General features: G+C 34.4%; 10 protein-coding genes, 1 non-coding gene and 2 pseudogenes across 16 annotated transcripts in view; 7 read left to right on the forward strand and 6 right to left on the reverse strand.

Annotated features, from left to right (window-relative positions):
- LOC120209487 (expansin-A6-like) overlaps positions 1-2,606 on the forward strand; it is a 24,415-nt gene extending 21,809 nt beyond the window's left edge. The window contains exon 5 of the mRNA XM_039208482.1: positions 2,594-2,606. The gene's annotated coding sequence lies outside the window, so the exon portion shown is untranslated. The remainder of the gene's footprint in view (positions 1-2,593) is intronic.
- A 19,305-nt stretch (positions 2,607-21,911) lies between these two features.
- Positions 21,912-24,909, forward strand: LOC120209489 (transcription factor AS1-like). The gene is made up of 2 exons (XM_039208484.1): positions 21,912-22,054; positions 22,981-24,909. Exon 2 carries the CDS (start codon positions 23,030-23,032, stop codon positions 24,092-24,094), a length of 1,065 nt encoding a protein of 354 aa, XP_039064415.1. The 5' UTR covers positions 21,912-22,054; positions 22,981-23,029; the 3' UTR covers positions 24,095-24,909.
- LOC120209490 (CASP-like protein 5B2) lies at positions 24,907-27,841 on the reverse strand. The gene is made up of 3 exons (XM_039208486.1): positions 27,336-27,841; positions 25,790-25,922; positions 24,907-25,177 (listed from the first exon to the last, which is right to left on the reverse strand). The coding sequence occupies exons 1-3, from the start codon at positions 27,464-27,466 to the stop codon at positions 24,977-24,979; spliced, it is 465 nt and encodes a 154-aa protein (XP_039064417.1). The 5' UTR covers positions 27,467-27,841; the 3' UTR covers positions 24,907-24,976.
- A 988-nt stretch (positions 27,842-28,829) lies between these two features.
- Positions 28,830-31,470, forward strand: LOC120209475 (annotated as a pseudogene).
- A 4,658-nt stretch (positions 31,471-36,128) lies between these two features.
- Positions 36,129-38,750, forward strand: LOC120209491 (annotated as a pseudogene).
- Positions 38,751-38,894: 144 nt separating this feature from the next.
- On the reverse strand, positions 38,895-47,989 carry LOC120209492 (delta-1-pyrroline-5-carboxylate synthase-like). Of its 2 annotated transcripts, XM_039208487.1 has the most exons (21): positions 47,871-47,989; positions 44,594-44,665; positions 44,349-44,452; positions 44,153-44,255; positions 43,892-44,053; positions 43,776-43,793; positions 43,191-43,468; positions 42,641-42,791; positions 42,370-42,534; positions 42,153-42,230; positions 41,976-42,065; positions 41,322-41,408; positions 41,152-41,238; positions 40,982-41,078; positions 40,784-40,887; positions 40,556-40,631; positions 39,744-39,894; positions 39,562-39,630; positions 39,384-39,450; positions 39,229-39,299; positions 38,895-39,127 (listed from the first exon to the last, which is right to left on the reverse strand). In XM_039208487.1, exons 1-21 carry the CDS (start codon positions 47,949-47,951, stop codon positions 39,052-39,054), a joined length of 2,187 nt encoding a protein of 728 aa, XP_039064418.1. In that variant the 5' UTR covers positions 47,952-47,989; the 3' UTR covers positions 38,895-39,051. The 2 variants fall into 2 exon arrangements, with proteins under 2 accessions (XP_039064418.1, XP_039064419.1); XM_039208488.1 differs by lacking the exon at positions 43,776-43,793.
- A 4,388-nt stretch (positions 47,990-52,377) lies between these two features.
- Positions 52,378-52,451, forward strand: TRNAV-CAC. The gene has a single exon. It is a non-coding gene; the product is annotated as a tRNA-Val (tRNA).
- Positions 52,452-52,550: 99 nt separating this feature from the next.
- LOC120209476 (PRA1 family protein A1-like) lies at positions 52,551-55,603 on the forward strand. Of its 3 annotated transcripts, XM_039208472.1 has the most exons (9): positions 52,551-52,877; positions 53,105-53,145; positions 53,234-53,312; positions 53,488-53,574; positions 53,649-53,737; positions 53,843-53,914; positions 54,018-54,140; positions 54,596-54,601; positions 55,366-55,603. In XM_039208472.1, exons 1-7 carry the CDS (start codon positions 52,720-52,722, stop codon positions 54,119-54,121), a joined length of 630 nt encoding a protein of 209 aa, XP_039064403.1. In that variant the 5' UTR covers positions 52,551-52,719; the 3' UTR covers positions 54,122-54,140; positions 54,596-54,601; positions 55,366-55,603. The 3 variants fall into 3 exon arrangements, with proteins under 3 accessions (XP_039064403.1, XP_039064401.1, XP_039064402.1); XM_039208470.1 differs by lacking the exon at positions 54,596-54,601 and having other exon boundaries at positions 54,018-54,145; positions 55,363-55,603; XM_039208471.1 differs by lacking the exon at positions 54,596-54,601.
- A 4,538-nt stretch (positions 55,604-60,141) lies between these two features.
- Positions 60,142-62,974, reverse strand: LOC120209493 (BEL1-like homeodomain protein 9). The gene is made up of 4 exons (XM_039208489.1): positions 62,176-62,974; positions 60,985-61,352; positions 60,845-60,905; positions 60,142-60,760 (listed from the first exon to the last, which is right to left on the reverse strand). Exons 1-4 carry the CDS (start codon positions 62,917-62,919, stop codon positions 60,254-60,256), a joined length of 1,680 nt encoding a protein of 559 aa, XP_039064420.1. The 5' UTR covers positions 62,920-62,974; the 3' UTR covers positions 60,142-60,253.
- Positions 62,975-73,019: 10,045 nt separating this feature from the next.
- LOC120209494 (rop guanine nucleotide exchange factor 7-like) lies at positions 73,020-89,785 on the reverse strand. 2 transcript variants are annotated; one of them, XM_039208490.1, is made up of 7 exons: positions 89,139-89,252; positions 88,860-89,014; positions 88,701-88,775; positions 88,324-88,614; positions 87,886-88,242; positions 87,260-87,795; positions 73,020-73,030 (listed from the first exon to the last, which is right to left on the reverse strand). In XM_039208490.1, the coding sequence occupies exons 1-6, from the start codon at positions 89,242-89,244 to the stop codon at positions 87,301-87,303; spliced, it is 1,479 nt and encodes a 492-aa protein (XP_039064421.1). In that variant the 5' UTR covers positions 89,245-89,252; the 3' UTR covers positions 73,020-73,030; positions 87,260-87,300. The 2 variants fall into 2 exon arrangements, with proteins under 2 accessions (XP_039064421.1, XP_039064422.1); XM_039208491.1 differs by lacking the exon at positions 73,020-73,030 and adding an exon at positions 89,347-89,785 and having other exon boundaries at positions 87,186-87,795; positions 89,139-89,255.
- Positions 83,121-83,933, reverse strand: LOC120209481 (protein SLOW GREEN 1, chloroplastic-like). The gene has a single exon (XM_039208477.1). It carries the CDS (start codon positions 83,931-83,933, stop codon positions 83,121-83,123), a length of 813 nt encoding a protein of 270 aa, XP_039064408.1.
- Positions 84,952-86,751, forward strand: LOC120209495. 2 transcript variants are annotated; one of them, XM_039208493.1, is made up of 6 exons: positions 84,956-85,216; positions 85,545-85,623; positions 85,873-85,997; positions 86,136-86,193; positions 86,279-86,326; positions 86,494-86,751. In XM_039208493.1, exons 1-5 carry the CDS (start codon positions 85,106-85,108, stop codon positions 86,293-86,295), a joined length of 390 nt encoding a protein of 129 aa, XP_039064424.1. In that variant the 5' UTR covers positions 84,956-85,105; the 3' UTR covers positions 86,296-86,326; positions 86,494-86,751. The 2 variants fall into 2 exon arrangements, with proteins under 2 accessions (XP_039064423.1, XP_039064424.1); XM_039208492.1 differs by having other exon boundaries at positions 84,952-85,216; positions 86,136-86,326.
- A 23,573-nt stretch (positions 89,786-113,358) lies between the features above and the next one.
- On the reverse strand, positions 113,359-114,404 carry LOC120209477 (universal stress protein PHOS32-like). The gene is made up of 4 exons (XM_039208473.1): positions 114,099-114,404; positions 113,911-114,018; positions 113,710-113,833; positions 113,359-113,617 (listed from the first exon to the last, which is right to left on the reverse strand). Exons 1-4 carry the CDS (start codon positions 114,397-114,399, stop codon positions 113,524-113,526), a joined length of 627 nt encoding a protein of 208 aa, XP_039064404.1. The 5' UTR covers positions 114,400-114,404; the 3' UTR covers positions 113,359-113,523.
- Positions 114,405-144,179: the final 29,775 nt, after the last annotated feature.

Raw genomic sequence — 144,179 nt, forward strand, 5'->3', positions numbered from 1 at the left:
ATAAATTCAATCGAAAATATTACTTAACCTAAAATATTATGTTTTTTATCATATTTTCGGCTATGTTCATTCATGTCATAATTTAATGTCTAATTAAGTTGTCACACATCATAATCACCTGATATTTTGGTGTTTTTTAAGGTACACAAGTCTTAAAATTCCATTAAAAGCCATTAGTATTGTTAATTGGTTTAATGATCATGTAACACTTCACTTATATTTTTATTATAATTTGATTCTTAAACTTTCAATTTTTTTATCGATAAAGTCTTAATCTAATCTTCCTTAATTAAACTGAATTTATCAAATATAATACATTTTTCAACCGTTTAAATAAACATTTCAATTTGATCATCATAGTAAACAAATAGTTCAAAAAATCCTGATTTCTTTAAAATCATATGGAGGAACTTCTAAAATTTATCGTACTCCATCTCAATTATAAAATTTTTATCCTATTATTTATAGGGTATTGTACTAATTAAATAACTCTATAGTACATACCTAAATACAGAGTTAATAAAGAAAATAAAACTAAACAATAAAAAGAAGGGTAAACTATACATTTAATACCGAAATTATTCAGTTTTGATCTATTTTTAATACTTAAACTTTTAATTTTTTTAAAATCATACCTAATATTTAATTTTTATTTCATTTTAATATCCTACCTTTAAAAACTTAATACGTTTAGTACCTAAACTATCAGTTTTTATCTATTTTAGTACTTAAACTTTTAAATATTTAAAATTTAATGTTAAATTTTAAATTTATTATTAAAATAAAATAAAATTAAAGTTTTTAATAGAAATATATTAAAATGAAATAAAAATAAACTTTAAATATAATTTAAAAAATATAAATATTAAAATAAATTAAAATTAATAATTTAAATATTAAATATGTAATTAATTAGAAAGAAAGAAGAAAAATGAGGGGTGGGAGACGTAACATATCACTGACACCTGCGGGGGTACTGAGCGGAGCAGAAGGTCAAGTCTCCATCAGACTCGTCTCCTTGTGCCGCGAAACGCGGACTATAGTCCTCTTCCCCTGGGCCTCACCTTCCTGCGTGGCTATCCCTCCTATCATATCCCCCAAACATCCTTTCCCTTCTCTTCTCTGCCCTGCACCTCTATTTGTTTTTCTTTTTTTCAATTATCATTAATCAACGGTCCTGATGCTTTCTTATTTTATTTGATAATTGGTAGAAAAAGGGCGCGTTTTAAGCACTGAAATCGAGCGTACGTACGCCACCTGTATTCTCTCGGTAGTTTTACTGGAAAACTTGTTTTTGTTCTGTCTAGTGGGAACGCAACATTGAAGGAAGTAACCACTAGACTAGGGTTTTGCAGGATATGCCGGCGTCACCCCATTCCCCTGTACACCTCCCCTCCTCTAGACGTGAGTGTTTGATTGGTCGAATCATATACAAATGTTTTAAATTATTTAAGTTTCATCATTTTTATTTTATAACTCGAAATTGGTTATAAAAATTGAGTTGATTTAATCAAGTTAAAATTTTGAGTTAGTGTTTAAATTTAGTTGTAAATGCTTATAATATTATTGATTTTAATTTAAATGATTTTTTATAACTATATACAATATATATATATATATATTTATATTTTTCTAATATATATATATATATAGTCGAGAAACTCAACTCAAATTTAAAAATCAATTCATTACTAAAGTTTTGATTTATTCTAATTGCAATTCGAGTTATTGGAGCTGTATTTTACAACTCAATTTGAACTTGAGACTTTTTCTGTTTGAATCGTATTTATGAACTTACATGTCGAAGTCAATTCGAGTTAAGTTTTTTCTAGTTAAATTGAGTAAAAAAAATCAATTTTTAATTCAATTCAAAGTTTTAACTTGATTTTTTGGGAATTTTATTTCCTCATCTAGCTTAGATATTTAACAATTCTCTAGTGGAATCCGGACGTTTAAAAGGAAGAAATTTTCAGCAGCTAGAATTTTCGTCATCTGATGATGCGTCGGGTGACCTTATAAGACTGTGGGATCCGAACGTTATTTCAGTAGAGCGGAAAGTTGTCCAGAGAAGGGTGACTGTGCTTAAAGGTCGCCTACACCAGATTAACATGCAGGTGGGGCTGATTAATGTTTACGGCCCGAATGATCAAAGTGAAAGGAGAGAATTTTTTTCCTCGTTGATGAATCTTATTGATGCTCTTGGTCCACCAGTCATTATAGGAGCAGATTGTAACACCGTGAGATCAATTAAGGAGAAAAATGTGAGGAGCACCGGATTTGGCTGCCATGAGAATTTTCGTTGACTTTATACAGTTATGCGATTTGATCGATCTGTCGTTAGTAGGAAGTGTGTTTACATGGATCGAAGGAGGTACAATGACCTCAACTAGTAGGCTCGACAGGTTCCTATTATCTCCAGAGGTTCTGGATCAGCTTTCAAGTTTAATGCAGACTGTTAGGCTCAATTGATCAAACTGAAAAAACATTTAGAGATGGTGAATTGATTTTGATAAAGTTTGGGAATCTTAAACGAAAAATAAATTATATTTTTTGCACAAATAGATTTATAGTGGTTCGATTTTCTCAACCAAAGTATACATACATTACCATAGCTTTCCACCACTAAAGATTTCAACAAATTCACTAATTTGTTCTTACCTTTAAGGATAAGGTGTAATCTTATAACTTTATCTTTTCAATGACTAAGATAAAAAACTGTAATTTTCCTGAGGTTAAACTAGAACCACTCTCCTTTTTCTAAGGTTTAATTGTGTATAAACAAGAAGACCTCTCATGATGGGTGTTTACAAAGATTAAGTTCACAAAAAAAAAAACTATGCAATTAAGCCCTATACACTTATGTAGAAGAGAAAATGAATAAAATATGAATGAAAACTCTTTTCTCTTGATTTCTAAGCTTGGATTGGTGTAGTAACATTCTTCAAGTGTCATTAGGTTGTTTATCTAAGTTGGAATGAGTTACTAGTCATTTCTAGTCGTTGGAGATGAATTTTGGCTGTTAGAAGCTAAAAAATCTGTAATGTTGCATAGGGGTTTTGAAACCACTAAAGAGGATTTCGAATCTGCCTTTAAAAATTCGACCGTTGGAACATGAGGGGTTTTGAAACCTTTAGGCCAATTTGGCTACTACCGTAGGTGTTTCAAAACTAATAAGGGGGTTTCGAAACCATGCCCAAAACTACCTAACTTCACCTTTTAAAATCTTGAATTATTTTTGCAATGTTTGAACAAATTCAATTAAATCCAAAAATATTTGCCCTTATTTGTTATATCAAAATATTGATTCTACAATCTTCCCTTTTTGATATAACAAAATCTTTGAAAAATGATTTTTTGACAAAACTCCCATTAATAAAACAATTCATGAAAAAAAGAAATATTTTGGAAAATACTATAACTCCCTTTTTATATTTTTTAAATTAAATTTTCCAAACCTAAACTTTTTTTGCCTTTTTGTTATATCACAAATAATTCAAAAACTTTAAGGTTCACAATAACGATGAAGAGTAAGTTAAAACAAAATAGAATCTAAGAACAAAATTTGTTTGAAAAATAAAAGCTCTCCCTTAATAAAATCATTCCATATAACATTTTTGTTTAAAAACTGACACTTTAAAGAATATTAAATTTCAATAAGATAAGAGAAAAAATATATTAGTAGCACATGAAATTCAATAAATCCAAGTCAATTCTACTTGATGCAATAAAAAGAACGAGACACTATAATCCAAATGCATAAAGTCTTAAAAAATGTTATGCATTAGAAAATTGATATAAATTGTTAGATATATATCATTTGTAATTTAAAACACATGCATAAACATTCAAATTTAAGGTCAAAAATAAGAAAGATTTGTTTAAAACAAATTTGACCAAACATCATTATGATGAACAAAAATTTATAAGAAATCATTAAAACTTTTAAAAACATGTTCACCATAACACATTGTAACATATAAGTGATAGAAAAACAACACATAATTATTTATGCTGAAAAACTCATGCATGCTTAAAATCAAATAGACAACCAATTATTCAAAACAAAAATATTAAGATTATAGGTTACCCATTCCCTTTCATGTGTGGCTAGAGCATTTGAAATTTCTTCACTTTTGTCACCATTGCTTCCACACACCTACAAGAGACATTCATTTGGATTTTGGTATCCAAATTGTTTTGGATCTTTGATTGTTAGTTCTAATGTCCCTTGTCCCCTTAGGAACCCATACTTGTCTACTTTTAAAATGTTTTCTAAGTTTTAAAGGACAAGTATGTTTCATGTGACCATGAAAATAACAATGTGGGCATTTTGTCATTTTTAGACATGATGAATTATTTTTGAGAAATTATTTATTTTTCTTTTGTTAAGCATTCAAGCTTAACTTTCAAATCAAGATTTTCTTTTTCTAAATAATCAATTTTGACTTTTGAAAGCTCAAAATCATTTTTCAAAAATTCATTTTGTTTTTGAAAATTTAATTTTGCTTTCAAAATCAAATCATTTTCAACTTTAAATTTAGAAATCAATTTCTTGTATTTGGAGTTCATGGTCTTAAACTCTAAAAATAATTCATCATATGCATCTTGTAACTCAATAAAAGAATATGAATCAAAATCACTAGAGTTAGAAGATATCATGGGCTCTTTAAGAGCCATTAAGCACACCACCTTTGGATTTGAGGGGAGGTTTTAGCTTGATGGTTCTTCTTTCTTCTCACCATGAAGTTCTTCAAGTTTATCCCAAAGATTATTGGCATTTGAACATGAAGAAATACTTTCATATACATCGGGACCAAATGAACAAAATAAAATGTGCATAGCCATGGCATTTTGTTGGCATTTCTTCCGTTCTTGGCCACTTCACTCCTTCATCTTCTTTGTTGGAGAATAATAATCATTCATTATCATCTCTCATGCTCCAAGATCAATGGATTGAATGAATAACTTCATCAAGTTCTTCCAATGACCATAGTTAGCTCCATATAAGTATGGAAGTTTTTTGATTGGTTGAGAGACATCTATGTAGAATGAGCTGGAAGTGGAAGTCATCTTCTCAATTGAATAGGAAATTGATAGAGCGTTTTAGGATCTTTAAAAGGTTGCTAAACTGTCGATTGTGACCCACTCTGATAACAATTGTTAGGCTCGATTGATCAACTGAAAATTGCCAAGAGCGGGTGAATTGGCTTTTATAGAGTTTGGTGGAATCTTGAACAAAAATAAAACTTTTTTTGGGCATAAATCGATTTATAGTGGCTCGAATTTCTCAATCAAAGTCTATATCCATTACCTTAGCTTTCCATCACTAAGGATTCCAAGAAATTCACTAATTTGTTCTTACCTTTAAGGATAAGGTTTAACCTTACAACTCTATCTTTTCAATGGCTAAGATATAACCACTCTAGTTTTTCTAAGGCTAAACTAGAACCACTTCCCTTTTTACAAGGTTTTATTTATGTAAACAAAAAGACCTCTCAAGGTGGGTGTTTACAAAGATTAAGCTCACAAGAAAAAAAAACAAAGGATATGCAATTAAGCTCTATAAACTTATGTACAAGAGAAAATGAATGAAATAAGAATGGAAACTCTTTTCTCTTGATATTTAAGCTTGGATTGGTGTAGTAACTTTCTTCAAGTGTCCTTGGGTTGTTTTTTATAAGTTGAAATGAATTACTAGCCATTTCTAGCCGTTAGGGATGAATTTTGGCCGTTGGAAGCTGAAAAATCTATAATTCTGCGCAGGGGTTTTGAAACCCAAATTCGACAGTTGGAACATGTGGGGGTTTCAAAACCTATGAGGGCGTTTCGAAACCTTTAGGCCAATTTTGGCTACTGTCTTAGGGGTTTCGAAACCACCTAAGGGGGTTTTGAAACTAAATCCAAAATTGCCTAATTTCACCTTTTAAAATCTTAAAATCTTGAATTATTTTTGCAATGTTTGAACAAATTCAATAAGTCTAAAAACATTTTACCCTTATTTGTTATATAAAAATATTGGTTCTACAAAGTCTATCGAACCATAACCCAATTTTGATCAGGGGAGCAAATGCAGAGTGGGGCCTCTAGCCATTCAAGTGGTTTTCACACTGGACAGATGATAAGAATTTTGTCGAATTGGTGAAAAGTATCAGCAGAAGGTGTCAATCCAAAGGTATCGGTTGTGTATTAAGGGAGGTGAAAAGTGCATCGAAACAATGGATAAAAGAAATGAATTCCAAGGATGTTGATTCAACGCCAGATTTGAAAGCCAGGATCAGTGCTTTGGAATAACTGATGATGTCCGATGGGGATGATATTGAGTCAGGGACAGAAATCTATGAGCTTAATGGCAAACTCGGGCACTATATCGTAGAGAAGAAAGGGAATGACTTCAAAAGTCTCGGTTAAAGTGGTTTTCTGAAGGCGACGAGCACATTAAATTTTGCCACATAACAATGACTTTAAGAGTTGTATATCATGTATTCGCACGGGTAATGGGATTGTTACATATATGAGTTCGATATCAAGGGTGTTGGTGGACCATTTCAAGAGTTGCTATAATAAGTCTTTGACCCTCCCTGTTAGACGATTTGATATTCCTATGTCGAAGCTAAGTCGAGAGTCCACAGCATCCATTGTTGCTATAAGACTTCGACCCCCCTATTAGAAGATTTGATATTACTATGTCGAAGCTAAGCCGAGAGTCCGCGACCTCTATTGAAGCCCCATTCTCGGAGGAAAAAGTGTGGGAGGCCATTTGATCAACCGATAGATAAGAGCGCCTGGACATAATTAACAGTTCTAGTTAGTTTAGACAAAATTACTCCTAAAATATATAAACTATTTTAAAATTGTCATTTTGTTTATTCTTTTAAACTTTGTGATAAATCTTTTTCTTTATTTCCATTATACCACATAATTAGTTAATCGAGTATGAAATATGTGATTTATTCATAACTTTTATTCTTTAAATGTTAGTTTTTGATTTTGAATGTATCATAATTATGACTCAATAAACTACATTATAATGATGTAAATTTTAATATTTTAAATAAATAATGTAAAATTTAATATTAATTAAGATTAAAAAAATATACGATATATTTGCGTTTTAATCTACCTATTTGTGTTTTAAAATTTATAAAAAGAATATATAGATTCTATGAAGTTAGACTTTATAAATGAAAATATACAAAGTAGAAATAATATATTTTCTATAATTTTTATATAAATATTTTAATTTTAATATTAAGAATTCAACCTACTAAAAAAGATAATATATCACAAGGATACTTTAGTAAAATATATATTTCAACAGTCTTATATTCTTCAACCAAACATTATAATATTACATTCATGTCAAACAAATTAAACAAAATAATACGATATTCCCTGTAATATATCAAGTAACGTAACATTCCAATAATCTTAATACCAAAGTTAAACTTAAATTTCATGAACCAAATGACCCCTTAGGGTAAATTATATTATATACCACTAAATATTAGGTGTTGTGTTAACTCTTCGGAGTTAATTAGGATGGATTTTTTAATGAGGCCCATCTTTCTTTCAAAAAATTAACTTCTAATTTTATCAATTATTGTAACGCCACGAATCCCATGTTAGGAGTTTTGTGTTAACCCGAGTGGGCCTTAGAATAAATCCATAAACATTTTAGGAAGTCATAGACCAAGTGGGCATTGGTTTGGGCTTTTTTGGGCCCAATAATTAAAAAAAGGGTGTTTTTAACCTACAACCAAAGCTAGAGTGACCAATGAAGTAATTATACCATTTAGAAATTCAGAAGCTGAAAATCCTTAATGGTTGATGATATAGCGTTGATCATTTTCTCTTTTTCCTCACTCTCCCTCGTCTTTTTCCTTCTCCTTCATCTCCTCATTCTTCATCTCCAAGAACCAACAAAATGTTAGAACTTGTTAGCCAACAATTCTAATCCATCCCATTTAAGGTAAGAATCATAACTAGCACCTTTAGAGCTTCCATTGGAGACCACAAGATCAAGTTTGGTCATGGTGTCCAAAAATGGGTTTTGTGGGGGGTTTATGGAACTTTAGTATTTCAATCCATTTTTCAGAAAGTTTAAGCCTTAAGAAGTGTTCTTAAACCATTCTCAACCTTTAAAATCAAACTAGTAACTCAAGTGTTTAATTTCTTGCTTAGTGAGGGGAGTTGAAGAAAGCTCCAAGAACAAAGGAAATGAGAAGTTGACTTTTGGGTGAGTTTTGGTGCTCCAACAGCTTAGGAAAATCAAGGTAACTTACATCCAAATCAACTCTATGACATGTATTTCATTAGATGTGTTTTAATAGGTTGTATGAGTTATGAAGCATATTCATGGTAGAATTCAGTGTTCAACATTTTCCAGCATGTTTATGAACCTTTTATGACCCTTATATTTAATACATAACTCTTTAATAATGTTTGGGGACCTTAATAGGATGTTTGGGAGTGTTGGGGAGGCATTTTCGTGCCTAAAACAGAGTAATTTTGGGCACGAGTATCGGTGCTAGAAAAATACTACTGAGATTGTTCTTCAGGTGTTCAAATAAAGGGTTTTGGACTAAAGTATCAATACTCATGCAATGGGTATGAATATTTTAGGCGTGGTTTCGATACTCATAGGGTGGTATCGATACCGAGTTCATTTAGTAGATTTCAATAGCCAAATTTATATATATACTCATGGGAGTATTGATACCAAGGGTAGAGTACCGGTACTCCTCAATAAGGGTGTCGATACTTAGGAATTTTTTTAAATATCGAAGCCAAATTTGGTATCGGTACTCAAGAAAGTATTGGTACCACAAGCCAGATGTATCGATACTCAAGAAGGAGTATTGATACCAGCCCTTTGTTATCAGCCTTCAATAAGTCCGTAGTATTGATAACTAGAGGTTATTATCGATACCTAGAGGCCAGTATTGATATTAAGTAGCATAGTATAGATACCCCTGAACATATTGGGTAAGAAACCCAGGGGTTTTAAGGGTTACAATTGAGGGACCCAATAATACCATAATGTCACGAAATAAAACTACAAGTGATAACATTAATAAACTCAAAAAAGTTAGAACAATAATAAGTAGGATGAAATAAAAGTTGCATTGTTTGATACTCGGGACACAATCAGGACACCCGAGTTACTCTAGCAGATGTGATCGTACAATTTGGGTATCTAGTTAATGCCAAAGAACTTTAGTCGCTAGTTGGTCGGGTGTACATTTTCGATGCAATTCAAAGTCTTACCCAATATACCTAAGGGTATTTAGAAAGGCTAGAGGGGTGTGTGATCTCTGAAATACAGAACCCTCAGTCACAACATGATGTCTATCTCAGCATGTTAGATAAATATTCTCATTTCTTCATGCATATGTCTCTAGCATTCACATATAGCGAATGTTTGTAGTATAATATAGTTATTAGTGAGGCACTAAGCTTGTATGCTCAATGTTCAAAATGTGTTTTCGTGTGCAGATTTTAGAAGGTCGTTCGTAAAGAGTTACCGTCATCAGATATTCTAATGTAGTAGAGATCTTCAGAGTACATCTTGATTGTATTAGAAACATGTACTATTGTAGATCTTTTCATTATTCAGTCGTAACTATGTTTTATATTAAACATAATATTTTGTTAATTTAAATATTTGAGAGCACCCCCGTGTTTTGTAAACTTGAATTATTACATTTTATTTCATCTATCTTGGATGTATTTATTTTACATGATGTTTTAAAGTTAATTTAAAAGGAAAATTTTGGGTTAGCCATTTCGGTGGTCCCGTGTGACATCAAAATTCATGGATCTTTGGGTCGAACTGGATTAAAGTGTTACATTTAATGGTATCAGAGCCTTAGGTTTAGTTGTTCATAGGACCTACGGGATAGAGTCAACCAACATCTATATATATGCATGCCTCTAGTGAGTCAAGAGTACTATAAAAGACTGGAATAACGATAATAACCTACATTTCTTTATAATTACAGAGAAAACTCATGACAGACGACCTAATATATGGTCAGGATGACAGAGACTAGAGTTATGCCTCATTAGTAGTTGATATAGTGACGAGTTCATCCCGGATACATATCAACATGATATTTCAGTAGATACAGGGGTTGTGGAGACGACATTCTTTAGAGATCTAACTTTAAAACTTAGACAGATCGTCAGAGCTATACCTAGTGCCTCATCCGTACCATACCCTCCACTAGTACCTCCAGTCCAGCCAGTTCTGGTGCCCTAGAAATCTTTAGTAGATAGGATCCATAGATATAAGACCACCAAGTTGTTCAGTGCAAGGGATGACGATCCCAAAGTAGCAGACTAGTAGCTTAGAGAGACCCTCCACACTCTCTGACAGTTGTACCTTATGTTAGAAGGTAAGATTGAGTACACCACTGCTCTACTAAAAGGTGACACCATAGATTGGTGGAAGACGATCGAGATGAAACTAGTGGCTTAGGGAGACCCTCCACACTCTTTGATAGTTGCACCTTACTCTAGAGGGTAAGCTTGAGTATGTCACCGTCTTACTCAAATATAACACCATAGATTGGTGGGAGACGATCGAGATGGTAATAGAGCCAGAGAAACCATCTTGGGAGTAGTTCATATCAGAATTCTGTTAGAAATACATCGGTGAAGCTCACACCAATGACTTGAGGGAGTAGCTCCTACACTTGACTTAAGGGATCATATCCTGAGGGAGTTCCTCAGAATGAGTAGGTACGCGCCAAATTTAGTCTTGATAGAGGAGCACCGCTATCATAGGTTTAGAGAAGGACTATAGCTTGACATCCTGTCAAATCTTACAGTCGACCCTCACAGGGTCTTTGTTGAGTTCTCCCGTCAGACGAATGTGGTCGAGATGGTCTTAAGTAGGATGACCAAACAGTCCAGTGAGACTATGAGATAGACTAGAAGAGCTGTTAAGTTGGCAAGATCATCGCAAACCCTGACCAAAAGGGTTAAAATAGTCAAGGTTCATAGAGACCCTAAAACATAATCGAGGAGAGTTTGATAGAGTTTAGATTGAGGACCCCTGACCTTAGTCTCCGAAGCTAGTTTCAACGATTCAGTGAGGATCTTCACTCATACCATTTATTCTCAATGCGGGAGGAGGCATATAGGAACGTACCAATAGGGATCGATGGGTTGCTTCAGTTATGACTCCTTAGATCACTTCATCCGAAATTGCCTAGTAACTCAGGGAGTGACTCTATTAGTGACCCAAATATCAGCACCGTCTGTGTAAAGAGATCAAGGGTCAGTGAGGGGTGGTAGCACTATACCTGGGTACTAAAAAAGAGGAACAACTAGATCAGTGACCAGTGCGGAGCAGAGTGTATCCTCCAGACAGTATATGGTAAGAGCCCAAAAGAGTGTGATGCAACAGACGTGATATCAGGTACATGCATAGTATTTTTTATTCTAGTTATTGCATTAATAAATCTTGGTTTCACCCACTCATATATATACTCCGATCTAGTTCAAAAGATAGAGATATCAACCGAATACTTAGAGATAGGAATTTGAGTATCGAGCCTTCTAGGTTTAGATGTCTTAGTGGGCAAGATTCACTATAGATACCTAGTAGAAATTTAGGGTCAGACGTTCCTAGCGGACTTGGTAGAGTTATCATTCCAAGAGTTCGACATGATTTTGGGCGTGGATTGGTTAACCAATGACGCTAGTTTGAAGTGTAAAGCCAGACAACTTAAACTCTTAACAGACAATAGAACCAAGTTAGTTATTACTAGTGATACGTCAGGCCAATCGAGGATTGTGACAGCTATAAAAACTCAATGGATGATCGATTGTGGTTGTGAGATATTCTTGACTCATGTGGTCGATGCCCGAATTTCAGTTCCAATACTCAAGGATATTCGAGAAGTGGGAGATTTCCTTGACGTGTTCCCAAAAGAATTGCCAGGTTTGCCACCCAACCAAAAATTAGAGTTTGGCATCGAGGTGATGCCAAGTTCGGCTCCAGTGTCAATTACCCTTTATCGTATAAAACCGACAGAGCTGAAGAAGTTTAAGGCCCAAATTCAAGAGTTGTTAGAGAAGGGCTTCATCCAACCGAGTATTTCTCCTTGGGGAGCGTCGATCTTGTTTTTAAGAAGAAGGATGAGTCGATGAGGCTGTATATTGACTACAGATAGTTGAACAAGTTAACCATCAATAACCGTTACCCACTTCCTTGAATAGATGATCTATTTGACCAGCTTAAGGGGAGCGTGTGTGTTCTCAAAGATCAACTTACGATCATGTTATTATCAATTGAAAGTCAAGGATATCGATGTAGCGAAGATAACTTTCGGGACGAGATATGATCATTACTAGTTCCTAATAATGCCGTTTGGACTCATCAATGCCCCGATGACATTCATGGACTTGATGAACTGAGTCTTTCACCCCTACCTAAACTAGTTCATAGTGGTGTTTATGGATGAAATCTTTATGTACTCCCGATCAAAGGATGAGCATGATCAACACATTCGTATTGTCTTGTAGACGCTTCAAGACCATCAATTGTATGCCAAGTCTGGGAAGTATGAGTTTTGGTTACCAGAGGTTTCTTTTCCGTGTCATTTTGTGTCAGTAGATAACATCAAAGTTGAGCCTCAGAAGATTAATGCCATAGTAAAGCTGGGGCCACCTAATATGTGTTAGACGTGCGTAATTTCCTAGTATTTGTTAGGTACTACCATCAATTTATTTAGAGCTTCTCTATGATAGCGCTCAACTAACCAAGAAACTTTAAAAAGGAGTTCCTTTTGTGTAGGATGAGAAGTAACTAGAGAGATTCGTACTGTAACACCCCTGACCTGTACCCGACCCAGATACGAATCCGAGGTGTCACATTTGACTTTTCAAAAGATACGAAATTGACAAGAATGAACAAATTAAAATTTATTATTCTAATCAAAATAAAAAAATATAAACCATTTTAATAAGATAATCATTTCACATAAAATCTTAATAATTTACATAAATATCAAAATGTAAGAGTTTACAAAATCGATCAGAGCATTTCAAATTAAAATTATAATACATGCCAACAATTTACAAAATTAACACAAAACCTACATTTAATTTGTCTTGATCTGATCTTCCGGTGATATATTATCCTCCACAACTCAGTCTTCTGTTTTCTTCAACCTACGCGTGAGAAAATAACACGCTAAGTCGATGACTTAGTGAGGCAATACTAACAGTGCTAACTTAGTAAACAAAATCTTATTTGTTTTATTCAAAATGATTTACAAATGACTCTCCTTATTTCTCATATCAAAAAGTATAATTATAAGTATTTTCACTTTATATGTCTTTGTTCTAATTGCCCAAGGTATACTACTGAGAACACTATGTATTTGAGTACATTGAGGTTGTGCACTAATGATGTCACCACACCTTGTAATTTGCAACGAAGTGCCACATAATTGTCCCGAATGACCACATAGGTTTGCACCGAAGTGCCATATAGTTTTGCACCGAAGTGCCACATAGTTTTGCACCAAAGTGCCACATATTTGTCCCGAAAGACCACATAATTGTCCTGAATAACCACATAAAATCCTTGACTCTTGGCATGCTAACTATACCTCTAATCCTCATACATATACTTTGTGTTATTAATCACATCATTATTATCAATCATTATTCGAAGTATTTCTTATTCACATAGTTTCTCTCTCATAGGGTCTTTTCACATTCAATTGTACAAATGTCACATTTCCCAATTAATATAACCATAAAGCATTGTTTGTATAATATAAATCGAATAAAACATTGCAATATAAAATAAAGAAATTATAAAGTTTTTTATCGAAAACACTAAGGTTGGCTTATCGCAAGCCTTCCTCAATTCTTTTACAAAATCGAGAAGTTGCACTCACTTTGCCTCACAGAAGTTTTAATCCAAATCTTTAACACCTTTCGATTTGATACTTAATATGTCGAGCTGACCAGAATTTTATTACATTCAATCACTCCACAAAATAATCGAAAGTCAATATCGTTCTTCAACTCAATTATATCAAATTACAATAACTTGGGATGTAAGAAACTCTACATTTCCATTTCATGTTTAGAAGTATCGGTACTACCCTAACAATATCGATACTTCCCTTCAAGGGTATCGATACCTCCTCATTGTACCGATATCGATATAACATTCGATGTTTTAAGGGTATCGATACATCCTCCAAGTACCAATACCAATATGGCATTCGATGTTTTAAGGGTATCGATACCGTCCTTCAGGTATTGATACTACCCTTACAGTATAGATACCTTTTCAACAGGTATCGATACTACCCTTAATAATTTCACATATTTTACCCTTGAAGTATCGGTATTGTTCTAACGGTACCGATACTCGAAGCCCATAATTGCCATTTTAACCTCGAAAATCACCCAAAAATCCTCCAAAATCTCTCATATACACATACCTTAAGCCTTTGAACTTACCTTGATACTTCCAAACCAACTTGTACCCATTTACTACTCCCAAACATCCCAAATTTCATTAAAACACTTATCTCTAAAAACCATACTATGTTTTCAACCAAGCTCTTATACAATTCTAATAATCCTAAACCTTTAATTTGCCTATTGACTCATTAAAACTTAAAAACTACTCCATATCAAAATTTTATTTCTAAACCCATTTTACAAATTCATGCCTAAATCATTCCTCTTGATGTTTTAATCCAATATAAGCTTTCCTTAATCTTATACTACCTTCCCACTTCCAAAATCAAACCGAAAATTAAAGGAAACCCATAGATTTTAGAATCTTACCTTTAGGAAGGAAGCTCACGTAAAAGAAGAAGAAAGAGCAAGGAAGGTATTTCTAGATACTCCCAAAACCCACGTGCCAACACTTAATAAAAGAGATACTTATCCTTTAATATGTAAAAACCATATTTCCCTCTCCAATATAACAAAATTTCCATCAAGCCCTATATAGAAAATATACCATAAATCCTTGAATTATCAAATTATTCTAATTCAACAACTGAGTTTAGAATTCATACAATATGACCACTGACCCAATGATTGGGATGTTACACGAACAGTTAAAGACCATCTTAACTCAGGCCCTAATGTTGACCCAATTGGATTTGAGCAAGGACATCACAATTTTCAGTGATGCTTCGTTGAATGTTCTTGGGTATGTCTTGATATAGAAAGGCAAGGTTGTAGCTTACGCATCCTATCAGCTTAAACCTCACTAGCATAATTACCCCACCCATGTTCTCGAGCTAGTAGCAGTAGTGTTTTCCTTGAAGATTTGGTCACTTTACCTCTTCAGTGAAAAATGTCACATCTTTACCGATCACAAGAGTCTCAAGTATCTACTCACGCAGAAAGAGTTAAACTTGAGGTAGAATAGATGAGTCGAGTTGTTTAAGAACTACAGTTGTGTAATAGACTACTATTCAGGAAAAGCTAATGTAGTGGCAGACGCCTTGAGCATGAAGTTAATGTCAAAGTTACGAGCTCTCCTAGCAAAGTTAAGCTTGACTAGTAAATATGGGTTTTCAGCTGAGTTACAAGTCAAGCTAGAGTTAGTAGGTGAGACCAAGACTATAGATGTTCAGATATCGACTAAAGGCTCGGGTTGAGAAGGTTCACTGAGGCGAGGCATTAGGCTTTGAGTTACGTGATGGGGAAGTGTTGTGCTTCAAGGGTCAATTATGCGTAACTGTAGATGTTCAGTTGTATAGTAAAATCCTATATGAAGCATATATCATCTAACTCTTAGTTCATATAGATAGTTAAAAGATGTATCAGGAGCTTCGGTAGTTATACTGGTGGTCGAACATGAAAAGGGAAGTGTCAGAGTTTGTCGTTAGATGTTTAGTGTGTCAGTAGGTTAAAGTGGAACATCAGATTCATTTAGGTTTACTTCAGACCATTTAAAAATCCTCAGTGGAAATATGACAAATTAACCATGGACTTCATGACCGGGTTACCCATGACCAGATAAAGACATGACGTAATTTGGGTCATAGTTGACCGTTTAACCAAATCAGCTACTTTCCCCCCAATCAGGATATATTATACCTTAGAGAGGTTAGCTCAATTATACATTCACAAGATATTGAGGTTGCTTGGTGTACCGATTTCCATCATATCCGATTGAGATATTCGATTTACTTCCTGCTTCTAGAAAACCCTTCATGAATCCCTAGGCACCAAACTAAACTTCAATACCACTTTTCACCCTCAGACAGATGACCAGTCAGAACGTGTCATCCAGATCTTAGAGGATATGCTTAGGTGCACTATCATGATCTTGAGTTTAGTTGGGAGGACCACTTGTCATTAGTGGAGTTTGCTTACAACAACAGTTTTTAGTCGAGCATCTAGATGGCTATGTATGCAGCCTTGTATGGGTGCAAGTATAGAACTCCATTATGTTGGATATAGCTCAGTGAGGGTAAGATTGTGAGTCTAGACTTGATTAGAGAAATCGAAGAAAATTCAGTTAATTTAGAGTCGGTTGAAAGAAGTATCATGTAGAGTTCTTAGCGGGGGACAAGGTGTTCCTCAAGGTTTTCTCATGAAAGAAATTTTTTTTTTAGTCGCAAGAAAAAGCTGACCCCGCGCTTCATAGGTCCCAACGAGGTACTAGAGAGAGTTGAACCAGTAGATTACTAGTTATTTACTATCAGAGCTGAATTACATCCAGAATGTGTTCAATGTATCCATACTTAGGAGATATCGTTCTGATCTATCTCATGTCATACCTCTAAAGCAGATTGAGGTGACCCCAAAGTTGACCTAGAAGGAAAATCGACCAGAATCTTAGCAATAGATGTTAAAGAGCTAAGGAACAAAAGGATCCCATTAGTAAAAGTGTTGCGGAGTAATCATGATGTTAAGGAGACAACATTGGAAACCAATGAGGATATGTAATATCAGTACCCTCACCTCTTTTATCTAGGTAAATTTGGAGGATAAAATTTCTTTCTACAATGAGATAGTTGTAACGCTCAGAATCGTAGGTTAGGAGTTTTGGGTTAACCCGAGTAGGCCTTAGAATAAATCCATAAACATTTTAGAAAATCTTGGACCTAATGGATATTGGTTTAGGCTTGTTTGGGCCTAATATTTGAGAAATGGGTTATTTTTAAACTACAACCAAAGCTAAAAATCCTTAATGGTTGATGATATCATGTTGTTTCTCTTTTTTCTCTCTTCCTTATCTTATTCCTTCTCCTTCATCTCCTCATTCTTCATCTTTATGAACCAAGCAGAGGTTAGAACTTGTTAGCCATCAATTATAATCCATCCCATCGAAAGTAAGAATCATAACTAGTACCTTTAGAGCTTCCATTGGGGACCACAAGATTAAGTTTTATAGTGTCCAAAAATGAGTTTTGTGGGGTATTATAGAACTTGAGTATTTTAATTTGTTTTCAGTGTGTTTAAGCCTTAAGAAATGTTCTTAAACCCTTCTCGACCTTTAAAATCAAACTAGTAAGTCAAGTGTTTGATTTTTTTACTTAGTGAAAGAAGTTGGAGAAATCTCCAAGAATAAAGGAAAAGAAAAGTTGACTATTGGGTGAGTTTTGGTGCTCCATCAGCTTAGGAAAATGAAGGTAACTCACTTCTAACTCAACTCTACCACATGTAGGCTATTAGATGTGTTTTGATAAGTTGCATGAGTTATGAAGCATGTTCATGGTAGAATTCAGTGTTCAGTGCTTTCCAACGTGTTTATGGATATTTAATGACCCTTATATTCATACATAACTCTTTAATAATGTTTGGGGACATCATTAAGATGTTTGGGAGTATTGGGGAGGCATTTTCATACCTAAAACAAAATAATTCTAGGCATGAGTATCAGTACTGGAAGAATAATACCGATAATGTTATTCAGGTGTTAAAAACAAAGCGATTTTGGGCTAGAAGTATCGATACTGTAGGTAAGGTATCGATACTCATAGGGTGATATCGATACTGAGTTCAATTAGCATATTCTAGTAGTCAAATTCATACCTATACTCATGGGAGTATTAATACCAAGGGTAGAGTACCGATACACCCCAATAGGGGTATCGATACTTAGGTTTTTTTGAAAACATCAAAGTCAAATTTGGTATCAACACTCAAGAAAGTATCGGTATCACATACCAGAATTATCGATACTCAATAAGGAGAATCGATACCAGCCCTTTGTTATCAGCCTTTAATAAATCAGTAGTATCGATACCTAGAGGTCAATATCGATATTGAGGAGCTTAGTATCAATACCCACAAATAGTTTTGGGTAAGAAACCTAAGGGTTTTAAGGGTTAGAATTGAGTGGCCCAATAACACTAGAATGCCATGAAATACAACTACAAGTGAGAACAGTAATAAACTCAAAATAGTTAGAATAATAACAACTAGGATGACATAAAACTAGCCAGTTGGGCCCTGATGCCCCAAGAATCAACGGAGTAAGTTGGCGGGGTGTACATTTTTATGTTGTTCTGAATCGTCCATACCATGATGCCTACTTAAACATGTTATATTAGTATTCCCATGTCTTCCTACCTATGCCTCTAGTATGCACATATAATGAATGCATATAGTATAATATTGTTATTAGTAAGGCACTGACTGAGCTTGTATGCTCAACATTCGAAATGTTTTTGTGTGTGTAGGTTCTTAGAAGACCATTTGTAGGGAGTTATCATCATCAAATATTCCAGTGCAACAGAGATCTTCATAGTACGTCTTGATTGTATTAGAGGGAATGTACTATTGTAGAACATTTTATTATTCAGTTGTAATTATGTTTTGTATTAAACTCAATATTTTTTATTTTAAATATTTGGGAGCTCCTTGTGTTTGGTAAACTTGAATTATTATGTTTTATTTCATATATATTGGATGGATTTATTTTACATGGTGTTTTAAAGTTGATTTAAAAGGAAATTTTGGGTTAGCCATTTCGGTGGTCCCGTGTGATATCATAATTCATGGATCTTCAGCGGATTGTATTAGGGTGTTATAATTATAGTACTAAACTTTTATTTTTCTTCAATTATGGCACAATGATGACAATACATCTTTTTTTCATTGTGATAATATGAAAAAATATTGTCATTTTGGCGACGACTATTAATGCCAAACGACGTCATTTTAGATACTAAACTTTAGGGGTGTATCAATTTTGTCACAATTTTTTTAACAATTTACTTTTTTATCATTGTACTTTCTGATCATCCCAGGCAACCAATCATCGTTCGTCCAACCATCTTTTGCGACAAGATTAGTATCAAAACATTCACATTCCACTCATGTTTCTTCTCATCAGATTGGTTTTTCACGAAATTCACTCAATATTGACAAAATCAAAAAAAAATCATTTAAAAGTTTGACATGTTGATACTTTGATTTCTTTCGAAGATCGTCTGATGAGACTAGTATTGAGATATGTTATTCGTCTTCTCTAGATAATGTTTCTCACCGTTCGTATTTTTGAACAAACACTTTAAATCTCGAAATAAAAATCTCTAAAAATGATATTTTTTTGTTTAATTTCATTGATTTTGAGTGAGTTTCGTGAAAAATAAATATTAGAAGAATAAATAGGAATGAAAATAAATCTTAGGAGAATAAATATCTCGAAATAAATCGTTTTAGTCATCAATAATTGTACCAAAATGCAGTTAAATTTTACCATGTCATCACATATTTTAACAGCTCAATGGCATAATTGAAGCGAAAATCAAAGTTCAAAGTTATAATTGCAAAATTAAAAGTTCAATGATATAAAGGATACAACATCTAAAGTTAAGTGGTATTTGATGTAGTTTATCGTTATAGTTATTTTAATATATACATAGGGGTATAAATGAATCTAATTTAAATGAATAAGATTATGCTCATATTTAGGGGCGTTAAACAGTTAATTCGGTCATCGACTGAATCGAATTACCATTAGCCGAATTAACTGAACTTTTTTCTTTAACCATTAACCAACCGAAGTTCTTTTGAAAATATTTATCGACCAAATTAACCGAATTTTTTATATTTTTTAAATTAGATTAATTTAATTATAAAAGAGATATTTTTTGTTTGGGTTAAAATTAATTATGTATTGATAATCTAATGAATTTAGTGTGGTTAAAAAAAGAGGGTTTTAATTCTTAATGGGTTTGAGATTAAAATATATATTTAGTATATATAATATATTTAATATTTAATAATTTCGGTTAATTCGTTTAATTGACCAATTTCGAATCGAATTAACCGTTAATCAAATTCTAAAAAAATATTAATTGTTCCCCGACTAAACTAATTTGGTGGCCGACCGAATTAACCGAACTAATTCGATTTGGTCGGTTAATTCAGTTAAAATCGAATAGTGAACACCCTTACTCATGTTTATTTGTATATTTATGAAAATATTTATGTTTGATTCACATTCGTTTAAATTTTTAATATCATGTTCATATTCAATTCGTTTAGCATTTATGAATATGTTCGTTTAACGTGTGTGAATGTATTCATTTATGTGTTAACCAACATTTATATCTTCACCATCATGTCTATTTAACGTTTGCCAACGTAGTGGCTTATAAGTTGATAAATGTTAACTAAAATAAGAAACAAAAATGATAAAATTATGCCACGAGTCCTTCAACTCCTTCAAATTTATAGTTTGAAATTCAAAGTTCACATTATATTCAATTTAGTCTTTACCCGCACCAATATATAAAATGTAAAAAAAATAGAATCGAGTAAATGAACTAATAAAGGAGTCAATAGACGAGCTTTCAAATGAGTTTATTTGTGAACATAAAAGAACCAAACATGAATATTTTTATGTTTGTTCGTTTATTAAATCTAAAAAAATTAAATAAACTACATCAAATACCATTAAATATTGTCAATTGATTTGTTTATACCATTAAATTTCAAAATTTATCAATTATATTAATAAGCTTGAAGATGAGTACGCAAAAAACACATCGGAAGCCTCAATTTTAGGAAGATATTAATTAAGATAAGATTCAGTCGATATGGGTGTATGGTATAATCTAATAAGTTGTTTTTTTTATCTACTTTAATTATCAAGTAAGTAGTAAGGGTGTAAACGAGCCGAGTCGAGTTCGAGTATTGCTGAGCTCGACTCAACTCGAAAACTTTGAAATGAAGCTCGACTCGACTCGAAAACTCGCGAGCTTAAAATTTTCAAGCTCCACTCGAAATCGAAATCCTAAACTGAAGCTCGTGAGTAATTCGAAAAAGCTCGAAATAAAAAAAATTATTAAACTTAACTCGATTGAAGCCTTAAACTCAAACTCAAACATAAACTTTAAATACAAGAAATCTTACTTTTTATAAAAAAATCAATACATAAATATTAATATTATTAATAATTTATTTCTAAAAAAATAAAATCTTAATATATTATATTTTCGAACTGCTCACGAGCTTTTCGAGTCGAATATCGAGTAACTTGTTTCGGCTCATTAAGAACTCGATTCGAGTCCATTTAATCCCAATATTATCGAGATTTGATATAATCAATCTAGAATAACTCGCGATCTGTCTTGTCTCATTTACTACCCTAGTAAGTAGTAACAATATCCTGGTGATGTCCGAAAATTCTAGTTCCGTTTCCTTCCGTTCGCAGTGCCACTCGCGTCGCGTTCACGCCCCTACTGTCAGACACTTTTTTTCGACTTTAATTTGAGTTTTCATTTACCTTTTACTATCGCTGTCCCTTTGTTGCCTTTTTTTATCCTAATCCCACCATTCTAGTGATTGTTTCTGGGAATGATTCCATCCCATATTCACTTTTCCTCTACGTAATCATCATTCTTAAGGAATATTATTTGGATAAAAAAGCCCCCTTTCTATCCTCTATCCGCATTCTCATTTTCTCTCTAGCCGCTCTTTCTTCTCTTTGGGCTGTCGGTTTTGGTTTATCATTTTGTTCTTGTCGGAGATTATAAGCTTGAATATGCAACGAACACAGAGTTTGAATTCGGGCACTTGAACCAAACACAATATGGTGAGTTTGTTCTGTTAAGTTTTTACTCCCTTTGTTGTTGTTAGTAAATTATAAGAGAAGAAAGCCTTGCTCTGGGATTATGTTCTCGCTTCAAATCATCTGTTTTTTATGAATTTTGTTGGCTTTTCCCTTTTAATTTCAAATACAGTCCTGGGTAGTTTTTTTTTTGTCAATTATTGTACCATATATCATCTTTTTTGGCGCATTGTTTTGCTGTCTCCAATAATGATTGTCATCACTGCTGTATGCTAATAGCTTTTGTTTATGGCAGAACTGTGTTTATGTATTCAGTCATTGCTTAAAAGCATTCCTCTACTGATATTTGATCCTATTTTAATATTATAATACTTGGTGTTTTGTTCTCTTTCCCCCCTTCAACTTGTCTCTCTGTGCAGTGTTTGGTAGCATTGTGCTGATCGAATTTTGTACTATATAACCAATCCCTTTTATTGGTCTATCAGCATTTAGATTGTAACTGTTGGTATCCGAGTCGAGCAAATTTGGGAGGCTTTTGGAGTTACTGTTTCCTACTTTTAAATTTGTCTGGAAATTTATTCTTGAGTTGCTCCTGGTTTCGGTGGGTCGAATCGGAGAAGATTATGACGTATATTGTGTCGAATTATGTTGCAGGTGGTTGTTATAATTCTGCATGAAGATTGCTGTTTAAATAGGATTGCCTGCTTGTGTTGTGCACTTGGGTGTTCTCTTAACATCCATGTGTTCGTACCCTTGGTTTTATGATACTTGTATAAGGTCTAGAAAGTGCAATTGAGATATTACTCTATGTACTATGATGTTATAAGTTTACCTTTAATTTACTAGTGTCATCTTGTTCCGTGTTATTAGTAAGTTTCTTACTGTTTTATCGGTCTATTACCGGTTTGGTATTAGCAAAGTGATGGTTGAACTTACTGATTTTGTTGCAGATAATTATGAGGATCGTAGAGCGATGGGAAGTGGTGTTTAACTCTGGACATGGAGAGACAGCGTTGGAGAGCTGAAGAAGACGCTTTGTTGTGTGCATACGTGAAACAATATGGACCGAGGGAGTGGAACCTTGTGTCACACCGCATGAACACACCCCTAAACCGGGATGCAAAATCTTGCTTAGAAAGGTGGAATAACTACCTCAAACCTGGTATTAAGAAGGGATCTCTTACGGAAGAGGAGCAACGTCTTGTAATCCGTCTTCAAGCCAAACACGGAAACAAATGGAAGAAAATTGCTGCTGAAGTCCCAGGCAGAACTGCTAAAAGAATAGGCAAGTGGTGGGAGGTATTTAAAGAGAAGCAACAAAGGGAACACAAGGAGAAGAATAAGACGGTTGAACCAGTTGAGGAAGGCAAGTACGATAAGATATTAGAAACTTTTGCTGAGAAACTAGTGAAACAAGGGCATAGCTCAGCCTTTCCCATGGCTACTTCCAACGGAGGTTTTCGTCCTACCAATCAACCTTCACCTGCACCAACTTTACTTCCACCTTGGCTTTCTAGTTCAGGCAATACCTCCGTTGTCAGACCACTTTCCCCTTCCGTGACGTTAAGCTTATCTCCCTCGACAGTGCCTGCTGCTCCTCAAATCCCATGGCTGCAGCCTGAGAGAATTTCGGAAACTGCCCCCATTTTGGGAAATATGGTGGCCCATGGATCATTTCCTTCTAGTAGTGAGAACATGTTGATATCTGAACTGGTGGATTGCTGCAGGGAGCTGGAAGAAGGGCACCATGCTTGGGCTGCACATAAAAAGGAAGCAGCCTGGAGGTTAAGGAGGGTCGAGTTACAACTTGAATCCGAGAAGGCCTGCCGCAGAAGGGAGAAAATGGAAGAAATAGAGTCGAAGATCAAGGCTCTAAGGGAAGAGCAGAAGACTGCCCTTGATAGGATTGAAGCTGAATACAGGGAACAACTAGAAGGGCTAAGAAGAGATGCCGAAGCAAAGGAGCAAAAATTAGCCGAGCAATGGGCCTCTAAGCATTTGCATCTCACTAAGTTTCTCGAACAAATGGAGTGCAGAGTGCAGACCAAGGGTTGGCTAGCCTAATGGTCGGTGAGCAAGCTCTTTCATATGCGTCTGCTTACAACAGGCTTTGCATCGGAAGGGAGCACATTGTTTTCGATTACGTGCGTCCATTCTCTTCTGATATTCGACTATAGATGTCTATTTATAAATGCTATCTAGTAATCTGGTGGGACAGTATGAATGGGAAGATAGCACCATGTCGTGACGACTTTTTTCTCGAATGGCGTGTGAATATGGAATAAATTTAGAAAATCAAAATTTTAAAAAAGATTTGAAACATTCGTGATTTGGCCCGCGATTCAGAGATTATGGTTTCGGAAGTCAATTACGTTTGGTGGTGTTCTATAATGTGTGGAGTTCGTATCAAGAAGCATGCTTGTGTCTCAAATAGCATTATCAGCTGGCATTCGACTGTAGGAAGGTGGGCTCGGTTGGAAAACATGACGATCTTGGGAGAAGATGTTCATTTCGGAGATGAAGTTTACAGCTACGGAGGTGTCGTCCTGCCTCACAAGGAGATAAAGTCCAGTATTTTGAAGCCAGAAATTGTCATGTGAGCACAAAGTCAAACTCGTAATCGACATTTCATGGACATCGAAACTTGGTTGTCTATGTTACCCTTTTTTCTGCCTTCCTTTCTTGTTATTGTTATACTTTTACCACCGAGGTCATTTGATATGTTAAATGGTTAGTTAATTGTTGGAAATTAGAGTGAGAACAAGTAGCATTTTAATGAAATTGAATACTAAACCAAATTTCCTTAATGTGCAAAGGAAAATGCAAAATTTCTCCAATTCTCCAACATTGTCAAAAATTAAGATTGCAAGGGGACGAAAGCAAAAAGGATTTACATGTGAAATAGGGGAAACAGTTATGTGCTTGAAGGGGAATCCCTCAAGTCCTCTAGAAAGAGGCTAAGATCCAGAACATTACATGAGATGACATTGCGATTAGAAGCCACGTGATGAATGCCAAAACTATCGATATTTCGTATTGCCTGCATGGGATAGGACTTTGAGGCTTGCAGAAACCCAAGTCTCTTGCATACAGGACTATAACACCAGCTGATGAACATGCAGCTGCCAGTGACAACATAGCCGTGACCTGTACGTTCGAGAAGAGGATTAGCCAGGACTATAAGAACAACTAACTGAACAAAGAAGATTGAGTCGTGCAGATCAAAATAAAGAAAAAAAAGATTATGCAAAATGCATAGGGAGTTCGTATAGGCTCTACTTGGTATGAAGGATTGAAAAAAACGAGGATGAAAAAATTGTTAATCAAATGGTTAACATTCATAACCACTTTCCTAATTTGAAACTTAATCATTAGATTAACAAAATTCCCATCCTCGAGCTTTTCCATCCATCATACGGGGCAGAGCCATAGTGATCAGATACTGACACTGCATGCGTCAATTTAAAGATTGTATGCTATGGATATTTAGAAATAGGAAATGGTGGTCATAGAGACTTGCAATATAATATAAGGAAAGGCTGTTTTTTTATATAAGTATATGACTTAACAGCCATCTAAACAAATTTTGGGATTATAGATGACCTTAACATGAAGAATATGGAGAAAATATGTGATAATTACTGTGGAATATGACAAATACCGCATCTAGCAGGTCGAAAACCCGATTTACATCCTTGTCGATGCATACATCTAGTGACTAAGGAGAATAGAGAGGATTCTTAGATAAAAGCATCATACCCAGTCACCTACAACGAATAGGCTCACTAGAACTGGATTCTGAAGATCTCTCTTTCTCTTCAAAGCGTAAATATCAAGACATGCAAGTCCAAAACTCCATAGCAGTTGAAGCCCCATAGATGCAATCAAATAGCTGAAACAGAAAGCACAATAAACATAAAAACTGAAGATAACAATTATAGTGCATTTCTATTCTAATTTAACCTCTTGCCTACCCATCCAACCAAACCGATTCACCCCTTTCCCAGGGATATAGTAAGGTGAAAAGTACAACAGCAACTATATGAAATAGAAGTATGGGAGATGAGTATAAATGCTATATCTTATATCTAGTGAAAAATGTTTTGCAGTCTGCATTTTCACAAAAGAAAACCAGAATCAGCAAGACTTCCGAAAAGAACTAAGAAGCAAATCCCATCAAAGTAAAAGAACGAACTAAATGGAACCTTCAAAGATCAGATATGCATAAAGAAGACTTAGGGTTATGCGGTTTCAGATGAACTCTGTACACAAGTTTATTCGAACCTATATTACACGTATGCCTCTTGAATGTCATTCAGACAAATGAATTGCTCCATTACACGGTCACTATTATTAAGCACAGATCTTAAAACAAATGCTCGGGAAACGCTGTTACTGCACTCCACGCAAAAAAAACTTTCATAGATTCTGTTCATTTCCTGCCCTTATGCCTAATAGAAGCACTCAGTCCCAGTTCTAAACAAGGTTCAGTATTACAAGAACAATAATACACTTCAAACGACCAAGCTCCAAATATTGCAAATCATACATGTCTATGATTTCTTCGGCTAAACCAAGTAATTACCAGATGCTAATTTACAGAACTTTGTACTCAGCTTAATATCCACTTTGGGAAGAATTGATGGGCTAAACATTTATGCTATAACCTGTACATTTACCTGAAAGTATAATTTGAGGCCTCTAGTTTCTCATCCACCAGCCACTACAAACCAAAGGTAGAAAATTCTCATACCATTTACATTAAACCTTCTTAATTTCTCAACCAGCATACGACAAGTCATAAAAACCTTGAGACAGATCGAGCTGAACTTAGACCGAAACTCACTCCTCACACACGTAAATATCCTCCAATAAACCCAAACCAGAATACTAGAGTATCAAAACAAGCAGCACTTGCTAAATAGTAGAGTCAAAACAAAGTTGAAATAGCACACATAACACCTTCTAAGATGCAAGGCAGCAGTCCACGAGTCTTTAGTCAGGCCAATTTCACCTTCCAAGTCTCCTATTATTTATACCCAGATAGAATATAACCTTTCACCACAGTTTTTGCCAACAATTCATGCTAATGTTTGCCTAGATTAATCCGATTCAAACAAATAACTTTGATCAAAATTTTGCAAATGATCGAACCTGAAAATACTGAAAAACTGGCAGCAATACAAGACGATAAATTTGGTCAATCGTAAGACCCATACCCCACCCACACACAAAAAAGGAAACCCACTAAATTTAACAGTGTAAAACTTGAGGCAAACTCAAAAGAAGGAAAAAATTGAAGTACCAGAAAGCAGTGTAGGTAGAGAAACCAGATGCAGAGACCATGACTGCAATAGAAGAAGCAGCAAATGCACTTTGGGTTATCCTTAGTGTTAACCCACTCACAGTTCCTGGACTCCCGATCAACACCTTCATCTTTTTCCTTCAAGCTAAAGCTCCCAACCCTCACCCCCTAAAACCGAAGGTCCCTCCTTTCAGAAAAGGGAAAGAAACCCAAGAATCTTAAAGTGCTTCCATTAATGGATACTCAATTCCAGAGTCCAAAACAGTTTCGTTTTTGGTTAAACCTTTTAAGGAAGGGGGGGATTTTGGAGTTGGACCAAATTGAAAAATCAAGATCGTGTGATTTAAGAAATACCCTGAAACTATATGATTGAGCAGATCATAATTTATATAAGTTTGGTGATATTGATGGTCTTGATTCGATGAATAGATATAGAAAGAGAGTGCTTTAGGTTAGTGGGTTCTAGTCTAGGGCAAGTGACTGACACAGAGTAATAACTAAATCAACATTTTCCTAGTTTCCTTTTCTTAATATGGATTAATTCAATCGTATGCCCTAAAATTTAGAGCTCAATTCTCTATTCATCTGTAGTTTAAGGGTAATCTACATAAATAATTGCCCAACTAGTAGTATTAGTATTTTACTCCTTTAAATTTACGACTATTAAAAATTATAAAATATATAGTCCATTTTTATAGGTGTGATTGTTTCTTAAATTTTTAAAATAAGTTAACCTTTAAATTTTATATATTATATCAAATTTATTTTTAATGATTATATATATTAAATTTTTAAAACCATAACAAAATTGACGTGATATATAAATGCTATGAGTTTAATTTTTTAAAATCAAACCTAAATCAATATAAGTTTTAAATTCTATGGACTAAACATATTATTTTACTAATTTTAAGACCAACCATATTATCTGATTAATGAAGAAATAGACGAAAATAAACAATCAATTAGTTTAGTGAGGTGATGCATTAAATGTTTTAAACAAGATTAAATGTTCGAATCTTGGCATTTGTAAATAGAATAAATTGAGTTGGGAAGATCACTCTCTCCTCAGCAGTATCTAATCTGAATTTATCGATTAATAAATCATATATTAATAGTTATGGTAGAACTAACCTTTTTCCACATGAAGGGACCATTATTCTGAAATGAAGCGTAGTAAGAAGGGGGGAAGCATATTACTAACTGTTCATTGTCCTTTCGACCATTATTCTGTACAAATGCAAGGAGCATATACCCAAAATTATTTCCATGAATAAATACATAAAAAAGCAAACAAATAAATGAAAAATCGAAGGTGGCTGTCAAATTGCATTAATAGTCTGGGATGATAGTGTATTCAAGATTTATAAAAATAATAATATTTTCTTCTGAAATCACTTGAGATTACAAGTGTATGAAAGGAACTATTTTTGTGCATGACCAATTCCATTACGTCTCTTGACATGAAAACAATGTCTTATCTATATGATAAAAATGGCTCAGGCAATCCAATACTTCGACCTTAACACCGGAGCTAAGATCCCCTCTGCTGGACTTGGAACCTGGAAGGGTTCTCCCGGAGTAGTTGGCGCTGCTGCTGCTGCTGCCACTGCCACTGTTATCAAGGTTTCCTTTTTCAAAACATATTATTTTCTTTCTGGATAATGTTTCCTTTTTCCTTTAGTTGTTGGTATTTAATTTAAACCTGCCTTCGAAATACCCTATTAGCTAGCAAACTCCACTTGTTAAAACCCGTAAGTGATCCTGTTATCATACTCTGTATGCAGCTCGGGTATCGGCATATCGATTGTGCTCAGGTCTATAGGAACCAAAAAGAGGTGATCACTTTTGCTGTTGAATTTTAGTTCGTAAAGCCCTTTATGCCTTTGATTTTTAAGAATGATGATACCAAGAAACAAAACTCACTGATATCCCCTTAATTTTGGTCGATCTAGATTGGTCATGTTCTGAAGAACCTGTTTGAAGATGATGTTGTGCGGCGTGAAGATCTTTAGATACCCTCCAAATTATGGTTTGCCTCGATTTCGAAACTCATTTTCATCTCTTTTTTTTACATTAATCTGAATTATACTTTCTGCAGGTGCACTAATCATGCACCAGAAGATGTACCAGTGGCGTTAAATAGCACCGTGCAAGACTTGGAGCTGGACTATCTTGATCTCTATCTGGTATTTGGCGTTACTAACGTAAGAATTTTTTTTTGATTGTATGTTAATGAATTGATGATAATTTGATCGTTTTATGTTTGAAGATTCATTTGCCTGTTAGCATGGAAAAGGGAGCAGTTGGATTTGAGCCTGAGAACCTTACTCAACCCAACATTCCCAGTACTTGGAAAGCAGTGGAGGCTCTATATGACTCCAGCAAGGCTCGATCTATCGGAGTAAGCAATTTCTCTTCGAAGAAGTTCAGAGATCTGCTGCAGGTAGCCCGTGTTCCTCCCTCCGTGCTGCAAGTGGAATGCCATCCTGTGTGGCAGCAGCCTAAGCTACATGCATTCTGTGAATTCAAGGGAATCCATAACTGTGGGTACACATTATGTGTATTACAAAAGCAACCAAATGCATGTACCAGTTGAGTAAATTTGCTCGTCATTGTTCCAGGGGTATTCACCGTTGGGTTCGCCAGGCAATGGTAATATTAAGAAAGAAGTCCTCAAGCATCCGGTTCTGAATACGGTTGCAGAGAAACTGGGGAAGTCCCCTGCTCAAGTTTCTCTCCGTTGGGGGCTGCAAATGGGTCACAGCGTGTGCCTAGGAGCACAAATGAAGAGAGGATCAAACAGAACGTTGACGTTTTCGATTGGTCCATACCAGAAGACTTGTTTGACAAGTTATCCGAAATCGAGCAGGTAAGTCACTTATCCCTTGTCCGTGAAGCGGATTACTTTCGTGCATTATTCAGGTGTAGTTTCAGTTGATCTATCACTTGCTTTATGAATTCCAGGAGAGGCTGATCAGAGGCAACGCATTTGTACACGAAGCATTCGGAGCATACAGGACCTTTGAAGAGCTATGGGATGGTGAGATCTGCACATGCACCAAAACTATGAGGTCTAAACAATTATTTGCCTTTATATATCTAGTTTTGTCCCCACAATGCTTGGGAAGAAATTACATGTATGCATGTCAACAATATTTAATTTTGTAATGAGATATGATTTTTTTTAATATTTAATTGTTTTAATTAAAATATTTGTTAAATTAAATATTTTAAAATAAATCAAAATTATTAGAAATAGTTATATTATAAAATATCGAGTTTTCACAATTTGGTGAATTATTTATTTTTAATGAAACATTCGAATTGAATTTTTTTTATACAAATTTTAAATTTGATCCTAATTTTATATAGAAATGAGAGAAAATAAGAGTTCTAGGGGAATGGATGACAATACTCCTAATGAATTTAAAACCCATGACCTAATTAAATTAAAATAAACAAAAATAAACTTAACCGATCGATAAAATATAAATATTAAATACAATAGAATAGTTTAAATTATGATCCAAACTATTTTTATATCGATAATAATATTTATATTATAATATATAAATATTAATATATTGTTTATAATATATATTTAATTTTTTTAATAATTCACGACGTATGTATTCTTTATAAACATACACAACTGCTTCAATACCTACTTAACCAATAGTATTTTCTTGAGGAAATTACGTATTTAATATTTAACTATCAGTTTTAGTATTTAAATTTTCAATTATTTCATAATCATACTTAAAGTTTAATTTTTGTTTTATTTTAGTACTTTCATTCAAAATCTAATGCTAAATTTTGAATTTTTTTAAGTTTAGGTACTAAAACAGACCAAAACTTATAGTTTAGATACTAAACGTTTTAAGTTTTTAATGGCATGGTACTAAAATTAAATAAAAACTAAACGTTAAGTATTGTTTTGAAAAAATTTAAAAATTTAAATACTAAAACATATAAAAATTAATAATTTAAGTATTAAATTCGTAGTGTATCCTATTTTCTTTTACTATTTTTTTTGTACACATGAGAAAACAAAAGTCTAAAATCGCAACTCACTCGCTTCGTTCTTGTCGGCTCCTAACAACTCATGCATTTCAGTTGGAGGCGACCATAAAATGGAAAATTCTTCTTCTTGAGTAAGTGTAATATTCGCCAGCTTATCAGCGCATTTATTCCCCTCTCTCCAGATGTGTCGAACTTCAGTAACCCAACCTTACTTTATCATTTCTAAACAGTCATTGAGCATATCAGAATCTGAAAAATCATCCATCCTATCTCCGTTGAAGACGTCCACAATCCATTTAGCATCAATCTCTAGGATCAGATTCCGTAAACCAAGACTTTTAGCCAAAATGAGACCCTGTCGAGCCCCTCAAATTTTCGCAATCGAACTAATAACCCTCCCTAGTCTCAACATGAAACCCGCTTTCCAGTCACCATTACTGTCTCGGATTAAACCACTTGTCGCAGCCAGGCCTGAATTTAATTTATACACGCCATCAGTATTAAGAATCCAACAAGGATCATTAACCACTCTGCTATACGGGTTTGACCGGACCTTCTCTAAATCCCTTGCAAACTGTTTTGCAGAATTTATAATTTTAAATTGATCAACGCTCATAACTTTAAAAATCCTTTCATTCCTGCTTTTCCACAGGCCCCAAATAATAGCCATGAACAAAGGACCCCATTCTAATCCATCCAACCCGACCTTCTTTGAAAGGCAATTCCTTTTCAACCAACTCTTGAATTCCATCGAACTAAACTGACAGTCTTGCTCATACGCTTTAAGTTCTTCCCAAACGAAATTAGCTACTCGACACGTCTGGAATATATGATCAATTGACTCTGTATCATCTCGACAAACTTTGCAGTTCGCATCCTGAGTCATGTTCTTCCTGCCTCTAACTTCATTTATATTAAGCTTGTCAATGTAGGACAACCAAATAAAGAATCTAATTCTTTCACTAGTTCTAGTTTTCCATACCCACGTAAGATTTTCTCCATAATGACTACCCATTGTCATTTTAGACATGGTTAGGTAGGCTGAAGAAACCGTGAACTGCCCATCCTTGGAGAAGCCCCACGTGTTTATATCTTGTTCATGTGGATCATTTAACTGCGGTAACATAACTCTTTGGATTTCCATTCTTGTATCTTCAGAGATAATGTGCTGAACTCCTCGAAAATTCCAAGATTTGTCATCATCTATGTAACTAGCCACCTCTTCGTTCCTGCTCGGGTTATCCATTAGAGGATACAAATTTTTCAGTGGTTCATTGCCCACCCACCAGTCCTGCCAGAACTTAGCTTGAACACCTGATTTAATATGCCATTTACGCCCTTGTTTTATTAACTTGCGAGTTCCCAACAAGCCTCTCCAAGTGGACGAACAATTCCCTCTTTTATATGCTTCCAAAAATCCTTTATGTTTTAAATACTTACCCTCCATCACTTTGCACCATATATTTTCTTGTCTGGTGAGAAGTTTCCAGCTGTTCTTCGCCATAAGAGCGATGTCCATTAACCTTGCCTTACGAATGCCTAAACCTCCCGTCTTTTTGGCTTGACAAACTTTATCCCAGTTAACGAGATGATTATGGGCATACTGGATGTCACCTCCCCACAAAAAATTCCGATTCAATCTATCCAGTTTATTACACACCGAAGCAGGAAGCACGGAAGTTTGCATCACGTGAATTGGAATAGCATTAGAGACGCTTTGAATGAGAGTTTTTCTTCCCGCCATGGATAAGACACACCCTTTCCAGCCCGTCAATCTTGTCATAACTTTCTCAATTAGGGGATCATAGATTCCTGAAGTAACCCTTGTATGAATTATAGGGACTCTCAAATAGGTTCCCAAGTTATCCGTAAGGGGGATACCACACAATTCACTTAAGTGATGGGCTGTAGTAGAACTAATATTTGGTGAGATAAAAAATTTTAATTTCAGGAGATTTACCTCAACCCCAGCTGTTCGGCTAAATTCATCGAGGTAATTTTTCATGTGCTGCATTTGAATGGGATCAACTTCTGCAAACAATAGGAGATCATCCGTAAAAAATAAGTGGCTTAACTCAATTCCACCCCTCAAGCTCTTAAACGGTTTCCAAATTCTCCTTTCAACTTTCTCCATAATGATGTGAGAAAGTCTTTCCATAACTAAAATGAACAAGTAAGGCGACAGCGGATCACCTTGGCGTAGTCCTTGCTCAGGTTTTAAACTCTCAGTGATTTCCCATTCCATAACGGTTCAATTATGCACGAAGAAATACAAAACATTATCGTCTCTATCAGTCTTCCAGGAAAATTGAAGTCTTGGAGGGTTTTCTTGAGAAATTTCCAACTAACGTTGTCATAGGCTTTCTGAAGATCAATTTTAGCAATCACCGCACCCTTCCTTCCTTTAAGTTTCATCATGGAATGAACTGCCTCCTGAACGATCAAGATATTATCCGATGTGCTTCTACCTTTAAGGAAATTGTTCTGGTAGGGACCAATCAGCCTTTGCAACATAGGAAACAATAGACGAACAACAATTTTGGAGAAGATCTTGTAAGACGTATTCAAGAGGCTAATTGGCCGAAATTGAGTGATGTTGTCTGCTGCTCCAGTTTTCGGAATAATAACCAAGAAAGCTCTTAAAATTTTTGTCTCCATCTTTCCCAACTCCAAGGTTTTGTTCACAAAACCACATAAGGTATTTTTAACCGTGTCCCAATTCTGTTTATAGAATATGGGTTGAATACCGTCTGGACCCGGAGCTACTTTAACTTCCTCCAAAGTGGCTTGCTTCATTAGCTTTTATTCTGTCTTCTCCATTTAATCTAGGCATGAAACTATCATAATCCCTTGACAACTTAACATACTCTTTCCCAGCGAACAAACCCTTATAAAAATTACAGACATGTTGACAAATAGTCTATTTTTCTGTGATCCAATCGCTCCCAATATATAAACCAACAATTTTATTAAATTTGCGCCTGGCCATGGTCGTTAGATGAAAAAACTCCGTGTTCCTTTCACCATTCAAAATCCAGTCCAGTCTTGATTTTTGAAGCCAAAAAATTTCCTCCTGCTCCAACACTCGTTGATAGTCGGCGTCCAGGGTCTTTTCTAATTCCTGCAGGTTAACCGAATTGAAATAATGTGCAGATCGTTGAATCCCTTGTATTCGTTTCAACAGATTTCTCTTGCGTTTGAAGATATTTCCGAAAGAACTCTCCTTCCATTCTATGATCGCTTTCTTATTCTCTTCCACCGCATCCACAAGAGATTCTTTATTTTTATCCCAAGCTACACTAAAGATTCTGTTAAAATCTTCATGCGTAAGCCAAGCTGCTTCAAATCTAAAAGGTCTTCTCTCTTTATCGACAGGAATTTCCAAATTCGTGTTTATCAGAATCGGGTTATGATCAGAGTACACTCTTGTTAATGTAACCACCCTAAGGTTCAGGAAGAAATCGACCATCTCCATGTTATGAAGTAACCTATCGAGTCTTTCCTGAAGAATGACTCTACCATGTAGGTATCTAGTCCAAGTAAACTTACTGCCAACATATCCAGCATCCATCAGATTACATCTATTCCAGTGATCACGAAACTTGATGATACGGTCCATGCAATCGGAGTTACTGCCTAATCGTTCTTCCAAGGTAGCAAAATCATTGAAGTCACCCACTATCATCCAAGGCTGATCAATAGTTGTGGAATAAGCGTAGATATTCTCCCAGGCTTCTTCCTTTTTAAGCGAATGAGGTTGTATATAGACCGTGGAAAGCAACCATCTTCTATCATCTTCTTTAATTTCACAGTGAATAACCTGATCCGTGTGCTGCCGAATGATAACCTCATGCGAACTCGAGTTCCAAAGAAGAATCATACCTCCCCGGAGGCCTTGAGTGGGGACCTCAAAGTGCATATCAAACTTCAATTTTTTCTGAAGCAACGACCCAGTACAAGTCTTAGCTTTCGTTTCAAGTAGACAAATCATGGTAGGATTCTCCTCCCGAATCAACTCTCTACAGTTCCTGATAAAATTATTATTACCTACTCCACGACAATTCCAAGAAATCAACTTCATTAAGAAAGGTTATTATTTGTGCAAGCCTCAACGACCATCATCCCATTTGTACAAACACCTTGTTCTGATCCACTCTGATCGGCAACAAAACCCCGAGTAATCTGAAAATCAGATTCACTATTAACATTGTCAACTTCCATAGCTATATCTCCCTGAAATTCCATCTTCTTGCTCACCTCCATTTCCGGTTCCATGACAACTCTTTGGCTTTTTCCCCAACTATTTTTACTACCTGACATTCCGCCCTGTTCCCCTCTCCTAGCAAAGAGTTTGGGAGATTTAAATATCTCAACTGACTTCCTACGAACCTCTCCTTCCGAGCTCTTTGCCAGATTACTTGCATTAGCTCTGCTGCTTCCTTCTACACTTCGGATCAGTCTCCTGTCTGTAGATGCCAATTTCATCTGATTAGTATTTTCTTTTACTATTAGCGTTACTTAATAAATTTATAAAATTATTATCTAAATATAATTTAAGATATGTACCATACATATTAATAAATATTAAAGATTCGAGTATAGAAGAACAGTCTTTCAAGACAAATTAAAATACTTAAATTTATTGGAAACGGACAATTGTATTATGCAAAGAATTGTTTAACTGCACCAAAACATTATTTTAAGTCTGACCGATGAATGTCTGTCCCTATAAACAAGACCCTATTCGTCAGTTCTCTATGAAAAAAAATGGCAGAGGCAGTTCGATACTTTGAACTCAACAACGGAGCTAAGATCCCCTCTGTTGGGTTGGGAACCTGACAGGGCAGGCAGGCTGCTCCTGGATTAGTTGGCGACGCTGTTGCCGCTGCTATTAAGGTCATTAAACATGCATACAAATATATTTATATATTGGGTTGATCTTCTTATTTATTTTCTTTCTGGATAGATTTAACTGAAGCTCTGGTGTTTTCTTTTTCCTTTATATGCAGCGTGGGTATCGGCATATTGATTGTGCTCAAGCGTACGGGAACGAAAAAGAGGTAATAACTTTTGCTGTCTTTTTCCTGGAAGAATATTTTTCCCACTTTTGCTGTTGAATTTTTCTGATATTCTGATAAGTTTGGTTAATGTAGATTGGTTTTGCTCTGAAGAAATTGTTTGAAGATGGTGTTGTGCGACTTGAAGATCTTTGGATAACCTCCAAACTCTGGTTTGCCTCGATCTTGAAACCCTTTTCAAGTGTTTTGAGTATCTTATACATGAAGCCATTTCAAAATCGAAATCATAAGTTCAGAATCAGTTTAGATGCCATGAGTTTCATCGAGGTTTTTGAGGCTTCAATAAATTAAAACTTTCTGCAGGTGCACTAATAATGCACAGGAAGATGTACCAGTGGCGTTAAATAGCACCTTGCAGGACTTACAGCTGACGTTAATTGCTTTGGTGATTCGCTTTTTGCTATGCAATTTTTCTTTTATAAATCTTGAGTGAATATAAGGTAGTATATATTAAAAATTCTCAATCAATTAACATGTTCATATTTATGTCGTTGTTCAAACTCGGGATCTCTAGGGAGAATAACAAGTCCCTTAACCACTGAGGTTGACTGGTTCGTGCTTACCCCTTATAGTTATTGTTGTTAAATGGGATATAAATGAAGAGGATATTTGATGAATTGTTGGTAAAGAATTTGTATAGTTCTTTTTTTTTATTTTGCTAAATATATAAAAATTATATTCATTTAAAAATCGAACGAACACGAATAGATGTGTGTTTAGTTTATTTATTCACAAGCTCTAGCCGATTCTCATATGCCTTTCATTTTTTATATTTTAAATATTGGTGGATGTAGGGACTAAATTGAATGCAAGGTGAACTTTAAAGTTCAAGTGTGAAGCCGGAAGAGCTTATGGATTAGTGCCATAATTTCACCATTTTATTGGCTTGCAAAATAGAAGGGTAAAAATAAACCAACGAACAATGAACATGTTCGCGAAGGCTAAACAAATTGAATATGAACACTTTTAAAAATAAATAAATGAACATGATATTAAAAACTTAAATAAGCACAAATCAAACATCAAGACTTTCAAAAATAAACAAACAAACCGAAACAAAACCTTATTCATTCAAACCTGATTCATTTACCTCCCTACTGTTAAATAGGAAGACGTTCTATCAAAAGTATAGATTATTCTGATATACCATTGTTTTGCAGGCTGGTTATAGGCACATTGACTGTGCCCATGTTTATGATAATCAAAACTATGGTATCTATTTCTTCTATTCACGTTAATAATCTGGTTGATTCATGACTCGAGTTCTTTTGTTTTTGTTTTTGAAACATAAACAGGTGCTGTGATCACGCAACCGAAAATGTCCCGAAGGCATTTACCCGAACTCTGGAAGACCTCCGACTCGATTATATCGATCTATATCTTGTAGGCCTTTGTGCTCTAAATTCTAATAGGAAGATCTCAGTTACCTCTGAAAGTAGGAGTTCATATTGCCATTATGAGTAAGCATTTGCATTGCAATCCTAATGCAAATTTGACCTATATATACATTGAACGTTTCGTACAAAGCCTGGTATGAGGGACGAGACCCTGAAATCATGGCTCCCTTGTGTCTTCCGGAGACATGGACAGCAATGGAGGACTTGTATGCATCTGGTAAGGCTCGGGCCATCGGTGTCGACAACTTCTCAACCAAGAAACTGCAGGATCTTCTCAAGTATGCAAAAGTTCAACCAGCAGCCTGGGCTACACGATTTGTACAAGTCCACCGGCGTTCATCTATCAGTATGATTACCTAAGCTGTTCAGTGTTTTTAAATCATATGATGCGAACACTTTTCCAGGCATATTCCCCTCTAGGATCTCCAAGGTATTGGATTAAAGGAGAAGTCTTGAAGGAACCAATTTTAGCTGAAATTGTAGAGAAACTAAACAAGACTCCAGCACAAGTTTCTTTGTGATGGGGTCTTCAGAGCAGTCACAGCGTACTTCCGAAAAGTGTGAATGAGTCTCGGATCAAGGAAAATTTAAGCTTGTTCGATCAGTGCATACCACCAGAGTTGTTCTTGAAATTATCAGGCATCCACCAGGTAAATATTCTTTTTCTCAATGGCTCCTCACAGGACACACATGCATGCATACTAATAAAGAGTTTCAATTTCCTGCTACTGAATGAACCATCTATGATTTCTATGCAGCAACGGCTCCTCCGAGGCGACTTTGCTATACATGAAACATGCAGTCCTTACAAGAGGGCATTGAAGAACTGTGGGATGGTGAAATATGAGATGATGTCAGATTCTATTATGTTTACTCCTACTTCCTCTTTTACTAGCAGGTAATTCTTGGTGTTTCAGGTACTTGGCAATTCGAAAACAATTTAAACTTTCAATGATCAGAATTTCAATCTTGCATATGAATCTTTTTCGCCTTCATAGCAAGCCAACAATCCTAGAAGTTGAATTCTAAAACTCTTATCCATTAATTCTCATAAAATATGATAATAAGTGTGAAAGCAACTTAAAGTAAATGTAGAGTAATGCCATAGCAGTTACCTAAGCAGATGACTATATTACAAGATCGAAACTAATAGTAAGCATGAAAAAGAAGAAAGAAACACCTCCTTGCATCTCTTGGAACAGACTGTAGTCGAGTTTACAGAGCAAGATTCCGATGGCTGTAAACAACCCCTTTGTCACCATCCACCACCTGGCCACTGCCCCTCAATAGCCTGCAATTTTAACCAGACAGGTAGTTAGATAGAAAGCAAATATACAGTCCATATTATGTAAGCAAATTGTGGTAATAGTAGTTATCGAGAGACTTGCATACCATCGAGTAGTTAACAATTCTTCAACTCCGACTGGTCCTCGGGCATGGATCCTGCTAGTACTTATTCCAACCTGTTAAAATCCACTCATTAAATGAAAACAGTTCAGAAAATCGGCTGTGGTGTTCAACACCAGGAAATTTGGATTTAGGCATACCTCAGCACCAAGTCCAAATCGAGCTCCATCACAAAATCGAGTGCTTGCATTATGAAAAACTGAAGCACTGTTACAAAAAAACATAGTCAAATAGCAATGTCGTCAACATCATCCCAGCAAAGAGGAAGAAAACAGTTACCCACAGTAAAGCATGCAATGCATGAATAACTAAGCCTACCTGTCAACTCCATTTAAGAAAATTTCAGCAACTTCATGATTTTCCGTGACGATACAGTCAGTGTGAGAACTGCAGAGAAAACAAGGTACTTAGAATCTATAGGAAGGCAGCTCAACTGTTCCCAGGAATAAACAAAGAAATGAAAAGCAAATGAACTAAGAGTTTCAAGGGAAGCGACATGCCTTCCATGTTGATGTATATGGTCAATAGCAGCCTGCACATCGTCCACAATTTCGACTGTGCAAGCCATTGAATTGTACTCATGATGAAATGAATGTGCCTCTGGAATATTCAACAAGGAACTCGCTCTTGATCCACCATAAAGGATCACCCCTGCAGCAGAGAATCCCGTCAGTAGTTGATATATCTCTAAAGTCCATATAATCCTTTGGGAACTACTGTAACCTTAGCTACATGCAACAAAACTCAACAAAATGAAGAAAACAAAGATAGAGTGGCATTCAGACCACTGAACTTAGCAGCCTCAAAAGAGTATCTTATGCGCACCGCATACACAAATATGTCTAAACCTCAATGTTTCAATAGAAATTTCTTTACTTCCATTCCAGGCACGCATAATCTCACCAAGCCAAGTGGCCATGCATTAAATTGGTTAAAAAGTTTAGACCACTTGGTGTTTATGACAAATCCATATCCTCATGATACATGCTGTCAAAAAGCACTGATTAAAATTGATCTGTCCATATATGTGCTATTTTGCAAAGGCACCACCAGTCTAAAATTAATTATTGTTGCTTGGTATTAGACAAGATCCTCTATTTGAAATTTTATTGCTAGGAAAAGTTACCTAAGAAGATAGAGATATTTAGAAAACCTTACAACTAGGTTTCCCATAAAGGTTCACAGCATGATCATGTAAGAACGGAGCTATGAAAACCGCCAAATTGATTGAATCCAACATATTTTAAAACTGTAAGTGATCTATAATTTTATAAGTACTAGGTAGGTAAAAAAATCACTCGTATAAGCATACCTTCATGTTGGAGTCCCATAATAATCTCATTGAGCAAACCAGTACTAGACAGATCCTTGTGTACAAGAAGTGTTTCCTGTAGACAACATGATTAAGAACTTCGAAAAAAACAGTAAACAGTAAGAAATTTGTAAAGGATAAATTAGATCATGGAACAGACTGCATTTATAAAAAAAATTAGTTCAATTTTACTTAATGGAAACAAGAAATTGATTAAAATGAAATTACCATAGCGTTGCATGCTGCAGGATAATCTGTCTTAGCATCCAGAACAATGCGCTTCGCCATATCTGCCTTAGCTGATTTGTCAACAAAAACATGACAAATTCCATCTGTAAAGAAATTAAAAGAAATGTAAGTTCAATCGATGCTCTACTTGACAAATTTCATCTGTACAGCATCAAAGAGCCACAATATTTTTCTTACCAGCATGACCAAGAACAGGAATTTTTGTTGATTCCTTAATTTGAGAAACCAGCTTATTGCTGCCTCTGGGGATCACAAGATCTATCACATCATCAAGCTGTGCCAAGAGTAGAATAACTTAAAACCATCACATAACAAAACTACCATTAACTCGGAATCCTGCGACTCACCTTTAGTAAATCAGGAATATCCTCTCTTGAAGCCACAAGTCCAATGAGTTTGTCTCCAATGTTTTTTGGAATGGCTGAAGTAATGACCTGACATACAAGCGAAAGATTAGTGAAGAGAAAGAAAAGCAACAAGGCCTACGCTCCAGTACAAGGAACCTGGGGGATCGAACCTTGTGCAAGATTGCATTTGATCGCTTAGCTTCTTTGCCACCTTTCAGCAGTAGGCCATTCCCACTTCGAATGGCTAGTGAAGCAATCTATCAAATCATAAAGGGAATAAAAAAAAGGTGGTAAAATAATCAAGAAACTATCATAAAATCCAAAGATAGAGCTTAAGATGAAAATGGAAGAAAATAAATGAAGCATAAAAATTAATATTTCAAACCTTGAGAACACAACAATCAAAGGAGTCTTCATGAAGTAATCAAATAACCAGTGCTTAACTTCAATATCTCATTTTCCGTTTAAAACAGAAAAACAATCTATTACATTATATAGTATGAATAAGAAGGAATCTAACTCCACAGAATGCAGATATTGACAAAAAGTAAAAATGGTAGATCATTGTCTCCGAATAGTGCAAAAATAATGAAAGTCAACTGCGTTGAACAAGACATTTGCTTCATGGACCTAGGATCATTTGAATTCATATCAACACAATCAACCACCAAAATCCTTCAGCAAATTATCCCTTAAGGCAAGTAGAAACTGATTCCCCAACCCAAGTTCACAAGCAAACATGATTTCACATGAAAGTGTACCCTTAAAACAGACCTATAAGCTAAACGACTAGGTTTATCTTACCAAAAGTTGTTTTCTGTTACCTGAACAAGAGCATCAGGTCGAGACTCAAATTCAATCAGCAGGACACCTAGAGGGCTAGATGTTTTCTCCAAGATGAGTCCATCTGCAAGCTGGGGCAAGGGAAGTCAAAGTAAGGACCAAAATAAGTGATGAAGAAAGTAAATTGACATACACAATTTTTTTTAGGATTGCCTAACCTCGGTTTTCTTTAAAACTTGACCAATAGGGTCTTCCATCTCAGCAAGCACACGAATAGATTTTGCAAGACTAGCTATCTGTAAAAAACTAATCTACATGAAACCTGGGGAATGTGCTGATGCGAAAGATCTAATGGAACAGGCTTGGGTATCAAACAAGAGATATCAGATTAGATTTGTTTTCTATCCCATAAATACAGGAATAAAAAATGCTTGCCTTCCCAGGCTTCAGGGCCAAACGAGCTACTAATGACTTCTCATATCCAGCATCCTGTGCAGCAGCAACATCTGCTTCATTTTCTACCTTAATCAATCTTTCATTGGCCTCAAGGGAATCAGCTACGTCCAGTAAAATGTTCCTCCTATCATCAGAGTGCATTGCCTGCAATTAAGATCGTTTTGAAAAACATTCAAACTTCTTCAGCTAAAGAACTTGTAGCTTAAAAGAGAGACATTTTGGCACTACAAGATGAAATGATGCTTCTCACCTGAAGCCTTCTAGAACATTCCCGTGCTGCGACTGCCATCTCACGTGCACCAACTTCTTTAACTGAAGTCCATAAGTGTGCATCTTGATGAAATAGGGTACCAATTCGTTTTCCTTGAAGTACCTTTATAATGCTGTCAGTGGCATAGCCACTTCAACACAAGAAGTAAAATAAAAAAAGTGAGATTACAAAATTAATTCATGCTAAACAAGGGAACACATACTTCTTACAAATGTTAAAAATAACAAAGTATAAAATTAAAAATGATTAAGACACCCAGCCACTGATAACAATAAATCACCAATGTTACAGAAAAAGGAAGGGGAAAATTAGAAATCTAATGAATTGACTAGGATGCAGAGGAGTGGCTAATGATTCTTTGAAAACAGGGTTTTGCTAACCCAGCATGAGGACTTTGGACTTCTTTATTAACCTAAAACACAGTAGCAAGAATAAATTTTGTCAAGAATAAAAGAAGCTGATTGAACCATCTGGATTACCAATGGCATGGTTATCTGTAACTAATTCTCGAGTTGGATCCAGGCCATACCTAGTAATAACAACAGGGATACCAGCATAGGCTGCACAGACAGCAGCATTAACCTTTGCAGTCATCCCCCCTCTACCAAGCCTGGACTTGTCTCGAAATGTTATTTCTCCTTGATGTTTTTCTTTTATATAAGTATGGATCAGCTTCGAGTTCGGATCACTTGGTGGTCCACTGTAAAGACCCTCCACATCACTCAACAAAACAAGGAGGTCAGCTTGTAGTTCCAGAGCCAAGAGACCTGCAAGGCTGTCATTATCCCAGAATATACCAGAAGAATCCTGAAATAACAATTCCAGTAAATCTGTCAGAAATAAAATAAGCATCTTGAAATAAGGAATTGTACAAACAGAAAAAGCATCTCTTTTCTCTTCAGGCATAATCAAAGGAAGAAACTTGAAATGTTAGGCATTACTACAAAGGACCTCAGGAAAAGACTTTGCATTGCCCTGTTAAGAACTTAATCCCATTGAGACTCATGGAAATGCTTTGAACGCTCTCTAATTCTAGATCATTCTGGCTACTTAGTTTCAAAGCACTGTTTATATTACAAGGTGGACAGTGAATTGATAGATAAGGGAAACCTACCGAACAGCTACATCTCCTCTGGAACCCAAGGCCGAAGGACTATTAGCACACGGACATAGCAACAAGACAATGAGTAATAAGAGAGAAATCAATTTTAGAGGAAAGAAATTATATACCTCATAAGGTGCTCTTCGAGTGCTGACAGCATCATTCTCATTGAAAATAGGAATAACTTTCAAAGCTAATAAGGATTTCACTGTTTCAGAGAGTTGCTTTCTGAAACTTACATTCCTAAAATCATTATCAGTCACAAGATGTTGTGAAGAAGAAACATCAAGCTGCACGAAGACAGGAGTACCATATTAAAGCAAGTACAAAAAATAATAAGCAACCTAACGCTTAATATAAGCAAGGTTAGAAATATTATTGTTTTGCACCTGGCTAAATAAGGTGTCATAAAGAGCCATTAAACTACTCTGCCCAACAGCGGCACAAGCCTTCCCATCAAGTTCATATTGTGGGTTTTGAAGATCAGCCAAACTACAGAATAAAAATGAAATCATTTCATTCAAATTTTCTCAATGCACTAACTGTTTATGGAACCCAAAAAAATATAGAGTAATATTTAACTACCTGCTATTAACCAATTTTCTATATCTAAGCCTTTGACGACCAAGACCAACAGCACCTGAAGTGACCAAAACAATCTCGTACCCTTGAGAGTTTAGTTCCTTAAGCTGCAAGCAACCAATTCGGTGAAAAAAAAAATGTTAACCATTTTGATGATAAAAAATCCCCTTTAGTAGAGATATGCTGCAACAATGGGTCATGAAAATCCCATGTTTCCTATCGAGCCCTTCTCTTCTTTCAATATTTACCTGCTCACATAAAGCACCAAGCCTCCCCACCGCTAATCTTCCATCAGCTTGGGTCACCACTGCTGTTCCCACCTGTTTTAATCAAACCCCATAAATCAAAAATCAATCCTTTATTAACTAAAAACATTAAATCAAACCCACATTATCCAAAACAAAGAAAAGAAAGAAGAATCAATAAAGAATCGAAGGGTTTGGTTAATTGATGAAAGAGGGGTGAAACCTTGACAATGAGACGCTTGACATTTGTCATAAAAGAACGGGTAGGATCCATGGACTTAAATCGATTTACTTAAAGCTTTCAACTTTTGATCCCCAAATCTTTGGTAGAGTTTCAGAAGTTGTGAAGAAGATGAAATGAAGTGGTAGCGGTTTGCCACGTCCAGGCAGTTTCAATGAATACTAAAAGGTATTCCCAGGTCCAAACAAATAGGATACCAAAATATTTTCTTGAAAACATAAAATTCGCTTTTTTTATAGAATACACTTTTAGTGTCTCAATTATCTTTTATATTTCGTTTGTCACTCAAAATTTTTTAAAATTATATCAATGTTTAATATTGATTTCATTTTGGTCGTCTACCGTTAAAATATTAACGATGATACTGATATATTATCATAATATAATATTAAATTATCATTGAAAAATAAAAGAATATTATATCAATAATTTTATTAACATTTTAATAGAAAATAATAAAAATAAAACTAAAACATAACCATAAGTATAAGTATAATTTTTAAAAAATAATTAAATGATCAAAATATAAAAAATAATAATAGTTTGAATACTAAAGGTGTAGTTTGCTCCTGTAGTTGTCATAGTCTGGTAAGGTTGGTAGAGAATCGCGGCAGAAGTTGCCACATGGGATGGCCCTCACCCTAATACTTCGGCAGAAACAAAGGATTTACCCTGGTTTATCATTTTGGTGTGAGTGAAAAACTTTTTATATTCTTTTAAATTTTATATATTATTTTGAAAAAATAACCGCAGTGACCAAAAATCCCAGATAATATACGATTTTGACTAATTTTTTTTGGATTTGCGAAAATGACCAACAAAATCGCAATGCGATCTTTAATTCGCAATGCGATCTTTAATTCGAAATGCGATCTTTAATTCGCATTGCGATCTCCACTATCGCAAATTCGCATTGCATTTCGCATTGCGATAGTTGAAAATCGCATTGCGATTTTCTATTTCGCGTTGCGATTTTCCATTTCGCGTTGCGATAGTCTACAGTTGTCGTTTGTTGTTGCGATAATTCGTTGTGATAGTTAAAAAAAAAAGATGTTGTTTCTTAAGAATTTTCTCTAAAAAGATAGTATCCGCGCGGACGTGTCGAAGACACGTATTACCACGACCACGACCACGACCACGACCACGACCACGACCCGACCACGACCACGACCACGACCACGACCCGAGACGAGACGAGACGAGACGAGACGAGACGGACGGCGGCGGCGGCGCGCGAGAGTCCCCCTTGTTCTCTATCACTCAACAAGGAAGTGGGAAAGCCAAGCCTTAAATACCATTCCCAATAGTATTTCCAATACTATATGAGATTTGAGCATTACCAACACTTGTTCCTAATACTATGTGGGATTGAGCCTTAAATAGTGATATTATTTTTGAATGTTTTGCTTAAAATTGCAATAATCGCGATTGATTGTAGATTGATTTTTAATTATGACATTTAATCGTATAATACTAATGCAATTGGTTGCTGATTCAGTTGTTTTAAGGTGCATGATTGTTAATTGTTTCCTGAATAATCACATTGTATTGGAAACAAGTGTTGGTAATGCTCAATCCCACATAGTATTGGAAACACTATTGGGAATGGTATTTAAGGCTTGGCTTTCCTACTTCCTTGTTGAGTGATAGAGAACAAGGAGGACTCTCGCGCGCCGCCGCCGCCGCCGTCTCGTCTCGTCTCGTCTCGGGTAATGGTAATGGTAATGGTAATGGTAATGGTAATGGTAATGGTAATACGTGTCTTCGACACGTCCGCGCGGATACTATCTTTTTTAGAGAAAATTCTTAAGAAACAAAATATTTTTTTTAACTATCGCAACGCGATTTTCAACTATCGCAACACGAAATGGAAAATCGCAACGCGAAATGCAACGCGAATTTGCGATAGTGGAGATCGTAATACGAATTTGCAAAATCGCAACGACAACTGTAGACTATCCCAACAACAACTGTAGACTATCGCAACGAATTTGGAAAATCGCAACGACAACTGTAGGCTATCGCAACGCGAAATGAAAAATCGCAACGTGAAATGGAAAATCGCAACGCGATTTTTAACTATCGCAACGCGAAATGCAACGCGAATTTGCGATTGTGGAGATCGCAATGCGAATTAGAGATCGCATTGCGATTTTATTGGTCATTTTCGCAAATCCAAAAAAAGTTGGTCAAAATCGTATATTATCTAGGATTTTTGGTCACTGAGGTTATTTTTTCTATTATTTTTATATTATTAGGTGGGTGAATGAAATATAAAAATTAATTTAATAAATGATATCGTCGAATGAAAAGTAAAAAATATTTATATATAAATTTTGTGTTTAATTCTCATAGGACTATTCTTTTAGTTATTTTATTCAAATATTTTATAAAAATATGAAAAATAATATATATATATATATATATATATATTTTAAATATGTTAATAATTATCATCTCAATCAAATATATTTTAATTTATTTTTAATTAAAATTTTATTCTTAATGAATATTGAATCAATAGCTTAAGAGTAAGAGAGGATGTAAATATGTTTCTTATAAAAATTATTTAATAAATAATTATAAATAAAACTCTTAAACAACAATTTTCACTTATTGTATTTAAAAACCATATACGTAAACAAACATTGGCCTGAAGTTGTTGCAGACAACAATGATTCGTGTGCTGTCACATAAGTCATTACTCAACAAAAAAATCTATCAAAATGTGAATTCATGTGTAAACTTCACACGTTCAGAACTTTTGATTTGAGGTCCGACTCAGTGAGTCAGATCTTTTTAAAAGATAAATTAAAATATTATTTCAAACAAAGATTAAAATACTATCAAGAAATGAAAATCCAATCGATAACGCGAACAAGTACACAATTTGAATGCATTGATCAATTAATCATGATATTCAAATAAAATCAGATATCCCTCCATCCATCAATCTGTATTTTCAATTTCCGATCAGAGAAAAACAAAACTGGAAAATCGGATGAGAAACTTTTGCAGTTGTTTTATGATTTATCTAACCTTAACGATCACACGCTTCACGTTTTTCATGAAAGCTCGCTCGAACTCCATGCCGTTCTCGGTGAAAGGACTCGTCCACATTTTCTCGAGAAAAATCAATTCACCGGTTTTCAAATGCGGATCTCTTTTTCTTTTGTGAGTTTGATTTTGAGGAGACTCGAAGACGATGGTGTGTTTGTTTTCAAAAATCAGGTCGATTAGATCTGGATATTTATACTCTCCAATCATTAGGGGAAGGAAACATCGTGGTCGAGTGAACGCTCGCCACGCACCCTAATCATAAAAGCCTCCAATCGTATACGACAAAACATTATTGCCAGCAAATTCAACGATCCACTTTTAAAATACAGCCTGAAAGACGTGAGAAATTGGAATCTCACGGCTCTCTTGGTTTGGAGGCTTTGTTCTTCTACTTTGCAGTGTGCAAATACACGCCACCATTATTCACAATACGACCCTTCCAAAGCAGAAACCATGCAATCGCAAACAAGTTCCGCCTGGGAACAAATCCCAGGTTTCTGCAGCAGAAAACATTCTCACCCTTCCCTGCCTAAAAGGGTAAACTATACCTATGACCACTTACCTATGGTCCTATTTCATTTTGCCCATTGATCTTTTAGTTTTGTTAATTAGATCACTTAATTTAACTATCTAAGTGTTTTCAATTAAACCACCAACCATTAACATTTATATATTCGTATAATTACATATTTAATCTTCAATATTTATATATTCTATCAATTTAATCTTAATTTTGATTCAAATTAATCTCTAATTGGAGATTAAATTTATATAATTCAAATAAAATTATGACTATATTGAGGACTAAGTGTTGAAATATACCAATTTTTTAACATTCACCTCATTATATGCTTACGAAAGCGTTTATTTTTTAAAAAAAAAGTCACGGAGGGGATGACTCGACATGAACTTTCATTATAAAATTGCATTGAATAATGAAAAGGGACAATCTTGGCATTTGTGTTTGTCGAATGGCAACTCTTTGGGTCTTTCGAGCTAATCATTGACCTCCCTTGTGTAACCTTTTGTATTTAATATTTGATTGAAGGTGTTTGATTCCGGTACGGTGTTGATTCCCGGCTGCTCGAAGAGTATTGGATTTGGATTGTATATTAAATTTAATCTTTGGGACTAAGTGAATTTGTAGGGGTTGGGGTTGGTTGATCGGTTAGGTTGCTATTTAGGTCAAGGGTATTGGATTTGGATTGTATATTAAATTTGAGTTCAATATTGGATTTAAGTTTTAACTACATATATTTTTTGTTTTATTTTGATTCGGGCTTGATGAATAAATTTTTAATTCCAAATAAAAATAAAGTTTATAATAAACATTTTTAGTTATCTCTTGTGCATAAATAAATTCAGGGCAAACATAAAAACTTTTAAGGTATGCACAAATTAATTTTAAGGTGGACACATATATAAAATTAAATGCTTAATCAACTAATTTTAAATTTCAAGATAGATAGATGTCCACCCTGAAAAGCATACAGCTCCGCCACTGCCTCCACCATCACTATTACAAGTTACAACCTCCTCCACCATCTCTTCTATCACCACTACCTCCTCCACCACCACCACAACATTGACTAAGGCAAGCTAAAATAAGCATTATACAAAAGAATACAGAGAAAAGGATAAGCGGAAGTCCCCAAGGTTCCATATCCTTTTCTTAATTAGATTAATTTTAAAACATAATGTGTTGCTGATGAACAAGTTGAATATCCATAATCTCCTTTTATAGTTGTAGGGTCAAAGTCAAACTCTGTCCTAAATGTAAGTTCGAAGTCTATACCGGTCCGAGTTTGTGAGGGAAAATGGAGGATTCAGAGTGAGAGACGGTGCTTCGACTAGAAGGAACACTGATAAATGCTCAATAACCTTGGCAAGTTCCTCAGCATGCTCAACTTCCTGGAGAAATTCCCTCTCTGTCTCCGAGGATATATCCTCTGGGATGACAATATCCTTGTATTCTTCCCTATCAGATGTTCCATGTTGCTTGCTGTCACTCAATCTGCTTGTCTCTTGGCTTGGACTTCCTTCGGTAGCTGATGCAGCCGGGGTGTGGGAAATATGCAGTGCTTGCTTCCAAATTGCAAGAATCACAAGCTGGATTGAGAATGCTTCAAGTTGCCTTCCGGCCTTAATCTATCAACAAACCACGAGAATGTATTTTACAAAATAACCTCTCTAAACCCTTTAATGACGACCGGCGGTGATGGTCGGTGGTGACGGTAGTGGGGCTGAGAATTAAGGTTCTAAGGAGTTTGATTTATTTTTGATATTTCTACAAAAATGGGTTTTTTATGATATTTTTAAATTCTTTTTTTTGAAGAATACTTTTTAAAAAATATATATAAACGTGTCGAACTTTTTAATGAAACTTACGGAGGCAATTTAAATGATAACGTTCGTAACGTTAAGTAACTATATTAATAAAAAAAAATGAAGAACTGATCTAATTTTTTTTTTATATTAAGTCTAAAATATATATATATATATATATATATATATATAATATGTAGTTTCTATATATATATATATATATATATAATAGTCGTTTTACTTTAGTAGTCTTTTAGGCCACCTGCTAAGATAATAACTTACTATAGTTGAAGTTTTGGTTGCTATAATAAGGATAGTAAGAAACTGAGTTACTTGTAAGATGGTTGAGAACAGAAAGGAAAAGACATGTGGTTAATAAAATAAATATGTAATGATAATATTGAATACATTTTTTTTAAATAAATAGGTTGATTCTATTAACTATAAGGGTATGTTTGGTTAGGGGAATGTAAGATTCCCATGGGAATGAAATCCACATTCTCCCGTTTGGTTGGTCGGGAATGTCATTCCCGGTAATCTTATATTACTAATAGTGGATTTTTTTGGGTATATTACCGGGAATGTCATTATTTCCCTTTCCTTAGGTATTGTTGGATTATCGGCGTTTTGGATTAAAATGTACTTAAAAAAATTCTTTAAAAAATATCCTTATTCTGTCATTGAATAATAAAAATTTTACGAAGGTTAAATTATAAATTTATCCTTAAACTATTTTAGATTTACAAAAAAAAAGTCTATAATTAAAATTTTATATGAAGTTCAGGGGTTAAAATAAAATTTTACTCTTTCATTAAACATTTTTATATTTTCAATTTTGTAAAAAATATAAATTTTATGAATTAATTTTTTTAAAGAAAATATATAAATATTTTCAACTTGTTGAAAAAACAAATATATAATAAGGATAATTTAGTCAAATATACATTTCAATAATATTTTATTCCTTTAACACGGTAATCTTACACTCCTGATAACCCAACCAAACACAAAATACAACATTCCCAGTAATCATATTCTCTGATAATCTTTTATTCTCACTTATAAACTTACGTTCTGTCCGTGAACCAAACGCACCATAAAATACTTTACATTATGAGTTAGCTCTCTCAAATAAGGAGACATCATAAGTCTCTAAAAAGAGTAACAGCAAGTACGAGTGGATCTTCCGAGAAGATACGACTTGAGTCTAGGGTTGGTAATTTAGCCTGAAACATACAGTTTGGATCCAACCCGATATAATACGGTTGGATTTTGTTTCTTCTAAATTTTGGGTCTGGATCGGATTGGAACATATTTTTTAAGGGATGAGATTGTGTCAGGTCAGATTCAGGTAGAGGGTAAAAAAAACTCTAATTCAACTCGACTCGAGATAATAATATAATTTCTTTAAAAAATTATTACTTTTTAATTAAGTTCTTATTTTATACCGAGTCGGGTTGAGTCGGATTTATATTCTAAAATTTTGTATCGGGCCGAAGTTAGGTGAAATATATATATTTTTCAGGTATGGAATATATATAATTTTCGGATTGAATTTGGTTCGGGTGGATGATACATAATTTTGAGTCAGGTTGGGTTGATTAAAAAATCGATTCTAACTCGATCCGTTGCCATCGGAGTTGGCTAGAAGTTTGGTAAGAGAATCGGCGGTCAAATTCTCCTCTTGTTTGATAAGAACAAGTTTACAATATAAATTTCGAGTAAATCCGAGCAGTGGCGGAACAAACGAAAAGGAATACGAGTGTGTTGAAGGAGACCTAATCAGTCTGTAAGCTTCTACGCTATCAAATTGGCATTGAAGACGCTTAAAACCATAGGATTAGGCGAGGTTGAGACCTTCGGAATATTCATCAGATTTCAGCCTTGAGGATGGTAGATATTTATTAAAATCAAACATTCAGTCTCCCTTATGGCTCTGAACAAGACCACTTGTCAATCCTATAAAGAAAATGCGATTAATAGATTCATCGGTATTGAGAGTGACCCAATATGATGTAGTTAGTTTCCATTGAATAAACTCAGTGGCTTTTGTTTGCACGTAAAATCAAGTTTAACCAGACTACACCCTTAACAGAAGAGCAGCAATAAGAGACTTTTGTAATTGTTTTTATATTTTTATTAAAGGCTGATCAGCAAAGTTGTCTGGGTGGTGTAGTTGGTTATCACGCTAGTCTCACACACTAGAGGTCTCCGGTTCGAACCCGGGCTCAGACAATGTATTTTTTCCCTGTTCTTTTTGCATTTGTCGCTGAAACGAAATACAACACTTCTTTAATTCCTTAGCACTTGAGCATTTTTAATTTTTAATTTTTAATGTGCCTTGTTCTGTTCATAGCAAAAAAACTCTCCAAAGAAACGCTTCCAATTCCCAAACAATCTGTTAGCTTCCTCAGCTCTTCTTCCTCGAAAAAACTTCCTTTCTCCCCTAATTTCTAGGGTTTCGTATAGTGAAAGAGAAGAGTATCGAACATAATCGAATCGAATGGATTGGGGAAACGTGACCGCAGAGGATCTGATTGACGCGCTTCGTGAAGTTGACTGGTCATCGCCGCCACGTCCTCTTCCCGAATTCTTCTCTCGGTTCACCGTCCCTCGATCATACTCCAAATGGAATAGCCGCCTTAAATGCAATCTCTACTAGTAATTCTTTTATATTTTATTGTCTTCTTTTGTTCCAATCAGTTTGAATCTTGATCGGTGCTTTGTTTGTCGAGAAGAGAAAATTAAATAAATTTATTGCGATAAATAAATAAACAAAGACAATTCTTGAAGTCATGATCTTGAATCTGCTTTTGCGAATACTAGATCAAATGCTTCATTTCGTTCAGTTTCTTACTTTAATTTTATGTTTTTCTTTCTTTTTGCAGCTACCGAACCAATTATTTCATTTTGATTGTTTTTATTCTTGGTAAGCAGACAAAATCAACGGTGGCGCTCGAGTTTATTTTCAGTACATGGATTTTTATTTATAGATTTTTCTTTTTTTACTTTTGCAGGTTTGGGATTCCTGAGGAGACCGGTTGCTATTTTAGCTGCGATGTTAACAACGCTTAGCATTGCCTTTCTTAATGATAGGTAGGCAATGTTAGACCTCTTTGTTTAGTGTTCTGGGTTTCAAGTCAGTTATGTTATTTTGAATGTTACCTTTGAAATGGATGAATGAGAACATGTATTGAAGGTTTAGGTATGGTTAGATTTAGTGTCTGACTCATGTCTATTGTCTATAACAATTCGTGTATTATTTTTACAGCTTTGCTGGAACTTTTAGTGAGAAGGTGACTAGAACTGTGAGGCAATTCTCCCCACATTTAGCAGCTAAGATGAGGCCCCCTCTTAGGTAAGTTTTCATTACTTTTGTGTTTGCGGACTATATATCCTTGATTTGGTTATTAACTTTTGCGTTGTTGTCAGACCTGTTATCCGTGGTCATCCGTCAGCTAAAAGAACAATTCACATTTGTGGTCGGCCTCGTTGGGTCTTTGTCTTCATATTCTCATCTGGTATCAATATGTTTCAGAAATGCATCTCTCTTAAGAAATCAGAACCTTTCTGTTCGCAATCCGTCGCAGTATTTAAAGCAACTAATTTTACAATTCTTGTTGCAGTGAGTTTCATCCTTTGGTACGTATCATGTGGTCTCTTGACTGTGCTATGGGCACTTGTCATTGCACTTCTTGGTTAGTGATCTTATCTCTCTCTTTTCCTCATTCCCCCTCCTTAAGATGTCATTTTTTTCCTTCTAACTCTTTCGCTTGCTCTCTCTTTCTCTCTCTCTCTCAGCCACTATCCTTCATGCAAGTTTTAGAACACCTAACCTGAAGGCTCGTCTTAATACATTTCGTGAGGAATTTCGTGCAGTTTGGCGCAATTACAGTGAGCTGTAGATCATGTAGTCTATAGCATGTAAGTTTATCTACATCCAATGTTATCTTTGTTTTACTAATCTAGTTTTTATCAGTTAAATATTTAACGGAATTCACTGTTGATTAAATTCACCTTCTTGTTTTTGGAATATTCTGTATATTTTTTTTATAGGAATAGGAGGTCTCATTAAAAACCTCCCTCATAGTTGACTCTTGATAAGTGGCAACTAATTGAGGGAGGAAAAGAGTACCTCAATTTATTAATAGACTAGAATTAAATAATATACACAATACATTCTAACCCTGAATAACATAAGATAAACATAACACTCTAACCCTCAATAATAAAACATAACATTAATAGAAATAGCGATGGGAAACAAAGACCCCTCAGCCTAACCCATCCTCAGCCTAACAAATATTCTGTATATTCACATGCTATTCTTATGTATTTCATGATTGTGATTTTCTAGTTCACTATAACGGTGTGTGCAGTAGCATGTTGGTATCTTTGATTTGTTTGTTTTCTCTGGTCCACACTCCTGTACTCCACACTTGCACCATGTTTCAAAACCTTCTCCATATGGTGATACTAGTTACTGTGTATCTATAACTGTCCTTTAGTGCTTTATTTCCATCTGATTATGATAAATCTGCAATTGAAATCACATATTTTACTCGGTTTAAATGGTAGTTGATAAAACAACTTGCTTCTCAAACGTGCACGGAATAGGGATATACTCGGATGAGTTATTTTTAGCTTCTACTGATGTTTTTTTAGTCACTTTGGATCAATGCCATTGGGGTTGGACAGGATGATACTTGGCCTAGTAGGTAAAATGAATATGTTTGCATTTGTTACAGTTGGAACACGTTCAATATGTTTTAAAATTTGTAATCAGATTTTTCCATGGATCAAATTTGAAATTTACCACTGGTTTTGCCTGGTCTAGTAAACAATCTTGGGTTTGTGTCGAAAGGTTAATTGACCAAGCAGACGCCTGCTAGTTTAACAACTCTCTTGAACATTTACTTGTAGTAAATCATGGTAGTACTGCTTCAAAATTTTGTTGTCATGGTGCTGGTGTTATATGGGCCCTTGATTTTATTGTATCTGAATTCTGCTACTTTCTCTTGCAACGTATAACATCAACCTTTATCCTTCATCATTGCACATCCCTTTTAGATTTGCCATGTAGTTGCCTCTTGTTATATGAGAAGGTCGTGTTTTATTCATGATTCTCATTATTGTCTGGTTTTTTCAGGCAATGAAGGCTCTGATGATGGGGAACTCGTAGATCTTGTTATTATAAGGTTGCACGGCTGCTGTCAACGTAAAATGTGGTTTCTTCCGCTGGATTGACACGATGGTTGCAATTCTTTGCAATAGCAGACAAGTTGTAAATTGTCAGTACCTCTTTGTTTCTGTAAATCAGACGATTTCTATTGGAAAGACGTTGGAGAATATTTTAACTCAATACTCCCCTTTGAGAAGAAAATGAATTTGTTATCTGAGCTGGTAATGTGTCTCATAGCTGCAGTTGATTCTTAGTTACCTGTTGCTGTTCCTTACGTGTGAATTTGTTGCTAAGATAGTGTAAAACCTCGCGCCTTCAGATTGTGAATGATTTATGGATCCGCCACTGATCAACGTCTCATATAAACTAAAAAAGAAATCGTAAAGAACACCTGAAATAAGAGGGTGAGACTAATTACCAAAGCATTTAATCCTTCACACATTACAATATAAAGGATTAGTCAAAATAGAAGATAGGAAATGAGTTGGGTTGAAAATAAATGAATTACTTGTCATAGAATATTATTCTCGTCAAACTTAAACCTAACTAAAATAACAAAACAAGACTTATGTCCTCTTTTCACCTGAGTTAAGGTTAAGTGAAGACAGTGTGATGGGTTTGATTCGGGGATTTTTCTCTAATTCATGTATGATAGTCATATAACTGCAATGTCAAGAAAATAAAATGTTAAAAATGTAATAGTAGAATCGATGTATTTTTAAAATTAATGTCTAAAATAACATTTTATGTATCAAAACAATTGCACCAAAACAATGTTGTTTTAGTGTGATATGTCACATCAATAATATTAGTTGTTATCGTTTTGTTACTGATTTAACGACATAATGGCATAATTAAATATAAAATTAAGTTCAGTGTTATAATTGATAAAATTTAAAATTTAGTAGTATAAATGAGTCAACATCAAAAATTTAGGGTGCATTTATTTCAAAGAAAACAAATTTCGGAAAATGATTTCTGTAAAATGAATTACATTCCCTAAAAAATAAATTCTGAAAATCATTTTATAGTATTTAGATGATATTATGTAAATCATTTTTCACTAATTGAGTCTTGCCCGTCTAGCTCAGTTGGTAGAGCACAAGGCTCTTAACCTTGTGGTCGTGGGATCGAGTCCCACTGTGATAATTTTTTAAAAGATCATTTATTATAAATATCGAATACAATAAATAATATTGTTAATTTGAAAATAATTAAAATTACTATTATTAAATAATCAAATATTTTTTAATATTCTTTATGTAAATATTATTATTAAAATATTATTTTTATAATTTTATAGAATAAAAATATTAAGACCATTATATTTTATTACAATGAATATTTTTTATAAATTATATTAATTATTTATTATAATAAAAATGTTTTATTGTTAATTATATTAATTACCTGTTAAAATAAAATTATTATTATAATATTAAAACCATACTATTAAATAATATTTTGAAAACTGTTAATAAATATATTGTAAATATTTAATATTTTAATAATATTATTTTGTAAAATTAATAAATAAAATAAATTTTATCACTAATTTATTATCTATTATTAAAATTATAATATAGTATATTATTATAATATAATTTAATATATTATTATAATATTAAAATATATTATATTATTAAAATTATTAATAAATATGTTTTAATAATTAATATTTTTATTAAAATATAATAAAATAGTATATTAATACTAAATATATAAAATTAAATTATTTTAACTATTTTTATTTTGAATGAAAAGTTTGCAAAATAATCTATAGAAAATAAAACTGTAAAATGAGTAAATGGATTACATTGAATTTCTGTTTTTCACCGATCAAACACTAGAAAATAAAAAAATATTTTTTGAAAAAACAAACTACATTAAAACAAACAGACCCTTAATGATATATGATACAATTTACCTTAATATTTTATATAATCTATAAATTATATAAATTTTTATATTAAAAGATAGGTAAAAGAGTACATGAGGATCTTGTACTTGTCCAAAAAATCAAGCCCTTGAGCCAATGGTTTCCGTCATTAACCGTTACGATGCTAATGTGGTACTTCACGATACTAATGTGGCGATACATGATACTGACGTGGTAGTCTACAATGATTGGTGACATGGTTGATGACGTGACAGATGGACCTAATTGTTTTTTAAGTTCAAAGGCCAAATTGATTTTTTAAAAAGTTTAATGACTTTTTTAACTATTCAAAAACTTAAATATAATTATACCAAAAATAAAAATTAAATTATTCAAAAATTTAAAATATATATTATTACTTTTTTTACCTCGAATTTAACTTAACTTTTATTTATATAAATCTAAATTTGTTATTCATGCACAAATTTTATTTTATATATTTATATCTAATTATATTAAATTCTAAGTGTATTTTTAAATTCTATTTCACTAAATTTTTATAAAAATGAATTAAATAAATATTATAAATTCTTATAAATAATAAAATTTAAAAATTATGGAATTAATTTTTTTTTTTATAAATTATCATAAACCTATATAATTAAAAAAATAAAACATAGTTATCTAATTAAGAGGAACAATTTTAGTGAATTTAACATGATGCAAAGTAAACTTCACCTAAACACGATCTTATGAAGAAGTGAGAATATCGATTTATTCCACCAATTTTTATTAGATACAACTATATAAAGTTAAGGTAGATATGAACTTCATGTGTTCGAGGTTTTTTTTGTCACTCAATATTTACTTTTTAAAAAAAACTCAAGAAATAGCAAATACATCTCAACAAAATAAAAATAAAATAAAATTCACATTAAAACTTAGAGGCGAATTCTAATGAGTTCTATTTTTTAAAAAACAAATTAATATATATTTTTTAATTTTTTTAGTAATTTAATTTTTATTTTTGATATTATTATATTTAAGTTTTTGAATATTTTTATATTTTGAATTTAAAATATTTTTTGTTTTTAAAAAATCAAATAAGCCCTTAATTTAAAAAAAAATCAATTTGGCCGTCAAACTTAAAAAAACAATTTAGCTCATCTTCCACGTCACTAGTCACTGTGGATTGTCATGTCAGCATTGTGGATTGTCACATCAGCACTGTGGAGTGTCACGTTAATATTGTAATAGTCAACGACGAAAACCGTTGGTCAAAGAGTCATGTTGAGTTCTTTTTATAAATTAGAATGTGACATTTAGTGCAAAAAATGTCGAGGATCACATTGGTTTTTTTGGACAAGTACAGGGGCCTCATGTATATTTTGCCTAAAAGTTATTACACTATTAGATGATTTTTTACTTGTGAATAAGGATGGCAAATAGGCGGGACAGGTGTTGATACCCCTTCCATAATATCCATACCACCTAATATTTACATTTCCATCACTTACCTACCACCTACGACAAGAAATTTTTTTAAATTCACATTCGTCGACGCAGATACAATCTCAAATCCACCCTCACACCCAATACTCAATTGGATATCCACCACCCATCCCATACCCGCCTCTATCTGCCCATATCCGCCTGACAGCAATCTCAAAATTTATATAAGCAACAAAACATATAACAAACACGTCCATTAAGTGTCCGTTTAATATAACTTTTAAAAAGTGACTTTTAAAAGTACTTTAGAAATGAATTTTTAAAAGTGTTATACAACAGTACAATTTAAAATTTAATTGTTTATATTGTTATTAAAAAGTAAATTTGAAAAGATAAAATGTCCATTATAAACATTATATTGTAAAATTTAATTGTTTAAATTGTTGTTAAAAAGTAAATTTGAAAAGATAAATGTTCATTATAAACATTATATTGTCATTTGCTATTCACAGTGGGTATACCCATAACTTATCTGCTATTCACGGTGGGTATGTTTTTTTTACATCTACATCTGTATACTACTCACTTATACCCATCACCGACCGAATCGAAATAGATACAATACGAAATTATAGTCAAGCTAAAACTTTACAATAGATTAGATGGTTTTGGATTGGCATTTCCTGGTTACACATGGAAAAGGAAAAGAATTGAACGTGAGACTTTAACTCAAATGATGGAAACAATTAAAAGCAAAAAAGATGACCCATTGATGCTGCTGCCTTGAACCCTACCAGCATTCCAGATCCACTCTTGGTACGTCGGTCCAATTCACTTTCTTTCCTCCCTTTAACCATTATTTGTCACAATAAAACATGATTAGATGCCTAACCTAACTCCTGGATTTGCTAATCTGTTTCCCTAATATCATCTTCCACCTCAAAAAGAAAGAACAAGAAGAAGCTGCTTTTGAAGCACAAGCATCAACCCAACAACAATTAGGTACGGATCATGATTTCAGGTTAAGAAACGAATTTAATTTTTTTAAATAATTTATAAAATTTTAAAAGAATAAAAATATATTTTTAATTAAAAATATTAAAATATAAATAATAAAAAAACGACCGTTCCACCCGCTCCACCGTCGGCCATTACTGCCAACATCAATGTTTTTGCAAAAGAAAATTGCATTGCTTCACAGCTTTCATCAATCTGGACAGTGCATCACACTTTACCCTTTTTCTGTACATTTAAGTAGTACATAATTTTTTTAAATAATTATTCGATATCTGATTTATTTCGATTAATCTGAATTTGCCTATCATGTAAATTATAAATTTTACACAAGAATTTGATAGACTATGCCGGTGGACAGTTGAAGAAAACATGGAACTTCTCAATTTGATGTAAAAGATGGCAACCAGCTTGCATTCTGGTAATAAATATTGGCTTTCATCTACTTACTATAATGTACTATCCGATTAAATAATGACCATAAACCTTTCTTCTCCGAATCATTTTTTTTCAACCGACGAAATCATGCAAAAGCTGCCCTCCGATGACATCCCTTCCGAAATGCCGATTCTGTGCTTCATAACCGCCGATGACATACCCCTCACTGCTTAGGCCAAGGCCGAAACACTGGGCTGCATTCATGGGAAACTGCTCGGATAAGCCGATTCCGTTGTTTTGATGAAGACCAAGTGTTAAGGACACCCCATTGCTCCCACCTGCCATGCCAACATGTGGTTGGGTTGACATGCTGTGGTACGATGATAAGTTGAGTGGTTCGCTTCCGAGTGGTATATCGGCGAGTGGTTCATTTCGGGTGCGTTTCAATGGCGTACCCTGAGCCCTTTGAATGGAGGTTGATGAATTTTGGGGTGTGAGAGAGTTTGTCGAAGATATATGATCGTTCAACTTATTCGAATTTCGGTCCTCAGAACCCTTTTGAGCTTGTTCCAGCGTGTGTATTTCTTCCACCATTGGCTTCCAAAGCCTTACTCTAGCATTTATAAACCAATTTGATACCTGGTTTACAACCGCACACTTCCGAAATTAACGTCTGCAAAATGATACTATAAAGGAATGTTAGACTGATGATCAATGGCACACCTGGTTACGCGATAGACCAGTTTGTTTGGCCAACGTGAGCTTGTCGGTGTCGGTCGGATAACTGCAACATCAAAAACAAAAGTTTAAAACAGCAAATAAGTTCCGATGACCGGTTTTATCAATGCAATTCATGTACTTACGGGTGTAGAAAGTGTTCAAATAGCCATGCTCTAAGTACAGTCACAGCGCGCTCGGGTAGGCCTCGTTGAGGCCGCCAAACAGGTTGGCGCTCATGGAACCCGGAGTTATGAACAGTTCGGTTATAAAGGCTTCTTTCGCCGCTTCCAAACATCGGACCTTCGTCTTTCCCGGGGCTCGTCTGACAGTGAGGCTTATTAATGAACTGAAGCTGGTCTGTGATTGCTTTCTTCAAGCACTTGAAATGTTTAGACATGGCTTTCAAAGCCAAGTTTGCAAAAGGAGCAGCATTTCCCAGTCCAGCAACATACTCGAACGATGCAACTACAGCTTGTATTTGTTGATAATACTGCTTGTAGCCCCTGTAAACCTGAAAATGAAACTCCATTAAATTAAATAACACAAAATTCATCACATTAGAGAAAGATAAGCACTCTAATTTGTAGGCTTGGAATAACCAATGATGCTTCCCACGAACTTTATTTTGGAGTATAAATCTTTTCAAATGGATTCCTTCGATCACTTTTTTTATAAGTCTAAAGTCATTACACGATAGTATTATGTTCAGAATTCTCTCAACTAGTTAACAATGAACACACGCCCTACACACACCGCCTTTTATTCTTTCAATCACTTAAAAAGCACATTAATTAGCCCCAAATATAGGCGACATTATCACTTATTAGAGCACTGTATAACACTAATCTCCATGCATATATTCCCACCTATCAACTGTACATAAAAAGAGTACTTTTTTTCTGTGATCATTGAGGCCAAGAATCTAATTCACGTAGTATTCAATCGAGGAAAGGCTTTTGAGTTTTAAACAACTCAGAGAACTTTCATTTGATTAAAAAATGGCAGAAGATGGTATGATTTTACTGACAAATAATTAGTATTTAGTATGCATGCAAACAACACCCAAGATTGCATGTTGGTTCAAGCACTGACTGAACTTAAAGCCATTAAAAAAGTATCTGACATTGTTTTATTTTAATAATGCTTGAAACCATCTTTAAGGAAGATTTAAAGACACGGATCCAAATAAACCCTTCAACATACTACCGTTTTAAGCCCAACTTCGCAGTAAAAAATAATAAGAGAATCGGAGCAACAAAAACCAAGAAAAAAAAACACAAGAACAACAGACAAAAGTACAACGAAACATGAAATTGCATGTTGCGGAAGCTAACCTCGTCAAGCATTGAAATTAGCCTTGACTTTTTTCTTCTACTCTCAACATCGTCGATAATATCAGTAGCACTCAAATTATGCAATGGAGGCGGCTCCATTAACGAAGAATCGGGAGATATTTTTACAGTATAAAATCCCCTTCCCACATCGGAAAATTCTTCTAATAACTGTTGTACAGGCCTCAGAAACCTCGATCCCTTCAGAATCGAAGCAAAACCGGTGGCACTAGCACTAGCACTGGCAGCACCAATAACGCTTGGAACCACAAATCCTAGCTCCAAAGGATAATTGTTTTGGTGGGTATTATGAGATGATAGAGAAAGAGACAAGGCTTGACCAGTGACACTGTTGTAAGAATGGTCGAAATCTCTTATGTTCTGAAGGTTTTGTCGGGTATAAAGAAAAGGGTTGTTGTTCATATCTTGAATCGATCTAGGGTTCAATGGTAAAGACGATTGTGCATCCAAATAAGGGTGGTGAAGAGAAACTGATGAAGAAATCCCACCAACTAAACCCATGGAATTCACACCTCCTTTACCAGCACAAATGAGACTACCGTTGGCAGTGCAAGGCAGCAAATCGGAGGAAAGAAGAGAAGCGTCGTACAAAGGGAGTAAACCGGAGCATGGTGAAAGAGAAACCGCCGTGGATTCAACGCCGGCTGAGTGGTTTTGAGCCACAATTCTTAGCTTATCTCTTCTGCTTTGTTGTGGGACATGGTTGGACTCAAAACCCTCCGCCATAGCCACACAAAAACAAGAAAAACAAAATGAAAACCCAAAGAGATAAAGTAAATAAGCTGAACTAGAAGATCATTTATATGATTGAAACTGTAAAGTTATGATCTTCATGGCAGAGAAGAGAGAGCTTCAAGCAAACATCTTTCTTCTTCTTCTTTCTTGCACAAAAAGAAATGAACTCAATGTCATGTATGTCACTCTCACTCACTCACTCTCAAAACTCAAAATCTTTGTTACAGATTTTCTTTTTCCTTCTGCTTCTTCATTTAATTTCTCTGCTGTGCTTCTCTCTGGCTATGACCATTTGGAAAGGCTGGTGATCATAGGGTTTCGAGAAACCGGAGGATGACCGGCTATTTGCGGTAATAAAACTGTGTTGCAGATATTTCTGACAAAGGTTTTGGGAGATGTTTGTCGTTTTATCTAATCTTTTGGTCTTTTTTGCTATGGGGTTATTCTAACCAGCAGATCAAAAAGATGTAAAAAAAGAAAGTAGCTTTTTTATTATTATATTCTACACTCATCTTTATACAAAAATATCCCATTTTTTAGAAATAAAAGTAGTCTAAATATACTATTATTTTAGGCTTTCTTTTACATAAATATATATTTTTATAATTAATATAAAAATATCACTCCCTAGTTATTTATTAAAAAATAAAAATTTAACTAAAATTCAAGAAAAATATGAATGATTGATTGCGTTTTTACATATTTATCCTCTCAGCATTTAATGCATTTCGACACGTGATATATGATTGATGAAATGTGTCTTTCTAAACTTTTGAATACATGATCAAACTAATGAAAAATGAAACATTTTCTTTTTAAAAAAATTAGATTATTACACGAACCAATTTAATTCAGTAGTTAAGAGAATCATTGTTATTCCTAAAGGTTATGAGTTCGAGCACGAGCAATTGTAGTAGGATGATTAAGCATTCATTGTCAAATAATTAAGAGTATTTATAATAGATACTACTTTATAATCACTTTAGCTTAATAAAAAAATATTATATTATTTATATCAAAGACATGCATTAATACAAATACAAATAGGTAATGTTGTGATTTGTTGTACTCATAATATATGCAGTCATGAAGTCTTTAAATTTAACTTGAAGACATCATGTAATACATGAATCTTCTAAAGATGCATAAAATACCTAACGTCTTTACATTATTACTTACATTATTACTGTTGAATTTACTTTAGATAGGAAAATAATACTCGAGTTGACTTATATTGGAAATTCTTTTTCCCAGTCACATTCACTCAGCCATTTTGCCATATAGATATTACTCCTAATACGAAGTAAAATATGATTATAGTTTATTAATTATTTAGTTTTCTATATAAAAAAATTGTTGTCTAAATTACGATCATTGCCTGTGAGGTGGTGACGCACGTGAGGAGATTGATGAGTAAAAGAAAGGCCGAGTTTGCCGATCTTAACACTCAATCCCATCCATTCCTCCAATGCTTTTTAATTTTTTTCGCTTTACGAGGTTTCTTTCTCTTCATTTAATTAATTCGTACGTTATTCTTCTTTTCTTTTAATTCAAGAAAACAATTCTTGTTTCTGTAGGGTACAGCCTAATTTAATATTAAATAACGAATATACAATATGTCGACGTGACATATCACGAGTTATTTAAGATTGATTTGATCAAAGTTTGATAAATACTTGGATCGAATGGATTAGACTCAAACTCGAGCTCGACTCGAGTTCTTAACGAGCCGAAATGAGCTACTTAATATTCGACTCGAAAAAATCGTGAATAGCTCGAAAATATAAAATATTAATATTTTAATTTTAAAAAAAATAAATTATTAATAATATTAACATTTATGTATTGATTTTTTTTAAATACAATAAGATTTTCATATATTTAAGGTTCAGGTTCGAGTTTGAGGCTTCAATCGAGTTAAGTTTAAGATTTTTTTTTCATTTCGAGCCTCTTCGAGCTGCTCACGAGCTTCAGTTCAAGATTTCGAGTTCGAGTCGAGCTTGAAAATTTTAAGCTCACGAGTTTTCGAGTCGAGTCGAATTTCATTTCAGAGTTTTCGAGTAGCAATACTCGAACTCGACTCGACTCGTTTACACCTCTATATACAACCGTAGATGTCATGAAAAGATTTGTAACAAAAAAATATTAACATTTTCGATTACATCTAATTAAAAATGTTATATTTTCTATAACGTTTTCAATCAAGTCTTCCCTTAATCGAAAATTAAGTTACTATCACTTGCACTTTTTGTGGTTTGCTATAGTATCTTGTTACTAAACTTTAAGAATATATGATTTTAAGTATTAGCTCTTCATCCTATAAATTTTGTCCCATGTTAATTAAACAAATTATTTTATGAAATAAATTTGATCACATATAAAATAAGAGAAATGATATAAATTGTTGTATTTATAATCATGTTGATGCTTCCTGTTAGGGACTTTTAGATTGATTTTGAATACGTGATTTGGGTTTATGGGTAGTTTCTTCCGACGTTCGGCTCTGATTTGAGGTTCTCTACAGTCTTTCAATAATTTATCAACTTTTATGGTTCATTTGTTTATGCAATTATATTTATTCGTATCTATTTTTTCGTTCAAGTCATTTGGTAGAGTTTTTAACCTTTACCATATATATGGTCCTTATATGATCTAAAATATCTAGTTTCGATATAATAGTAAAATGACCAATTTATATATTTAATTTACGAGGATAGATATAAACTTTTATTATAATTTTGAATATTTTCATTTTTTAATAAAACTAGTCGCTTTTATTAAAAAAAACATTTTGTTTTGGTAAATGTAATAGAATGAGACATATAAAGATAAAAAAGGAAATATAAGTGTTATTATCTACTGACTTTTCTAATAACACATTTTCAGTGAGACAATTTTAAAATCCAAAAGGAAAACATTTAGTGGAACAAAAAGATTAAAATTTTCTAATCGTTACATACCATTAATTGTAACTTGTTATTAATAGTATTCAAGATGGATAATTAAAAATATATCGATATTAAAATGTTCATATTTCACTCTTATTTTCTCATTGAATTGGGTTTTTTTTCACGAAAATCCACCCATAATTAATGAAATATCTAAATGTTCGACATGTTAATATTCAAGTATCCTCTGATGTTCATCTAATAAAATTAGTTTTGAGGTATGTTATTTATCTTCTCAAAATAATACTTCTCACTATTTATATTTTTGAACAAACACCTAAAATCTTTTGAATTGGCTTTGAGTCCTTATGATTCATTTTCTAAGTTTGATAAATCAAAGTTGTTGAAGTTAAGTGACATGTACCCAGATGATTTTAGTGATTCGGAAAGGACATATCTTCTTGGTCAACTTGATATCTAATATCACTGTTTGCTACGTGATGACAAATTTGCTAACTTGAATGAAATTACCGACCTTTCTCGCTTGATGGTGGAAACAGGGAAACATCATTCTTTTCCTTTGGTCTATAGGTTATTAAAGTTAGTTTTGGTTCTGCCGGTTGCAACTGCAACGGTTGAAAGATGTTTTTCTGCAATGAAGCTTTTAAAGACGGACTTGCGCAACAAAATGAGTGACGATTTTATGAATCATGCCCTGATTTGCGCAATAGAAAAAGAAGCACTTTTAGATGTTAAGATTGAAAGTGTAATCAATCACTTTCAAAAAAATGAAAACACGAAAAGGTCAACTTTAGAATGTAATTTCTAGACATTTTATTATATTTATAGATTTCGTAGTTTCTAAAAAAAATTATAAGAATTTTTTTGTGCAACCTCTGAATTTTTGCCCTGAGTCCGTCTCTGGCCACAATCGTAATTGTGGGTTAATTGAAGAATAATATAATATTTTTTATTTATATTTAGAATAATCGATCTACAATAAAAAATTAAAAATACATATAATATAAAATTAATTAATCTCTTTTTGTTCATTAAAACTTAAAAAAATCTAACCTTTTTATTTTCTTTCAACATTTATAATTTTTTTTGTCAAATTTCTCTTATACTCTTATGCTCTATCTCTAAACTTGTTTTTACAAGAATTTTGTATAGTGTTCCAAACATCTTAATTGTATAATAATTTTTAAAGATCGAGTAAATATAATAATAAAATAATATTCGTCTCTAAATTTAATTATTGCAACAAATTATTTAAATACTTTTATATTTTAGCGCCTTAAGTAAAAATGAAATAAATTCAGATGGAATCTTAAATATAACTTGAGAAGATAATTAAGCATAACGGAAAATAAAAACAATTTGAACAGAATATAAATAAACCAGCATGTTAAAATAAGAAATCAAATGCATAATTATTTTGCGTAAATTACAATAATATTCACCCAACTATAAGTTATTGCTATTTTGGTAATCAGATTATAAAAACTTTTAATTTAATAACTGACATTACAAAAATTAATTATTTTTGCTCCTCTACGTCAAATCATTAACTAGAATGATGAAATGATGTTTTTAATATCATAATATATTTAACTCTAGATGTTTATGTAATCTATTAACTTGCTATTGATTTTAAAAACTTTAATAAATATCTCTGAGTATATATATTCTTTGATTCTAAATTAAAAAATATAAATTTCCAAAAATCTAAAAAAATGGCTAAATGGCCAAGATAATGCATTGGGAAAAATTAAGTCCCCAATAATGCACTCTCGTTTTTATTTTTCAGGATATGCCATTTGCTACAATGGCCCGTGAAGACGCGTAGCAATCGGTGCGCCTTTGTTGAGGACGCCTAGTAATCCTCGCGTCTTGAAGGTGAGGACACCGAAATTATCTTGCATTTTCAAGGTTGGCCTCCGGTCCGCGCTGCAGTGCTCCACTTACCCTTAAAAATCTGGAAAACATTATCTCACAACTTTGGTCCTTAAAAATGACAGATATCTTGGACCAAGATAGTAAGAAAAAGATTAAGGGGTTGTTTGTTTATTTCAGAATGATTAAGCGCTGAATGATTCAGAGGTTCTATATGAATTAGCTCTGAATGTGAAATGTTATTTGATAATGACTCCGAATTAATGATACGTAAATTCATACATGTATCTTGAATGATTGATGTCTCCATCCCAATAATTGTGATTTTCTTTCCTAATATTGTAATTAGAGGCTATTAAAGTGGGCAAATATGTAGGGTTTGAATTCCACATTCTTTAAGTTCTTATTGAATTTGATTTGGTATAATTTTACAACTAGTCCCTATACTCATTGGGAGTTTTAAATTCATTCTTACATTTTTTATTAAGTAGAGAGACTTCAAGGTAAGTATTGAGATTTGAACTCACAAGATACTGTCAAATAACATGAGTACCCTTAACCACTTGATCAATTAATAGATCTCAAATTCAATGTTACTTTTAATTCAATAAATTTAATAACAACTATATTATTTAAATAGTCATGTGTTCTGATTAAATAAAAGTTCAAGAACAGTGTTTTTTTGTTGGATTTTAATTTCAAATCATATAAATAGAAGAGCTAATTTCTTAAAATCAAAATTTGAGAGATTAAACTTTTAATCTACGGCGACTGTATAGAATAAATGGATCAAGAAGGTGTCGCGGTACGATGGACATTTAAAATTTCAAATTCTCATATAATTTAAAATTTTATATTTTTATTGATTATCTAATTTCACATTCCTAATTTTTAAATTCCGTACCCTAGCGTAAAAACATGAGTTTGAGCTTGTATCGAAAGTGTACAAAAATTTCAATTATTAGAAGTCACCAAAGAGAAATGGACACATTTGGGCAATACATCACAATTAACACCCTTACTATTTTCCCCATATGCTTTTCTTTTTACAATTATGAAGAACAAACTATGGCCCTCAGGGCCTTCTGCTTCGGCTTTTTGCCAACCCTAGAAGGAAAAGTATGAAAGGGACCTCCACCCGAGATAAAGTAAAATTATAATTTTTTTCGGATCTAATATTTTTCACCCTAAACTTGAACTCGAACCGACCTAAATATCATATTTAAAAAACCCGACCCAAACTTAAACCCGATTTTTTTAAATAACCCGACCCGAACGAGTCAAGTCGGGTCAGAATCTGTCGGGTTCTTTCCCATGCCCATCCTAGTAATTACTAATCAAATTACGTTCCCCTTTGTGATTTACAGCCCAGCGGGCTGCCCGCCCCGCCCCCCACAAAAAATGAAACCCAAAGTCCAAACCCGTAATTTTGGGTCGAAAGTACATTAAAAAATTTGTGAATTCGGAGAGAGAGTTTTGCAGCTATAAATTGGACTCGAGGCGTATCCGTGTCTATCTGCAAATCAATTACAAGCGTCCATAACAACAAACAAAGAACAATCTTTTGCGTATACGTTACTGACATCTACATCCAACCCTTTTGATACCTATCTTTCTAATCCTCCCCTCCCCAAACCCGAGACCGACTTTCATTTACGGTGAATCTTGAATGGCGGATCAAGAGGTCGTCGCCGCTGCTGCACCCGGTCCTCTCCGCTCCGATCATAAGCGGAAGCTTGAAGATTTCGAGCCCCAAGTCCCACCTGTCGATATGCCTCTCGGTTCTGATGCGGAGGAAAAATGATGTAGCGGCATCTGGTTCGTCCGAGACGAAGCGGACTGAGCTTTTCGATGATGAAACCGACGGCTTCGGTAATGAAACTTTTCTTCTACCTTTACTTTTGGTTTTATTTTAGATTTTTTTTTATGTTCAACATGTGGATAGGTTTTATGCGTTGGACATTAATTCTATTTCCTAAATTGAACAGTCGTGGGCTTGAATGTTCGGGATTTTGCTGTAATTCGAGCCTTCCCTCTAATAGCTAGCTTTTAGGACCTGGTTCAAGTGTGAGTTATAATATTAACTCAGTAGAGGTTGGAATGTGGGGGAATACTAGAAAGACTTTTGCATGCCAAAAGTGTAGGCGCAAGGAATGTAACAGAAGAGATTGATAACAAGGCATTCATAATGATATCCCGGAGACAACAAGGTTTAGCAGCTCCGACGATACTACAACACATATGGGAATTAATGGGGGGAATTGGTCAGCAACATTGTCGCACGTTCGACGGAAAGTGAACAGGGTAGCTGACAAAATGGCGAAGCTAGTGCAAAAGGATGAGTTCACTGAAAGAATCTTTCAAATGCCCCTAAGGCAGTACGCTCTGTTGGTTATATATATAATGCAAAAATCTGATTTTCTTGAAATTTAAATTTTAAATTAATTAATTTTTTTAAAATTAAATTAATTAAAATTCAAATGAGAAAAATTGAGATTTTTGCAAATGTTTAGATGATTTTTCTCTTGATAAATTTACCTAAATGCCCTATTTTTTTTGTTATAAAAAGAGGTTTTCTCCTTCATTTTCTAATCAACCTTCTCTTCATTCTCGTATCATCTTTTATATTTTCTCTCTTTAGCGGGAGTCCAGACTCGAGGCCCGAAATCTAACCCAGTCCAAGCCCAGCACCCAAACCCGCTAGGGTTTCATTCTCTTCAACTTCCAGCCGCCCAAATCCCAGTCATTGGATCTGGACCCAAATCAACAGTCTAGATCAAGAGCTATTTAGGGTTTCTAAAACCCTAACCCTTAAGCCCCCACGCATGTGCTACCAACGATCAGTCCCACCGCTGTCGCTGTCAGACATCCATACCTACAGTGACCGCAAGTATGTCAAAGTAGTCTATCAGCAGTCAGAAAAATAAAAATAAATGGAGAAGTAAATACCATCAAATCCAAGAAATTATCAGAAGATTCCAAAGCCTTAGCCTAAGGAAATCATCCCCTACGCAGAGATTATCATATCTACCCGAAAAACAACATAAAATGGGAGGAAAATCATTCAGGGGGAAATATCAGAGAGAGAAACACACAATAAGAGTGAAAAAAATAATTAGATTCGAACCAAAGAAAAAAAAGGGAGATTACCTTCGGGTCTTCGACGACGGCGGCCCCGACAATCAAACGACGTATCCGAACGGTAAAAAGGTGTGTGGTAGTGAGGAAACCAACATATCTCGGTGGTGGTCCCATCAGACGGTAGGTTTAGCGGCGGCGTAAGGTGGACCTTTCAGATTCTTTTTTTAGATCTAGGGGTTTAGGTTCGGTTTTAGGCTAAGGGGGACTTAGATTCGAGTTGGGGAGGACGAGAGGGGCTTTTTGGGTGTTTAACTCTCTTCGACCGCCGTGAATCGCCGTGAACTCCGCCGGTGGCGCCCATCTCTTTCTTCCTTGACGAGGGGAAGTTGAGAGAATTTCAGCTTCTCTCTCTATTCCCTTTTATGAAACTGAGCAAAAATGGGGATGAGAAGAAATAAGGCTCGTTTTTTTGGCTTATATTTCCCGAATGAAACGACGACGTTTCAATGTTAGGGGTGTCAGTGTGTTTTTGAGAAAAGGGTAAATAGCAACTTAGGTCCCTATCTTTTGTAATCTCGCCCGTATTTATCATTTTTAAGGGTAAATCACAGTTTAGGTCCTCTTTTGTTTGTAATAGTTTATTTTGGTAATTAATGAAATCATGTGATATTTTACTTTGGGCACTTTATTTTCTATATTTGTGTTTTGGTCACTGATTTCAGGTGTTGTGTATTTTTTCTTTGATATTCGAATCTGGCCATGAAATTTTAAATATTTTATTTTAGTCATTATTTGGCATTTAGGATTAATTATTATTTTCCCCTTTATGTTTCTATTTATTTCATTTCAGTCCTTTATATTATTTTTGGGTTATTTTCATTTCTAGTACTTGTATTGTTTAATATTTTTGATTTTGCTTCTGGATTTTTTTTAATTATTGTTTAGCCCTTCAAGTTTGGTTAAATATCATTTTGGTCCCTGAAATCATCCTATGTGCTTATTTTGTTTGTATTTTGTGTTGTAATGTTCACTTATTTTTATTTTAGTCATTTATGTATGAATATTTTACATATTATGTAGTTATTTGTAAATATATATATATTATTGGCTTTATTTATTGTATATGTTTTATTTCACATATTTCCATTCGTGTTTGTTTCCATGGTATTTTTTTATCTGTTAATATTATTCGAATAGTTTCGAGAACGATATTTGTAGAATGGGCGTGAAAAGTATCACTTGATCGAAGTGGTACAATCCGATATGACATTCGAACAAAATGTGAACTTGAAATAAACCGATTTCATTTTGCTAATTATTAATTCATTTTATTTTAAGTCGAACAAATAAAATGAATGTTTATAATTAGTCATTTTATTTTATTTTATGTTGATATTCAAGTTATATTCGATTTGTGTATTTTAAAAATTAATATGGGGAGAATATTCTTTATGAATGAGAAATAGTTGAAATAGCTTTCTCGACGGAGGATAGCAAATTTCAAGATTTCTTATCGAGTTAAAGGATTTTCTTTAAGTCATTAATTCGAAACAAATTAATCAAATTTTAATAAATGAATCATAATTTAACTTTATATTTGATTCACACTTTCCACTATTTATGACGATGTGTAAGCATTGAGTACCAATTTTGGGCGTTGTGGGGTACATATCATTCCCCACGCGTAACCGACTTCCGAACCCGTAAAATCATATTTTTGGTAAACGCAAACCACTTTTTTGTCTTTAAAACGATTTTTCTTAAAATTGTTTTAAAAGACGTTTTTAGGTATTCAACCTACCTAACCCAAATGTCGATTACTATTCCCTTTCAATTTAATTCAAATCAATAATAAATTTCCAATTTTCCAAATTAAAATTATAACTGATTTTTAAAATAATATTTAATTGTTTTTTATTTCAAAAAATGGTTATGACACCCATTAAATTAAACCCCCATCATTACTTCTTCATTATTAATTATATTGCAAAAAGATAGGGGGAAATGGAGAAACTCCATGGTTTTATGTAGGATGGCAATGGGTCGGGTCGGGTCGGGTTTTTGGGCCACCCGACCCGACCCGAGAAGAAAGGGTTCTCCACCCGTGACTCGATCCAACCCGACAAAATTAATGTTTCACCCGACCCGACCCGACCCGAATATATGACTTAAAAACCCGACCCGACCCGACCCGATCCGAAATAATAAAAAAAAATTTAATTCAATGAAAACAATGACTTAATTGAAAAAAATTATATATGGAGGGATATTATTGTAATTATCCCTAAATATATAAGATAAAATTATATATATTTTTCGGGTCAGGTCGGGTCGGATTTTTTTTACCCTAAACCTGACCCGAACAGTGCATTTAAAAAAAATCCGACCCGACCCGACCCGAACCTGAATTTTTTTTTAAAAAATCTGACCCGATCAGATTAGATCAGATCGGAACCCGTCGGATTCGGGTTGAGTTACCATCCCTAGTTTTATGCTTCTGTTATTGCTTATAATCTCTGTTTCTAAATCACCTGTGCCACTGGCTACGGCGGCGAGACAATCTCCAGGCTACCTGATCGAAAAAAGTAAGAATCTGGTAACCTGCTTGTCAATCCCATCAACTTAAAGAATAATGACTAATGGGTTTGTTTTTTGATGTAATTTGCAGGAAATTCCCACATCTTTGCCGCTCCTGGTGTTGTCTGTAAATGTTGCCATTAGTAATTAAGGGTAAATTTATAATTTACTTCGAAACGTAAACTTGAAATTGAAAGAGCTAGAAATCCTAATTTTTAGCTTTTGCAGTTGGTTTAAAATCACCGTTTTTACCGTATTTTTTTTCTCCATTTTTTACTTATTTAACATTGATTTTACGATCAAAACGGACTTTTTCCTAAAAGCGCTTTTAGAAAACCATGCCAAACAGAAGAAAGTTGAGTCTAACATTGTGATTGGAGTAGGATAGCAACGTCGGATTCAAAAAAAAATCTTTTAAAAATATATACATATGTTAATAATATAAAAAGTTTGTATGAATAGACATAAATAAAATTTTAAGATAAATACAATCAATAACATATATTATTAATTAAAAAAATTAAATTTTAAGAAATGTTTGAATCTGAAGGAGAGAAAGTTAAACCACAAAAATAGGCTTGTTTTGAGTTGAACTCTTTCTTTAACTATATAAATATGAATTAAACATATTTTGTATTTTATCAATCGTTTATCTCTTAATAAGAATACATATAAAACTTAGATTAGTCAACGTTGTCAATAATAAATACCTGATTTCGAATATAGTATTAATGTTTCTTTCATTTTAAAACTTTTTCTTCATTTTCTTACATTTGTGTCCAAACATAACAAAATAGAAACCATAGCGAGTCAGCAGCACATGCGAGAGTCAGATTTAAGCATAGACATGTGTTAGGCAAAATGGTTAATCCGAGACATAAAATATTTATAATAAACAAATATTTATTATATAATAAAAAGAATTAAAATAGAGGGATGAGATTGATTACTCATATGTAGACATGAAATCGAGGATGAGCAGAGTCAAATAAATAGAAGAGAAAGTTTTGTTGAGGTTTGTACGAACAGTTTTCTTAAGACAAATATGTCATCTCCTCTGTGCTTTGAGTAACGTTGGACGTCGGTCTCCCAAGATACAACAACAAACGATCATAACAATAAGCATTACCGTAGTGATAAGTCAATTTTGCCTTTCTCTATAACCGAAAAGAACGAATTTGGACAGAATTTCTAAGTGTTTTTCTATTCCAACATTTCAACCTTGTATGATGTAACTTGTGTCTCTAAGACTTGTGCCTTAACTAGTCTATTTATAGAGGAGAGGAAATTAATCAAATGGTTATGACCTTTTGAAGAGAAGTTAAGACTATTGAATGAAGAGATTAGTTGAAATGCTAATAGATACAATTGAATGGATGCAACTTTAAACCAAGTGACATAACTTATTATTAATAATTATTTTCATCAAGTGACACCATTTATCATAAAGAGCATCAATTTTATTCAATTAATTCATAATTTTCCAACAATCCCCACATGAATGAAATTGATGATTTCAAACTGACTCGATGTGGTGATAGATTCAACGTTTGATATTTGCATAAGATAGATATGTGTCCCCTTTTGAACATTCCCTTGTGAAAGAATGTTTACCTTACTGGTTGTCCAATAGACATGATGTCCTTGAACTATCTTGTCGTTTATGTAAACGATGACATACCTCACACAAACATCTCCCTGACAAGAATTTGATTCTCATGGTTTTGTCCATATAGTCGTGGACATCTCCTAGTTCTACAAGAACTTAGAAACTATGCCTAATAGTCTCCTTGAAGCGGCTCCACTTTACTCTCTCATAGGTGACTTGTGTTGTTCTGCTCACCGAAACACATAGTGGTCATTAAAATCATTGTTTAACTTTTCCACATTTTAGTCATTGTTTTCATCATAGGAATGGACTTGGGATAATAACCCCCACAGTGACCACACAAGGTCTATGCAAGTAGGTTGTCCCATTGAACTTAGATCTTGAGATTTCCAGTCAACTAAGTTGGATTTTCCTTCACATAGTGTCTTAAATATTCATAGGCTTTAGTCTCATTCCTTTCGATGTTTTATCAACTTGTTCTCAATTTAATCCTTTGGTTAGCGGATCCACAATGTTATCTTTTGATCTTACAAAATCAATTAATATAACTCTTAATTTGAGATCAGTTGTTTAATGGTATTGTGACAATGACACATAACTATTATACATTACATTATATGTTCTACCAATTGTTTCTTGGTTATCACAATATATGTTTATTTTGGCATAGCCTTTAGTCATTCAGGAATATACTTCAAAATTATTTGTAGCAATTACCTTTGTAAGACACCCCACATTTTCAAGTAGTTGAAGGAAGGTTTTATGGAGTCTTGTCCCTTTTCCTGTAAGACACCTTATTTAAAAGGTATTTAACTAATAGAATAACTCCCCACATGTCATGTGACAACCTATAACATCTTAGCACGACGTTAATTATTCCATTTAAGAAAAATCTCTTAATTAATGGCATAATACTATCCATAATTCTTTAGTCGTTTAATGGATATTATACACTTTATATAATGTATCTGATAATTCATTCAAGATGTGATTCCATCATAGAATGATTCCAAGTTTTAACAACATTAACTACAATAATAATTGTCATAATCTTTTTTTTTAATAAAATAAATTAAATTTAAAAATAATCATAACAATGGTAGCAGTTGCTTCTTGGCGACGGCGGTAGGAGTAGGCTAGGGTTAGGGTTAGATCAAGGTTTAATTGGTTTGGGCCCGGTTTGGGCTTGTTGTAACATGGGCCTACAATGAAAATTTATCATAATATAGTAATAAATGATATTAATATTATTAATAATAATAAAATTAAAACTTGGATAAAAAATAGTGTCTACAATAACATTTACCACATCCTCTCTAATAATAGGAAGATAATCATGCACATATATGATTATATTTAACATGATCAAATGTAACATCCTTCGTTGCCATGTTTTGAAATTCTATCCATAGAATTTAACATGCTTCTCATGATGTATCACAATCATCGATATCGTTGAATTTTATTTGAAGTCTAGAAAAATCATTTCATATCACAATTTAAGTGAATTGATAATATTATCTAATGTTTCATTTAAACCACAAAACTATAATTTGTAATAATTCCAGCAATAAATTGAACATTAATTCAATTTATTTTACCATACATTTTTGTTAAATAACAATGTTGTTACTTTCAAACAATTTTAGTTATAAAAAAAATAAATCGAATAAATTCTTTTGGATGGTATAATTTAAATCCTGAAACAAATCTTCTATTCATAACATATCACAATTTTGTTTCGGTATCATATTAATCGCAATGAGTAATTTCTGTTAAATGAAGAGAATTCAGTAAAAATAAAACTCGAAACAAAAGTTCACAATCAACACCATTTTGTTGAAACTATTAAACACCATGTTTTAATAAAATTAAAACCCGAAACAAAATACAAAGGCCTAACACAATTACGTGTATAGCATTAATTTTGATGCCTTGTTCTATAGTACCAAAGTTTCACATTTTCATTTTCTAATTTTGCATATTGAAATTTTTTTCTTTGTTGATTTCAAAGGTAGGTAATTCGTAGTGCATTGTTTCGATGACAATGAGATCAAATGTCTCGTATGGGATAGACACAAATTAAGTGATCTATAATTTATTATACCATGGAAATTAAAATTTTCCAAATAAGTAATAAATAATATTCGCGGGTACCTGGCACCAATTTCATCCTTTCATGACATGCACCAATGCACCACATGAAGATTTCACCAAGAAAAACATAAAATTAAACAGTCCTTGCCAATTTTGAATTGCATATTGAAAAAAATTCATCATGGACTACACTTCCCCTGTTTCGTTCATTATCCATGATATGTTTGACTTACATTAAAACGTAAGTATGTTTTGAATTTCATATTAATGTAAGTATGTTTCGAATTAAAAGAATAAATAATTTGTCTTAAGATTGTCATACAAAATGGTTAATCCGAGATATAAAATAATAATAATAAACAAATATTTATTATATAATCAAACGAAGCAAAATAAATTCAATAATCGAACAACTTCCAGTGGGTCATCCATCCTTGGATTACTCTGGTTCAAGCACGCTTAACTACAGAGTTTTGAAGCGAATTGTCACCATTCCTTCTTAAAACCAATTGGTGATAAGTAGGTGGGTCATTTTAACCTCATATCTTTGTGGCGGGTGATCACTAGTTTCCCCCAAGCCAAGGTGGATTCTTATGGGGCACTCCCCACAATTCACCACGGCATTGCAGAGCCCTGCATCTAAGCGTGTTGCGGGCGGGCCTAGGGGCTTCGCAAGGCACACATGGGCCTCGACAGGTTGGGTTGTCAAGCACCTGATATCGCGCCCATACACGATAGAAGCCCTAAGGGTGATCGCTAGACCCCATAACCCAACAATCACCACCCAGCGATACCTGGGGGATTCAAACCTGCAACTTGCTCTGATACATTGTTGAGTTAATCGATTGATGAATCGGCCAAGAGGGGGTGAATTGGCAATAAAAAATTTGGTGGAAGCTTTTTCAGAAAATTGAAAATATTTGCGCAGCGATTTAGAGTGGTTCGACTTTCTCAACCAAAGTATACGTCCACTACCTTAGCTATCCACAATAAGGATTTTCCAAAAATTCACTAATTTGTCTTCCTTTTGAGGACAAAGAGTAACCTTACAACTCCCTCAAGAATTATACCCCAAATTCTTGAGAACACTCTCTCCCAAAGAGAAATACATAAATTTTGCAAACTTACAGAAAAGCTCACAAGGCAATATGTTTGCACAATTATAAAACAAAGAAAGAACACTCAAGAATGAATACAATTAAGTACAAATGGTGTTCTTGAAAGCAAAATGAATATTGAATGAAAATGGGCTTGAAATGCTCAAACTTGATGATTAAGGCTTTCTCGTTGATTCTCTCTCAATTCTTGTTTCTTGTTTTTGATCAATGGCTTTAGAATTTCTTTATATACACCATGAATTGATTCTGAACGTTGGGGATCATTGGTGAAGTCAATAGATTCGTTATGGTGTGAATACCATTTAAAAAATCTGTTAGAGCGTAGGTGTATCGGTACACTCTCAAGGTGTATCGGTACACTCAGTGTAAAATTCAAATATTTCGATCGTTGGTTGACCTAGTGTATCGGTACATCCCAGGTGTATCGGTACACTAATTACATTCGATGTTTCTTGGAGCCAGGAGTGTATCGGTACATCAACTGTGCATCGATACCCAAATTACATTCGAAATATGGGGTGTATTGGTACCTCTCTTTATAAAACTTGTTTTTGGCTCGATTAAGGTTCAAAATACTTTGTAAAAATTGTTTCAAAAATATTTTAAGACCAAAACACAATTTTACACTTAAGTAGGGATTAAAATTGACATTTGAAAACTTGGAGTAATATTTTTGATATTCGAATAATTTAATCGAATATATAATTTTAAATCTTAAAATTCGACAGTACATTATTTGTTATATCGAAACATCAAAATGTTTTCAACAGATTGGTTACTCATATGTAGGCAGGAAATCGAGGATGAGCAGAGTCAGATAAATAGAAGAGAAAGTTTTGTTGAGACTTGTATGAACAGTTTCCTTAAGACATATTCGTTATCTCCTCGGTGCTTTGAGTAACGTTGGTCTCCCAGGATACAACAAAAAACGATCACAACAGTAAGCACAACCATAGTGATAAGTCGAACACAATCTTGTCTTTCTCTATCACCGAAAAGAACGAATTTGAAAGGAATTTTCTAAGTGTTTTCCTATTCCAACATTTTAACCTTGCATGATGTAACTTTTGTCTCTAAGATTCTTTTCCTTACCTATCCTATATATAGAGGAGAGAAAATTAATCAAAATGTTATGACCTTTTGAGGAGGAGTTAAGACCATTTGATGAAGGTATTAGTTGAAAAGCTAATAGGTATAATTGAATGAATGCAACCTTAAACCAAGTGACATAATTTATTATTAATAAATCATTTCACCAAGTAACATCATTTATTATAAAGAATATCAAATTTATTCAATTAATTCATAATTTTCCAACATGGACATAGGTCCACTATAAGAACAAGCTACGGTTACATCTACAATTCCACATATGAAAATAAAATTAGTTTTATCAACCACATAAGCTTAAATGATACCCATAATCCCATTCAGTATCTTATCCCAATCTACACGGAGTTTGAATATTGTCAATTTTTATGATTGCATTAATGGTATATTTATCTTCAATTTATGGTTGATTTTGAATGATTGTAATATACCATGTAGAGCATGCGGCGACTTGAAGTCTATTGTATTTTCTCCACCCTGACACGTGGGATTTTTCAAATATCCAACGATCGTCATTAGTAACTGGAAAAATCATATTCTCTGAATTCTATAATCGTTAGTTGAATTCCAAAGTCCAAAAGAGAATGATGAGAGTATCCAATATGAAATTGAAAGGTAGTTATATTAGTTTTCCATGGAAAATGTGACAACAAGACCCGCCACTTGAGGTGGGGTTGGTCCAATCCAACAGGGCAAAAGGATAAGGGCATAAATGGGGCGGCCAATGCACACTAGTTAGGTATGATCTACTGCAAAACTTTTTTTAATAGATCGGATTGGAATCATTATAAATTAGTATTTGTGTGGATTTTTTTTAAAAAATACTTATTATATCACTATATATATATATTGGTATATGTATTTGACTTTGAGCTTTTATTCGTCATCTAAAGAAATGTTGAATTAGATTTATGAGCATGCCATTTTTACACTTCAATTTTAGTGGTTCAATTAGGTACTTTGTTTAAATTGATACCTAAATTTGGTATTTCAATTCAAATTTGTTACAAATTATAAGCATCAACTAGTATTAGAATCGAAAATTCAAATTTAGGTATCTACTTGAACTAATAAACCATGTTCAGATATTGATTATATTTAAATTTAAAGTTAAATTTAGTATTAAATTGAACATTAAAGTTAAGTTTAGATACTCAATTAGACAAATAAATTTAACTACTAAACCAAATCTTGTTGATAGTAAAAGTTAGATTGTGGTGACTTTTGACGATTCATCCCTTTTGATTTGAGAGAAGAGTCACAACCAATTGTTCGATTGAGGGAAATAGAGAGCAAACGAGTTAAAGAGGATGATTAACAATCATCTAGAGAGAAAGCCCGAGAGAGAGAGAGAGAGAGATTTCTTTGAGTCATGCATAATGATTTATATATTCATCCTTAATGTTGGTATCAAGACTAAGGTAATGATGACCATTTGTAAGTTGGCATGACAAATAGATATGATTAACATATAGCAGATTTGGCTAGAATAGATCATGTAGGTTTGTTAGAGGTTATGTCCAGGTATTGTAGTTGTCTGAAAGACACAAAGCTTTGAAGGCTTTGAGAAACTCCAGAAGATATGAAGCTCCATAAATTTTGGGGAGCCCCAAAGGCCTCAACCCTTAATAGGCAAAGGAATTGTAATAGAGGCGTGGCTTTGTGATCGAAACAAACAACTTGGATGCTCCAATATCAATTTTTTAGATGATAACAACAAGCATACTAATCATACAATAAAATAGAAAATAAAATAGACAATAAGATTTTTTGTGGAAAACGCTTTTAAAAAAAATTATAGGCAGGAGAAGAAAATTTTCACTAATTTTGAAAATAAAATAATACAAGAAGAATCTCCATTAAACAAATTGATTTTTAAATCTAATCGCTAGTATCTATTTATAAAGATAGTTACTTGAAGCTTACATAGCAAGAATCTAATGTAAATATGTTTCATACTCTCAATCAACATAAAATATATTACACTTCTTACTTTCAATTAAATAGGTTTGAATTTGAATCAAACTCTAACAATATCTACATTGACACGAATTCTAAAAGGACAAAGAGTTTGAGACAAAATCCTAAATTCGATAAAACACTCAAACTCAACAAAAATTTATTCTTCATATCCATGAATAAGTTCTCCTCATTGAGAATATATTCTTCAATTCTCGCACGAAATCACTTAAAAATGTATTCTTCAATATTGATTGTCAACTGAATCAAAATCTTACAGAAAAATAGATATAAAAAGTAATTTAGTTTAATGTGATTATCATAAGTATCAATTTTACTTACAATTATTTCACTATTAGTAATATTATGTACAACACGAACAAGGACATCTAATCGAGCACAATATATTAGGATAAAGCCCCAATTAGGAAACAACAACTGAATAAATAAGAACTAATGAAACACAAAATAACAATGAAGAACAAATAAAATCACAGAGAAAAACTCTCCTCATTCTATGCGGCAGTTACGTTCTTCCTTGGACGGTTTTCAATTTTTTGTGTTCATGGCAGCAGTAGTGGTCTTCTCCGACCACCACCATATCATTTTTAGTTAGGTTTTATCGTATTTACTATAATAATACTTTTGACCCTTTCTTTATTAAAGGGTATCATGACTACCGATGTTTTTGGACTCTCGATGCAGGTTTTTTATTGGTTTTTCTTATCGGTTTTTTAATACATGGTTGTTGCTTTCCCGTGGCATGTTTCCTCTGTTTGGTTTGTACAAGACTGTTCGTTGATTATCGCATATATATGACGCAAGGGATTGCTATTAAGGGGAGATCGCTTTTTCCGTTGGCCTTTTTGGTTTTTCTTCAAGTTTCTCTCCTCCATGTTTGTTGCTCGGAGCCGTCGATGTGTTCAGTTTATGTTCGCCGTTGCTTCACTTGTTAAAAGTTTTGTTTATAGTCTGTTAAAAGTTTTGTTTATAGTCTATCTCTAAGCGGCCATTATTATATTTTATTTTTGTGAGAATGCTGCCATGGAGACTAAGAATGATGAAAGCTCAAATGAAGGAGGATGAAACTTAAAGATAGAGAGATGACAGAATGAAGATTTTATTGATCATTGAAGAAAGTACTCTGCCTACAATCTAATATAAGTGTGGCTTATATAGCCCAAGTAACCAACAACTATAACAAACTAATAACAATTAATAACAAGCTAATAACAAACCATAACAAACTCTAACATTCACTCTACTTTTCCACCTTTTAATTTTCTTCAAAATGAACTTGCTATTAGAAAGTTGATCAAACAAAGAGTGCAAACTTAATAAGTTGGAATTCAACCGTCTTGCCGTCTCGATGAACAATTTACCGGACAAATTCTCTTTCACCTAAAACATCTTCTTTCTTCAACTTTCCTCGGCTTTTCTTCTTCTTTTCAAGAGTTTTTTTTCATCTTCACTATTCTTTCTCTTCACTTATTGGGACTTTCTTTTTGTTGGAAGCAAGGAGGTTAAGCTACGAGCTCCCTGATGCAATCCGAAGCCTCTTTTAGGCAAGAAAACATCCTATTTTGTCTGGTTAAGGAAGGCAAGGTTGTTAAACTCTTAACCCTCCCCAGAGATTTTCTTCTATGGTAACTTGGTTGTTAAGCCTCAAAGTTCCATGTCAAACTTTGGAGAAGAAGTAACAAGTGATGAACGATACTCTATGAACACCTTAAAGTTGTTGGTTGAATTACACATATAGCGTTCTTCGTCAACACACACAACATAGAACGAGGAAGAACATTGAGCACAGCAGTAACGAGAGTTCTCCAAATGCAGCAATATTTCACTGAGCACCCATCAGCCGTAACGGCACTTAAGGCCACGTTTATGAAAAAAATGAAATTGTTCAACACCAATGAGAGGAATTGAGTTTTGGAGAAAGTGTAACTGAGAAATTATGAATCGAACATCTCTGGCTTCTTTGGCTTTGTTCTCTCTTTCGGCAAGGGCTACGACCCCTTCTAACATTTTGAGGACAACTTCTCCTTCCCCGCAACAATCTATCAACAAAGCGTACTTGTACAAGGTCTTGTAAGCGAACGGATCCGACTGAAGGATTTCATCGAACAGTCTGCACGCTTTCTCGGTTTGACTCATGTCGCCCAACAACCTTCCCGACAACAATTTACAATCAACAACATCTGGTTGTGCAAAAACCAAGCGCTTCAAGGTGATAACTGTCGCTTCTTCTTCTTGGTTTTCAAGCTTCATGCATTTGAGCACCTTTATTTCCTCGACGGCTTCCGTATCCGATTCAAGAAACGTAGAAAGCGATGATGTTTGATTTGGTTTCAAATCATCTGCTTCCTTTTCTACCGGCAAAGCAGGTTCGTTTTCAACCACCGTTACTGGTACAGGGTCGGCACGGGCAGGGAATTCTGAGAATTTCCCAATCATCAAAGTCGTGGCACCGACCAAAACAGCCGTCTTGGCGAACAATTGAAGCTTCTGGGCGATGGAATCAGGCCTTACAGAACAACAAGCCCTGAGCCTGAGGGGCTTGGGTGAAGGAAAAGTGAGAAACGGGGCCGGCGAAGAAGACGAATGGAGTGATTTCAAGGGGAGAACGGCGGTGCGCGGTGATGAAAATGTGGCTAGTGTTGGATTCATAGCTAAGAATATATTTTTTTCTTGGTTTTCTCAAGGTTGAAGAAAGCAATGGAATGGCAACAGCAGAAGGTAGACGAAATCAGGATCTTTGGCGAATGATACCATGTGAGAATGCTGCCATTGAGACTAAGAATGATGAAAGCTCAAATGAAGGAGGATGAAACTTAAAGATAGAGAGATGACAGAATGAAGATTTTATTGATCATTGAAGAAAGTACTCTGCCTACAATCTAATATAAGTGTGGCTTATATAGCCCAAGTAACCAACAACTATAATAAACTAATAACAACTAATAACAAGCTAATAACAAACCATAACAAACTCTAACAATTTTTGATAGTCTCGACTGTATTTGTTCAATCTATAATTGGCAAGACGTTTGTTTATACGGCTTTCGACAATTATTGGGAACATCATGACTTTAAAATATTAACCCTTTATCTTTCAGAGAACAAAGAATTTGATCGAGAGAATTCTAATGGAGAAGGCTTTCCTAATATTTGGGGTCCTTATTTTAATCGAAATGAATTTTTTATTATTTGAAATAATTATATAATATTTATTTAAAAAATTTAATCAATTAACAAGGTACACATATTATATAAACGTAACTGTTCAAATTTAAATCCTAAAAGTTTATATATATATATATATATATATATATTACGGACATCACTCTAAATTCTCGAAATTAAGGCGGAATTATCCATGGGAGTAGTGTTGGCAGTAAACGATTGAAGGCAGTTAAACACCGATGACTTCCACGTGGCAGAGATCTGTCATCCCGTCAACACAATGCAGAAGGAGTAGAGAACAGAAATGGAAACATAAGGTAATTTCAGCATTCTAATTTGTTTTCATATATATTCTTTATTAAATTCAAACGAAATATTTAAATCAAAATTAAAAAAAAAGGGTAAAGAGAGGGACGAACGGTTTCATTTTCTGTTAACGAAAAACAAAGAAAACGCAATCTTCACGTGCCCCTGTTTTGAAATTAATCAGTTTCATACAGTTATCTCCTTCTTTTTGTTTCTTTCCTTCGAGCGTTTCTTTCAAGCACTTATCTCTCTATATAGAGACCTCTCTCCGTTGGATACTAATAGGAGTTCGTTGTAACTTACAAGTTTTGTTTAGAGATTAAGAATAGTAGTCCAATTTGCGGAGAGAAATGGAACAAGGCAAAGGAACCAAGTCTTCTTCTTCTCAACTTTTTGGCTCAAAAGTGTCACCTTCATCTCCTTTAAGGATTTTTCAGAGTCTATTTCCTACTCAACCTAAGGTATTTTCGTCCTGTTTGAAACTTTCATCTTTCTGGGTTTTTCTTTGCTATTCAATGTTTCAAAGATTCAATCTTTTCTTCTTTCAGTCTGGTTATTTGATTGTTCCTTTTTTTTTAAAGATTGTTCCTTTTTTTTAATGAATGGGAAATATTGCTTAAAAGTAGCCAAGGCTTTGCATTGTTTCTTGGTGTTGATTCTTTTTCTCTTGTTTCTTGTATTGCTATTTAGCATCTGCATGGCATGCAAGTTTTCTTTCAAGTTCCAATTGTGTGTTTCTTTTCTTTCATTTTGTCTCGATCGTTTCATCATGCTTGTGTTGGTTTTTAGGTGCAAGGAGAAGAGTCTCCGATGGCCAGAAGGCAGGAGTCACCGAATGAGCCGTTGAATGCAAATCCTGAAAACTCTGGTTTGTGCATCACTTACTGCTTTTAGCCGATTTTATTTTGCTTATTCTCTTGCAAGTGTCCTCGTGACTCTGGTATTTGATTTAAACACTATTTGCTTGTGCGTTACAGCAAAACAAGGCCGGTCTTCTAAGTACATTAGAGATTTTGTGTAAAACTATATTACTTTTGCTTGTTTCTTGAAATTAATTCTTTCATGTTGCGTACAATGATAGTTGTGCACTAATTTGTCTGAAACTCTGTAAATGCAGAAGCGAGTTCCATTTATCCGCATCAATGCGTACAACCATGTCATCTGAGTTCGTCGATCTACTACGGCGGCCAAGACGAATGCCCTCGCCCCCAGACTAAGCAGGGCTCTGGAATAGACACTGTGGTGAGTACATCAAGTTGTCCTATAGCCATGAACATATTCAGTGACATGAGCATTCTTTTTGCATACGAATTTTGAATACTTTAAATGTCAATCTTTCAATATAGCAATCTACTAACATGTTTTTTCATAACATCCTAGTACAAGGATAATGGAGAAGATGATTCGGGATATGCAACCAGAGGAAACTGGTGGCAAGGTATTATCTGGTATATAATGAGGAAATATAGCATTTTTAACTGGAAGGTTGATATCTTTGTTTTTTCTTCATTTTGTTTGTGTAGGATCTCTCTATTACTAAGTATTTCTCGCCAACCAACATACTTATCAAGGTATTTTAGTTAGATAATCACTACCGCAGCCATGCTTATTCCACGGTCTCGTCGTATCTTTAGTTTGATCGATCGATTAATATGTCATCCGACAAACAAGCGAGGCAGGTGTTGTTGTTGTTTACGGTTTTTTTTATCTGATAAAGTTGCATCTTTATCCTTTGCAGGTACATAGGTAGACCCAGATGGCAGTTTAACCCGTTTCTAGCTATACACGGGACGTAGACTACAGTAATCAAATGTTGCAGACAGCCTGTAGTTTTTCACTTACTCCGGCCGAGCAAATATACTAGTTCGACTCCCTTCTTCACTGTGAAGAATGAGAGAGTTAGTCTATTCCTTTCTTTTTTCAATTCTATGTAGACTATGTACTCAAGTGACCTTGATATAGTATGAATGATGAACTACAAATATGTGCTTCAGCATCTGGTTTCCATGCTTGTGTTGGCTTCTTTTGTCCCTTAATTAACAATCCAAAGACCATAAACCGAACCCAAATTGGGGAACTTTAGACCCACAGATTTCAAGCAGTCTTTATCTATCAGTTGGTGGGGCCAAACCGCAAATGCCTTTGGTCGTTAAAGAAAGACTCGAAAGGGTTAGCAAAAATATTATGCAACCGCATTTATTGTGAAAGTTGCTTAAGATTTTGATGTTACATTTATCAATAGTTGCATACATGATTGTTGAAACATTCATTTTATATCTGTTAGCCATTGTCAAACGAATCGTACTTCCGGAATTAGTTGTCAATATTCTATTGGCTTTTCTTTGTGTTCAATTGGCAAAAGATACTGAAAAATGTCCAGTCAAACATGAACCAGACAACCATCGATTGTTTATAGACATACGCAGACGAAACAGATTGAATAACACGACAGCTGTTCGTCGTTCTCAATCATCTTCCTATTCCAACCAAATATTTAAAAAAACAAATAGAAACAGGTGAAAGACTGCTGTCTCGGGAGATTGGTTCATGGGGTGCAACACCAGGGCTCTTTCTCTGGAAATAGGCCGGAGGGATTCTGTTTTGGTACGCTTGCTGCCTCGCCAAGACATTCAAACGATACAGATGTTGCTTGAGCTATGCTTGAACCGGATTCTGTTTCTTCGTTTGAATTACTGTATTCCTTATCTCTTAAATCAATACTGAGATAATCTGTCAGCAAGGCTTTTTTCACTCCAATCCCATGCTGTGGTCTTTCTCCTTTTGCGGGGCTAACTAGATGTGCTGGTGAGAAGTTCGGAGTCGTAAATGCAGTTCTATAAGGACTGCTTGAGAAGGCCATGTGGTATGGAGTCGAAAGACTCCTCCGGCCAATTACACCAACTCTGTTCGGCGAAGAGAACTGATCCGAATGCTTGGTCAAATCATCCACATAAAACAGATCATCGATACGCGCCACAATGTTAAATGCCAGGCTCTCCAAAACTCTCGAGTAGCTTTCCAAAATGGATTTTCCGATATCCTAACACCACAATACTCGGTTATCAGCATGACTTTTGTAATTAAAAGCCTTCTCGAGAACAAATCTGAAAGTGGAACCAGTGACACAAACCTTGTTGTTCTGAATCTTGCTCATATCTAAAGAGGTCTGGGGAAGACCAGCGAATCGCTGCTTCAAGCAAAGAAGTAGGCTCTCGGCTCGATCTGCAAGTATTTCTCTCTTTTCACCATCAACCATTAGGTCCTTGACCATGTCCCATGAGGACTTTGAACTAGAGCGAGCTGTGTTGTTGACAGGTTTGGGATTGGTTTTTCTGCGCCACAGATATATCGAGGCCTCCACTCGGTTGGCAATTTCAATAGCTTGATGCTCAGAGGACAAATCAAGGCAATCAAGAAGACATTCAGGCGTAAACAGATCGGATGAAATATAGCGATAAATAAGATCTCCTAAGCTCACTCGGCCATTCTGAAACAAATTCTAGCAGAAGTTAACAACACTTCATAGTTCATGGAATGCATACCCTAGTTTATATTTAGTTTCTATTACCTTTGGAAGAGATTCGAAATATGATTCAGGGACTTCCATGTCAGCTAGAGTAATGTTGTTGATAGCCATTGCAGCTTTTAGGATCTGGTTTGCACAGTCACGTTTATGCTGCAACTCCTTCCTCGAATTTTCATTGAGGCCTCCTGGTGGCACACGAGGCACGGGAAGCCACCATTTCTCCTCTTGACGCTGAAGGGCTTTTCGGAAAGGGGTTGATCCATCAGCCTGCTGAGCTAGAATCCCTTGGTCAACATACCAGAACTCTGCGTCAACAAAACCATCTAATATCTCCTGCAAAATAGCGTATGCTACATTAAAAATAAGCTCTGCAAACATAATCTTATTTCGATATTGTAATACAAGCCGGTGAATCGTACGAGAAGCATGTTGTCCAATTTTCTTAAAGCTGGGAGGTTGACGTAGAGATCCAACCGGGGCCTGCAAGTCATGACCTGAAATCACAGCAAGTGACATGGCATTTTGGTCACTAGATTTCAAAACTGCCCTAATGTCGCATATTAAAATCATGGTTTCACCTCAAGCTTGCTTCCGTCCGGGAATGTCTGCCAAGTCGGTATCAACTCGACAATGTGATCACTAACAGAAAGAAACCATTCCATCTCTCTTCGCCACATTGATTTCTTCTCATGAGGTACTGGTTCTAACCTCCATATTTGCCCAAACAAGGTGGCTGCATAGTTAGGGCAGTGAATGAGAAATAGCCAAAACCAATTAACCAACAAAAATCAGAGACCAACATTGACAAATCAAATTTATTAAAACTATGTTAAATATTAAAAAAATTGAAGCATTACCAGAAAGATTGGTGATGGCATTCGAAATAGCCAAGGCAGAACAAACACCATTTCCAGACCCTGACATGTCTTCACCAAGCAGCAATTTTGCAAATCTTTCCTTCATCAACTCAATCTCTGTAACCCCATTATCAAACTCATTAACAAAATGAATCAAACAAAGGAAAATGAGAAACATATTCATATGATGATGATTAGTCATAAATACCTGAAATTGTGGATCTATGTTTCTCCGGTGTTCTATCATTGTGAACTGAAGGCGGTGAATATAAATCTTCTTCCTCAGAACTACTGTGACTGTGTTCTTCCTCGTGCACTGTTGTCTCTGATGTCAAAAGATCAGAGCTTGAACTACTTTCACGACCCCCAAAGCTTTCATTTTTCTCAACCGAACTCTCCATTTCTGCTTTCTTTTCTTCAAAACCAACCGCAGAGTTGTTAATAATCATCATGCCACTAGAATCTAATCTGTCTAAGCGACATACATTTGGCTCTATAGCTCTGTAGCACAAGCTTTTAACGGATTTCGAAACCCAGAAGCTTGTAGCTTTTAGGTTTGGTACAGGCAAACAAAGCTTGAACTGGACTGAGTCTACTTGCTCTCGGTGGGTGAAAACTGAAAGCTCCATTCATGAGGCTGCAATCATGCCTGCTTAAGAGAGGCAAAATGGAAGGAAAAACAAACAAGAAATACAAAGAAATTTTATTTTCTTTATTATTGTGTGAGAGAAAAAGCACGAAGCTTTGTGCTTATAATGTATGGAGTAAAGCTGGTAATGACTACGAGAAGCAGACAAGAAAAGGGCTTCACAATCTCTAGGCTTTGCCTGTGTTTGAAAAATAAGGTTAGGTGGTGGGAATCTATCTATGGATTTTTTTAAGGATAAACTAACTATTTGGTCACTCATCTATTAGTTAATTTATTTTTTGGTTAGTCAATTAATTTTTTTAAATCATACATAATGTAAACTGTAGACACTCATTTTCGTCCATTTTTTATTTTTATTTTTTTATTATATATATATATATCTATATATATATATATTTACTTTGCAAACGGTCTTTGAAAATACTTATAATATACATAATTTTTGAAAACATTTTGAAAATGTATATAATATATAGTTTTAAAAATATTTTTTGAAAACTATATAGTATATAGTTTTTAAAACATTTTAGAAAATATATATAATATATAATTTTTAAAATCATTTTTGAAAACTTATATATATATAGTTTTGAATGTTTTTTAAAACATTTAAATATTATAATTTTTGAAAATATTTTAAAAATATATAATATATAATTTTTAAAACGTTTCTGAAAATATATATTATAAAGTTTTTAAAACGTTTTTAAAAACATGTATAATATATAGTTTTTAAAAGCATTTTGGAAATTTATATATTACATATTTTTGAAAATATTTATATATATATATAGTATTATTATTATTATTATTTATTTTTATTTTATTTCTTATTATTATTTATGCTTTTTGCAGGGTCCAAGTCAAAGATCTGTTTTGGGTCCAATATGGTCCAAGTCCGGTCCAAACACTGGGCCTGAACTAGCCCAGCAGAGGATACGGTTCAGGGTCTGGAAACCCTAGTCATACATGTCACAGGCGGCGTACGAGGGGGGCAACCAAACGTCAAGCCCGAGCCGGTCGGCCGGGAAAATCGGGACTGCACCATCCCGAGAATCCCGGCCACGTGAACGTTGAGGGGAACGACCCCGTTATCATCAGAAACGGCCTTCACCGAGGGGTTATAAATACCCCGGTGAGGCCATGCAAAAAGGGGGAGCATCGAGAAGAGAAAAACACAGAAACCAACGGCAGAATCACGGCCACAAATAACCAAACATCAACACAAAACAGAGAACACAGATCTACACCAAACGTCAACCACATACAGAACCACAGTACACCGAGAGCTATAACCAAACACAAGTCCAAATGAAACACAACCAGAACGCAAAATAAACCAAAACAACAGCAAAACAAAAACAAAAGCAGACAGCCCCGATCTAAGCCACGAAGGGCCATCGGAAGCAGAAAGGTCGCCGGAGAAGGGTAGGTGCCGAACAGTTTTTTTGTAGATCTACGGTTATTTGGGTGTGTTCTAAAGATTTGGGGCTCAGATTTGAGTGCACGACGTTGAGGGAGTTATTTTGGTAGGTTTGGGTTTCCTACGACCGCCGGCAGTGGCGGTCGGCACGGCGTTGGCACGACGGGGAGACCACCGGAGCTGTGGCCTGATATCTCCCATTTGAGAGAGTTTGAGAGACGAGAGAGAGCGCAGAGAGAGAGGGAAAAATGACCAAATGAGATAAATGAAGAAACAGAACCCTATTTTCGGCTTTAAATACGAGATTCAAAACGGCGCTGTTTTACGAAGGATTGGTTTGCAAATAGAGGATTTTTAGATCCTCTCCGCAATCCCTGGTATTTTGGATCGGTTTTCATTTTGGTCACTATTTGTAATTTTGACCCCGAATTTGCAATTCAATTAATTTGGTCCCGGTTTATATTTCTTTTATCTTTGTCAATTGGCTCATAACTTTTTCATTTTTTTTGCAGTCCATTTTAATGTCAATTTGGCCCGTTAATTCTATTTTTTAATTTGGTCCCCTACGTCTTACTGTATTTTATCGCTATCATTATTATTATTATTCCTTCATATTTTTTTGTTACTATTAAACTTTACCCTTTTTTTCTTTTTCCTTTTTTAATTTTATATTTATCTATCATATTTTTCTTTCCTCTTTGACTTATTTCTGTTTATTTATTTCTTTTTCACTTATTAAATTTTTTTTCTTTTGACTTGTTATTATTATTACTATTTTTGTTTTCGATTCATTTAATATTTGTTTATTGTTTTTTATCTAACATTTTCGATTTTTCTTTTAGAAGAATTTCAACCGATCAAAGGTAAGTAATTCGAATCGGATTTCTAAATTTCAATTTAAATTTTCTAATTTTCGTAATTAAAGACAACCGGCAAATTAATTGGTACCGAAAGGGCGGTTCAAGGGTGCTAATCCTTCCTTGACCGTAACCGACTCCCGAACCCGATTCACTTCTGGTAAAACGCAGATCAGGTAAGATGGTGTCCGACCTACCTAAATTCGTTTTAAAATGGTCGGTGGCGACTCTAACCCAATTCATTCAAGTCGAAGCCCAATTCCGGGGCCCCACTCAAAAGACGGTCGCGACAGCTTGGCGACTCTGCTGGGGACAAGTAAGTGAGTCAAGCCGAAATTAATTTTCGGTTGTCTTTTATGCGAAAATGGTAAGTTTAAATTTTAATTTATTTATTCGATTCCAATTATTTATCTTTGATTATTTTTCAAATAAATAGTTGTACTAACGTTTTTCAATGATTTCAGATTTTTTCAAGCTCTAAACCCGAGCTCCGAACCTGTTTTAAGTGGGGGTGAAAGCGACGTATTCGTGTGAATTTATTCACCGCATATGCCTAGCAAGTAGCCTTCGGGATTCATATACCTTATGTCTTCGTGTGAATTTATTCACCGTGCAGGCATAAGGGAATGTGTCCTCTCGGGTTTAACTTAGTCCACACAAGCCTGTGATAGGCTTAGGACTAAGGGTCTGGTAAGCCCAAGGGGGCACCGGTAAGGAGAACTCGAGTACCTTTTTAGAACCTAAACCGGGAGAGTACAGGGAATTAGAGCCCACCCCAAAACCTCATTCCAAACCCTAGGCTGTTTTATTTCCTGCTTTATTTTCTGTTCAAAGCATGCGAACTAGACAAACATGTGGTTAGGTTTTGTTTGAAATTAGCATGCGGGATAGAGATCATGTCCGGGTATGAATAATAAGCATGTGGGGTAGAAATCATGTGGGGTATGACTTTTCATTTTTATCATTTTTTTATTATTATCCTTATCTCATTAACTTTTTTTCCTCCTTTCATTTTTGTTCTTTGACATTTTTTATCATTCGCATCATTTAAAAGAGGTGCTTGATTCCCAAAAAATGTGTTTGTTAAAACATAAATAATCTGCATTAATGGACAATGGGGTTGTAATACAAAGAGATGAAAAGCTCAGAAGTCCAGCCGTGGTCAAAGAATACCCAGAGGAAAAGGTTGCAGGGGCAAGACGAGGAAAAGGTTACTGACCCGGGCGCTCCTTTCGAAAACTACGAGAACAAGATGGTGAAACCTTAGCTGAGCTAGATGACATTGCTAACGAATTCAAGAAGCAAGCTTCGTATAGTCTCTATCGATGAAGGGCTCAAATGGTGTTGCCGTTAGGGAACAGACTCGGTATAGAGTGAAAGACGGGGATGCAGTCCTTCGAGACCTTTTTGGGGCAAGCAGCTCGTCATCTGCATAAGTTTAGCCAAAGGAGCAGGAATGGTTCGACAGGATATTCAACCGGTGAAAAAAGGCGGAAGACGAATCAACTTGTCAGAAGCTGTCATGATATTTTTGTCTCTTAAGAGATAAAACACTTTTGTCCCCAATAAGGATTATTTATAATAACAGACACATTTTTCGGATCAATGCCTCGAACATTTCATGCATCATGCATTCTTGCATATTTCGCATAGTTTTTCTTTTTTTCACTGTATTCACATGAACTAATAAGATATTTTCATAACGGAAGGGTACAAACACTGGACGTACCTCCACAAGCTTCGGATACGTGTCATCCCCATTCAAACTGAAAAGAAGATGGAAGCCAGAATTACTCAGATCAAAGATAACATGTTGAAGCTCCAGAGAGAGTTAGAAGAAAAGATAAATCAGAATAGCCAGAGTACCCTAGATGCAATCACGAAAGGCCAAGAGTCCTTGATCGATCAGATCGTTGCCAAGTTAGTTGGCTTACGTCAGACAAGTGTGCCTGGGGCAGGCTCATCGGAATGGGTAACCATGCCACCTACCCCGCAAGTGGTTGTCTCACCTAGAATCTTACCAGGACTTCAAGATAATTCAGATAGTTATCGCATTCTGAAATTTGAAGAAGAGGTCAAAACAACGAGGGTAGAAATTACCATTAACCCAGGAGGTAGAACGGGTGGAAAACCTCCCCTGAAGAAGAAAGAAAAAGAGATCATCAACATTTCAAAGTCGTTTCCAGTCGTACCCTTTTGTAGGAAAAAACCAATGAAGGAAAAAGAGCATTTTGATCCCATTCCCATGACATACAAAGAGCTCTACCAACAGCTGTTTGACGCACATGTGGTGTCACCCTATCCCGAGACACCTCTAAAGCCCCCATGCCCCAGGTGGTATGACAAAAATGCGCACTGTGAATATCATGGCAGTGTTCCGGGGCATGCTATCGAAAATTGCCTCCCCTTTAAGAGGGTTATCCAGAGGATGCGCAACAGGGGTTGGATTCATTTTAATAATTCAGAAACACCCCACGTTGCACAGAACCCCCAACCAAATCATGAAGAGAATAAGGAAAGTGCAGTCACCGAGGAAAAGGGTAAAAAGGCCAAAACCAGAGTTTCCGAAGTGAAGTCACCTCTTGCTTGGGTATGGAGGCAAATGATAAATGCTGGGTTTCTTGCACCACATCTTAGTACATCAGATTCCAAAAATGACAGTTATTGTTGTTATCACAATGAAGATGGACATGATGTACAAGAATGTGCCGAATTTAGAGCCTTGATCCAACTAATGATGGACAGGAAAGAACTGGAATTTTACGATGAAAGCAATGACACTCCTAAAGCAGAAAAAGTCATGGCAAGTGAGGCATCCTGACGAGGCTTTATTCAATTTTGAGACATCTTGTTTGAATTTGTTTTTTTTTTTTGTTTTCATGTTTGGGACTTGTTTTTGAGAAACTGTTTTTTCGGCAGCATAGTTTAAGCTGAGAAAAGCCATATGTCGACGAAGACCTTTCGAGTTCGGTTTTATTCAGCTCAAGGGCCTGTCAATCACATGGTGGAGTCAAGGAACTACTTTCCAGTCGAATTTTAACCAAGGTCTTTAATCCGAGAAGAAGACCGAGGTTGACTACAATTGGGCAATGAGAAGCCGCATCCCGTTTCAAACTTCGAGCTACGGTTTCAATTCCGTATCATTTCGAATTCGCGAAGGAGGAGTCATCCGCAACCTGATTCGACAAGGAGTTATTCTTTCAGAGTCAATTTTTCAACTTTAAAGAACGAAAATTTGTGTCTTTTTGTCTTTGTCCTATTTTTCGTTCCACGAAAAAGGACAAAGAGGGGCAGCTGTAGACACTCATTTTCGTCCATTTTTTATTTTTATTTTTTTTATTATATATATATATATCTATATATATATTATTTACTTTGCAAACGGTCTTTGAAAATACTTATAATATACATAATTTTTGAAAACATTTTGAAAATGTATATAATATATAGTTTTAAAAATATTTTTTTGAAAACTATATAGTATATAGTTTTTAAAACATTTTAGAAAATATATATAATATATAGTTTTTAAAATCATTTTTGAAAACTTATATAATATATAGTTTTGAATGTTTTTTAAAACATTTAAATATTATATAATTTTTGAAAAACATTTTAAAAATATATATAATATATAATTTTTAAAACGTTTCTGAAAATATATATTATAAAGTTTTTAAAATGTTTTTAAAAACATGTATAATATATAGTTTTTAAAAGCATTTTGGAAATTTATATATTACATATTTTTGAAAATATTTATATATATATAGTATTATTATTATTATTATTATTATTATTTATTATTTTATTTATTATTATTATTTATGCTTTTTGCAGGGTCCAAGTCAAAGATCTGTTTTGGGTCCAATATGGTCCAAGTCCGGTCCAAACACTGGGCCTGAACCAGCCTAGCAGAGGATACGGTTTAGGGTCTGGAAACCCTAGTCATACATGTCACAGGCGGCGTACGAGGGGGGCAACCAAACGTCAAGCCCGAGCCGGCCGGCCGGGAAAATCGGGATTGCACCATCCCGAGAATCCCGGCCACGTGAACGTTGAGGGGAACGACCCCGTTATCATCGAAAACGGCCTTCACCGAGGGGTTATAAATACCCCGGTGAGGCCATGCCAAAAGGGGGAGCATCGAGAAGAGAAAAACACAGAAACCAACGGAAGAATCACGGCCACAAATAACCAAACATCAACACAAAATAGAGAACACAGATCTACACCAAACGTCAACCACATACAGAACCACAGTACACCGAGAGCCATAACCAAACACAAGTCCAAACGAAACACAACCAGAACGCAAAATAAACCAAAACAACAGCAAAAAACAAAAACAAAAGCGGACAACCCCGATCTAAGCCACGAAGGGCCATCGGAAGCGGAAAGGTCGCCGGAGAAGGGTAGGTGCCGAACGGTTTTTTGTAGATCTACGGTTATTTGGGTATGTTCTAAAGATTTGGGGCTCAGATTCGGGTGCACGACGTTGAGGGAGTTATTTTGGTAGGTTTGGGTTTCCTAAGGTCGCCGGCAGCGGCGGTCGGCATGGCGTTGGCACGACGGGAGACCACCGGAGCTGTGGCCTGATATTTCCCATTTGAGAGAGTTTGAGAGACGAGAGAGAGCGCAGAGAGAGAGGGAAAATGACCAAATGAGAGAAATGAATAAACAAAACCCTATTTTCGGCTTTAAATACGAGATTCAAAACGGCGCCGTTTTACGAAGGATTAGTTTGCAAATAGAGGATTTTTAGATCCTCTCCGCAGTCCCTGGTATTTTGGATCGGTTTTCATTTTGGTCACTATTTGTAATTTTTGACCCCGAATTTGCAATTCAATTAATTTGGTCCCGGTTTATATTTCTTTTATCTTTGTGAATTGGCTCCTAACTTTTTCATTTTTTTTGCAGTCCATTTTAATGTCAATTTGGCCCGTTAATTCTATTTTTTTAATTTGGTCCCCCTACGTCTTACTGTATTTTATCGCTATCATTATTATTATTATTCCTTCATATTTTTTTGTTACTATTAAACTTTACCTTTTTTTTCTTTTTTCTTTTTTATAATTTTATTTTTATCTATCATATTTTTCTTTCCTCTTTGACTTATTTCTGTTTATTTATTTCTTTTTCACTTATTAAATTTTTTTTTCTTTTGACTTGTTATTATTATTACTATTTTTGTTTTCGATTCATTTAATATTTGTTTATTATTTTTTTATCTAACATTTTCGATTTTTCTTTTAGAAGAATTTCAACCGATCAAAGGTAAGTAATTCGAATCGGATTTCTAAATTTCAATTTAACTTTTCTAATTTTCGTAATTAAAGACAACCGGCAAATTAATTGCTACCGAAAGGGCGGTTCAAGGGTGCTAGTCCTTCCTTGACCGTAACCGACTCCCGAACCCGATTCACTTCTGGTAAAACGCAGATCAGGTAAGATGGTGTCCGACCTACCTAAATTCGTTTTAAAATGGTCGGTGGCAACTCTAACCCAATTCATTCAAGTCGAAGCCCAATTCTGGGGCCCTACTCGAAAGACGATCGCGACATAAACATATCAAAATTGATAGTTTAGGTACTAAACGCGTTGAGTTTTTAACGTCCCAGTATTAAAATAAAACAAAAATTAAGCTTTAGGTATGATTTTGAAAAAATTAAAAGTTTAAATACTGCAATGAACTAAAACTGATAGTTTAAGTACTAAATACGTAGTTTACCCTAAAAATTATTATGGGCTATCATATATATAAATATGAATTGATTTATAACATTTGCCTATATTAAAAAATTGTAGTATCATTACACTTATAAATCAATAAGTCTTCAGTGATTTTATATTTTAGTCATTCATTGTTAGAAAACTAACAGTGATATTAACATGTCATTATAAAATAATATCGCATCATTCTTAAAAAAAATAAAAATGTCACATCATCGCCGTTGTTAATTTTAACAAAAAAATGACTAAAATAAAATCAAAGTATAATGTTAGATACAATTTTTAAAAAAAAAATTAAACATCCAAAACAAAACTAAGTAAGAAGTGGGTGATTGTAGGCAGTTTACTTGGAATCTTCTTTTCCAAAGGCAAATCAAACTTTGTAAAAATCCTCTTTACTTGGAATTGAGAGTGAAATTCAACAACATATGATTTGGATATAAAGCAGGGACAAACTTTTATTTTATTTTATTTTTTACTTTTATTTGAATTGAATGTCAATTATTAGGCGAATTTTGCTTTATGACTGGCATTGTTAATTTTGGAGAAAGAAATTTGATGCTATTAAAATTATAGCTTTCTTTTTAAAGAAAATTATTTCAAGGGTAAAAATCTTTTTTTCCTTTTTTTAATTTAGAAAATGAGTTACTACGTCAATAATTAACAATAAAAATAGACATCAATCATGGAAATATTCAAAATTTTCAAATAAAGAAAACCGAATATCATAAAATTAAAGTATATGGATTAAATTTTAAATTAAGGGATACAATTGAAAGCCACCGGAGGGAAACAAAGGCCCCTTTAGTCTTTACCCTTGGGCTGATTTGAGTTTTAGTAAAGGTACTAACGGTGTGCTTTGATTACTTTACTTCTTGTAAAAAGTACATGTTGAATGTTTATTTTATTTTTTTCATATTGTGGCTCCAAAAATTCCCAAATTTTGAATTGAACCCATTCAGTAAATATAAGGACCCAAGTTAGGCCAAATTGGCACATTACGGCTCCCGAGTAAATTATTTAGCCCATTACGGCACCCAAACTTTTAATTTGGGATCTACGATAATTGCAACAATCCGGCGTGACGAGTTTCATGTGATATAATTTTTTTAATGGGTCGTGTTAGGTGCGCCCCACATCCTAATTAAAAATAAATTTCAAGAGGGACTCGCCATGTAACACCCCAATTTAGGGGCTAAATTTTAGGAATTTCAAAGTATTGGATTTAATTGGTATTTTGGAAGAAATTGGGGATTAAATTATAAAATCATAAAGTTGGTAGACCATTTTAAGAAGTGTAGGAAATTCAGTGACTAAACTCATGATTTAACAATTTTTCTTTAGGAGATAATATAAACCACATTTCATGTATGTTTCTGTAGAAAGATTCTTAGTTTCCCTCCCCATTTGGCTCTCCTTTCAACTTTGATCTACTCACCGTCCGGCGTCTGTTCGACGAACCGAAACCACCATCGTGTTCGTTGTCGACCGATGAACAAAACCCCTCAAACCTTTCATCGTCGTTCGTCGTTAATTTCAATCAGAAGTATCGTCGATTTTAACTCAATTTCCGTTGGTTTTCCGTCGATTCACGTCGATCCGACCATCCGTTTTCGACACCTCCTGCACCATCGTGTTCCTTGCATCGTTTGGAGTCCACCAGTGTTCTCCGTTTCTCCGTCGTCGCCGGCGCATGGAGGGGTGAGAAAATCAAAGTTTTCGATGTTCGAATCGAGCTCTCCGCCGTTCAAAATTGTGAACTGGGCTTGGTAAGTGTCTCAAAATGCCTTAAAATAGTTTTTAGGAATTTTTTCGAGAATGTTTTGACACTCCACGGCGTCGCACGCGCCGCCACTGCTCGTGGGAAAGTTCTGGCCGTAAATAAAAACATTCGGGTGCTAGTTTTTTAAATATTTTTAGAATAGTGATAATATATAATTAATTTTTGTTAGGGTGATATTTGTGTAAAACTGTTGACATTTGACCGCGTTGACCGTTGACCGACGTTGACCACCGTTGACTAAAACTTTGACATGCGTTGACTCACCGTTGACTTTTTCCAGGTATACCTATCCTGATGTTTTTCGACGTCCTGAGTCCGATTCCGCATTTCATTTTTTGAAATTCATACCCGAAAGCCTCGAAATTGCCAGTCAAATCCGTTGACTTTGACCAAAAAGTTAAAATTTTCAAAAAAGTCAAATTTTATGTTTTTTGACGTTCTGAATCTGAATCTGAAGTCTGTTTCGTCAAATTTGAACTCGGTAAGCTGGTTTTCACTAATTTATCATTGATTCGATCCGTTTTGCGGAAATTAAGCTCCGTTTTTTATGAAATTATATTGATATGTATCTGAGGAATTATTGTGTAACATCCCAAACTACGAGTTTGTGACTAAATTGTAAAATTTCAGAATATGGTGATTAAAGTTGAATAGTTCAATGATTTATTTGGAAATAAATCCTAAAAGTTGTTAGTAATTATTAAAGGAATTAAATGGCAAAATGGTCATTGGACTTAGAAATGAATAAAATAATGATATATATGGGGATAAGGTTGAGAGATTTCTCCAGAAATCTCTTCACTCTTCATTCATCTTCTTCTCCAACGTGAAACACTCAAAGCAAATGTGAGTTTTCTGATTTTTTGATTATTTGTTGAATTAAAGGTTGGGTTTTGATCATTAGATGATAACTAAGCTTAAGGAAAGCTTAAGTTATCTTGAAATCAAAAGATAAATGAGTTATGACAGATTAAAGAAAATGGGTTTTTAAGTGAAATTTTGAATAAAAAGGTTTAAATGAATTTGGAGGATAAATTTGACTTGTCATCTATGAGAATAAGAAGTTAGAAGTGTTAGAATTAAGTTTGGATAACATGGAAAATTTAGTAAGATTATTGGTTTTAAGAATTTGGATGAAATATGGAAGATTATAAAGTGTTGGAATGATAGGAATTGGTTAAGGTTGTTATAGATGAATTTAGTAGTATAATAAGGATTTTATACATCAAAATTCGGGTAAAGTGTTGATGATTTTTGGATGAAATAACATATTCTGGGCATGTGCATCGATACACTATGAGTATGTACCGATGCACTAAGACAAATTTTGAAGGTTCATCGATGCATGGATATTTCGAAGTTATTTTGGGTACCGATGCACCCATAGTGCATCGGTACACTCCTAAAGGAAAAGCTGAAATTTGGTTTATTAAATTAGTCTTAGTTATTAACATCAAGTTATAAGGTTTAGGCTTCTGATATCGTTTCAAAAATTATGTTTATGTAGATATTGAACCTAAACAAGTTTCGGAACAATCAAAGAATTAGGATCGAATCAAAGCAAGGCTAAGGTGAGTGCAATTTAAATTGTACTTATGTGATTGATCAAACATTGGCTTGAGATGAGTCAATGTTGGAGTTACTATGGTAAGAAGTAACTTCTAAAATGTTATCTGATTACTATGTGTGCATTAGTACATAGAAATGGATGTATGTTATTATATGTTACATGATTTACATGCTTACGTGAAAATGCAACATATGATATATGTTACTTGATATGATATGCAAGGTTACATGAACAAATGAGAAATGATAAAAGCCATATGAAATGATCTATGTGAATACATGCACTTTTGATACGTGTTATATGATATGAGATATATGTTTACACATACATGTGGTACGTGACAGAAGAGAAATGATATGAATAAGTAATGTGAACTGTTATAAATGATAATGCCCATGTTATGTGATATGAGAGCTAGGGGTATAGTTAGCATGCCAAGGGTCGAGGGTTTACCTATGTTCTTCGAGACATATGGACTGTTTACCTATGTTCTTCGGGACATATGGACTGATTACCTAGGTTTTTCGGAATCTATGGACTGGTCCTTCGGGACATTTATGCGAGCTCTGGTGACAGCATAATTGTGCACAACCTCAATGTACTCACATATCTTAAGTTCTCAAAAGTATACATGGGTTATGGTCTTTAAAGAGGTTAAATAAATCAATTGATATGGTACTATGTTTATATTTATGATAAATGCATCATTATTATGTTTATGCCTCACTAAGTCTATGACTTAGTGTGTAAGTTATTTACACGTAGGTACTGAGAAGCAGGAAGATCAAAGCTAAGTTCAAAGTAACAACATATCTCTGCTCAAAGATCAGATCAGAAGAACTTTACACAGTATGTATGTTTATGTGTTAGCATGTAAATAGAGTCGTTTAGTATATATGCTCTGATCGACTTTTGTAATGTTTTAAACATATAAACGTAAATGGTAAATGTATAGTAATTAAAGAGTTAATTTTTTACAAGTTTTATGTACATTTTACGAAAATCACTGTAGCAGTGCATCGATGCACAATTTGCTTTCGAAATTTTTGTGCATCGATGCACTGTAGCAATACATCGATGCACTGTAGCACTATTCATGGTACTGTTCATTATTGTTCACGGTATTGTTAATACCGTATAGTATTGTTCATAAATACGTATTTTTTTTAGATTTTTTATAATGAAGCATAATTTAATAGTATATTATTGTATTTTCTTAAAATGAGTTCAAATGTTTTGATATTTTATAAGAATATCGTTTTAAAAAGTCAATGTGACATCTCGGACTTGTATTCGGGTTGGCTACAGGTTGGGGTGTTACATATTGAAAGTTGATTTCAAGATAGATGGTGTTCAAATGAAATTTAATAGTTGATCAATATTGCATGGAAATCGAGGTAATACATTACTACCTTTTTAATGCTTTATGAAACATGTTGGTTTTGATAAATGCATGAATGAAAATGTTGGATTATCTGAATAGTTAATTAGTTTTTACACTCGATACGAATAAGGTAGAAAGTAGGTAACTGAATATGGCTCAGATGGCTATTATAAGAAATTTGAGGACAATTGGAATTAAATTACAAGTTTTGGGATAAATGAATCAGCCATGGATATGTAGATTATAATTTATCTCATTAAAGGTATTTGGATGATGAATTATGAGAATACTTCGATTAGGTAAAATTATAAAAATACCCCTGTGTTGTATAATGACAAGAATTGTCCCTGAAAGTGATTAATAACTCTGAAAATATTTATTGATCTGATAAAACTACAGATGTGCATAAGAAATGCTAGTTTGTTTAGAAAATGTGGATAACTCATTTTTAACCCCCAAGAGGGTTTGTGCAAGATAATAGAAGTCTGTTAAGGAATCATTTCAAGATCAGATAATGTTCGGGAAAGCAATTAACCATACGATCTCTAAATTATAATTATTTTCGTTATAAGTTAATACCGAGATTATCTGGTTAAAAAATTACGAGAATACCCTTGAGAGGTAAAAATAATCTGAGTTGGCCATGAATGAGAAAGTAATTTGAGGATTCGTACTTAACTCAATAAGTTTTGGATTTAATTGTTAAGATCATGTCTTTGCACAGAATGTTCCTGATAACTTGTTGGTAACTTCTGAGAAGACAATTGACCTGAAAATCTCTGAGTTAAGAATAAATTATCGAGGGTGCTCTTTGGATAGAATTGTTCGAAATGACTGAAATAAATTATAAGTTTAAATTCGATAATAAGATCGGACGGAAGGAAATGATTGTAATTCATTGGATCTGTAAAATGACCAGAATATCCCTGGAATGGAAATGACTCAAGAATATCACCAAGATCAAGAATGATTGGATATCCTCGAGCTCTGAAATGAATGAAATAAAACTGAACACCAAAATAACCAAAATACCCTTATGGCCTAGACTAAGTAGATATTTTGGATTAATTAAGGAATCCAAGTAAATATGGGTGTTGTAATACCCTTAAAAGTTATGGAACACAACTTAAGTGAGCCGATAAACCTTAATGACATGTCAGTACCTGAATGACATAGATATCACTTGAATGTGTGTTCGTCTCCTCAAGTTTGGATTGATGATAATTTTGGAAGTACTTAGCTCAGCTCAGCTCAACTCTAGATCAAATCTGGTACTAAGAAATGAATATTTGTTAGAGAAATCAACCACGAAAATCAAATTGAATTGAACGAAAGTACAATATGTATCTGAAATTCAGAAACGTCTGTCTTACTCTGGAAACTTCCGAAGTAACTGGAATGGACTTGAATGCTAAATGAACTAAGAAATCTCAAGGATTGAAGATTAAGTAAGTGATTGGGATAAGCCTGGAAACTCAGATGAACTTACATGATGTATCATCCCTATGGATTATGAACCACAAATCAAATACGTTGGCATTTCCTAGTATAGTTGAAACATAGAAATGAAATAAAGACATTAGAATATACGTTTGTCTCCTTCAGATCTGTTCAGTGATGACTCAGAAGATGAACTATGGACAAGAATATTTGGTATTAAAGTGTAAATACCCTATAAGGACAATGAATTGATCAGTCGACAAGCATTAGTTCTCGGAGTTATTCATCTGGAGTTATTCGATAATTAAATCAATCAACATAGATTGTAAAGGTTCTGAATCTTCATTCTCCCTTTTCAGCTCAAACCACTCTATGTAAAGTATTCTGAATATCCTTATGATTACGTTGAGCTTCCGAAAAATGTCCGAATAAGATATGATCCCGATAAATCATATTTTGAATACTTGATGATTCTGTCAGCTAATAAACTCTTCCAATAGTGATTCTAACTTCTAACATTCTATCGGTAAACTGAAGATCCGTGTTTTTCTGCCTAATAAGATTATCCAATATCTCTGAATAATATTTGTAAACACTAGTGTGTTCCCTAATCACATAAATATTTTATCTGATTTTTTACTTGAATTCTGTTCTGATACATGACCTGAATTTTGTTATGATTTCTGATCTAGATTATGTTCTGATATCTGATCTGAATTCTGTTTTGATTTCTGATATCTCTGTTTACTAACGGAGAAATGTTTTATATGGGGGGTTTATTGTTGGAGGAAGTATATTTGCAAGCTTCTATACTTTGTGCTAAGGGCCTTACTGGCATGTGCGGTTAGGTGTATGGTTTTGGGGAACCTACACATTATGATGTGTAGCGGTTGGGGAAATTATTAGGACTTTTGAATTAAAAATAATAATAATAAATATGTTTTAAAAGATCTATATCTTTTTACTGGTTTTACGGGAACACACTAGATAACCTATTCTGATCTCCTGAACCTAGACATCTGAAATATATCCATCTGAATTGAATACTATCTGTTACTACCTGAGATATCAATGGGATCTCACCTCAGCTTAAAAATCTGTAAATATCTGAAACAATAAGGAAATATATGTTTATTTGTATTTGCACATTCTTCAGCATCATCTGGTAGTTCTGTAAAGGAGTTCTTCCGGCGTTGTTTGCAGAGTATGGTACATGTGATTAGGGGCATATAATTGTATTTTGTTTTATATACAAGTCTAAAAAATTGTTTTATTTATGCATACTGATAAATCATTTTATAAGTTACATGTTTTAATAAAAGTTTTAAATTTTACGCTATTACAGTGAGTCACTCTGGTGACCCTAATGTGACACTCCAGATCGAATCGGGTTACTTGCATCGGTCTGAGGGGGTTACACGTCACACCGAAGTGACGAGTCCCAATAAAAAATAATATTTTTTGTATTTTTTTAAAAGAAAATTAAAAAATAATATTTTATGGACATGGAATTCCAACATCTACAATTTTCAAAAAAAATTAAATTTCAATAGAAATTTAACTGACTCAAAACTAAAGGAATAGTATCGGTACCATTACTCAGAGTATCGATATCATATATGGTATTGGTACCATTATAGCATTTTGTTTTGACAGTATCAGTACTGCCTCAACAGTATCGGTACTACTACTCTAAGTAGTGTCGATAGCATATATGATATCGGTACCATTTTAACATTCTGTTTTGACAGTATCTGTACTGCATCAATAGTATTGGTATTACTTCATTATTTTGGGTTTTAGTATCGATATATGTATCGATACTTCTTTAACAATATCGATACTGTTATAGGAGTATCGATATAATTATATTTAAAAATCATTTTTACTCAATTAAAGTTCGAAACCCTTAGTAAAAATTATTTCAAAAACATTTCAAGTATAGGACTCAAATTTTAAACATAAATAATATCCAAAATATAGTGGGCATGGTCATAAACAAGAGTTTACGATTCCCCTATTTGTGTAAGACTTAAAAAGATTTAGGTATCAGGAGTATAGATTTTGACAATTTGGTTCATTAAAACAAGAGTTTACGACTGCCATTTCAGTTGGATTGGGAGGAGGATTTGGCAGAGGGTTTGGAGGTGGATTAGCATGAGAGGAAGATGATCTAGGACATTTGTGAGACATTTTAATGAAAATCAGAATAAAGATTATACCTGCAAGGATAAACAATAAATACGTATACAATCAATTAATCTCAAAACTCAATATGAGTCCATAATTCAAGGTATTCTATAACTAAAATATTATTATTATTAATAATATAATGGGCTAAAAATAATGTGTTTAAAAAATTTAAGAAAAAAATTTATGAAAAACAAAAGTATATATATATATATATATATGAAAACGATGGAGTACTCAAGGTATTTGATGTCATCACCTCAAATTGAGATTGTCTGTGATGAAGAAGATGATCTCATGGACCTATTTCTTCCACTTCTGAGGAAAATTGTTGTGAAGGTGGCACTTGATCCCACCCACTTCCTTCTCACGCCGCTCAACTCTCCATCGATGGTTGATATGCACCATATCCACCATAACTTTCTTGCGATGAATAATAATTGGCGGAAGCATAAGATGAAGATGTTGATGAATATGATGATTTTTCCCATATTTTTCTTTCAATATTTCCCACTCGGACCGCTCCTCCGCCGTTGTCAAGTATGGTTTCACATTTGCTTCAAAATTTTGGAGGTAGGGAGAAACATTGAAATCAAAATCTTCGGGTTGTACCTCGGAACGATTAGGCAATCGTAAGTGTCTATTTTGCCATTCATATATGAATGTAGCATGCTTCCTCGGCCAATCTTCGGAATACTTCCCACGCGCATCTACTTTATGCAAATCGTCAATGTTATATATTGACATTTCTATCGGTTGATGAAACTCAAATTGTTGTAAAACTCTATCGGTGGCATATATCTCAACAATTGCAAAATGGAGCAATGGTGTTATGGCAAACAATGTGTCTGCTCCTTCAAAGAACATTGGCGGTAGACACCGTTGGATATCCGACTCATAATAAGACATCCAATTAAACTGTCAAAACTATTATGTTAGTATAATTAAACAATTAATATTACAATTTAAAAGTTAATGAAAAAAATATGAAAAATTACCACATGTCTACCAGCGATATCAATTCTCATCCTAATATCTAATTTGGTTGCACCCGACAACTTTGTATCGATTATTCGGTGTCGCCATCTAAAAAAAATTATGTTATTTATTGTCATTTTCAAAATATTGAAATAAATATTATAAAATATCAAAACTTTAAATATATATGAATTTACTTTGCGCTTTTTTTTCCTATAATGACTATAGTCGCCTTACATAATTCACGATACAAAAATGTCAAAATTACATAACCCCAACTATATTGGCGACATACAACGAAATCCTCCATTACCGGAAGATATTGGGTGTGCACCAAATTGCCCAATTTATCCGGTAGCAAGATCCCTCCAATCAACGTCAAAAGATATACTCGAGCTGCATATATCACCTCTTGCTCTGTTGATTGTTCGTCTACTCTAAATTCGCTTTCCAACCACGTCATCTGTACCCGCAACCCGTCAATGAAATCGGTTGGAGCCTCCTTTCCCAATAAATTTGAAATAAGAACATTTATCTTTTAAGTGTTGCAAAGCACCAATGATAGACCATTAATCGGAACGCCAAGTTGATACGCGACATCTTCCAAAGTTATTGTCACTTCACCACAAGGTAAATGAAATGTATGCGTTTCGGGCCTCTAACGCTCAATCAACGCCGATAACAGTGTCGGTATCACCTTAAATTCGCGAAGAAACGTCGCTCCATATAATCTGGATTGTGAAAGATATATTACCATCCGCTGATGTGGCTCTTCATTCGTCATTCCTCGATGATGAATGGTTCGTTCTTCTCGCTACAATTTGAAAATAAATTATTTAATACAATTACATAAAATAATTATTATTAATAATATAATTTTGTCAAAACTAAAATGAAATAAAACAAATTAAACTTACTGTTGTCAACTTGATCGACGAAATATGAACTTCGTCAGGACGTAACATTTCATCTCTTGATGTCATTTCAATAAAAATTCTTCAACACAAAAGTTTTTGCTATGAGTATAATATTTGATTATAAGTGAAAAATCTATCTAAATCAAACCTCTATTTATACTATTCTACCCAATGACTACTTTTTTCAAACTGAAAATAGCCATTGGAACTCGTGACACCGGCATGACGAGTTCCATTGAAATTTTAAAAAAAATCAACCGTTGAACAACGTTCAATCCAATGGTCAAAAAAGTCAATATTATAGTCGGCGTGACGAGTTCCATTGAAATTTAAAAAAAATTCGACCGTTTAACAACATTCAATCCAACGGTCAAAAAAGTCAAAATTATAGCCGTTGGAACTCGTCACGCCGGCATGACGAGTTCCATGTCCATAAATATTATTTTTAAATTTTCTTTTAAAAATTACAAAAAAATAATTATTTTTATTGGAATTCGTCACGCCGGTGTGATGAATCCCTCTTGAAATTTATTTTTTAATCAGACTGTGAGACCCACTTAACACGACCCATTAAAAAAACTGTTGTAATTATCGTAGATCTCAAATTAAAAATTTGGGTTTCCTAATGGGCTAAATAATTTAACCGGGAGTCGTAATGGGCAAGTTGGCCCCCAGTTAAGTGTTAAATAGCCCACAAAGTAGATCATTCTATAAAAATAGATGTCTCGAAAGTGTAGCCTAATTCGAATAAATCTATAAAAGATAGTCCTCAAATTTAGATTCTATCTCACTTGAATCGTTTATAAAAAAGAAAACAATAAATAAAGATGTTGATTAGAGACCAACTAATCTCGTCATATCATTTTTCATTTGTCAGAGATTAATATAAAGAAATATCTATTAGTAAAATCTAACTATTTGATAGCGAACGTTCATATACCTCTGTAAATTACTTTGTATTCAAATTCGAAACTTCAAGAGATAACAACAATTCCTTAATTACTAAAGTCACTTATGTCGTGCTTTAATCATATCATTTTTTCATTAATCTAGGGTAAGTATAAAATAGTATATGTTTAAAGATAACTCTCAACCACTTGATATTAAACGCTCACACCCCTGACATTCCCGGTGTTCGAACTCAAAACCTTTAAGAATAACAACAATTCTATTACTACTGAGTTTGCTCGATTCATACCTTATCATATTATTTATCGTATAAAAAAGGTAACTTTTCATAATAAATATAAATATAAATAATATTATAATGTATATGTTCGTCATCATGATAAAGTGTTGTCATTTAGGGTTTTTTTTTTATAAGTGTTACCATTGATTTTTTTTAATAAAATTATCAAGGATGATGTTGCTATTGCTGGCTACTATTTTCTGGTTCGAGCAATTGACATTTGACAACTTACGGCGATGAAAATTGACAACGCAAATTAAATAAATTTTTCAAGAAACTAATTAATTTAATTTAATGTTATTACGTAATTTTAAACAAATTAATTAATTTAATTTTGATTAGATAAAGTTATAATTGAAAGTAAATCTATAAGTTAATTTTTTAATAGACGATAATTAAAATAAAACATATATAATATTAATAATGATTTTATCATAAATAATAGTTTGATGATTAATAGTAGTTTAAAAGAATGGGTTTATGAGTAGCCCAACTATAAATATGGCAGCCGATGGTTACTGAAAAATTGCAGTTAGGATATTAAAAGTCCAATCTAATATCCCATTGGCTCAGTAATCATTGGAAACAAAAATCATTGGCTCCATTTTTTTACAAGGAAAATCCTTTCGACTTTCGTAATATATTCGCATTGTTCAACACTTTCTAGCCACCCCACCATGACTGTTGTTCAATGAAAGCAAAAGGGAATCGGCTGCGAGTAAATAACAAGGACCCAAAGAAGAGTATTGCGTTTTGAGGTGCAGCGCCATGGGTGAAGAAGAATTGAAGGTGTTTGGAGCTTGGGGAAGCCCTTTTAGCCGTAGAGTGGAGATTGCTTTGGAATTGAAAACCGTTCCTTTCGAGTACGTGGAAGAGAATGTGTCGGATGACAAGCTCAAGAGTCCGTTGCTTCTCACATAAAATCCGATTTACAAGAAAGTTCCGGAGTCTGATTATTCTCGAATACATTGATGAAACCTGGAACAATAATCCCATCTTGCCTGCCGATCCTCTTCAAAGATCCCAGGCTCGTTTCTGGGCTCACTTCATAGATGACAAGGTAAGATTCTTTTATCAGTTATGGAAAACACTGGTTTAGACGTGTATTCAAAGTTGATTTTGGTCTTGGTTATCAATCGAGTCAACTTTGGGTTTAGCTCAATTTCGGGTTCCAGTCATTTTGAGTTTAGGCTAATTTTAAGTACAGATTGTTGCGATTATGGTCATTTTGAGTTTGTATTATCTGGCTGGTAATTGAGTTGAGCCGTCTGTGAATAACTTGATTATTTGATTCAAATTTGGTTAACGTTGATTCAAATTGATTCGATTTAAATTCAAATTTAACTTGAGATTTTAACGAGGTGAATTGTATAATGTTTAACTCGACTCCATACGTTCATGAGCATGTCGTTAATTGTTTTATTTATAATTTTTTAAGATGTTGACTTATTTTGTAGGAATAGAATTTTTTTGCCCATTGTAAAAAAAATTAATTTTACACATATTTAGGATTAATGAATAAAAACAAATGATTGAGATTATAAATAATAAATTTGAAGATATTTATTAGAAAAAATACTCAATCTCAACTATCTATTTCTGCTGATTTTGTGTTATAAAATATAGATCATGAATTTGATCATGCCCATATTAGTACGATAATTAAATACATTTTTTATATTGAGATACTAAGTATTTAAAAAAGTAACAATCGGCAGCTTGAAACTTTATTTTATCAAATTCAGGATTTATCTTTTGATAGCTTAAAATTATCATGTTTAATCATATATGTAGTTTCTTTTCATATATTTAAGAGAAAATAATCTCAGCGACCAAAAATGCCTTATAATATACGATTTTAACCAACTTTTTTTGGATTTGCCAAAATGACCAACTAAATCGTAATGCGATCGATAATTCGCAACGCGATCTCCGGTATCGCAAATCAGTTTCCAGATTCGCGTTGCGATAATCGAAGTTCGCGTTGCGATAATCGAAGTTCGCGTTGCGATTTTCCAAATTCGTTGCGATAGTCGAAGTTCGCGTTGCGATTTATTCCAAATTCGTTGCGATAGTCAAAATTTTTGTTTCTTAAGAATTTTCTCTAAAAAGATAGTATTCGCGCGGACGTGTCGAAGACACGTATTACCACGACCACGACCACGACCCGACACGAGACGAGACGGCGGCGACGCGCGAGAGTCCCCCTTGTTCTCTATCACTCAACAAGAAAGTGGGAAAGCCAAGCCTTAAATACCATTCCCAATAGTATTTTCAATACTATGTGGGATTGAACATTACCAACACTTGTTCCCAATACTATGTGGGATTGAGCTTTAAATAGTGATATTATTTTTGAATGTTTTGCTTAAAATTGCAATAATCGCGATTGATTGTAGATTGACTTTTAATTATGACATATTTAATCGTATAATACTAATGCAATTGGTTGCTGATTTAGTTGTTTTAAGGTGCATAATTGTTAATTGTTTTCTGAATAATCACATTGTATTGGAAACAAGTGTTGGTAATGCTCAATCCCACATATTATTGGAAACACTATTGGGAATGGTATTTAAGGCTTGGCTTTCCCACTTTTTTGTTGAATGATAGAGAACAAGGGGGACTCTCGCGCGCCACCGCAGCCGTCTGTCCGTCTCGTCTCGTGTTCGTGGTAATACGTGTCTTCGACACGTCCGCGCAAATACTATCGTAACGAATTTGAAAAATCGCAACGCGAACTTCGACTACCGCAACGAATTTGGAAAATCACAACGCGAACTTGGACTATCGCAATGTGAATATGTAAATCGCATTGCGATAGTCTAAGTTCGTGTTGCGATAGTCGAAGTTTGCGTTGCGAATCTGGAAACTGATTTGCGATACCGGAGAACGCGTTGCGAATTATCGATCGCTTTACGATTTAGTTGGTCATTTTGGTAAATTTAAAAAAAAATTAATTAAAATCATATATTATAAGATATTTTTGATCATTGAGATTATTTTCTCTATATTTAAATATAATCTTTGCATTCATTAAGTGATTGAGAAAGGAGTAATGTACATACGTTGTAGTCGCCTCCTAACTCGTCTTTAGCACTGACGGAGCCAGGCTACGATAGGGTATCCAATGACACCCAAATTTTTTTTTTGAAAAAAATATTTTTTTAAAATTTAATATAAAAATATTTTTAGAAAAATAAATTAATATACTTTTAAAAATATATTGATAACTTCAAGCATAAATGAACACTTATTATTCATTTTCATTCCACTTAAAAGAATTCATATAATTTTTAAATTTAAAACCTTAAAATATCTATTTATAAATTTAATCTTTCAAAATTATTTTTCTAGATCCACCCTGATCTTTAGCATGCCTCGGGCATATTTATTTTATTTATTTTAAAAAATTCATTTTTTTTCATATTTTATCTCATTTTTTCTTTTATTTTTGATCTAAATTTTAATCGAACCATCATTACGTAGGTAGAAAATAGGTACGACACTGATCAAACTAACTATCGTTACTATCCTTCAAAAAAAACAAACAAACAAAAACTGTCGTTACTAAGCAGAAGATGTGTCTGACGTAAAATGTCTTTATCCTGTAAAACATTAAGGAGTAATAATATAAAATATAATCTAAAAAGGTTGTCCTTTTCTATATTATCTCTTAAATAAATTATATGTTTAGTATTTAAATCTTTTTTAATTTTTTAAATTTTTAAATATACCTAAAATTTAATTGTTATTTTATTTTAATATTCATATTCAAAATTTCACATTAAATTTTAAAAAAAATAAAAAATTAAGTATTAAAATTAAAACTGATAATTTAATTACTAAAAAAATTATACATTAAATTTTTAAAATAAAAAATTATACATTAAATATTTTCGTAAGAACACCCGTGTGGTGTCGTCATTGACCATTTTTCACATCCTTTTAAGACAACCCATGTGTAGACGCAGAAAATAGTAAAATTCACAGCTCCGCTTTTTGAAAATTGAAGGTAGACAAAAGCAGGAACAAGTGTCCCCAGATTTTGAATAAAGGCCGCTCTTCCGCACCATGAAAGGCTATGATTTGGATGGAAACAGGTCAATGCCAAAGGAATAATTAACTTACAAAGCACAAATATATTCAAGAATTTTTGGTAACACAAACTTAACACCGTAAACTAGTATGTAAAAACATGATTCAAGCAAAACAAAGAGCAACAGATCAAATTATTCTTATGAAAATCAAACTCGAAATCCGTTAAACATCTCAGTGCTTGCCGGAGCTCGAGTGTTCCTTGACGATGGTAACAGGGCAAGGAGCGTGCGTCATAACATGGTTGCTCACACTCCCCAAGATGATCCTGTAATAATAATTTCCATTACAATCCAAAACAAACTAGTGCTCCTATTGTGCGACCATCCAATAACACTAATAATTTACGGTAGATTTTACCTTTGAACAGTTCCAAGTCCTCTGCTTCCCATGACCAGAGAATCGACCTTTAGATCATCAATAGCATCAAGAATCTTCTCTCTGGCATCCCCTCCCCAGTAAAGCTTTGTCACAACATTTATCTGCAAAATCACAAAACATCAGCTCCAAATAAAAACCTAAAAGATATTTTTATACAGGGAAAACAAGAAAGGGGTTAACCTTTTTGTCTAGAAGCAGTGTCAAGCATGTCAAGAACTTCAATATCAGTTTTAACATCATACTTCTTCATAATCTCCGGTTCCCTAAACTCCGTCAAAGGAATAAGTGCTGCAACAAAACCCAGAAAATAAGAACAACCCAAGATCGGACCCGATACGATTAACAATGAATGAGTTGAAGAAACATACGAGAACCGGATTTGGCCCAGACAGAATTGCGGGACTCATCGAGAGAGTTGGGGTTGATGTGGATAATGTAAAGGGTGTCCCCTTTGTCAGCTAAGTTTTCTATAGCCCATTTCAGAGCGTTCTTGCTGCTAACTGAGAAATCCATGGCCACTCCGATCTTTCTATCTCCTCCCATTTTTTTCTTTTCTCTATCGTTGATCTTGCAAAGAGATGAAGCTAGAATAAGACTTAACGTAATTGTAAAGGAGGGTTTCGGGAATGAAGAAAAACATGAAAGCTCATGGGTTTTTATTATGGCCATGGCATGCTTGTTACAAAAAGTTGTCAGGCTTTAAGGAAAAGTTGAATCAATCTGGTACGTAAACGTGTTCGACAAGTGAGAGAGAGGATTGCTTTGACGCCAATCCGACGGTGGCGTGAAGATATTATTCGTTTTCCATGTGATTTTGAGATAACGAAAGCAAAATACTCCTTTTTATTCCTCTCTTCAATGTATTGAAAATAATTTACCGCCGTGGTAAAATGCTTTAGTTGCTTTGAAACTAGACTTTCATGGTTGATATTTGTGCAAATATCACTAGGCTAATAAATTTAGATTCGACTACTTGCTAAAAAATAATTTTAATTTGTAATTTTATAAGTTAAGTTATAAAATAGAAGTCGAATAATTTAAATTTTTTAATAATTAATAGTTTAATTTTTAATTTCAAGTTAAATTTTTAATAAACAAATATAAACTCATAGAAAAATATCAAATTGCATGAAATATATTCCCACAAGCTAATGCGATGCTTGATCCCGAAAAAAGTAAAAGCTAATGAGCTGTAAGTAGCTTTAAGCTTCACGGCATAGGAAAGTAATTATTTGTTTAATTAGAGTAAGAATCGAATGATAATATATATAATTAGATTAAATTTTAAAAAATTATAAAAATCCATATATAATTTATGTAAAATAAAAATCAACTCAATAACTTTATTATATAAAATAAGTTTAGATGAAAAATCTATTTTAAAAGATGTGATAAACGTTGATTAGGGATACAGTTAAGGAATCGATGGTCAACAAATCAAGCTAGATTTCGACTCTTTAATTGGTCTCAAATAGGTTTCGTTTCACACAATAAAAGCTATTTTAATCTTTTTGAAAAATAAAAAATATTAAATAAATTTTTAAAATTTCATATAAAATATTAAATTGATTCTTAAATTTTAGATAAATGTTACTTTAATTCTTAAATTTTACATGAAATATTAAATTAGTCTTTAAACTCTAGTTAAAATATCAATTTGACTCTTAAATTTTTAAATAAAATATTGATTCAACCCTTAAACTAAACCTAAGATATTGTTGTTGGCAATCACTCACCACTACGACAATCATTGTCAACCACCGTCGATTGACGTAGTCGGGAGGACCGTGACGTGTAAGAAGAAATTGAGGTATTTGTTACGAATTAGGAAATAAAGTTGTAACCCCCTAGACCCTGCCTATGCGTTTCGACTAAGTCTAGTGGATCACATTATGATTCTTAAAGACATTTTTTTCCGAAACCGTTATTAAATCAATGTAAAATCACATTTTAAATGACATGAAATTATAATAAATCATACTATCAAAACCCAACTTGTAAATATAATACCAATAGGTAATAAATTAATTTAAAACATATCTAAAAAAATCAAATCACGATAAACCGAATAGTAATAGCAAAAGTGTCATCATATTAAAATCCCATACTTTAAAATAAGGTCCATGTCAACAAAATAAAGTCAACTTGCAAGGTAAAAACATTACAATCAAATATACTTCAAGAGATATGTTGATCCTCCAAGTGCTCGAACCGAGGTATCTAACCAAAGGTATCTGAAAGGGGAAAACATTTTCGAAAGGTGAGCTAGGCTCAGTGTGTCCCAACATTTCCATAAAATCACAATAGGTACAAATCATAGTCCAGTAATCTCATAAATTCGTAAAAGAGTTTAACTTTTGCAAATCATAGTTTAAACCCTTTTCCGGTACACCATCAGTAGTTCCCAAAATTATTTTCCGGTACACCAATAAAACAGTTCAATAATAAGTAGGGAACACACATCGACAATAGGTTCAAATAGCAAATTTACTGATTGCTGGTTTCACCACGCTCTGCTACAATTTTCGAACGGGTGAATACTGGCACACGTGGTTTAACTGATCTAGAAGAGCTGGGTCGAGCTGTCGAACGATCCGGAGATTCTCTTGTACCTTCAAACAATAATAATCTATCAGCCCCAAATCTTAATTAATTGTTCAAAACTAGAATTCTTAAGTATATAAGCATTTTTCGGGTTTGACTATCATTTTGGGGTATTTCGAGTCTGAATTTGGCCAAACGGATTGCGGAATCGGAATCAGGGCGTCGAAAAACATAAAATTTGACTTTTCGAAAATTCAGATTCTTGGTCAAAGTCAAATTCAACCACTTTGACCGTCGATTCGAAGGCCTTCGGGTTCGAATTTGACAAAACAGACAGTGGAAACAGATTCGGCACGTCGAAAACTATCAGGATAGGTATACTCGGAAAAGATTAACGGTCGTTTAATGCTCGGTCAAAGACATTTTAAGTTTTGGTCAAAGAAAGTCAACGGTCAACGGTCAACGGTCAACGGTCAACGGTCAACGGTCGGGTCGGGTCAACGGTCGGGTCGGGTCCGGTCAACAGTCGGGTTGGGTCAGACCGGTCAAACCGGTCCAGACCGGTCAAACCGGTTCAAAACTGGTCAAACCGGTTTTCCAGCAGCTCACTCTCCCTGCGGCGGCGCGTGAACAGTGCCACGGTGTCGGAAAATTCCCGGAAAAATTTCTAAAAATTATTTTGAGCGATTTCGAGATACTTACAACGATCGGTTCAAATTTTTGAACGGCGGAGAGCTCGTATTCCAACTCGGCTGAATCTTTGACTGCTCCACCTCCTCACGCGCCGCCGTCAACGGCGAAAAAGGTTGAAACCGGCGGACTCGCAACGACACAAGGAACACGATGGTGCAGGAGGTGTAGTAAACAGAGCAACGATCGGCGGTGAATTTAAGATTTTCCCGGCGATAGAGCTAAAAAAACGTCAATGCTTTGACTGTAAATTCCCGACGTTTGGCAGCGTTTCGCTATAATTGATTTACTGGGTTTTGTTCAATGGTTGAAGATGAACACGACGGTGGTTTCAATTTTACGATTGGACGTCGAACGGCGTCGGAATCGAGCTTGGAAGTAAGGGTACGAGAGAAGGAAAATTGAGCAAATTCTCAATTGTGTTTTCTGATTTACAATCAGAAACCACGCTTAAATTATAAGCCTGCCGACACTCCTTGGAGGAATTCAGGGCTTGGTCCCTGAATTTCCTTCAACTTATAAAATGGCCTATAACTTTTCATAAATTTTTAGTCCAGTCATTAAATTTCACCATTTTTTCACAATTAACGTCCAATTTCAATTAAATATTATTTTGTAAATATTCGGGTTGTTACAATTCTCCCCCTCTACAAGAAATTTCGTCCTCGAAATTTACCTTATGAGAATAGTTGAGGAAAATGAGCCTCCATTGACTCCAATGTCTCCCAAGTAGCTTCTGAGGGGCCTCGATTACTCCACTGAACTTTTACCATTGGAATTCGCCTATTCCGAATAACTCTTTCATCTCTTTCTAAAATCTGAATGGGCTCCTCTTCATATGACAAATCCGGTCTCAGCTCTACTTCTTCAACCTGAATAATGTGACCTGGATCTGGACGGTATCGCCTTAACATAGACACATGAAAAACATCATGAATACGTCTGAGGTGGGAAGGCAACTCAAGCTGATAAGCAACAGGTCCAACTTTCTTCAGAAATACGATACGGCCCAATAAATCGTGGACTCAATTTACCATTACGCCCGAATCTCAATACTTTCTTCCACGGTGAAACTTTTAAGAAGACCTGATCACCAACCTCAAATTGTATATCTTTCCTTCTCTGATCTGCATAAGACATCTGCCTATCAAATGCCTCTTTCAAACGGTCACGTATCAATCTGACTGTGTCCTCCGTCTCTCGCACTAACTCAGGTCCCAACGTTTTCCTATCACGCTACTCAGTCCAACAGATCGGAGTGCGACATTTACGCCCATAAAGTGCTTCATAGGGTGCCATACGAATGCTGGTCTGATAACTGTTATTGTAAGCAAATTCAGCCAAAGGCAAAAAGTTCTCCCAGCTACCATGAAAATCGATTATGCAACCCTGCAACATATCCTCAAGAATCTGAATCACTCTCTCAGATTGACCATCAGTTTGTGGGTGAAAGGATGTGCTATAATTCAATCTTGTTCCCAAAGCCGTATGTAGCGCCTTCCAAAATCTCGAAGTAAATCTCGGATCTCGATCCGAAATAATAGACAATGGAACACCATGCAATCTGACAATCTCTGAAATATACAATCTTGCCAGCTTGTCCAAAGTATAATTTACTCGCACAGGAATGAAGTGAGCTGACTTTGTAAGTCTGTCAACAATCGCCCAAACTGAATATTTTTTCGAAGGAGTCATAGGCAAGCCAGTAACAAAATCCATAGTAATACGTTCCCATTTCCATTCAGGAATCTTGATAGGCTGTAACAAACCTGATGGATGTTGATGTTCTGCCTTAACTTGTTGACAAGTCAAACACCTAGTCACAAAATTAGATATGTCTTTCTTCATCCCAATCCAATGATACCTCTCCCTCAAATTCCGGTACATCTTATCTCCTCCGGGGTGCATAACATATGGACTACTATGAGCCTCAGTAAGGATAGTCTGCCTCAACTCAGCATCATCAGGCACACAATATCTACCTTTAAAGCATAAAACTTCATCCTGATCAATTGCGTAATCTGAGTTTGTCCCCTGCTCTACTTTCTCAAAGATGGAAAGCAATGAGCTATCAAGGGGCTGCTTAGCCTTGATCTCATCAACCAAGGTCGGCTTAACTTGCAATTCTGCTAATAAAGTGTCATCGTCATATAAATTCATCCTGGCCATTAAAGATCTCAACTCCGATATCGTCTTTCGACTCAAAGCATCCGCTACAATGTTAGCTTTACCAGGGTGATAATCAATCACACAATCATAATCCTTTAGAAGCTCTAACCAGCGACGCTGTCTCAAATTAAGCTCCTTCTGGGTCAGAAGATACTTTAAGCTCTTATGATCCGTGAAAATGTAACGCTTCTCTCCATAAAGATAGTGTCTCCAAATTTTCAATGCAAAAATTACTGCTGCCAACTCTAAATCGTGAGTAGGATAGTTACACTCATGCAGTCGCAACTGACGGGATGCATAAGCCACCACCTTATTTTCCTGCATTAAAACACAACCAAGACCTGAATGTGACGCATCACTATACACTGTAAAATCCTTCCCGGACTCTGGTTGAATCAACACCGGTGCTTGAGTCAAAACCGCATTTAATTTCTCAAAGCTCTCATGTTGTGCCTCGCCCCAGTCAAACGGCACATTCTTCCTTAACAACTTTGTCAAAGGAGAAGCAATGATCGAGAAGCCCTCAACAAAAAGTCGATAATAACCAGCCAAGCCCAAGAAACTGCGGATCTCAGATACGTTCTTAGGTTGTTTCCAATTCATAATAGCCTCTATCTTGCTGGAATCGACCTGAACACCTCGCGCAGAAATAATATACCCCCAGAAACGACACTTCTTGAAGCCAAAATTCACACTCGCTTAGTTTGGCATATAGACGATGCTCTCTCAAAGTCCGCAGAACGATCTTCAACTGCTCGTCATGCTCTGCCTCAGTACGAGAATAGATCAGAATATCGTCAATGAAGACCACCACAAATTGATCCAAATATGGTCGGAACACCCGATTCATCAAATCCATGAAAGCTGCAGGAGCGTTCGTCAAACCAAAAAGGCATCACTAAAAATTCATAATGACCATATCTAGTGCGAATGGCCGTTTTTGCAACATCAGATCCTTTAACTTTCAATTGATAATACCCTGAACGAAGATCAATCTTAGAGAATACAGTAGCTCCTCGCAATTGATCAAATAAGTCATCAATCCTGGGTAGTGGGTATTTATTCTTGACCGTCATCTTGTTCAATTTTCGATAGTCAATACATAATCTTAGTGACCCATCCTTCTTTTTCACGAACAGAACTGGAGCTCCCCATGGTGAAGTACTATGTCGGATAAATCCTCTATCGAATAATTCTTGCAATTGGACCTTCAACTCCTTAAGTTCCTTTGGAGCCATGCGATAAGGTGCCATAGAAATAGGTGAAGATCCCGGATAAGTCTCAATCTCGAACTCTACCTCTCTATCAGGAGGTAACCCAAGCAACTCATCCGGAAAAACATCAGGAAATTCGCTAACTGTACGAATCTCCTCGATCGTGGACAATGAACCTTTAGTGTTCAAAATACAAGCAATGAAAGTTTCATATCCCTTCCGGATCATACGATCAATTTCCATCGCTGAAATTATATTGGAGAGATAGCCGCGACGTTCACCAATTAACACAACGGTCCGACCATCAGAAGTTTTCAGAGTAGCTCTCTTGTACTCGCAATCCAGATTTACCTTGTGTTTAGTCAACCAATCCATCCCAAGAATTAGGTCAAACTCCTCTAAAGGAAGCTCCATAAGATCAGCGAGAAAAATTTCTCCCTGAACCTCCAGAGGACAACGCCGAAATACTTTATTCACTAATACTGCCTGTCCTACTGGACTCGTAACTGTAACATTATTATTAGTGTTCTCGATCGGAATCTGAAGGTTTCGAGATACTGAGCTCGATACATAGGAGTGGGTGGAACCATTGTCCAATAGTGCAAAGTATGGAATGGAATAAATAGTAAATGTACCTGCAATAACCTCAGGCTCATCTCTATCATCACGACGTCTAGTGGCATAAACCAAAGCTGGTTGTCTAGCCTCAGAAACTGTTGGCCCTCTATTTTGTTGAGGTCGTGCTCTACTGTCTGTCCTGGACGCTGATCCTCGAGCCTTTCCTTGACTACGATCTCTAATTGGGGTCTGTACTGTAGTCCGCGATCGCACAGGAGTCTGGATAGCGGTCTGCTCAGACGAAGTTAGCTGAGGACAATCCCTCCGATAATGACCACTAGATCCACACTGATAGCAAAGACACATCTTCTTTCGACACTCTCCTGTGTGCTGTTTACCACAATACTCACAAATGGGCCCTTTATAATACGACGAGGAACCACCTCAACTGACAGCTAATGGTGAGGATGTTGCAGGCTTGAAACGTGTATTGCTTCTTTGAGGTGCCAAAGTACGAGTCCTCTTCCCCTGACTGTGCTGATGACTCAACAGGACCTGAAAATTTCTTAGATCGTTCTTGATCAACACGCTCTCTACCAGTAGCTAAAACCTCAACCTCTTTCCGCATCTTTGGCTCTGCCCACCAGAACATTAAATATCTTATCTTGATGGGTTACAACTTGCCTACGCAGCTCGTATCTGAGTCCAAGGGCAAATTTACGACATCGATCTCTCTCAGTAGGTACCATACTGGATCCATACTTCAACAACTTCAAGAACTCGATCTCATACTCAGAGACGGTCATGTCTCCCTGAACCAAGTCTTCAAACTGTTGTCGTCTCTGAGCTAAGTAACGCTCTCCCAGAAAACGGCTCCGAAAGCGATCCTTAAAGAAATTCCAGGTCAAACGATCGGTAGGAACACTACTGGTCACTGACTCCCACCAAGTGTAGGCATTACCATCTAACATTGCCACAACACCCAGATATCTCTTAGTTGAGTCCAATCCCAACTGATCCATGCGTCTCTCTGTTTCTTGGAGCCAATCCTCAGCTTCAGTAGGAGCTCCACCAATCTGTCCCCCAAAAGTTCTAACTCCATTGGCAATCAACGTCTGTGAAATAGGAACCTCAACCAGTAGCTCTGACTGCTCCCTGTATTAACTGCAGAAACTGTCTACTAAAATTCTCATCCAATGCAATTCCAGTAGACTCTGAATCAATATCGGTCGCTCCTATGATCAGTGTAGTCATGCCAATACCATCGGTAGGTGGCATATTCGTTGGGGTCATAGGAGTAGGATCACCTATCGGAGGTGGGGGATCTACTCGTATCTCATCAATCGGATCTGCAAATCTAGCCACACGACCTCGTCCACGGCTAGTTCGACGATCACGTCTAGCACTCATTTTGGTGGATCTCGAGATTACTACAGAAGATAAAACTTAGGGTTAGATAAGCACTTGGAGTCTCGATCACAGTTAAAAATTTTAATAACTTTGTGACATGACCTTTGTATCTTGTTTTGTAAAATATTTCAAAAACGTATTTTCAATGTGGACTCATACACAGTCCGAGGGTTAAAAACCAAAAGCTCTGATACCAATAAATGTAACCCCCTAGACCCTGCCTATGCGTTTCGACTAAGTCTAGTGGATCACATTATGATTCTTAAAGACATTTTTTTCCGAAACCGTTATTAAATCAATGTAAAATCACATTTTAAATGACATGAAATTATAATAAATCATACTATCAAAACCCAACTTGTAAATATAATACCAATAGGTAATAAATTAATTTAAAACATATCTAAAAAAAATCAAATCACGATAAACTGAATAGTAATAGCAAAAGTGTCATCATATTAAAATCCCATACTTTAAAATAAGGTCCATGTCAACAAAATAAAGTCAACTTGCAAGGTAAAAACATTACAATCAAATATACTTCAAGAGATATGTTGATCCTCCAAGTGCTCGAACCGAGGTATCTAACCAACGGTATCTGAAAGGGGAAAACATTTTCGAAAGGTGAGCTAGGCTCAGTGTGTCCCAACATTTCCATAAAATCACAATAGGTACAAATCATAGTCCAGTAATCTCATAAATTCGTAAAAGAGTTTAACTTTTGCAAATCATAGTTTAAACCCTTTTCCGGTACACCATCAGTAGTTCCCAAAATTATTTTCCATATAGCTTACTTTATGCACATAGCAAAAAGAAAGCCGACTTAAGGATAGACTCTGAAGCTTGTATCCTTAAGCCCAAGTCAATAAGTCCATATAGCTTACCCTAAGCACACAGCAAAGGAAAGCCGACCTAATGAAACATCTTGGGGCCCTCAAGAGTCACATTAGGCCCAGTTAGCTTGATCAGAGCTATTCCATCGTAATTCAATTCCAAAATTCAATTGCACCGTGACATAAATTCCATAAATCCAAAAACATGGTAATCATATACCATTTCAAAACAAAAATTAGATAGCAGCCATATACCATAAATTGTCACATTAAATTGGTGCATCCATAAAACAATAACCAATGAATTCGGTGTACCACATATTAAAACCAATAAAACAGTTCAATAATAAGTAGGGAACACACCTCGACAATAGATTCAAATAGCAAATTTACTGATTGCTGGTTTCACCACGCTCTGCTACAATTTTCGAACGGGTGAATACTGGCACACGTGGTTTAACTGATCTAGAAGAGCTGGGTCGAGCTGTCGAACGATCCGGAGATTCTCTTGTACCTTCAAACAATAATAATCTATCAGCCCCAAATCTTAATTAATTGTTCAAAACTAGAATTCTTAAGTATATAAGCATTTTTCGGGTTTGACTATCATTTTGGGGTATTTCGAGTCTGAATTTGGCCAAACGGATTGCGGAATCGGAATCAGGACGTCGAAAAACATAAAGTTTGACTTTCCGAAAATTCAGATTCTTGGTCAAAGTCAAAGTCAACCACTTTGACCGTCGATTCGGAGGCCTTCGGGTTCGAATTTGACAAAACAGACAGTGGAAACGGATTCGGCACGTCGAAAACTATCAGGATAGGTATACTCGGAAAAGATTAACGGTCGTTTAATGCTCGGTCAAAGACATTTTAAGTTTTGGTCAAAGAAAGTCAACGGTCAACGGTCGGGTCGGGTCAACGGTCGGGTCGGGTCGGGTCAGACGGGTCGGGTCAGACCGGTCAAACCGGTCCAGACCGGTCAAACCGGTTCAAAACTGGTCAAACCGGTTTTCCAGCAGCTCACTCTCCATGCAGCGGCGCGTGCGGCGCGTTAACAGTGCCACGGTGTCGGAAAATTCCCGGAAAAATTTCTAAAAATTATTTTGAGCGATTTCGAGATACTTACAACGATCGGTTCAAATTTTTGAACGGCGGAGAGCTCGTATTCCAACTCGGCCGAATCTTTGACTGCTCCACCTCCTCACGCGCCGCCGTCAACGGCGAAAAAGGTTGACACCGGCGGACTCGCAACGACACAAGGAACACGATGGTGCAGGAGGTGTCGTAAACAGAGCAACGATCGGCGGTGAATTTAAGATTTTCCCGGCGATAGAGCTAAAAAAAACGTCGATGCTTTGACTGTAAATTCCCGACGTTTGGCAGCGTTTCGCTATAATTGATTTACTGGGTTTTTGTTCAATGGTTGAAGATGAACACGACGGTGGTTTCAATTTTACGATTGGACGTCGAACGACGTCGGAATCAAGCTTGGAAGTAAGGGTACGAGAGAAGGAAAATTGAGCAAATTCTCAATTGTGTTTTCTGATTTACAATCAGAAACCACGCTTAAATTATAAGCCTGCCGACATTCCTTGGAGGAATTCAGGGCTTGCTCCCTGAATTTCGTTCAACTTATAAAATGGCCTATAACTTTTCATAAATTTTAGTTCAGTCATTAAATTTCACCAATTTTTCACAATTAACGTCCAATTTCAATTAAATATTATTTTGTAAATATTCGGGTTGTTACAAAAGTGATGTTTTATATAAATATTAATGTTTAATTTGATATTTTATCTAAAGTTTATGTATAAAATTAGTATTTTATCAAATATTTAAGGGTCAAATTTGAAATTAACACCTTTATTATCATTATTATTTCAAACAATTTCTACTTAAAGGAGGAGAACTGAAACTTTAGTCCTAAGGGGTATTAAACACAATCTAAAAGAGAGAGGAGATGTCAACTTAGAGCTTTTAACCATCTACTTTAGAGATTTTTGACAATTCCTTTATTAACATATTAAGGCCCCTATTGGAGGGGTTTTTCAAACGTACTTTTATCTAAAACGTCCGTTTTGATCACAAAACCCGTTTTAATCGCAAAATCAATGCCGAATGGGTAAAAAACTAAAAATAAATTACGGTGGAAACAGTGGTTTCAAACCAACCACAAAGGCTAAGATTTGTAGCTTTTTCATTTTTAACTCTGTGTTTGGGAGCAAATTATAATTTTACCCTTATTAATGTATGGACTCCATTCAATTATATATTTACATTTTATTTTAATAATTTAATATTAATATCTTTAAAAATAATTTATAACTTAAAAAATTATTTTAATTATTTAAAAATAAATAAAATTCATGGTTTATATGTATTAAAATATTAGCTGTGAGTTATTATAAAATTTATTTTTTCTATTAATGTGTTATCTTAAAATATTTTTAATATTTTTATTATAGTTTAAGTGATATATTTTATATATCATAGTATTAATAAGTGTAAATATAATTTAAATTATATATTTTTAATTTATAACATAACGTCGATAATAGACATTTTATCTTTTTAAATTCGTTTTTTAACGACAATCTTAAATAATTAAATTTTAAATTACACTTCTAAACAATACCTTTAAAAGTTATTTTCGGTCGCACATTTAGAAATTACTTTTCAAAAGTCCTACCAAATTAACCCTAAGTCATCAAACTTATTGGGCCCCAAACCAAAGTTACTACTACACATCCTCAACTGCAAAATCTAGGAACCCATTAAGGCCTACTTTCAAAAACAAAGACTTCATTGGCCCCAAACCAAACAAAATTATTGGGTCTTATGCCCTACAGATTTGCTTAATCCATATCCTACAAAGTATATATTGGTATGATAACGGATCAAGCCTACAATCCGAAACCAGCTTTCCAAATATTCATGTTAATGTTCCATGAGAATTTTAAATTTGTTTTTATGTTTATTTATTTTAAATTGTATATGTTTTTCCCCATTCATTTATAAATAATTTTCATTTAATGTTTTTGAACATATTCATTTGAAATATTCAATGACACTAAACGAAAATATTCGTATACATTAAATAAATATACTCATAAATATGTTCATAAACAAATAACTAAACAAGTTTACGAACAATTTAAAACATGTTAATGACTAACAAACAAACAAACTGTAAAGTATTATATTTCTTACCTTTAGAGTGCGTTTGGTTCACGGAATGTAAGATTACCGACGAAAATATGATTACCGGCTGGAATTAGATTACTGAGGATGTTGCATTTTTGTGTTTGGTTCGTTTAGCATGAATGTAAGATTACAGTGTTTGGTTAAAGGAATAAAAGATTATTATAATGTATATTTTACCAAATTGTCATTATTATATATTTGTTTTGTTTAACAAGTTGAATTCTACTATAATTAATTTATATATTTTCTTTAAAAAAATTAAAATCATAAATTTATATAATTTTTTTTTTACAAAATTAAAAAGATAAATAGGTTTATTGAAAGGGCAAGATTTTATTTTAACCCCTAAACTTCATATAAATTTTTAATTATGAACTTTTTTTTAAAATCTAAAATAGTTTAAGGATAAATTTGTAATTTAACCTTCGTAGAATTTTTTTTATTCAACGACAGAAGAATGATATTTTTGAAAAAAAAAATAAAGGGCATTTTATTCTTAAACGCCGGGAATGTAACAATTCTTAAGGGAAAGGGGGAATCACATTCCCGGTAATAAGCTCCTAAAATACCACTGTTGGGAATAAAAGATTACCTGGAGTTGAGAATGTTTACAATCCAAAATGAACAATAACATTCTATTCCCTCGGTAATCCAAGATTACCTAAACCAAACCTTAGATATAAACTAATCAAAAATTAATATTAATACTTATATTTTAAATAAATTAAATAAACATAAATGGTTGTAAGTATTATTTATAGGAAAACTATCGACTTTAATAAATTAATAAATAATTAAATTTATAAACAAAATGACAAAAGAATTTTTCGTGAACATGATATAATTGAGCACACATATGTTTAAATTTGTTTATTTAATTAAATGACATAAATTTTTTATTTATATTCAATATTTCAATTAATAAATGATTTATTTAAAAATAGTTTATCGAGCACTTTATTACCTTAAAGCCCTAATCTTTATACAACGATGGTGGTTTACTTCTAGTTTTAGCCCTTCTATTTGTACTGAATTTAGGAATCACTCTTTTTATAGTTATGATATAATTTAATTTTTAAAAATGTATAATGTTTTTAGTTAATAGATACAAATTGGGGATATTATTATTATTATTTTTAATAAATTCTAAATCTAATCATAATCATATCTAAAGGGAAGGAGCGATGAAACTCTAGAGTAAAGCAAATAAGTGCTCCTAATAAGTCTAAAACTCGTGACCTAGAAAAATATAAAAAGATAAATATAAACAACTTGATCACCAACTAAATATACTTACTCCTATCTATTTTTAATTTTAAACTAGTGATTTGCAATTTTAAGTAATAACGACTATATAGCCTTAACTATGTGACCTAAGGGTGCGTTTGGTTCACATAATGTAAGATTACCGGCGGGAATATGATTACCAGCGGGAATAAGATTACTGGGAATGTTGTATTTTGTATTTAGTTCGTTTAGCAGGAATGTAAGATTACAGTGTTTGGTTAAAGGAATAAAAAAATATTGTAATGTAAATTGTCCTTATTATATATTTGTTTTTAACAAGTTGAATTCTACTATAATTTTACTATAATTAATTTATATATTTTCTTTAAAATTTTTAAATTTATAAAATTTATATAATTTTTTTACAAAATTGAAAAGATAAATAGGTTTAATGAAAGGGTAAAATTTTATTTTAACCCTTGAACTTCATATAAAATTCTAATTATGGATTTTTTTTAAAATCTAAAATAGTTTAAGGATAAATTTGTAATTTAACATTCGTAGAATTTTTTTATTCAACGATAGAAGAAAGATATTTTTTAGAAAAAAAATTGAGGGCATTTCAGTCCAAAACACCGGGAAGGCTAAACTCTCGAGATAACGTTCTCAAACAAATTATTTCACGAGATAATGCTCTCCCAAGATTAATTGCTCAAATAGGGTGAAATCTACAGTGTTGACCGTAGGTCGCCATGCCTTCCGGGCGACCTACTACGTTGCCAGCCATGCATGTCCCCAAGCATAGATCGACATGCCCTCCGGGTGACCTTGTAGGTCGCTATGCACTCCCTCTTGCTCCTCGCGTGATTCCTCTTGCCCTCGGATGCCCTAGGTCAGATGGCCTTGGATGGCGTGTTGGAACGTGCATGGCACAAGCCTAATTACTACGTGGCCAGCCATGCATGTCCCCAAGCATAGGTCGCCATGCCCTCCAGGTGACCTTGTAGGTCGCCATGCACTCCCTCCTGCTCCTCACATGATTCCTCTTGCCCTCGGATGCCCTCGCATAGCTCGCTCGGATACCCTCGGTCGGATGGCCTCGGATGCCCAGCGTGTTGGAACGTGCATGGCACAAGCCTAATTACCGATGTAGGTAATATTTGTTACTTAGCCCAGCGTGCATGGCGACCTACCCCTCGGATGGCCTCAGATGCTCTCGCATAGCTCTCTCGGATGGCCTCGGATGCCCAGCGTGTTGGGACGTGCATGGCACATGCAAAATATCTCGTAGCTTGCCGGGAAGAAATGGCGACCTAGTAGGTCGCCTGGATGGCATGGCGACCTACGACCAACACTGTGGATTCCACCCTATTTGAGCAATTAATCTTGGGAGACCATTATCTCGTGAAATAATTTGTTCGAGAATGTTATCTCGAGAGTTTAGCCCACCGAGAATGTAACAATACCTAAGTGAATGGGATAATTATATTCCCGATAATATACCCCAAAATACCACTATTCAAAATAACTTATTACCGGAGATTGAGAATGTTTACCTTGAACAAACACCCTCTAAAAGTAATCATTTTGATGACATGACTTTTGAGGTAACGTGGACTTATTAAGGCTATATTAAAGTGTAGATGTGATTCTTTTGGACTAAAAGAAGTTTTTGGTTTATAGTAATTTTTGAAGTTTTTATATTTCTCAAATGATTACATTTTTCCTAGTTTGATTGTTACTTATCTTATCACCGATCATTTTTTTTTTTGATAATGATAATGTGAAATCATTTTACCGACTTACGAATAACAATCATGAGCTAAGCCTAACATTCACACAGTCAATACATAAACCTTCTAGCAGGCAAAAGGATGAGATCTCTCTCCTTCCTATTTATACGGTTTATGATTTTCTATCCTTAAAAATTAGAGTAAATTATGTATTTAATATCTAAATTATCAATTTTGGTTTGTTAGTACTAATGGTGGATTCAGAAATTTAAGAATGGGGTCAACATTTTAATTTTCTTTTCTTAAAACAATGGGTATGCAAAATTGTAATTTTTTCTTTTTTCCTCAACATATTAAGATAAATTTAACCATTTTTTTTAAATAATGGGATGTATTTGGCCCCTATAGGGACTTAGTGCATCCGCCACTGGTTAATACCTAAACCTTTAATTTTTCAAAGTCATTTGTAACGTTTAGTTTTTATTTTATTTTAGTACCTGCCGTAAAAAAAACTTAACGAGTTTAGTACCTAAACTTTCATTTTTTTAACTCAACGTTAAATTTTAAATGAGATACTAAAATGAAACAAAAACTAAATTTTTAAGTATGATTTAAAAAAATGAAAATGTAAGTACTAAAATAGGCCAAAACTGATAGTTTAGGTACTAAACGTATAATTTATCCTAAAAATTATTGGTTATGATTCTTTACTCGATTCAAAATAAGAAATTACCTATAACAATGGTAACTCAAATATCATCTATATTAATGATTAATCTTACATTTATGTGTACATTAGATTAAACCTGGCTAAGAGCAATGCATGCGTATTCATGTCATTATCATCCGCCGTAAAACCATAGCTAGAGAGATGATGGCATAGTATTTAATATTAAACAGGGAGTTAATTACGTAGCCTTCTTCAGCAAATAAGCAGCTGGATTCCCACTTAATAAGCAGAGATTTGTGTGATCCTTGGTTTAGTCAAAGTGATAGATCTAATGGAGGGAAACAAGTGGTCAAAGTTTTGGCTTTAAACAAACATGAAAAGGCAGGAACGGCAACGCATCGTGCACAAAACCCCATTATTCCCGCTAATCAAGGTGACATGTCCCTCGACATTCCCCTCCCTTCTCTCTTCTTTGCATGCATTATCCAATCCCCTTTCGAGTGTTTAGCTGTAAAACATAATTATTTGCTGATTTAATGATTGATTATTGGTTCCAACCAGACATGTTTAAGCTTTTTTATGTTTGTTTAACAACCCTTTTGTTTCCATATGATGGATGCTTTCCTTGAAAAGGTACGGTCTACACGGAATAATTTAAGGTTAAAAAATAATAAGAAAAATATATAATTAAAAATATCATAAAAATATAATATTTTTTTTGTTAAACGTAATCTAAAATATTAATTTTTTCTTAATATTTTTAGATTGTACACATTTTAATAAGATTTTTCGTTGACAATCGAAAATGTTTTCTTCATAATATTTTCGATCTAATAAGAAATTTAAATTACATTCAAGCAATAATATTATATAAAATATAATATTTTTTTACATTCATTTCTTACAATTTTTAACTTTAAATTAGATAACTATATAGCATAACTTCCCGCTTTCTTAATCAGCCTTTTTTCCCCTCAAAATCTGCCAATTCCTAGTCTCTCAGCAATATTAATTTTCTTAGCTTTACATGTTGGTTAAATATTCGGGATGTTAGTGTTCAAATTAATTTTAGTGGTAAAAGAATAATGTATAATTTAAAAAAAAATTGTTCGAGCAGTTATATTAATAGGGTATATATATGTTGTCCATATATTAAGAAAGTTATAAACATATACATTTTTTTCATCATATTTTCAAATAACATTATTTATGTTTGGAATTTTAAATATTTAGACATAATCTTTTAAACGTGTATTTATTATATGATTAAAGACAAGGGTTATACACATCTATCATCGTCGTCGTTGTTCGATTGGCTTGTGATTGTACAATTATATATCTTTGACACATACCACGCATTATTTTTTAAAATAAAATTCATGCAATTTTAACCTATTATTTTTCATTTGACTTGATATATTTTTATGTTCCTAAACTATACCTCAAATTGACTTTTAATGTCTAAAGATATTTTTGTTAAAAATAGGTGTCTAATATTTCCAATGTAACATTTTTAAGTACCTGAACTGTAACGACATCCAATTGACTTTTGGTGTCTAAAGAATTTTTCGTTAAAAATATGTGTTTACTGTTATATTTTTTTGTTTTTGATTTTTTTAATATAAAATAATATTTTTTTAAAAAGATTAAACCCTCCCCACGTCGTCCCTCTCCCTCTCATCCCCCACCTCTAACGACGACGAAGGGTCACCACTAGTTAAGTCTTGTTCGGGGCAGGGCGAGGAATTCAATGCTGATAATCGTGTAATGTACAATTAGGTGTAGCCGTCGGAATCATCAAAAAACAACAAAGGAAAACTTATAAAACCGATGACCCTTCGAGACATTTTTCACAACGAATAGCGTAGTTTCATGGTAGGTGGGGATTGAGTTTTGGTCGCGATGCTGTGATGGTTCTGATGGTCTAAACGAGGACGACCATGCAACGACGGTTGTTGATCGACAATGGAATTTTGAGATTTTTTTAATATAATATATATTGTTTAAAATTTTATATGTGTGACACATGTCAGATAATGACCAAATTTAACGGTTGTTATAGTCCATAAACCTAAAAGTATAACGTTAAAAACATTAGGCACATGTTTTTAGCGAAAAGTTCTTTAGACACCATAAATTAATTTAAGTATATTTTAGGCATCTAAAAGTTTATTAAACCTTAAAAAACAAAATAAATTATAACGGTAGACACCTAAAAATATAACAGAGAAAATATTAAAGACATATTTTTTAAAGAAAAAATATTTACAGACTAGAAATCAATTTAAGATATAGTTGTCAACACACATTTTCATCCTATTAGGATTCAAACTCCTAAAAATAGGATAGAATTTTGCTAGGATTCAAACTCCTAAAAATAGGATATAGTTCTACTATTATTTAAACTGCTAAAGATAGGATCCAGAAGCATTATAAATAGTCATTGTAACTCACTATTGTAACACATTCAGAGATATACGAAATACCAAGCAAAAAAATTACAAGCAACTCGTAGCCATTTTTCGAAGCATTTATATTTTGAAAGGTAAAGTTCATACTTTCGCATGTTATTTTTCCTTACACTTGCTGTGTTTTGATTCGAAAGAAAACCGAGAGAAGTGTTTTTGGCCAATGAACGGGGGCGTTTTCGAGATCTATTTTTGTAGATTTAGCCCCCGAGGCTTGTGTTTTTTTGAAAAACTATGCAGATTTTTATAAACGGGTCGTGTGGATCCGTGTGTTTTGGCTCTACAGTATGCCCATTTCAGTCCCCTTGATTTTAAATACACGCATATTCTTTTTTTTCTTCAATTGGCTTTTAATTTCGACCCCTAATTCATTTTTTGTTTTAATTTAACCCTTATTATTTATATGTGTGTGTATATATATATATATATTTAATTATATTTTATTTATTTATTATAGTTCTCTTTTTTTCATTTTTTTGTGTTATATTATATTATTTTCCTATTATATATATATATATATATTATTTTTATCTATGTTTACTTATTTACTATTTTTTTACTATATTTTTCTAACGTTATATATATATATATATTCTTACTTCATTTTATTTTATATTTCTATGATTACTATTTTTTCAGTTAATATTATATGTATATTTATTTTTCATTTATTATTATTATTATTACTATTTAGTATTTTATTATATTATACATACATTTTTATATTTATATATATATATTATTTTATTTATACTATTTATTTATTTTCATTATATTTTTAGTTTCTTTGCTCTTATTATTATTTTTCTTTTTAAAAAAACACTTTACCTTTTTTTATTCTTTTTGTTGTATATATATTTTATCTTCATTTATTTTATTTTATTCAATTCAATTCAATTTCATTTTTTTTTTGTTTCATCCAATTATTTTATGTTTATTATTATTGGTTTTATTTATTTCCTTTGTTTACTCTTTAGTTTTGTTACTTTCTTTTATTATTATTATTTTCTTTTAACATCTTATTTTTTAAGGGTATTTCCGTAAACGCATTAAGAGTAAGTAATTTGGATCAAATTTTACCTTTTAATTTAAAATTACAATTTTCTTAATTAAGACAACTGGAAATTACGTAGTACCGAAAGGGCGGTTCAAGGGTGCTAATCCTTTCTTGACCGTAACCGACTCCCGAGCCCGACATATTTCTGGTAAGACACAGATCAGGTAAGAAATAGGGTATCCGATCAACCCATTTATTTTTAAATAAATGATCGGTGGCGACTCCCAATCCACATTTTTCAAGTCGAAGCCCAATCCCAGGGCCCAACCGAAAGACGGTTGCGACAGCTTGGCGACTCCACTGGGGACACATGTAAGTGAGTCAGACTAAGGTAATTTCCAGTTGTCTTTTTAACAAAAAGGGTAAGTTTAAATTTTAAGGTAATATTTCGATCTTTTTTACTTACTTTTGATTATATTTTCGAGTAAATAGTTGGACTAATCGTTTTCTCATGATTTCAGCCTTCAAAGTTTTTTTTCATCTAAGGCTCTATACCCGAGCTCCAAACCCTGTTTTAAGTAGGGGTGAAAGCGACGCATTCGTGTGAATTTATTCACCGTGCAGGCCTAGCAAGTAGCCTTCGGGATTCATATACCTTATGTCTTCGTGTGAATTTATTCACCGTGTGGACATAAGGGAATGTGTCCTCTCGAGTTTAACTTAGTCCACACAAGCATATGATGGGTTTAGGACTAAGGGTCTGGCAAGCCCAAGGGGGCACGGGCAAGGAGAACTCTAGTACTTTTTTTTAGAACTTAAACTCGAAGACTACAAGGAGTTAGGGCCCACCCCAAAACCTCATTTTAAACCCTAGGATGCCGAAATTATTTTCTGCTTTACTTTCTGTTCAAAACATGTGAACTAGAAATTTATGCGGTTAGGACTTGTTCAAAATCAACTTGCGGGATAGAGATCATGTCCGGGTAGGAATAATAAGCATGTGGGGTAGATATCATGTGGGGTAGGACTTTTATTTTCATGATTGCTTTGATTATTATATTTACCTTACTAACTCTTTTCATTTTTTTCCTCTCTTTTATTTTATTTCCATCATCTGCGTCATTCAAAAGAGGTGTTGATCCACCAAAAAAGTGTTCGTTAACCATAAATAATTTGCATTAATGGCCAAAGGTGTTGTAATACAGGAGATTAAAAACCCCGAGGTACGACTATGGTCCGAGAAGACTCAGAAATAAAAGGGAGACAGTCTTCAAGGAAGTTATGTGTCAGAGCTTGTTAGCTAAGCCTCTATCAGCCTAAAATAGAACAATGTGCAAGAACTTCGAGACATCTGGGACAGTTGGAAGAATGATCGAAAATAGAAGTTTAGTCAACGATATGGTGACATTGCACTTTTGCTTCATGTTAAGACCGGTGAGCCCTTAATCAGAGCCTTGGTTCAATTCTGGAACACGAGATACAGTTGCTTCACTTTTAACCAAGGGACATGGTACCTACCATCGAGGAGTATACTACACTATTGCACTGTGAAAGCATTAAACTGGAGCGAGCCTACATCAAACACATCAAGAGTCAGCCTTTCAAGAACAGACTGGCCAAGATTGCAGGGGTTGATGAAAAGTGGGTGACTGACCGACTCCGAAACAAAGGTAACGGGAAAATAATTGAGTGGATCCACATAAGGAAACTAATGAATGACCACCCTGATGAATGAAAGACTATAGACCTTTTTTGCACTAGGTCTGTATGGCTTGATCATATTTCCAAAGATTTTGGGATGCATTGACGCAGCCATGGTGGAACTGATTGAACAACTTCCGAAACGAGTCAACCCAGCACCAACCATCTTAGCCGAGACCTTTCGGTCTCTCAACCATTGCCGAAGAGCTGGCGGAGGTAGATTCATTGGATGTGTTCAGCTCCTTCAAGTCTGGATTCACATCCACTTCTGGAAGACTAATGAGGTTGCCTACCGCCGATTTAGCACTACGTATTCATCTTTGAGAGAGTTCATCACCATGAAATGACCTGAAGGTGCTTCGAAGAAAAAATAGATGAAGGTCTTCACACATCTTCAGGACCGGGATATTACTTGGAGAGCCCCATGGTTGTTCCTCAGTGACGTTTTTTTTCTGATTTGGGGATTCTGACACTATGACCTTACTTGGATTTTGGGGTGCAGTTGGGTATGCTCCGTTGTTGATACTTAGACAGTATGGGGCACGTCAGTTTGTCCCAACAACATACGGATTATCTACATCAGAGTTTGTGTATCACGGTGACAGTTATAAGAAGAAGATCAAAGAGATAGTAGAGTCATGGAAGAAAGTATCCCGGATAGATGTTGTGGCTGATAGAGATATGCTCACTCCGGATTATGTGGAATGGTGAAGATTGAGAAATAATGATAACATCCCGGTGCCAGACTGTGAGGACACACGGACCATGGAGGAGCATCTCAATCATGTCCATTCTGAACTTGAGATAGCTAAGGCGGAGTTTGAAGCTGTGAAAAATGAGTTAAAGCATAAGGTCAGAGAACTTGAAGCCGAGCGCTATCAATGGAAACTAGATGCCGATTCTCAGAAAGATAGAGCAGACAAACTGGAAAGGGAGCAGAAAAGAGTCTATTTTGAGCTTGAAGACTTGAGAAAGGGGTACCAAGATAAAGTCAATGATAACTCCTGAGAATCCAACGCCTGAGAATCCAAATGGCTGATCTGGAGAAACAACATGAGAAAGATGGTAAAATAATAGCTTCAAAAAGTAAGCGAGTGAGCTTCAGATAGTGCCCTTCGATGGGGGTTTGCAGTGGCGTTTCCGTTGGGAGCAAGTACAACAAAGGGTGAAGGTCAGAGACGCACTCATCCGAGATTTCCTGGATCAAGTACAGAAGGCAGCTCGCCATCTAAACGGCCTGGCAAGGGAAGCTGGAGTGGTCCAACAAGGTATACAACCAGTGACAGATGAAAACAGAAGACTTGTCAACCTGCTGGAAGTTATTCGGGGTCTAGAGGATTCAGTCCGAATGTACCTTTGATTGTTTTTATGTCTCTTACAAGATAAAACATTTTTGTCGAAATAAGGATTATTTATAATAATGGGCACTTTTCTGGATCAATGCCTCGAACATTTCATGCATTTTTTCATTTTGCGTTGTGCATCTACATTTCATTTTTAATCATTTTCATAAACATGAAATTTCTTCATGGAGGATTCGATGAAGTGGTTTTAACCACATGACACCACATGGAAGCAAGATTGTAACATCAAAAGAAAAAAACTGAAAACAATACAGTGGGAGCCTGATCAGCTGATTGTAGGACAAAGCCTGCCAGGATGATCTAAGAAAAGAATCCCCATATCCTAAGGGCTATGATGTTGAAGCTGTTAGCTGTTACCACATAAGAAGCCCCAAAAATTCCTCTGAAAACTGTAAGGCGCTTGCCGAAGAAGGGGGCATGGCATATACCATTTGCACTTAGAGGATTGTTTTGTTTGAACACGTCTTTGATCTTTCATGTTTGCTTAATCTTTTAAATGATTGAATTTATGATTCTTTCTAAGGTGGAGCAATTGAACAAATTTTAATCTTTAGTTCTTCGAATATTAAATGAATTAATGATTCTTTTAATTCTTCAAGAATTATAGATTTTTGACATATGGAAAGATTAGACCTTTCTTACCCTATCTCAAACCCCAGAATAAAATACCTTGATTCATTGCCCAAAATAACTAGTGGTCATTACCAAAAGACAAAATTTTGACATTACCTCCTTTTTAAATTCTTGAACATTGCCTTTATCTTTTTGATACACTCATACCTTTCTTTGAGTCAATAAGATCACACCACAACCTTTTTTAGACTCAAAAATAACATTTCTTACCATTAAAACCCAAGGTATTGAGTTGTTCATTTTAACATGAGCATTCTTCTAAAGAATCAACTTAGGGCATCTCGCGGGGAGCCTGAACATTGAGACATCTGGGAAAAAAGAAGAAGAATTCATTTGAAATAACTCTATCATACATTAATTACACTGTTTTCATGTGAATAGAATTAATCTTGAAAATCTATCCCCCTGGGATACCTCTTCTGTGAAGATTTACATGTATGAAATGATGAACGACTTTCTTTCTTTATCCCTTCACAACAGGAGAAAAAATATATCCCTTGTGTCCCCTTTTGAGCTTGTAGTATTTTTCTTCTGATTCAACCCTAACCAATGATCACCCTCCACACTGGGGGGCAAGGTGGAAGAAATATGCTCACATGAGCGAAGACATTGATTCAGATAAGATACCAAAAGGTGAACCAAATGCCAAGTGTGAAGATTCAATCAGAATAAAAAGGGCAAAAAGAAAAAAGAAAAAAAGCAAAAAAGAAGAAAAAAAAAGAAATAACAAAAATCAAAAAGAGAAAGGGATAAAAAATCACATGCAAAGATTCCCTAAAGACAAATGGCACATCAAGCTTCAAACTATGAGATTGATCAAGCACAATCATTCCCGAATCACTGAATCACTTCACTCGAAGATCATAGAGCATCAAGAGAGAGAAACATTTTGAGCAAGATTGAAGGCATCAGAATGAATTGATCCTTGGTTCAACACCCTGAAACACTTGTTTGGGCCTATTTATCATTTTCTTTCATAACCATGAACCCTGGCCTACATTACGTGCCTTAAAAGTCCCTTCTTATCATACATGGATTTCTAAACAAAAGAGAATATCTTCAGATTTCATCCCGTCCATCAGGATTAATCTTTGTTTGCAAAAAACAATGTAATTAATGCATGGTAGAGAAAAATAACAAAGGAGGTTCAAGACGTAAATCATGAATAACGTCTTGAAACCAAAGGAGGATTAGAGTTGAAAACCTGAAAAGGCAGCTCGAATATAAAAAGTGTGCAACTGAGGCGATCACACAAATTCCTTGATAAGTCATCGCACAATCCAAATGTGACTATAAAAGTTAGGAGTCGGAGAACACTTCCAGTAGAGTAGCATGCAAGCTACCCCATCAAACCTTTGAGCATCAAATGCCAAACCTTTGAGCATCAAATGCCAAACCTTTGAGCATCAAATGCCAAACCTTTGACCAAACACAATAACCTGAGACCTTTTTATCCTTTCCTTACTTAACCATTTCCTAAAGGTAGCTTTGATCTTGGCACGTGTCAAATAGCTATAATTTATTGAAGGATTAACATTGTAATTAAACATTTGATATCCAATGAACTCTAGTTTTATGATTCGTCTCAATTGAAAAACCATGAAAGAGACAACATTTTCAAAACTTTTGATTAAACATTTTTTGAAACTCTTTATTGATATTTTCAGAACTTTGAAAATAAAAGAGAAAGAAAAACATTTTTTTTTCAAACAAGACAGTCTCTCTAGAGTGGATCTTGGTAAATGACATGTGACTCTTAGACACAAAACTCATGCTCAGAATCAATGCTGAAGCAATAAATGAGGAACATTTGGGGCATCTTTGGAGATTCAACATCAAATATTGGGGTATTTTTTGATATTGGGACATCATTTGGGGATTCAACATCCTAATGCAAATTATCAAACCTTTTTCAAGAGATAAAATATAACCAATTCATGTTACATGCATCTTATGTATACATTTTAGAGCATCATATTTATCATTTTCCATATAAATAATTTTTTGCAGCTTTTAGAGTCAAGTTTCAACTTCAAGACGAAGGATACTCGATTTAAAAGCACATTTAAAGATTCATGTTGGTTGCTTAACTCAGCAGCAAGAAGCTACACTTCGACCAACTCGACAGATTGAAAGTTTCTTTCGAAACAACACAATTTGCTCGAGAGTGGATTTCAACTTCACGACGAAGGATATCTAGCTCGAAGCCAAACTTCACAATAAAGGGGTCTCCACGGTTTCAACTTCACGGCGAAGGGAATTGTGTCCACCCGCAACATACAATACTTGGATTTCAACTTCACGACGAAGGATATTCAAGTCAATGCTCAACTTTACAATGAAGTGGCTATCCGCGATTTCAACTCCACGACGGAGGATATCGTGCCACTCGAGACAACACAAGTTCAACTTCACAACGAAGGGACGGCTGGTTGTCAACAAACAACTTCCCAAATTCAGAGCCAATTTCAACTTCACAGCGAAGGATATTGGACTCCAGACAACACAAGTTCAATTTCACGACGAAGGGACCGCTGGTTGTCAACAAACAACTTCTCAATTTCAGAGCCAATTTCAACTTCACAACGAAGAATATTGGACTCCAGACAACGCAAGTTCAATTTCACGACGAAGGGACCGCTGGTTGTCAATAAACAATTTCCCAATTTCAGAGCCAATTTCAACTTCACAGCGAAGGATATTGGACTCAAGACAACGCAAGTTCAACTTCATGACGAAGGGACCGCTGGTTGTCAATAAACAACTTCCCAATTTCAGAGCCAATTTCAACTTCACAGCGAAGGATATTGGACTCTAGACAACGCAAGTTCAACTTCACGATGAAGGGACCGCTGGTTGTCAACAAACAACTTCTCAATTTCAGAGCCAATTTCAACTTCATAACGAAGGATATTGGACTCCAGATAACGCAAGTTCAACTTCACGACGAAGGGAGCGCTGGTTGTCAACAAATAACTTCCCAATTTCAGAGCCAATTTTAAATTCACAGAGAAGGATATTGAACTCCAGACAACTCAAGTTCAACTTCACAACGAAGGGACGGCTGGTTGTCAACAAAGAACTTCCCAAATTCAGAGCCAATTTCAACTTCACAACGAAGGATATTGGACTCCAGACAACGCAAGTTCAATTTCACGACGAAGGGACCACTGGTTGTCAATAAACAATTTCCCAATTTCAGAGCCAATTTCAACTTCACAACGAAGGATATTGGACTCAAGACAACGCAAGTTCAACTTCATGACGAAGGGACCGCTGGTTGTCAATAAACAACTTCCCAATTTCAGAGCCAATTTTAACTTCACAGCGAAGGATATTGGACTCCAGACAACGCAAGTTCAACTTCACGACGAAGGGACTGCTGGTTGTCAACAAACAACTTCTCAATTTCAAAGCCAATTTCAACTTCACAACGAAGGATATTGGACTCCAGACAACGCAAGTTCAACTTCACGACGAAGGGACCACTGGTTGTCAATAAACAACTTCCCAATTTCAGAGCCAATTTCAACTTCACAGAGAAGGATATTGGACTCCAGACAACTCAAGTTCAACTTCACGACGAAGGGACCGCTGGTTGTCAACAAACAACTTCTCAATTTCAGAGCCAATTTCAACTTCACAACGAAGGATATTGGACTCCAGACAACGCAAGTTCAACTTCACGACGAAGGGACTGCTGGTTGTCAACAAACAACTTCCCAATTTTAGAGCCAATTTCATCTTCACAGCGAAGGATATTGGACTCGAGACAACGCAAGTTCAACTTCACGACGAAGGGACCGCTGGTTGTCAACAAACAATTTCCCAATTTCGGAGCCAATTTCAACTTCACAACGAAGGATATTGGACTCCAGACAACGTAAGTTCAACTTCACGACGAAGGGACCGCTGGTTGTCAACAAACAACTTCCCAATTTCAAAGCCAATTTCAACTTCACAACAAAGGATATTGGACTCAAGACAACACAAGTTCAACTTCACAACAAAGGGACGACTGGTTGTCAACAAACAATTTCCCGATTCCAGAACCAATTTCAACTTCACGACGGAGGATATTGGACTCAGAACAACGCTACTTACTTGGATTTCAACTTCACGACGAAGGATATCCAATTCCAGGCTCAACTTCACGACGAAGGGGCCATCGCGGTTTCAACTTCACGACGAAGGGAATCATGCACACAAGCATCATCCATCTTTAGATTGGATTTCAACTTCACGACGAGGGATATCCAACTCAAAGAAGGATTATCTCTCAATAAAGACCTTCGAGTTCGACTACGCTCAGCTCCAAGGCACATCATTTACAGCATAACTCAAGGCTAGAAGGGTTATATGCCATCAAAATTATCGAGTTCGATTCCATTCAGCTCGATGACACATCAATCACACTATTTTCCAGTTGCAGTCGAGGTTTTCAAGTCGAGAAGAGGACCTGGATTAGCCGTGCCTGAGTGACAAGCAACCATTTTCAAGCAGCATAGCTTAAGTCAAGAAAAAGCTATCTGTCAATGAAGATTTTTGAGTTCGATTCCGATCCAAGGTCTTTAAACCGAGAAGAAGACCGAAGGGCAACGGGAAGCCACGTGCTGATTCAAATTTCGAACTACGACTTCAATTTCATATCATTTCAATATGAACTCGACTTCACGATGGAGGAGTCATCCGTAACTCAATTCGACAGGGAGTTATTGAAACATCAGAGTCAATTTTCAACTCCACTGAACGAAAAGTGTGTCTTTTAATCTTTGCCCTATCCCCGTTACACGACTATGGGCAAAGAGGGGCAGCTGTCAACACACCTTTTCGTCCTACTAGGATTCAAACTCCTAAAAATAGGATAGAATTTTGCTAGGATTCAAACTCCTAAAAATAGGATAGAGTTCTACTATTATTTAAACTCCTAAAGATAGGATTCACAAGCATTATAAATAGTCATTGTAACTCACTATTGTAACACATTCAGAGATATACGAAATACCAAGCAAAATATTACAAGCAACTCGTAGCCATTTTTCGAAGCATTTATATTTTGAAAGGTAAAGTTAATACTTTCGCATGTTATTTTTCCTTACCCTTGCTGTGTTTTGATTCGAAAGAAAACCGAGAGAAGTGTTTTTGGCTAATGAACGGGGGCGTTTTCGAGATCTATTTTTGTAGATTTAGCCCCCGAGGCTTGTGTTTTTTTGAAAAAGTATTCGGATTTTTATAAACGGGTCGTGTAGATCCGTGTGTTTTGCCTCTACAGTATGCCCATTTCGGTCCCCTTGATTTTAAATACACGCATATTCTTTTTTTTCTTCAATTGACTTTTAATTTCGACCCCTAATTCATTTTTTGTTTTAATTTAACCCTTATTATTTATATATATATATATATATTATATTTTATTTATTTATTATAGTTCTCTTTTTTTCATTTTTTTGCGTTATATTATATTATTTTCCTATTATATATATATATTATATTATTATTATTTTTATCTATGTTTACTTATTTACTATTTTTTACTATATTTTCCTAACGTTATATATATATATATATATATATATATATATATATATATATATATATATTATATATATATATATATATTCTTATATTATATTATATTTCTATGATTACTATTTTTTTAGTTAATATTATATGTATATTTATTTTTCATTTATTTATTATTATTATTATTACTATTTCGTATTTTATTATATTATACATACATTTTTATATTTTTATATATATATATATTTATTATTTTATTTATACTATTTATTTATTTTCATTATATTTTTAGCTTCTTTGCTCTTATTATTATTTTTTTTAAAAACACTTTACTTTTTTTTTATTCTTTTTGTATATATATTTATCTTCATTTATTTTATTTTATTCAATTTCATTTTATTTTTTTTTGTTTCATCCAATTATTTTATGTTTATTATTATTGGTTTTATTTATTTCCTTAGTTTACTCTTTAGTTTTGTTACTTTCTTTTATTAGTATTATTTTCTTTTAACATCTTATTTTTTAAGGGTATTTCCGTAAACTCATTAAGAGTAAGTAATTCGGATCAAATTTTACCTTTTAATTTAAAATTACAATTTTCTTAATTAAGACAACTGGAAATTATATAGTACAGAAAGGGCGGTTCAAGGGTGCTAATCCTTCCTTGACCGTAACCGACTCCCGAGCCCGACATATTTCTGGTAAGACGCAGATCAGGTAAGAAATAGGGTATCCGATCAACCCATTTATTTTTAAATAAATGATCGGTGGCGACTCCCAATTCACATTTTTCAAGTCGAAGTTCAACCCCGGGGCTTAACCGAAAGACGGTTGCGACAATAGTTTAAATACATAATAGTGTATTTAAGCCTTTTTAATTTCTTATATTTTGGCGCTAAGTAATGTTATAGCTTGAGATAGACAGCTAGGATGAGTTGCCACGTAAACAAAGCGCGAAAGTTGATTTTACTAAAGGATGTAATTTTCATCAATAATATTGTTTGACCGTCATTTGTGTAAGAAATATTATAAAAATATTATTCTAATAAACTGGTTAAATTAAAGAAAAAATAATAATATTTAAATAAAAATAACAATTTTATAAACATATAAAATTTAAAATTTAAATAGTATAAACAAATCTATCCCATTTAAACCACTTCGATATTATCGATATTAACCTCAAGGTGACGGATATTGCGCTTCCAGGCTATCTCAAGTCCATCTAGCACCGCCCATGTATCGGCTTGGATAATGGGACAACTCCCAATATTCCTGCAAAATCTTGTGATCCACCTCCCACTGTTATCTCGGAGGACTCCGCCGCTAACGGCCTCCATGGTGTTGGGTTGGACAGCTCCATCCGTATTGAGTTTGATGACACCGGGAGGAGGGGGCTTCCAGTTGACGTTTCTTCTGCTTCCAGTTGACGTTTCTTCTGCAAAGTGTATTGGCGACTGTCGTTAATTGAAAAATGAATTTTCAACACAGTTTATGTGTCATCAAATACT

This window comes from Hibiscus syriacus, unplaced genomic scaffold (assembly GCF_006381635.1).
Source record: "Hibiscus syriacus cultivar Baekdansim isolate YM2019G1 unplaced genomic scaffold, ASM638163v2 tig00018999_pilon, whole genome shotgun sequence".
Taxonomy (NCBI): Eukaryota; Viridiplantae; Streptophyta; class Magnoliopsida; order Malvales; family Malvaceae; genus Hibiscus; species Hibiscus syriacus.

Bases quoted from the DNA above. Each gene is read 5' to 3' on its own strand.
- LOC120209489 (XM_039208484.1), top strand. From the start codon at position 23,030: ATGGAGAGACAGCGTTGGAGAGCTGAAGAAGACGCTTTGTTGTGTGCA.
- LOC120209490 (XM_039208486.1), bottom strand. From the start codon at position 27,466: ATGAAGGTGTTGATCGGGAGTCCAGGAACTGTGAGTGGGTTAACACTA. The intron at 25,923-27,335 runs GTACTTCAATTT...TTTCTGTTTCAG, and splicing joins TCTACCTACACTGCTTTCTG to CTATTTGATTGCATCTATGG. The intron at 25,178-25,789 runs GTATGATGCTTT...TCGAACGTACAG, and splicing joins TATTCGTTGTAGGTGACTGG to GTCACGGCTATGTTGTCACT.
- LOC120209492 (XM_039208487.1), bottom strand. From the start codon at position 47,951: ATGTGGACGAGTCCTTTCACCGAGAACGGCATGGAGTTCGAGCGAGCT. The intron at 44,666-47,870 runs GTTAGATAAATC...TGATTAAAACAG, and splicing joins TGAAGCGTGTGATCGTTAAG to GTGGGAACAGCAGTGGTGAC. The intron at 42,066-42,152 runs GTTAGGCAATCC...CCCTTGCCCCAG, and splicing joins AAGTTTTAAAGAAAACCGAG to CTTGCAGATGGACTCATCTT.
- LOC120209476 (XM_039208470.1), top strand. From the start codon at position 52,720: ATGGATTGGGGAAACGTGACCGCAGAGGATCTGATTGACGCGCTTCGT. The intron at 52,878-53,104 runs GTAATTCTTTTA...TTCTTTTTGCAG, and splicing joins CTTAAATGCAATCTCTACTA to CTACCGAACCAATTATTTCA. The intron at 53,313-53,487 runs GTAGGCAATGTT...TTATTTTTACAG, and splicing joins ATTGCCTTTCTTAATGATAG to CTTTGCTGGAACTTTTAGTG.
- LOC120209493 (XM_039208489.1), bottom strand. From the start codon at position 62,919: ATGGCGGAGGGTTTTGAGTCCAACCATGTCCCACAACAAAGCAGAAGA. The intron at 61,353-62,175 runs GTTAGCTTCCGC...TTTCATTTTCAG, and splicing joins TAATTTCAATGCTTGACGAG to GTTTACAGGGGCTACAAGCA. The intron at 60,906-60,984 runs GTAAGTACATGA...TTGATGTTGCAG, and splicing joins TTTGAACACTTTCTACACCC to TTATCCGACCGACACCGACA.
- LOC120209481 (XM_039208477.1), bottom strand. From the start codon at position 83,933: ATGAATCCAACACTAGCCACATTTTCATCACCGCGCACCGCCGTTCTC.
- LOC120209495 (XM_039208492.1), top strand. From the start codon at position 85,106: ATGGAACAAGGCAAAGGAACCAAGTCTTCTTCTTCTCAACTTTTTGGC. The intron at 85,217-85,544 runs GTATTTTCGTCC...GTTGGTTTTTAG, and splicing joins TATTTCCTACTCAACCTAAG to GTGCAAGGAGAAGAGTCTCC. The intron at 86,327-86,493 runs GTATTTTAGTTA...TATCCTTTGCAG, and splicing joins CAACCAACATACTTATCAAG to GTACATAGGTAGACCCAGAT.
- LOC120209494 (XM_039208491.1), bottom strand. From the start codon at position 89,767: ATGGAGCTTTCAGTTTTCACCCACCGAGAGCAAGTAGACTCAGTCCAG. The intron at 88,615-88,700 runs GTACGATTCACC...GCTATTTTGCAG, and splicing joins AATTGGACAACATGCTTCTC to GAGATATTAGATGGTTTTGT. The intron at 87,796-87,885 runs GTTTGTGTCACT...TTGTGGTGTTAG, and splicing joins GCAAGATTCAGAACAACAAG to GATATCGGAAAATCCATTTT.
- LOC120209477 (XM_039208473.1), bottom strand. From the start codon at position 114,399: ATGGCCATAATAAAAACCCATGAGCTTTCATGTTTTTCTTCATTCCCG. The intron at 114,019-114,098 runs GTATGTTTCTTC...GTTTTGTTGCAG, and splicing joins CTGGGCCAAATCCGGTTCTC to CACTTATTCCTTTGACGGAG. The intron at 113,834-113,910 runs GTTAACCCCTTT...TTGTGATTTTGC, and splicing joins CACTGCTTCTAGACAAAAAG to AGATAAATGTTGTGACAAAG.